General features: G+C 33.1%; 9 protein-coding genes across 14 annotated transcripts in view; 3 read left to right on the forward strand and 6 right to left on the reverse strand.

Annotated features, from left to right (window-relative positions):
- Nucleotides 1-5,223: 5,223 nt before the first annotated feature.
- Nucleotides 5,224-37,986, reverse strand: LOC106753467 (mRNA-capping enzyme). 2 transcript variants are annotated; one of them, XM_014635279.2, is made up of 19 exons: nucleotides 37,667-37,986; nucleotides 37,530-37,560; nucleotides 37,085-37,300; nucleotides 31,924-32,062; nucleotides 30,489-30,640; nucleotides 30,179-30,262; nucleotides 30,018-30,080; nucleotides 29,145-29,273; nucleotides 28,826-29,032; nucleotides 27,360-27,479; nucleotides 23,148-23,197; nucleotides 17,867-18,029; nucleotides 13,311-13,448; nucleotides 7,599-7,721; nucleotides 7,401-7,499; nucleotides 6,993-7,082; nucleotides 6,790-6,871; nucleotides 6,277-6,407; nucleotides 5,224-6,193 (listed from the first exon to the last, which is right to left on the reverse strand). In XM_014635279.2, exons 3-19 carry the CDS (start codon nucleotides 37,217-37,219, stop codon nucleotides 6,050-6,052), a joined length of 2,049 nt encoding a protein of 682 aa, XP_014490765.1. In that variant the 5' UTR covers nucleotides 37,220-37,300; nucleotides 37,530-37,560; nucleotides 37,667-37,986; the 3' UTR covers nucleotides 5,224-6,049. The 2 variants fall into 2 exon arrangements, with proteins under 2 accessions (XP_014490765.1, XP_014490766.1); XM_014635280.2 differs by lacking the exon at nucleotides 37,530-37,560.
- A 12,169-nt stretch (nucleotides 37,987-50,155) lies between these two features.
- On the forward strand, nucleotides 50,156-57,034 carry LOC106753419 (OTU domain-containing protein At3g57810). 2 transcript variants are annotated; one of them, XM_022777532.1, is made up of 8 exons: nucleotides 50,156-50,294; nucleotides 50,431-50,593; nucleotides 51,452-51,539; nucleotides 52,121-52,184; nucleotides 52,428-52,533; nucleotides 52,628-52,682; nucleotides 54,894-54,947; nucleotides 56,681-56,731. In XM_022777532.1, the coding sequence occupies exons 1-8, from the start codon at nucleotides 50,267-50,269 to the stop codon at nucleotides 56,687-56,689; spliced, it is 567 nt and encodes a 188-aa protein (XP_022633253.1). In that variant the 5' UTR covers nucleotides 50,156-50,266; the 3' UTR covers nucleotides 56,690-56,731. The 2 variants fall into 2 exon arrangements, with proteins under 2 accessions (XP_022633253.1, XP_014490714.1); XM_014635228.2 differs by having other exon boundaries at nucleotides 50,160-50,294; nucleotides 56,685-57,034.
- A 2,585-nt stretch (nucleotides 57,035-59,619) lies between these two features.
- Nucleotides 59,620-60,455, reverse strand: LOC106753435. The gene is made up of 3 exons (XM_014635244.1): nucleotides 60,188-60,455; nucleotides 59,907-60,079; nucleotides 59,620-59,763 (listed from the first exon to the last, which is right to left on the reverse strand). Exons 1-3 carry the CDS (start codon nucleotides 60,453-60,455, stop codon nucleotides 59,620-59,622), a joined length of 585 nt encoding a protein of 194 aa, XP_014490730.1.
- Nucleotides 60,456-68,385: 7,930 nt separating this feature from the next.
- Nucleotides 68,386-81,238, forward strand: LOC106753469 (ataxin-3 homolog). Its single transcript, XM_014635282.2, has 2 exons — nucleotides 68,386-68,791; nucleotides 80,238-81,238. Exons 1-2 carry the CDS (start codon nucleotides 68,555-68,557, stop codon nucleotides 81,027-81,029), a joined length of 1,029 nt encoding a protein of 342 aa, XP_014490768.1. The 5' UTR covers nucleotides 68,386-68,554; the 3' UTR covers nucleotides 81,030-81,238.
- Nucleotides 81,239-84,310: 3,072 nt separating this feature from the next.
- LOC106753458 (reticulon-like protein B12) lies at nucleotides 84,311-86,681 on the forward strand. 3 transcript variants are annotated; one of them, XM_014635268.2, is made up of 5 exons: nucleotides 84,311-84,656; nucleotides 84,763-84,873; nucleotides 85,149-85,329; nucleotides 85,960-86,171; nucleotides 86,322-86,681. In XM_014635268.2, the coding sequence occupies exons 2-5, from the start codon at nucleotides 84,807-84,809 to the stop codon at nucleotides 86,468-86,470; spliced, it is 609 nt and encodes a 202-aa protein (XP_014490754.1). In that variant the 5' UTR covers nucleotides 84,311-84,656; nucleotides 84,763-84,806; the 3' UTR covers nucleotides 86,471-86,681. The 3 variants fall into 3 exon arrangements, with proteins under 3 accessions (XP_014490754.1, XP_022633255.1, XP_014490752.1); XM_022777534.1 differs by having other exon boundaries at nucleotides 84,319-84,661; nucleotides 86,301-86,681; XM_014635266.2 differs by having other exon boundaries at nucleotides 84,319-84,656; nucleotides 86,301-86,681.
- Nucleotides 86,682-98,479: 11,798 nt separating this feature from the next.
- LOC106753449 (mitochondrial uncoupling protein 1) lies at nucleotides 98,480-102,597 on the reverse strand. The gene is made up of 9 exons (XM_014635256.2): nucleotides 102,247-102,597; nucleotides 100,788-101,006; nucleotides 100,607-100,685; nucleotides 100,328-100,461; nucleotides 100,135-100,233; nucleotides 99,937-100,041; nucleotides 99,490-99,564; nucleotides 98,917-99,003; nucleotides 98,480-98,764 (listed from the first exon to the last, which is right to left on the reverse strand). The coding sequence occupies exons 1-9, from the start codon at nucleotides 102,328-102,330 to the stop codon at nucleotides 98,729-98,731; spliced, it is 918 nt and encodes a 305-aa protein (XP_014490742.1). The 5' UTR covers nucleotides 102,331-102,597; the 3' UTR covers nucleotides 98,480-98,728.
- A 17,659-nt stretch (nucleotides 102,598-120,256) lies between these two features.
- LOC106753459 (probable sugar phosphate/phosphate translocator At3g11320) lies at nucleotides 120,257-123,394 on the reverse strand. Its single transcript, XM_014635270.2, has 4 exons — nucleotides 122,653-123,394; nucleotides 121,426-121,529; nucleotides 121,059-121,287; nucleotides 120,257-120,791 (listed from the first exon to the last, which is right to left on the reverse strand). Exons 1-4 carry the CDS (start codon nucleotides 123,085-123,087, stop codon nucleotides 120,639-120,641), a joined length of 921 nt encoding a protein of 306 aa, XP_014490756.1. The 5' UTR covers nucleotides 123,088-123,394; the 3' UTR covers nucleotides 120,257-120,638.
- Nucleotides 123,395-127,208: 3,814 nt separating this feature from the next.
- LOC106753436 lies at nucleotides 127,209-127,529 on the reverse strand. Its single transcript, XM_014635245.1, has one exon. The coding sequence runs from the start codon at nucleotides 127,527-127,529 to the stop codon at nucleotides 127,209-127,211; it is 321 nt and encodes a 106-aa protein (XP_014490731.1).
- A 16,533-nt stretch (nucleotides 127,530-144,062) lies between these two features.
- LOC106753452 (GDP-mannose transporter GONST3) overlaps nucleotides 144,063-144,179 on the reverse strand; it is a 1,709-nt gene continuing 1,592 nt past the window's right edge. For both annotated transcript variants that reach the window (XM_014635260.2, XM_014635261.2), the window contains exon 2: nucleotides 144,063-144,179. This exon is cut by the window's right edge. The gene's annotated coding sequence lies outside the window, so the exon portion shown is untranslated.

Below are 144,179 nucleotides of genomic sequence, written 5' to 3' on the forward strand. Positions count from 1 at the left end.
CTAGAGAAACTTCCATTGATTCTATATTATCCTAACTTCAGGTGTACTCCCCCTGAGTACATGCTCCTAGATGCTGACGCGTCTACTCTTTCTATATTTCCCCCCTTATTTGATAAAAATCAAAAGGGAATGAGAAAAAGGACATATCAGCAAGACAAATGGAATTGGTCAACATCAAATCATATTAAACCAATGGAAAAATATGAGGATGTGACACGAAAGAGAATAGGCGGATCATAGGGCAAGGGAGGAACAAAAGAATGGTGGATGGGTAAGGTCAGCTTGGATAATAAGGTGTGTAAGTAATGTGGAAGAACTACTTACGTAAGGCAAGTAAGTTTTGAGAATAGGAATAGGAAGGGATGTTGGATTATCATGTGCATTTTGTTCCGATCATCATATGAGATGACAATGATGGTCATGAGGTTTGGAAGAGGGTTTCATTGGTTTAGAATGTTGAAGGTCTGGAGACTCAGAGTATGAAGAGGTCATGACAGAGAGAAAGAAGAGAGTTAGGGTTTTGAGAGAATGAGTTGAGAAGATGAGAAGAGAGGTGCGTTAAATTGAGGAAAAAGCTAGTCATGGGCGATTGATCAGTCTCGTCTATTTAATGTGATAGTACGGAAAGATACGGAAAAGAGATTTTAAGAGTTAGTGTTACTGATGGGTGTCGCCGCACATACAAATTTGATTGCATAATAAGAAATGCAGTATAGCTAGGGAGTGACCCCTAGGTCGTCTCTCAAGGACCAACTGCGGTTCAGAATCAAGTCAAACACGAAGGGGGGGGGGGCGGTTTGTGAAAGGTTTGCGTGGTGAATGCGGAAAAATTAAAATGAAATTAAAACAGTAAAAACGAAAATTCATGCTGGAACTAAGCAGCTCTGACCTTTGCTCAATGTTTTAACCATAACTTTCTCTACAAAACGTAGCATTTGGACCTCTGGTGTGGTTTCAGTAATGTTTTTAAAAACGAGTCCAGAAAGTGAAAATGTTAAACCCAATACTACACAAACAATTATCTAAACATGATTGAATCTGTTAAAATGCAACAATAAATAAATAAAAAAACTAATTAAAAAGCATAAATCAATTACAATCCAACAAAGTAATATAAAATATATTAACGTGAATTTAAAATGCAACGTTTCAGCGAAAGTTTGAAAATGGAATTACTAAAAATTTCCAAACTTGAAATTGCATACTTAAACTTCTAAATAATATGGAAATTGCAGCTAGAATAATTAAGTAATGTATAAAACGTTGTGCAACCCCAAACATAAATCACCGTAAGCTGCCACATATCCTGTAACTCCACCTAATATAGTTCAATCTCAAGGACATTTTCAATGTAGCTCCAGCAAAGAAATCAACCAAAATCCAGCACCGTTAATAACATTGCTAGCCTCCAGGAAACGTTCCAAAGCCAGCAAAAAGAATACTCCAAGCCAAACCAAAGAGTGACGGCTGCCTCCTCAATCTCTTCTCCCTCGTGACAACTGGCCAGCTAAAATGCCAAAACCTACTGTATGCGTGGGCTTCCTCAGTTGTTGTCCAAACCGTCTGAAAATCTGCTTCCGAAGATGGACTTGCTGGACGCACCTCCAAAATTTGGGTCGTGGTGCTTTTCTACACCAACTCTTTCCAATTGAAGCCAATTTAATGCAAAGTGGGTGGCGGGCCCTTAAATGACAAATGATTTACTTCCAAAATGAAACCCTCATAACGCGTTGGTGCCCAAGCTTTGACGTGGCCGTGTCACATATGAAATCAGCTCCATATTAATCAGCATTCATTAATCCCATGCTGGACTTTTATTTTGCTAGATTCTACATGATGTAGGCGTGGATCCGTGTGCGCCATTGCTGAATTGTGTGGAGTTGCTTGCTGCCACACCTTTTCCTACAAGCACACACCTCAAGCTCTTCAAATGTGCAGGCCTTGAATGATGTGTGNCGTGCTGTATGCACCTCCCAATTAAATAGATCAGCATTCATAAGCAGCATGCTTTTTCTAGATGTCACTCCCCTTTCCAATTTAAGCACTCCTATTTTTTATAAAATCACCATAGTGCCCTCCTTGTGTACACTTCTTTTGTGGAAAGTCTTGAATGATGTGACAACCCTTCAAATGTCCAAAATTATATTTCCAAAATTTTTCCTGAAAATAATAATGCAAATAATTAGCTCAGAAGATTCAAATTAATTAAAATTCGAATTTCCGGTCAAATTAAGCACAATTAGCAGAAACGGGAAAATACCGGACATTTAAACACAATTCCCTGATTAATTTCGGTACAATAAACTAAGTAAAGTCGAAAAAATATTGACTCATGAGTTACTCAACAACGGATAAGAGTGGAAAGAGGTGAAACGCATGTGAGCAAAAGTGGGGATGGGAAAAAAAATCTGTGAATACGGGTATCCGCGATTAAAATCCACAACGGGTAATTACTATCCACGGATATTTATTACCTGCAAGTAACAAATAGCTGGTTTTTTAATACCTGCTTCTAAACGGGTCGGGTGCGGTTATTAAACTATCTACCCCATGGGTACCCGTTACCCGTTACCTGAAAAAAATAATAAAAGAATATTAATTTTTATTTTTTTTAAATTAAATTTAATTAAAAATAAATTTATTTTATATTTTATTAGGTTAAATTTAATTAAAATTAAATTTTAATTTATATTTAATTTACTTTATATTATATTATATATTTTTTTTGTAATTTTATTTAAAATATGTATAAAATATATTTCTTTTTAATTTTTTCAGGTATCCGCAGGTTTAAAAATACCTACGTATATTTTCTAAACGGGTACCCATGCGAGTAACGAACGGGTTGTGGGTCGGATTTTTTTTTTGGGTCGAATTGCGGGTAAGTACTATCTGTACCCGACCCGATCCCTTGCTATCCTAAGCAAGAGTGGTGCGTGACAATGTGTGGCAGCTCCGATGGTGCAGATCTCAACGACGCAGTGGTTGCTTGATCGAACTATCTGATTAGGGGGTTGCCAACCATAACAATGGCTTCAGTGACAACGGTGACAATGAAACGCAATGAAGATGTCAAAAGCAACAACAAAGACGACACAAATAATGGTGACTATGACGACAATGGAAAAAAATGTATATGAAATTATAGAAAACCTGGATCTAAATACGATATTAAATATAATGAAAACTAAGTTTAAGATTAATTTTTGTTATGTCTAAAATATACATAGAATAATATATTTATAGTATAAGATAACATATTTATAATATAAGATAATATATTTATAATAAAGAATAATAATAATATTTAACGTTTGTCCTAACTCTTAAAATAAATTTCCTATTGAATTACGTTTTTAGTTTCTGAATTTTGTCACCATAATTGTGTGTTTTGTCTTCTAATATGAGTTTATTTAAGGAATCTTTCATTGGAAACTTTAACATGAATCTTTTGGATGGAGTTACTTGCTAAATCCTATTTTGAGTTCTTTCTCTTGGCTTTTTCTTTGCACATTGCTATATCACTTGCCATACCTTTTGGTGTTTGTTGGTTTAGTTTTTTTTTTTTTAAAAAAAAATTCTATAACTAATGTCTTGTATTTTCCTTCTTTAAAATTTTTGTAAGTTATCCCAAATACCAAAACAGAGTTTTTCACTATATTTAACATCGTAGGTTCTTTTGAGAAAGAAGTTTTTGGTGCCTTTGTTATTACATCCGTAGTTGCTGACGGTGGTGTCATCTACTGCTGTTGGTGTCGGCTTCGTCTACCGCTATTGTCTACCGCTGCCACTATTAGAGTTCAAGTTTCGAACGACAATCACATGGTTTTGATCGTCTCGGTTAGACGACCACCATGTAATTAACTTCAGAGCGTCGATGTCGCTCTTTTTCCTTTTTCAGATGCCTTGATTGGAGAATCTTTGATTTTTATAGTTTCTCTGTCCTGTTCACCCATGAATTCTTCCGCTGTTGTCTCTTCTTATCTGTCTTTTGTCACCATTGCATTTGACCTGCCACATATGATTTTCTTCCCATGGAAAAGATGTTTTTTTGTAAGTTTGTTTATAGTCGCGGTACCTCTCCAACAATTACCTCTTTATTCACTAGTGGCATTCCTCAACAGCGATTTGCAAAAAAAGATTTACACGAAGCAACCTCCCAAATTGTTGTTCAGGAGGAGTCTTCAGGGTTAATATTTCGTCTTCTATGTCGCCTTACAAATCATTAACAATATTACTCGAGTGCAAAAACAAATGTTTTGACAGAGCCTTTATGGATTATATTAATAACACGCTTGATACATACGATTTGCATGCACTAACTTGAGAGGAGTATTAGATATATTATTTTTATTTTATATTTATTTTTTATCTTTAGTTAGTTTTTTATTATATCTTTGAACTTAACCCATATTTCTTCTATTATAAATTGAGGACCGTATATATTCAACAAGAAAGATTAATTTCATATATAATTTTCACTTCTAAACAAAATGCATATTAACTTTAATTTTTCATTTAACAAAAATATAAGGTGATTACTAACAACCAAACACGTATTATATTATATTGAAAATTAATGAAAGGTAACCAAAACTAACCGAACTAAAGTTATTGTATTGAAACTGTATCTTTATTATAGTAAAAACAAGATGTCTTCTTGAACTGAAAAAATTATTTACCCATAAAAATAAGAGATGTTTACCCTGGTACACCCAACATGAAACTCTATTTACCACACACGCAAGACCTTTTGTCTAGTTTTAACAAAAATGGAGAAATAAATGGAAAAATTATAAAGTTGGAAGACAAAATAAATTATGCCAAAATCAACTTTGAAAACCAAAATAAGTTATTTCCTTATTAAGGGAAGTGGAAAATAACTTGAGTCACTTCTAAATTTGAAAGAATAAAAAATCTAGGAATAAAAATATACTTTCTATTTGAGAAAAAAGTTGACGAAAATTAGAAAGACAAAATGATAATAAATAATTAATATCATGTCAAAATTTTGGTTATAATTGCTTACGTACCTTCTTAAACTGTGTCCAAATTTCATGATCAGGTGGTAGAGTAAATCTAAATTTTAAACATTACGAATACTAAAATTATATTTTTCTTAATTTAGAGAACCCAAAACACAACCCTAAATTTCATGTTCTAATATAATAACTAAACATAATTGATATTAATGTATGTTCAGGCATTCCATGCATAAATAACTTAAGCAACAGTAAACTTCCTTTGATATAATCAAACATTGATGATGGAAAGTTTACATGCATATTGTAATTTGGTCTAACTTGCATAAACAACATTTTCCTAAAGAACAGAACATACGCAAATACAGGAGCTATAGGAAGTAAAGTTCAAGATCTAAAAATTAATCGCTAAAAAATAGATAAGAGTATCATTAAAATGAGGCTAGTAAATTAACACTAGTTTGTTCCCACACCAATTTATCTGAACCAAAAGCATTTTCACCACTGCCAAATAGATGACACAATTTCCTCTCTCCATATCCTTCCAGAACAGTAACATATTTGGTAGAATGAGTAGCAGTGACTGGGGTATCGTCAAACATGCCAAGTAACAATCTGATTCAGGCACTGATGACGCAGCCCAAATGCATGAGAATGGAAGACTTGTTACTACTACTCAAATTAATATTCACATACAGGGGGAATTCTACCCATGTAATGGCAATTGACTCTAAGTAACGGCTACCCTTTTAAACAACTTAGAACCACTAAAAGAAAATTGATAATATACATTGATATTCTAAACCTAACTCTCTTGATCTGGACACCCATAGGAAATGAATTTAGGCCGGAATTTGAGCCGTACCAACTCACAGCACAGCAGCACTAACTAATTACATAATGAGCAACTTTTGGCCAAAATACCTATAGCCAAATCCAATACAATTCATACAAATCCCAGAAATAATTACCAGGGATACACTTGATCTTGTTTTGACTAGACGTCATGCACTACCACCAATGAAAAGATTGAAGGCATAAAAGTCCCTGATCTTAACCGCCACCAGTCACCTTCGCCTTGCCACATTAGCGTGTTGATTTGCTTTACTGTCATTTCTTATCCTGTCAGCATACATTGGAAGGCGGATAATCTCACTTATTTCATTCAACAAATCTTCCTCAGTAATGTTGTCTCTTATGCTTCGCATCACCTATAAATAAATAGATAAATAATAGCTGAAGCCCGGTACACAGTAACAAAGGAGAAATCAGAAAATAAGAGCTGGTATTAGACCTTCCTGTAAGTATTGAACTCATTTGGAGTTGATTTATCTGTTCTGATACGCATAAACTTCCATTCCAGTTTATCAAAATCCCAAGAACATTCTATGATCTTTCCAGAATAAAGTGAGGGATCTGTGCCATCTGCAGAATTCAAGTTTTCAGTGAGCCAAGTGAAATAAATTAGATAGAGTAGAAAATGAACTCTCAACAAAAACAAGACAATTATACCAGAAAAGAAGATAAAATCATTCACTGACTGGTATTGTTTAAGCATTATCCCAGAAACAATTTGATAAGAAATGCTGCCTCTGGCAAGGAGGCTAGATATAGGTTACTTACTGTTTACCAAAATTGCCAATCTTAACTACAAATTATAGTATGAACATTCAGTAACAATCAATACAATGACTCAGACTTTATTTTTCATATTTTACAAAAGACAGCACTTCAAAAAAACAAAAACAAAATTATATCTACAAATATAGAAAGAGTGGACACAAAAAACAAGCCAAAATCTTTTAACCTGTGAACTCAACCCTGTTCCCTTCCAAGAGTTTCTTCTTTCCCCGTTCGTAGAGAAAAAGCATCTCACGATCACCATCAACCTGTCAGCTTAAGCAACTACAAATTAGTTGGCTGCGTCAAATAACGAACTATAACTGACCAAGGACATCAGAAGTGATATCCCAACACCATATGAAATAAGGTGATGAATGATGAAACTACCTCAAAAAGAAAGTCAACTGAATTCAGATAAGCATATTTCCACTTCAATAGTCCTTCATGAGTACGTGGTATATAAGGATCATCCCAACCCTGGTAATCAATATTTGCCAGTAACGACCTCCATTAAGTCCATTAACAAAACAAAGCAGAAAAAATATACTATGTTCGTTAACAAGGATTTGGAAGAAGGAATGGACCATGTGCCTACCATGAGGCAGTCTAGCATTCCCACGCAGAAGTATGTATCAACAAATTCAAAAGGGCAAGAGATCCACACAATTTAAACAGCATAAAAAATGGAAAACAAAAACACAACAAATAAAGGAAAGTGCCTTTCCCACTTAATGCAGAACTGAAAATCTGCTTTCCATGTTTAATACATCAAAAGGGTCATTGGTCATAACCCACCTGAAATATGAGACCATCTGCCTCATGTGAGAGTCTTTTGATGAATTCCTTTAAAAGCTTTGTGACAGTAGAGAGCAACCAGAAATCTTTCCTCCTCACCTAAACAACATTGCAAGCATGTTAATAGCGAAACCCATAGGGAAAAATTAAGTGAATCCTAAAATCATTGTATGACCAACTAAGGTTAGAGATGCATGCCCTGAATGGTTCCAGATCATATCTATAGTAAGGATTTCTGCTCTGATATATATGGTGCCGTTCATGATTCCTAGGTTCAATCACTTCTTTCTCAAGCATCTTCCACCTTTCATAGAATGGTCGCTACACAAGGGAATTTGAGCTATAAATTAATAATCACGTCTCCGAAAACTTTGAATTGAAGACTCAAGGAAGACAAGAAATAAGAGAAAATAGCACACACAAATATGAAAGAAGGAAAGCTATTAAAACATTTCAGATTATAATCCATCGTACCAAGGTTTTTCACCAAAATATTTTAAGAAAGCCTCACTCAAATTTTCACCAGAGCATCATTTAAGTAAATTCATTACCAAATGAAAATGTGAATTAAATACTGCCAGTTTGCAACCAATATTAAGCACTAAACCTTTATTGACCTAGTTTGAAGGTTTTAAATGATAATACTTAAGATTGAAATGTAAAATAATTCTCGAGGGTTTGAAAGATTCCTCTCACTCTCATTCTATATATAAGAAAGATTTGATACAAAAGTACATGATAAATAGAGTAACCCTAAACACAATATAATAATGATAAATAGAGTAATCCTAAACACAATATAATGATGATAAATAGGATAAATATTCTAATACTCTCCTTCATGCTAGAGCATACAAATTGTATGTACCAAGCTTGGAACTGGAACAAATAAACTCAATCCAAGAACCCCTTAATGACTTGGTCAACACATCTGCGAGTTGATCATTTGACCCAACAAACTCAATACATATTTCTTTAGTCAACAACTTTTCACGAACAAAATGACAATCAATTTCTATATGTTTAGTACTCTCGTGAAACACTGGATTTGATGCAACGTGGAGAACTGCTTGATTATTGCAATACATCTTCATAGTATGAATGTCACAGAAGTTAAGCTCTTGAAGAAATTGTTTCACCCATATAAGTTCACATGTTAATGAGTCATCGCCCTATACTCAGCTTTAGTTGTTGATCAAGCTACTACATTTTGTTTCTTACTTTTCCATGAAATAATGTTTTCTCCTAGAAAAACACAATATCTTGTAGTAAACCATCTATCAAAAGGCGAACCTGTCCAATCTGCATTACAATAACCAGAGACCTGAAAGTTTTCTTTATCTTCATATAACAATCCTTGCCCGGAAGCCTTTCTGACATACCTTAGAATGTGAATGAGAGCATTAGAATGGTCAACACATGGAGCTTGCATGAGCTGACTAACTACTTCAACTGCAAAGGATAGATTTGGTCTTGTAATAGTGAGATAAATCAGTTTTCCAACTAGCCTTCTATACCTCAATGGATCAGAGAATAATATGCCTTCTTCTGTCCTTAATTTTTAGTTTGGGTCCATGGGACTGTCTACCGATCTGCAATCAATCATGTCTGTTTCTTGTAACATATCAGGAGCATACTTCCTTTGTGAGATTACAACTCCATCTTTTGATTACGCTACTTCAATGCCTAAGAAGTATTCGAGACTTACAAGACCCTTGGTTTGAAAATGTCTGCACAAGTACTCCTTCAGTTGAGATATTCGAACAACATCATTTCCTATAATGACAATATCATCAACATATACTATTAAGTAAACACATTTCCAAAGAGAAGAATGATAGTAAAAACCCAAATAGTCTGCTTCACTGTGTTTTAGCCCAAATTTTTGAACAATGGAGTTAAACTTTCTAAACCAAGCACGCGGTGATTGTTTCAGGCCATATAGAGATCGATGCAATACCACACCAGTCTCCCCTTGAGCAACAAACCCAGGAGGTTGCTTCATATAAACTTCTTCCTCAAGACAACCATATAAGAAGGCATTTTTGATATCTAATTGATGAAGTGGCCAATGACGAATGGCGACCATGGCAAAGAAGAAGCAAATAGTAATCATCTTGGCTACAAGTGAGAATGTGACACAATAATCAAGACCATAAATCTGAGTGTAACCTTTTGCAACAAGTCGGGCTTGATTAACTTCACCATCAGGGCAGACTTTAACTGCATACACCCATCGACAACCAACTACCTTTTTGCCCAAAGGTAGGGGCACCAACTCCCAAGTATTACTGTGGTCAAGAGCATGCATTTCTGCAATCATATCTTGTCACCATATAGGATGATCAAGTGCTTCTTTCACATTCTTGGGTATAACAACAAAAGACATTGAGGATAAAAGAGAAAAATAGGAGGGAGACAATTCATGATAGCTAAGAAAATTATAAATGAGATGAGGGTTTCGAGTGGAATGAATACCTTTTCTAAAGGCAATAGACTATACTGAATCATTTGCACTAGGAGGCAAGGGAGGAGGTGACGAGGGAGAAGAATTTGAAGTAGGAGATTCACCATTGTTCTTGGGGAGATGGACTATCCATTGGGGCCCTGTGTGGGATGATCTCAATATGTGGAGATACGGGTGCAAGAGGATTGTGATCAAGACATGGAATGACAAAGACAAAGGAGCTATTTCACTCGACCACTGGAATAGGAAGGACCCGCTAGGGGATAGAAATATCCTGAACAAATGGAGAGAAGTAAAGAGTTTGTTCAAAGAATGTGATATTGGCAGACATGTAATACTTAGTTTCAAGAGAGTAACACCAATATCTTTTTTGGAGTTGAGAATAGCCTAAGAAGACACATTTGCGAGCGCAAGCAGAGAGTTTGTCTAGTCCTAGAAACATGTAATAAACAAAACATACACAGCCAAATACTTGGGGAGATGTGTGAAAGAGAGGATCATTAGGAAACAGAATGGAGAAATGGACTTTATGATCAAGAGAGGAGGAGGGCATCCTATTAATAAGATAACATGCATTTAAGATGACATCCTCCAGTGATGGACAGGAATATGGACACCAAGCAAAAGAGTATGTACAATTTCAACCAAGTGTCTATTTTTCTGTTTTGCTGTACCATTTTGCTATGGTGTATGAAGACAAGTAGACTGATGCAAGATACCATGGGAACTCAAGATGGCAAAAAATAAGGATGAGAAATACTCTTTGGCATTATCACTTCTTAAGATTTTGATTACTTGACCAAATTGATTCATGATTTCATTCAAAAAGGATGTAAAGATGGCTAACAATTCTAATAGGATATAATGTGATAGGATATAATGGGTGCAGGAGAGAAGGAAAGAGATTAGGAATTAGTTGTTAGTTGGTTAGTTGATTGAGGGGCCTTTATGACAATGAAGCTCAGCCGCTAGTGGGGTTGGATGTCGCACGGAGAGGCGAACCAGTTCTAGTGGTCACCGAACAAAACTGTGATGATGGTCGGCAGTGAACGATGTCGGAATGGCAGGGAAAAAAGGTTGATGGCGACAAACTTCAGTGGACAGCTTCTCACAATGGCAAAACAGTGCCAGACGATGGTGGACAGCGCAAACAGCGCCGAATAACAACAAACAGTGTTGGATAGTTGCAGATAGCAAATAGGGTGTTAGAGATATTATATTTAGTTTATATTTATCTTTTATCTTTAGTTAGTTTGTTTATATTTCTTATTTGTATTTTGGGCTCAGTCCATATTTCTTTTATTATAAATAGAACACCCTGTGTATATTCAACACACAAGGGAGTTTTTACTATATTCAACTTGGTATCAGAGTAGTTTTTCTAATCCTTTTCTACTCTGTCTTTGTTGCCGCCGGTGGCCGGTAGCCATCGCCACCGATAGCCCCCTAAAAGTCTCTTTTTCAACCTGTGTCTTTATACATCAATGGGCAATCCTTGATTTCTGTCTTGCCACTGCCGCTGTCCGCCATCTTCCGTAACCCGTCCACCGTCGCCGACACCGTCGCCGACCACCGTCTTCGTCCACTGTCACCAGCCAATGTCACCGGCTGTCGTCTCCACCACTTGTGCCACCGATGCACCAACACCTAGTCCTACCTCTATCGCTTCCGTTATCTTCTTCTCTATTCTGAAAGGTTTCCAAGGACAGTCGGTGGTTAACACCAAGGAATTTCAACACCAAAATATTATGGGTTGAAACAATTTCACCAACCCTTTGTCAAATCTGTCAGATTTGTTTTTGGGTGCTTTGATGAATAAGAGCTCATTATGATCTTCCACTATCACGGTTTGTCATCGACGCGCTATCATCTTCGTCGTTTGCCGTGAGGGAGAGTATGTTTCCAGCCATTGCAAGCTCCACCAGTCAGAGATGGCAATCCTTGCAGTTTTGTCGCTTTCAGCCACTACAGGTCCCATTACCCCATTAGTCAGTGATGGCAGTCCCTTTGTCGCTTTCAGCCACTGCAGGCACCATCCAGTTGTCATTGTCCTCATTTGTCAAAGTCATCCTACTTCAAGTTTCATGGTGCTAGTTGAAGTTTCGCAGTTGTTCACCACTGTGCATAAGCCATTGTTTGTTGTTCGTCGACCTGTGATTGCACATCTGTTTGCCGCACACTCTTGAAGACAAATTACATATTTCAAATGGAGTTTATTTATTCCAAGCTTGGTTCATACAATTAGTATGCTCCAGCTTGAGGGGGAGTGTTAGAGATATTATATTTAGTTTATATTTATCTTTTATCTTTAGTTAGTTTATTTATATTTCTTATTTGTATTTTGGGCTGAGTCCATATTTCTTCTATTATAAATAGAGTACCCTATGTGTATATTCAACACATAAGGGATTTTTCACTATATTCAACTTAGGTTTTGGAGAATTGACTCCATAGCGAGATCAACCTGCTCTAATACCAACTTGATATTGAAACGTAAAATAATTCTCGAGGGCTTGAAAGATTCCTCTCACTCTCATTCTTAATATAAGAAAGTTTTGATACAAAAGTACATGATAAATAGAATAACTCTAGACACAATATAATAATGATAAAGAGGATAACCCTAGACACAATATAATGATAATAAATAGGATAAATATTCTAACAATAATCACTCATAAGTGATGTCTTGATGAGCCTTATTCAGAGAAAACCCTTACCTCACAAACCAATTTTTAGGGCCAACGTAGATTTAGACCTTCTTTCTAAGATGGCCTTAGAGCCCATCCTAAATCCATTAAAAGGGTCACACCAAGCCCAATAGTGTTGGATGTGGGGATGTGTATTTGCGAAAACCCAAACAATTGTTAATACCTTTTTCCATTTTAACCAATCAGCATGTATCATCTTAATATCTTCATTAATTTCACCACCAATTTGTAATATTGATCTCATACGCTTCAAAACTTGAGGTATGAAATCCGCTCAGCAGCCAAAAGTAAACCTTTTTACTAGTAACTATCAAAATTATGAGCATTTCTTTTATTGCAATCAACCTCGATTTTGCTATTATAGCAAAATTTCTGCAATTTCTATTATGAAGGAAACATATAAAGAAAACAAGCAATGGTTGTATCAAAATCAAAAGAAAGTGCTACTTTAAGCACAAAATGATACAATAAAGTCAAACATTGGTCTAAATTCACCTGCCAGTTCTCAAATTACAATGAAAAGTTCTGTTGCACGGTACAAGATTGAAATTAAGAATGGGGTTGAACTAGAGAAGAATTTTAGTATTTTCTAATATTACAATACAAATTAAAGATAATGGCAACCACAAGCAAGTGATTTTCCTACCACCAATGCATGGACAAATATTAGTCTTAAAAAAAGAGATCCCCAAATATTATTTTGTACAATTACATATAAAGTATAAACCAAACCTCTATTATCGACACTTGGTTGATTGCCATCATATCATAGATAAGATATCTTCTCTCCTGCTTCTGTGAATCTGGCAATGTATCAATAACCATCTCACCATCAAGTAAAGTGAAGTGGTGGGTTTTCTCGCCCAAACCCTTAGAACCCAAAGATAACAAAATATTAGTTTATGCATCATTAAATGTCAAGATATTTTAAGTGAAATAGTATATCTCTGGTTGCACAGCACACTCTTAGATAAAGTATAACTACAATTAATAAAGGGGTTGATTATGAGCCATTAGGTAGCTAACTTACACCCCAACTCCAAGCCAATTTGTACATCAATCATCATAACTAATATTGGTGAAGGTATTCAACTATATGCTACATATAAAACTCACTCAAGTAGAAGTATATAGATCATATCATATCCATGATTACAAATGAAGACTAACTTCAAAGACGAATGAAAAGTTCAAATCAGGTAGATGTAGAGTTTTCAGATGGTCCGTTAATACCTTTTTTCTTGTAAGGGTTACTGGTCCTGGAGATAGCACTAGTGGTGACATGTGACAACAGAAAACCAATTACAAAAAGGAGGGGGTGGCATGGAAAAGGAGAACAAAAGAGAAATGCATATATCAAATGAATAGATTGCCAACTGGTCTCGTCTTTAGAGTATAATTATTGCTGTAGAAGTAAATTATATGGTCATATGATGGTATCCTTGTGTCTCAAGCACAGCAAAGGAACATTATTATACATAGAGATGAGGCCTAGGTCCATATGGTAAAATACATCTAACACTCCTGAGCTTATAAATAATATGCACCAAACTTGTTACAAATATAGTAATTCTTGGAGACCACAACTATTAGGTGAAGATATTTGTCAAGTGATCATTGAAGTTAACAAACTAAGTAGTAATGTCTCCTGATACAATATTTTGACAAATGAAATAACAATTTATCCCAATAGGTTTGGGATCCTCTCTAGAATACTAGATTTCAGGCAATATGAAGGACAGCTTGGTAATCACAAATGAGAATCATTTGTGTAACATCTCCAAATCTCAGTTCTTAAAGTAATGTTTTGGGCCAAATAAGTTCACAAGTTGGTAAAAGTCATAGCTCTATGTCATGTTTCTTCTAAATCTTGCCACAATGTTATGCTTCTTTTCCAAGAAATCAAGTTGTCAACAATAAAAAAACGGTATTTAGACCTGGATCTTGTGTCACTGGAAGAGCCTACCCAAATTGTATCTACGTATCCAACAACCCGAGCATGATTATGGTGTCCATATAACAAACATTTGCTTAGGACTCCTTTAATATACTTTAGAATGTGAATAACTACATTCCAATATCTTGCAAATAGAGAATTAAGAAACTAACTTTCCACAATGACCACAAAGGAGATGTCAAGGTGAGTGATCCTAAAGTAGTTCAATCTCCTAACTAGTCTTTTGTACCTCCTAGTATCTAAAAGATGCTCCCTTGGACTTTGTAGAAGTTTAATTGTTGAAGATATCACAATTAGAGGTAAAACAAAATTATAGTACATAAATGAATGCAAATCTTACTTACGAGTCGCGTTTGGAAGGTTGAATAAAGCTTAAATTCTACTTTCTTAAAATGGCATAAGAACCATTTAAGTCCATCATAGTCAAGTTTGTTAGTCTCATGTCACCCACTATCAAATTCCCCTAATCCCATCCTCGAGATGTCCAATCCTCAATGTGAGGGGATGTGTTAAAGAGCCTGTTAAGATATAATGTGCATGATAGAAGCAAACAGATTAAGAAATTAGGTTGTTAGGTGAGTGGGGTTTCCTATATATAGTTGGAGGTCCAAGTATGCAGGGGACTTTTGGATAATTTTATAGATAGAGCTTTAGCTCTTTGTGGGGAAACCCTTGGAGAAGAAAGTGTTCTCTATTTTTGTGTTCTTTTTAGTCTATACAATAAAAAATATTATTCTTCTTCCTCTATTGAATATTGGGTTCCTAATAAATTGGTCTGACCTGCCGGATCAAGGTGTGGCAGCATGGAAGAGAGGTCAGTGCCTTGGAAAGATTCACCAGCAAACAGGGTGGAGCCATAGTCAAATTAAGAGAAAGATTCCAAGATTTGAAAGAAATGATATTGGAATACCAGAATCAAGAAAGGTACTCAAAAGGAAGTGAGAAATCTATCATGAAAGGAAAGAAAGAAGGAAAAACTGGTATAGATGTTGAGAAAGATAGTCTGCAAAACATCAAGAAAGGCAAGAAATTCTCTGAAGGAGAGTAATTGGCTAATGACGAAGAGCAGAAGGAAAAAAGGATATCTAGAATAGTAAACCAGAAAAGGAGGGAGAAGAATTGTTGGGGCCTGGGTTAAAACAGTGGGGTCAGGCAGCGACCCAGTTTAGGTCTCGATGTCCCTGGGTGCATCCACTTTTGTACCCAGAAATTCCTGATGTTATAACACCCCACAGATCTTGCTTCAAGCAATGGCCACAAAGGAATTTCCAGTTTTGTTGCAGAATCTTTATTAACTAGCCATCCTGAATTACTCACAATGAAGGAATGTAAAGATGGTAGGAAAGAAACTTCGGGATCAGAAGCAGCACAAATAGTTTCAAAGCGAACTGCAACACTTCTGCTTTACATGGATACACCAGATGTTATCTGCCATAAATATTCTCTCAATGTTGTCCAGAATGCTACACAAGCTGCTGATCGAGTACATCAAGTATACATAATGCAATCATTACAAAGGAAAGAATTAGCTCAGCATGATGATGATGATGATGAATTTGGACGGTCAGATCAACAAACTCTTTCCTTTTTAGCTTCTAGGATGAACAAATTTGAACAAGGAGAAGGTTTAGCAAATGCTGCTGGTATACAAATGCAGAAAAAGTTTCAAGGTTGGAAGAAAAGAAAAGAATTCTTGATCATTTGTCAGAGAATTGTTAAAATCCAGGCCATGTAAGTGGTCACCAGGTCAGAAAGCAGTATAAAACAATCATATGGTCCATAGGAATCCTGGAAAAGAAGCAGTTCTTATCATTAATGGAACAAAAGGAGTCAACAATTCTCTCATATCGACCATCACCCAAGCCTCCAGACCTGAATTGGAGGGCATTAGCCAATGGATTCCCTTCCTATGATAACACGTTGATGTAGATATCATGGGAACAAGCTTCAATGTTCTAACCCTGAGGACAAGGTTGTTCTGCAGCAACATATAATGTTAGGATATAATGTGTGTATGATAGAAGGAATCAGATTAAGAAATAGTGTTAGTTAGGTTGTTAGGGTGAGTGAGGTTTCCTTTATATAGTTGGAGGGTCCTGGTATGCAGGGACTTTTGGATAATATTGTAGATTGAGCTTTAGCTCTTTGTGAAGGGGAAACTCTTGGAGGAGAGACTGCTCTCCTATTTTTGTGTTCTTTCCAGTCTATACAATAAAGAATATAATTCTTCCTCTTTTCAATTTTGGGTTCCTAACAGAACCCATGTCACCTAAAGATGAGACTAAATTATAGTATATAAATGGATACAAACCTCACTTTACAAACTGGTTTTGAGATTGAGTAATGCTTAAATTCTACTTTTTTAAGATTGGCATTGGGATTCATAGGTTTGTCAAAGGTATCACCATAGTCTAACCCAAAGATATGAATATGAACTTTGGCAACTAAACAAGCTTTGAGCCAATGAAGTATCATCAAAGCCAACTTAGGGTAAGGATCCACCCAAAACCAACAAAAAGTTCCTAGGTGGCAAAGGAACAAGATCTCAGGTACAACTGTTTTGAGGAGCACTCAATTCATTAAGAATGATTTGTCTCTAGCTAGAGTGGGCTAAGGTATCACTATCAATTTTAGGAACTGACACAAAGGAAAAGGAAAAATGACAAGTATAATGGGATGGAGACAACCTGTGATGGGCAATGGGACCTGAGATTTTTGAAAAATATCATAGAAAGGTTCCCCAGGAAGAGCACAAGTTTGACTAGTTTCTAGATGCCATGTAGAAGTAAATGATAATCATATGATGAAATATTGGACTGTTAAGCTCAAGAAAGGAACATATTGTATATAGGATTTACATATAGTAAAATACATCTAACAATTACAACCAATCAAGGAGACAATTAGGGGCTAGCTTACAGCCTAATCATTGGATAGCTTTCAGCTATTACCAAAATTATAGTTGAAAATGGTATTAAGAGAATATCCATAGGTAATGTTTACAGGATTCTAAATCACAACACTGAGTTGTTATTTAGGTTAACTGTCGGAGAAAACTGAGTTAGAAGCCATGATGTAAGACTGACTCTTATATAAATCAGTTTTTGATAATAAAATATATTTTAGCACCAAGTATAAAGATGTAACATGTTGGACCCATTTTAAGTTCTTACATGATTTCAACCCGGGTGAAAAGTTGCAGAAGTTCTTAAATCTAGTGTGACATAGTAGGACTCATTTGTAGATGCTCTAACAGATATAAAATCTATGAATTAAGCTAAATCCACTACTAGACACCTCATAAATTTCAAATATAAAGCAGCACACGCACATCATTTGTACTTCTGCAAGGAAACCTCATTTGAACCCTTCGAAAATTAAAACTTCTATCAATTAAGTAGCATCCATCCATTGTTATTAGCATCATGTATCTTGTACCATCTGCTTTCCATGTTGCATAATAGTATCGTTGTCGTAACAATTGTAAATTATCCCTGCAACATAACCAAATTCAAAATAAATTCATAGAAACAGTAGTCAGATTAATAAGGAACAGGGTCATGAAATCAGTACAACTAGTAATTTACAAATCTTCAACAGTGCATAAATAAATTACAGCTTCAGCAAGAGTTTCAGCTGTTGAAACAACACTTAACATTAATAATAGAGAAAATATATTTTAGAGGGCTTGAATACACCTCTCTGATCATCTCATGTTTATAATAATAGAATTCTGAAACAATGAGAAGAGGAAAGATCAAAAGTCTGAATTAGAAACCTATGTACAACAGGTAGTAGTTTCCAATACAACTACTTTCTACCCAGATTTAATACTTATTCCAGCTACAACAAAATTATTTACTTTTTTGGGTTTACCTCTTTGGCATTATTAAAGAATAAAAGAAATAATTATTATAATGCACTTGTTAGCAAGACCCTATTTTTATACTCTAGCAAACAAAACACTTATCTTTTAGTAACGGCATAAAAGCTTCTCACCCATTACAATTACAAAATACAAGATACCAAAAGTCAGAGATAAGTTCATATTTCTGTCAACTATACAAACCTCCTATGAAGAATCTGATTTATTTGTCAAGCATACAAATAATATATTCCTTCTTATTTAAGGAAAAAGTTATATAAAGATGACAACTTTAATTTTCTGGTGGAATATCAAATCATTTAAAGTCTTCCATTACCTACTTTTATGCAATTGAAAGATGGAGTATAAACTTGTTCGCTAAAACCTATAAACAAGAGGATAAATAAAGGTCCTACTAAAATTAGCCACTGGACAGAATCTAAGGAAATCAATTTTCATATTATCCTTATGAAATATAGTGGAAGAGATTAGGAGAAATCTCCCTTATGTGTTTAGCATACACATAGGGTAGTTTATTTATAATGTAAGATAAGGGTTAAACCCTAAATACAGAATGGGCTGAGCCCAATTAACATAAACATATAACTTAACATCTAACACTCCTCCTCAAGTTGGAGCATATAAATCATATGTTCCAAGCTTGTTACAAAGATAGTCAATTCTAGGTCCTCGTAAGGAATTGGTGAATATCTCTGCCAACTGGTTGCTTGAGTTAACGAACTCAGTCTTGATATCTCCGAATATGATTTTCTCCTAATAAAAAGACAATCAACTTCAATGTGCTTGGTTCTCTCATGGAAGAAAGGATTAGAGCTAATATGAAGAGCAGCTTAATTATCACATATAAGTGTCATGTGAAAGACATCTTCAAATTTCAATTCACTAAGTAGTTGTTTAAGCCACACAAGCTCGCAAGTAACAGATACCATAGCTCTATATTCTGCTTTTGCGCTGGACCTTGCCACAACACTTTGCTTCTTACTTTTCCAAGATATCAGGTTGCCACTAATAGAGACACATATCCAGAAGTAGACCTCCTATCAGAAGGGGAACCAACCCAATCAATATCTGAATAGCAAGCGATTTTTGTATCGCTGTTAGGACCATATCGCAAACCTTTTCCAAGTGATCCTTTGATATACTTCAATATGCGAACAACTACATCCCAATGGTCTTCACATGGAGAGTTTAGAAATTGACTCACCACACTAACTGCGAAGGAAATGTCAGGACGTGTAACAGTAAGTTAGTTTAATTAACCAACTAATCTTTTGTACTGTTTAGGATCTGAGAAAGCCCTGATTTGGTAGGAGTTTGATGTTAGGATCCATAGGTGTCTCAACAGATTTACAATTCATTAACCTTGTTTCCTCCAAGATGTCTAATGCATACTTCCTCTAAGATATGACAATACTAGCATTGGATTGTGCTACTTCAATACCCAAAAAGTACCGGAGTTTGCCAAGATCTTTGGTTTGAAAATGGTGACAAAGGTGTTGTTTCATCTGAGAGATGCCAAGATAGTCTCTTACTATGAGAACAATGTCGTCGACATACACTATTAAGTAGATACATCCAACACTTGAGTGGCGATAGAACACTGAATGATCTATTTCACTGCGAGACATACCAAAATGTTGAACAACACAGCTGAATTTACCAAACCAGGCCCGAGGAGACTNTTTTAGGCCATATAGGGATTTGTGAAGACGACATACCAATCCATATGACTCCCCCTGAGCAAAAAAGTCGGACGGTTGCTCCATATAAATTTCTTCAAGCAAATCACCATTAAGGAAAGCATTTTTAACATCAAGTTGGTAAAGAGGCCATTGTCGAAGAGTGGCCATGGCAATGAATAGACGAACAGAGGTCATTTTCGCCACTGGAGAAAAAATATCACCATAATCCAAACCAAAAATTTGTGTGTATCCTTTGGCAACCAGTCGAGCCTTCAAACGATCAATTGTACCATCAGGGCCAACTTTGATAACATACACCCACTTGCAACCAACAACAGACTTTCTAGATTGTAATTGGACAAGCTCCCATGTTCCACTTTTCTGTAAAGCACTTAATTCATCCAGCATGGCTTGACGCCAGCTAGGATGAGTTAAGGCATCACCCACAGACTTGGGAATTGACTTAGAAGAAATGGATGAGAGACATGTGTAAAAAGATGGAGATAATTTGTGGTAACTAAGAACAGCATAATGGGGGAAGGGTTATGAGTGGAGCGTATACCTTTATGGAGGGCAATGGGCAGGTCAGACTCATTTGTTGGAGACAGAGGAGACACAGGAGGCGGCACTGGAAGTGAGTCATGAGGGAGATGATTGCGGCGACTATAAACCTGAAGGGGTGGAGTTGAGGGACGACCCTGTGGGGAATGAGAGTCTAAAGAAGGAGAAGGATCACAAAAAAAAGGAATATCAACAGTAACAGCTGAAGCTACAGATCTAGAAGATAAATGTGAAAAGTAAAACGAAAATTCATCAAAAGTGACATCAGCAGAGATGAAATGACGATTGAGGGAAGGGGAAAAACACTTATAGACCTTTTATGACTGTCGAAATCCTAAGAAGACACATTTGTGAGATCTACGAGATAACTTATCAAAACCAGAACTAAAATCATGTACAAAACATGTAGACCCAAAAACTCAAAGAGGTAATGGATGTAAAAGGTCTCGAGGAAATAAGATAAAATGAAGAATTTTGTTATCTAGGACAGAAGACGGCATGCGGTCTATGAGATAACATGCAGTGAGAACTCAATCACCCAAAAAACGCAAGGGTACTTGACCATGGATTAGAAGTGTACGAGTTGTTTCAATAAGGTGTCTATTCTTGCGCTCAGCCACCCCATTTTGTTGAGGGGTATAGGCACATTAGGTTTGGTGAAGAATGCCATGAGAAGCCATAAAATGTTTAAACGGTTGAGAAAGGCATTCACGGCCATTATCACTGCGTAAAGTGCGAATAGAAACCCCAAACTCAGTTTTTATTTCATTGAAAAATGATTAGAAAATAGAAAACAACTCAGAACGATTCTTGATTAGAAACAACCAAGTACATTTGGAATAGTCATTAATAAAGGTAACAAAATACTAAAATCCTAAGGTTGACTTAACACGACTAGGTCCCCAATTATTAGAATGAACCAATGAAAAGGGGGATGACACTCGTTGTGAAACACTACGAGGAAAGGAACTACGAGTATGTTTATCTAACTGACAAGACTCACACGACAAACTTGATAATTTCGACAAACTCGGAACAAGTTACTGCAGTTTGGCAAGACTGGGATGACCTAACTGAGCATGAAGAAGGGGTGGTGACTTCATGATTACGCCAACATATGGAGAAGGGAGGAAATGATATAGGCCATGAGACTCACATCCTGTGCCAATCATTGTTTCGAACTCCGGTCATGCAACCAAACAAAATCTTTGGTAAATGAAATAACACAATTAAGGGAACGAGTTAGACAACTTACGGACAATAAGTTAAAAGGAGACTCAGAGACATAAAGTACGTGATCAATAGATATGGACAAAAAAATATGAACAATACTAATACCATCAGATGAGACTCTAGACCCAAGATCCAAAAGAGTGATATGATCGGTGGCGCTTGAGTCAAGGACCCAAGATCCAAAAGAGTGAGTCGGACCAACAAAAGGAGTACCTGTGCGTGTAACAGAAGCAGATGTAGTGGAACTAGAGTGCTGACGCTCCTCATACCATATGAGAAATTCCTGAAAGAGTGCAGGGTTGTCTATGGTATTTGACGAAGTAGGATAGTTTGTAGACGGTGATCGGGGAGTGGATCAGAATTAGCCATTGCTATAGGTCGAGAAGGACGTCCATGAAGCGCATAACATCTATCAATTTTGTGGCCTAGCTTGCCACAATGGTCACATTTTGGACGTCCTTTACCTGGCTTGCGAGACTGACTCTGATCATCACGTTGGTCAGCCATGGAGAGGGAGAAACCCTAAAAATCCAAAGTGCTCCGATTGACGCAACAACAGATCCAGAAAGAGGGCGAGGAGCCGATCACGGCGGTCCTGGTCGGCGGCGAATCCCGCCGGCAAAGCGTCGGCACGCGCGGCGGGAAGTGGCGGATCTGGTAACTGTTGCGACGGCGCGTGGAGGCGCGTGGATGGTCTATTTGCCGCGATCTTTGCACCACAGCGGTCGCCCGGCCGAGACAATCCGGATGGTATGGTCGTCGGTCAATTCTGGAACTTCGGCGACGGCAACGGCGGCGGCTGCGATGGCGACAACTGCTGCGGTGACGATGGGTATCGGAGACTGTGGAACAGGCTGGAACAAAACCTAAGCTCTAGATACCATATGAAATATAGTGGAAAAGATTAGGAGAAATCTCCCTTATGTGTTTAGCATACACATAGGGTACTTTATTTATAATGTAAGATATGGGCTAATGCTCTTGATACAAAATGGGCTAAGCCCAATTAACATAAACATATACTTAACATCTAACAATCCTCAATTTCATGCATTAATTATCTTTCTAGACATTTAAGCAAAAAAGGACAAAAAATGCGTATTAGCAATACAATGCAAAGCACTATGCACAAACATATAATGTTTAATGCAAGAAATACAAGTATAGTAGCAAAAGAAATAGCAGCCCCAAAGTTTAATGTATAATTAAAGTAACATATAAAATCAGGATGTGTCTCAAAGAAAAGGAACCTGTTGAGAGAAACTGGGTGTGATCCTGGAAACTGTGTGTGTCCCCTAGCCTGCATATCAGTAACCAGTCAAATAGATATCCCAAGCATAGGAGGTACATGAAGTAATAATGAGTAAAAAAATAAATGGAGAAAAATCAAGTAACATAAACTGCATTAATCAACAACTTACTAATAAAGCGTGTGATAGACAAAAAAAACAAACAGGATCAAATTGTAACATTAACTAGAGACTATATTTAAGAGTAATTGATAGAGCTTGTATTCTCCTCTTTTAGGTTTTCGTATTTATAGTTGTTTGAGACATAACAGATATAACGAATGCAAGGGAAAAGGAAAGAATTCTAGGAGATGCTCCTAGGAACTAGGTCTAGTACAAAGCATGCTCTTAGCAACTAGGTCAGACACAAAGCATACGTAACTAACAATAAATCCTATAGAAGATTATTTATTTTAACTCTCCCCCTCAAGCTGGAGCATACTGATAGATGACCAAACATTACGAGAGAACTCCAAGACAGATTCTTGGATGTTTATTAAGAAACCAAACAGCATTGTTCTACCAATATGGTAAGAACAGGAACAACCATGTACAGTTTTCAAGGTCTTTCGAGAGATGTCTCTCCTAACTTTTCCTTTTACAAAATACTCCCAAAATTGCCTGCTCGCCTCCTAATAAGACTATTTATAATAGTCTGTTACAGTTATGTAATTACAACTGTACTAACTACCTTCTTTTTTCCTTCTTTTGTAAAGTGTATCAAACCTATCACATACAAATTGTATGTACCATGCTTGGAACAAATGAATTCAATATGAGGACCTCTTAAGAATTTTGTTACTACATCTGTAAGTTGATCATTTGATCTAACAAACTCTGCAAATTTCTTTAGATAACAACTTTTCTCGAAAAAGTTGACAATCTATTTCAATGTGTTTAGTTCTCTCATGAAACACTAGATTGGAAGCAATGTAGAGAGCATCTTAATTATCACAATACATCCTCATAAGTTGAATGTCACAAAAGACAGAGTGATATGCCACATTACTTTCAACCCAAAGGATTGAACAATGTGGCTAAACTTTCCAAACCAAGCACAAGAGATTGCTTGAGATCATAGAAAGAGCAATGCAGCTTACAAACCAAAATAGACTCCTCCTAAGCAACAAACCCAAATGGTTGTTCCATGTAGACCTATTCTAGATCACCATGCCAAAATGCATTTTTAATATCTATATTATGAAAGGGTCAGTGCAACGAAAAGTCTAACAATAGTCATTTTGGTCACGGGAGAAAAAGTATCATTGTGGTCAAGACCATAGATTTATGTATATCCTTTTGCTAACAATCGAGCTTTGAGGTGATCAACTTCATTAGAACCAACTTTTATGAAATGGTTCCAAGGACAACCAACCGTCTTCTTTCCATATGGAAGAGGAACTAATTTTCACATACAATTTTGTTCAAGGGCTTGCATTTGAACAACCATGACTTGTTGTCATCCAAGATGATCAAGTGTCTCCTTTACATTTTAGGAATGGTATAGAAGATATAGAGAATAAAAGAATAATAAAAAGGAGACAAACGATGATAACATGGAAAATTATAAATAGGATAAGGGTTGCAAGTAGAGAGAATACCTTTGAGAATGACAATAGGCCAACTAGAATCCTCATTATCAAGAGTTAGTGTGAGAAGATGATGGCGAGGGACTTGATGAAGATGATTCGTCATGTGGTATTTGACTAAACATTTGAATTAGAGGTGATGGTTTAGGAGAACTAGGTTGATGGGAGGAATTTTGAGTATTGGAAGAAAATGGAATAATGTTTGGACGTGTATAGATGGAGGGTTCAACAAAAGGCATAAGTAAGACCTATTGGATAGAGTTTACATCTTGTGTACATGAAGGGAAGAATAGAGTTTCTTCAAAAAAGGTGACACTTGTAGACATGTAATTTTTTTAGTGCTAGTGAGATAACTTCGATATCCTTTCAGATGAGAATATTAGAAGAAGCCACATTTGATAGCCCGGGTTGAGAGTTTTTCCAAACCTAGAGACATATCATGAACAAAGAGAAGAAAAATATTCTTTGGCATTATCACTCCTTAAGATCTAGATTACTTGGCCAAATTGGCTTTTGATTTCACTAAGGAAAGACTCAAAAATATTCAGCAATTCAGACCTATCTTTCATTTAGTAAACCGAAGTATAACGAGAATACTCACTAATGAAAGTGACAAAGTAATGAAACCAAAAGGATGTGACATGACTAAGACCCCAAATGTCATAATGAATTATAGAAAAGATAGTGTTGCACCTTGTTTCACTTCATTTTGGAAAAGAAGACCGAACATGTTTTCCTAATTGACATGATTCACATTTAAAGGATTGAAGTTTGCTAAGTTCAGGAATCATCATTTAATTTTGATAAATTTGGATGACCTAAGCTATCATGCAAAAGCTTAGGAGATTCTTATTGACATAATTCACATTCTAAGGCTTGAAATTTGCTAACTTCATAAATCATCATTTTTAATTTTGATAAATTTGGATTATCTAAGCAATCATGCAAAAGCATAGGAGATTGGGAAGCTAAACAAGACATCAATGATTTAGTACCAAGATAATAGAGTCCTCCAGATTCATGTCCTTCACTAATCAATTGTCCTGTACCATGCTCACTTTTAACAAAGGAATTGGCATAAAGGTTATGCAACAATTCAAAGATTTGACCAACTTGAAGAGTTAGAGAAGCTGAAAATTATTTTTCACTTAATAAATCTTATACAACTTACTACTGTATTTATAGGAGACAGTAGTTCTAAAAAGTAAAAGAGCGGAAAATTCCTAACAAAACCCTAACATAAATATTAATAATAATAAAGACATTATATTTCAACAGTTGACTTAAGAAAATTAGATTAAAAGGACAATTAAGGAACATGTTTTAGGTTTAAGGAGGGAGAAAGGACGATTTGACCAATTCCCTGAGCACTAACATTGTATCCATTGGCTAAAGTAATGACATGAGGATTTTTAGGATGAAAAATAGAGAAAAATAATGAAGCATTACTAGAAATATGATCAGAGACGCCTGAATCAATTATCCATGAACTTTAACATTCCAAGTTTGAGAAATGCAAGCTTTAACCTAAGATGGTGCTTGGCAGGGAGACTTTAACCTCAGATAATCCTAATATTCTTCACTAGAGAACTTTGGCTTAGAAACTCCAGTCATGGAAATATTGGCTGCCTTATCAAGAAAACCATGCAAGAGTAACAATTTCTTTGTGTATGACCAGTTCTTTTACAATATGTGCATTGCAAACGTCCTCCTCCATTGCCATGACCTCCTTTTTTATAAGTAGTATTAAGTAGAGACAGAGATACGGTCCAAAAATGCAACAGGAAAACCTAGGGTTTCAAGAGAGAGAAACCTAGGGTTTTAAGTGAGAGAAACTGTGATTAACACTAGAAGATACCAAATGCTTTCAAAACGAAGAATAGAAGGTAGAAACCGGCTAAGGAATCTCTAGCGGGTGAGACCGTGGCAGTCCAGGAAGACTCTGACCACCCCAGAAGGCAGAATGTCTGACACACACACTCAATGATGACAAGAAGAAGTTGTGCTCGTGGTGGAGCACAGACTAGCTCTGAGACCGGCAGGGTTGGTTGTCACTCAAGGAAACAATCCAACTTCGATGGACCCTGGGGAAAACTATGATGGTGGCCAGCAGCAGATGGTGGCAAATGGCAGCCCACAATGATGGACAGTGGACAGCAGCAAAATAACGTTGGAGAAGACTAAGACCAACAGGGTGGTATCAACCCGCTCTGTTAACAAGTTAAGCTAAATAAAAGAGATTTTATTTCAGAGTAATTGAGAGAACTTGTATTCTCTCTTAGGTTTCCATATTTATAGTAGTTTGAGGTATAACAGATATAATGAATGAGAGTGAAAGGAAGAGAATTCTAGAAGATGTTCTTAGGAACTAGATCTAGCATAAAACATGCTCCTAGGAACTAGGTCCAGCACAAAACACACCACCTAACAATAAATCCTATTAAAGATGATTTATTCTATAACATGATTGAAGAATAAACAGAAAGACACAATGAAGTTAATACTAAAGTGTTTTTTTTATTTTAAAAGTCCTCAAATGTATGCAATACAAAGTGCATGAAAGACAACCACGTAAAAGGCTTACCCCAACAACCAATTTAAGCGTTTGATAACAGAATTGACGCAGTGCATCTTGCTGATCAGAAGGAATCTCGTCTCCTAAAATATCATCATTTGTCATTCGTGTGTCTGTCTCATGGTTCTCCTGAGAGAACAAAGAAATATCAAAGTTTAAAGCAAACTAAATAACCAAATCCAATAGTTCTACGTGAATATTGTTGACGGTGTGTAAAGAAACAAATGACATAACCTGAAATCCAGCCCATAATTATTCTGCATTCATTAATTCTACAATATAATTGGAATTAGATATTTTATTATAGACAGCTAGGGATAAATCTCAATTACAATCACCCAGGGAAGAACTTCAGGGATCTATCCCATCCAGTCCATAGACCAAATAGCTAACTCAATAACTTGCACTCACCCCAATCTTGGCTTCTACCCCAAGAATTCTAATATTCAGAGAATTAGAGAAGATGATAAAATGTGATTTTGTTATTATTAATTTGAGTTTCTCTGAACTCAGATCAATATTTATATTGTACTGCTACATGCAAAAGAATCTTACAACAGAAGAAACAGCTGGAATGTACTAGTACTGGTGACCTGTTAACAATTAATACAACACAACAGACAAAAGGATCTAAACCATAAAACTACATGTCATCAATATACTCAGTCCCGCACACGCTCAGGGTCAAAAGGTGTGAGGAGCTGAGAACCCTGAGTTTGTCCCTGAGTAGACAGAACTGAGCCTTAGCCAGAGGTTGGTGAGACAGCTTCTTTTACAGCACTAAACTATAGAGACAGGAAAAAGTAACCATAAAACTATGTCATCTACATACTCAATCACTAACTGTTTCCTATATTCATACCCTCCTTGCCACATAGAGAAGGCTGTTATAACCCAGACTCCTCTTATGTCCCATATTCATATTTCCCAGAAGATCTATCAATAACAAAAGAAACAGAGTATTGAATATTAAGAATTAATTATGGACTTCCATTTTGATATGATAAAAAATCAGTGAGTTGCATGCTCAGCTATTGTATATTTTATATGTATGAAAGAGAGAAGTGTACATTACAAGGAAAAGGTATACCCTATAACACTTAGGCTAGGTACATACATCCACAAAACAGCTTTATGAAAGCTGTACAATACAGTAGCGATCATAATTTTAACACAAACCAAGGTTATCAAATCATGAATCGCCAAGCTAATTTTATGATCATGAATCATAATTTATATCAAATTATAGTATTCAGACACAACGAAAAATCACATTAAATGTATCAGTTTAGATATTGTTCATCAATTTAAACAATTTCAATTTAAATTTGAAATAGATCTATACATACCAAAAGTCTGACAAAATTAAATTATTAGTTATATTGCACTTTGTGAAGCCTTTAATTTAGAAAAATGGAAGCAAAGCAATTAAACAGCTCGATAGCATCAAAACTCTTTCTGTGAATTATCCATACCTGCAAATCAGGACCTGGTACTCCGTCATCATCATCATCTGGAACAGCTTCACCATTGAGATCAAATTCTGAAGACCTCTTCCACTCAGGAGTGGGAGGACAAACTACCATTTCAGGCTTTTTCTCATGATAAAATGTGTACAATGCATCAATATAATCAGGCTTGTAGATTCCAGGAGGACGAGCTTCAGAAAATGTTTTTATTGCCTACAAAATGGACAAATCAAGAATATTTATTAACTTAAGCAGCATTTTGAACAGAGAGAGTATGGGGAGGGAGGAGGAAAACCACATTTAAGGTAACACCTCGATAACTGACCTGAGTAACAGACATAGACATGGCACGCATTAGATAGTGAATGATCATGTACCCTGTACGATTATGCCCATGTGTACAATGAACAAGTATATAGGTCTTTTGTTTTTGACGGAACATAAATTGTGTAACCTGGAAATGTAAATAATCGCATTGTTAAAATCACTAGAGATGAAGAGATGGATAACTTCCACTGGTTACATGCAATATTTAAAAGAATTTCTCTTATAGAAAAGAGACTGGGTAGTTTTCTTTCATTGATGTTTTCCTTGATATCTGTTCTTTGTTACCTTTTTTTTCTCTTAGGAGGACCTCTTATCCTCTGAACTCATTTAATGTGTTTTCTAGTTTCATAGTGAATGTCTTCTATAAAAAAGGAAGAAAGCAAAATATTGCTCCCCAATGACATAGGAGAAAGTATAAAACTTTTCCTCAAAAAGGACAATGCATTCTCAGATTTGTATGTAAGTTTCAGAAGAGCTCTAGTACCAGGTAGAGAAAAGAGAAGCACAAGGCAAAACATAGTTTATCAAATAAATAAACAATTGCAAAGGTGAGATGATATTTGAATTCAGTGATACATCAAACAAAAATAGAAGTTCAAGTTATACAAAGATTCTACAGAAGAACTTCTTACAAAACTTTATTTAAAGGAAAGATGATATTCATATACATGCTAATATTCATATACATGCTAAATAGTTTTGGAAGTATATTTTCGGAGCATATTGCAGAGATAATAAAGATGTTCCTATTTCCTAGAGCTACAACAACTAAACTACATTCCAAATCAATCCAAAGAAAAAAAAAAAGGCTAAAAGTACTCTATTAAATAATTATGGAATAGAACAAAATATGATATGGAAAGAACAAGACCTCATAGACGAACTGGTTCACAGCTAAATTATCAGGTACAGAATCACGCCCCTTGCATTGAATCTAAACCACAATAATGACCTTCAAATGTAAGCACAAGAATGATGCACCACAGTTTCAAAGACAAAATTATCAAATCTTGAGATGGTGACACGGCATACCTTAACATGCTTGATGCCCTCTTTTTTTAAATCAGACACAGGATAGTATCGAGAGGTATTTGTCAAATCAATCACCAGGCCAAGCTGCAAAAAACCATGAGAACAAAATGGGAAAATAAACAGTAAACTTTATGCATGAAATAGAACATTAATTCTCTAAATTGTTTTGATAAAGACAATAAGCAGAGATTGCAGTTGGTAAACAAAAAGATATCAAAATTGAAGAGAATTCAGTGACATAAAAGAACAAAAAACAGAGAAACAAAAATCTAAATGAAGTGTTATATTTTTTTGAAAAAATTCTACTTACTTTTCTCCCTAAAACTCTCTGTTGATGTATCACTTGCTTAAATGAATATCTTTTACCAGGAAGAATGGAATCACGGAAAGATTCACCAAGTGGAACCTTGGAAGGTATCATGCCATAAATTTCCTGGCCAAATGAAGGACAATCCAACCACCCTGCATGTAAAGAATAAGTCTTTCATGTACATGTAAAACAATTGTAATTTGGGACTGAAGCAAATAAAATTGTGTCCATTGCGTTTTATAAATAAAAAAATGTTCTGAATTGGACCATTCAATCCAAAGCCCACCATATAAACAAAAACTTATAATTAACTATTTGGCCAAATTTATTCCCCATTAATGTTTATAAAACTGAATACAGAGTGCTACTAAGGGCAGATTATGTCTTCCAACCAAAAATCGCCACACAGATACATCATTGGAGCATATGACCAAAGAATAATATATCATGGCAGATTAAAAATATAATGTATATATATAAAAGAATAATCAAGTTTTACTATCTACAAATCATCCTATTTCCTTTATATGGTAAGTATTGAATGCATTTTATATTTTCAACAAATCAATCACATCACTGTCTCATTTAAGACATTCTTTATTAGGAGGATTATTAGCATTGCACATATATTAATAATATAAAAAAAATTACAAAGCAAAAGAAAAATACATAAAACTAGCAACAACAAGAAGTTTTAGATTTCAAATAACAATAAAATGATATCAAAACACCAAGTTGAAGACTTCAAATAATGACAAAACGATCGGCAGCCATGGTGGTTGGGTGGAACAGTCAGAGAGTGGTGCTGGCTTTGGTCACAAACTCATTGTTGCTGATTGCGGTGCAGGTCATATCAGTATCGGTGCTTGTGCAGTGCTGGTGCATTTTGTAGGAGCAGGTGCAATATGTTGTCTCATAAATCAAACACTTTGTTTTATTTTATTAGGGTGTGATGATCAAATGTACTCTTTATTAAAGGGTAACGAGTTGGGTTTTGGTTGGTGACCCAACCTCTTTTCTCTTTCATGGTTTTCGAAATGTTTAGGGCCAATATTCAGATTGGGTCACCCAACCCAAACATTTTCTTTGCCCTTTTACGCAGGTCAGGTCACATGACCAAGCTCCTTTCCTCTTGCATTTTCAGAAGGCACTCCACCACAGCCATTGCAGACACCATCAACACCCCCTGACCACCATAGCCCACAACAAAGAACCTGCCACACCACCATCATAATAAAATGGCAGTCTGTGGCATTTCTCCACCACCACTTTCTGCCATAGCAGCATTATAGCCTCTTTAGTCAACACTTACCATCAATGATAACCCACAGAAAAAAAATGTCATAAGGATAAAACATATTAAGAAATGTCAAAATTTAGCATCAGTAGTTACCAAATGCAAGGCACCAAGTGCTGCATGAAAAGAAACTCTTACCTGGAGGAAGCTTGCTTTTATCATACGATTTAAGGTTCTTAGAGGGAAATAGCTGATCATATCCTGGTGACTGTGACACCTGTACAGGTCTGTCATCTGGTCGTTCTCTCTTCAACCGTCTCTTTCTTTCTTCACGCTCCTAAAAGCAAGCAGTAATAAAGGAATTGAGTGAATGAAAAGACAGGCAAAAAAAACCAGCTAAAAAATCTTACTATTCAAAAACCCTAATGAAGCAGCAGAAAATACGCAAGATTTATGATTGGTTTCTCAAAGAATTACTGTTCAGGAATTCATCCTGTTCTAATTAAAAATTAACATAGCACACAACATCTATTTTTGGGGTTGCGGTCTTCTATTTAAGATTTTTAAAAGTATTTATCAAATTCTTTTTTCCCAAGTTATATTACTTTTCTCTGAGCAACTATATAAAAGTTGTTTTCTATACAACTTTTGCATGATTGCTTGGTCATCCACATTTGCCAAAATTAAAACAAAATAGTTCCTTCACTTAGCAAACTTCAAGTCCTAGAGTGAATTGTGTCAATTAGAGAAACGTGTTAGATCTTTTTTCTAAGCGAAATGAACCAAGATGTAACTCTATTTTGTCATTCATTTTCACATTTGGGGGCCAAGCAACGTCACATCTCTTGGGTTTAAATATTGTGTTGTTAGTAGGATATTAAGTATACTAATAGAAGTTGTTAGAAGGTTATAGAGATCTCTTTGTAATCATTACGTCAGGATTAGAATTCTCTATGTATAGAGGATGATGTATTTTATCAAATCGATCAATTGAATAAGAATCTTCTTTCTTTCACATTAATCATTTCACGTTGATATCAGCGGTCTTGATTTTGGGACTCCTGCTTCCGCATTTCTTCATTACGATTTGGATTGCATAAGTGCACCCATTCAAGTCTTAGTACACTGCTGTGGCTAATCTCATAAGCCATCATCATCTGCCATTTGCCAGAGTCGCACTACTGCCAAACTACCTCTAGAGCTTTTGCTGGAGCTGTCACCAGCAGAGTTGTCACTGGAATTGTCATTGTAGAGTCACTGCTGCTGCCTTCGCAGCTGTTGTTGCCACTACCGTCGCCAGAGCTTTCAGTATTACTTTTCTATTTCGTTTAGGAAGGAGATAAGCAATCTTTATTATTTATTTTAGCATGGTAACTCCATTAAGAAAACTTAATCTTCCACACTTGCCTTATGACAACCGTCTTAATGGTCATAATTATCTCCAATGGGTGCAATTTACCAAATGCACCTTAAAGGGCATGACTACTGTTAGAATGAAATCAGCTGTTACAGATTTCTAGAGAATCATAATAGTATTAGAAGACAAATGACTACCTCTTGTCTACAATCTTGCACTACCTTTGACTCCTTTCAAATTTGGCTTCTCCACCGTCATCTAGGACTTCATACTTTTTTGTTTCTAAAATCTATGCTCCCTTCCTTATTTTCTAAAGAGTTTTCTTAATCATTTAAATGTGATGTATGTCAAATTGCAAAGCACCATTGTGCCACGTATCCTCTAAGTAATATAAAGAGTGTTCATCCTTTTGATTTGGTTCATTTTGACATTAGGGGCCTGCATCAAACACTAGTATATCTAGTGTTAAATGGTTTGTCACATTTATAAATGATTGTAGCCATGTTACATGGATTTTTCTCATGAAAGAAAAATTTGAAGCTTTTACCTTATTTGTCAAATTCTTCATATATAATCAATTAAACACTTACGTTATGATAATGGGAGGGAATATGCAAATCATGACAGTCTAAATAACTTTCCAAGAATGGGGTTGTTCATGAATTCACATGTGTGGACACACCAAAAAAAAATGGCATTCATGAAAGAAAAACAAGCATCTTCTTGAGATAACATAGACACTTCTTTTCCAAATGTATGTCCCTAAATCTTATTGGGGCAAATTTGTCCTCGTTGCTACTTGTTTTATTAAACGTTTACCCTCACATGTTCTAGATAGTCTGAGTCCCATTGAGTCATGTCTTCTTTCTTTCCATCTGTTCATTTTCTATCAAACCTTCATAGTTCGCTGCTTGGATGTATTGTGTTGTCTATATCCATAGTCAGTACCATGGAAAGTTAGATTCTAGAGTTGTTAAATGCATATTCACAAGTTATGCATCTAATAAAAATTTTGGATATTGTTGTTATCATCCTCTGAGTCGAAAGTTTTTTACTTCCACGGATGTTACTTCTGATGAAACTAAATATGTTTACATGCATCCTCAACTTCAAGGGAGAGTTGATTTAGAGCTGAGTCTTTTGAATCTCCTAAGTCATATTTTGTCCCTTTCATTCAGGAACCGTCTCTTGACACATCTCATATGGACTTTTGAACAACTTTATAAAGGTTTGGTGTGTACCTATATGTATTCAAGGTCCAAGGGGTGAACTCTATTCTATTTCCTCTCCTCTCTCTTTGTACTTTAGTTGCAAGATACTGTTGAGATTAAAAACAGACAAATATATTTCTAAAGGGCTTAATGGACCCTCTTAATGTTCTATTATTTATATAGATAAAGAGTTGATACAATAGGAAGATGGAAGGTCAAGGAACTGTCCTAGACTGCTAGGTACAATGATTATAAATAACCCTACACACTACTCTCTACTTTAGTCTTACTGACTACCCTAACATAGGTAGACTTAGTAATTATTCTACCATTAAGATACACATAGCACACACACTAACCAATAATTCTAACACTCCCCCTCAAGCTGGAGCATACAAATTGTATGAACCAAGCTTGAAATAGATAAACTCGATTTTGAACTAGATGATTTTTCTTCAAGAGTGTGAGGCAGCGTGTTATCACATGTCAACGAACAACTAATAGCAGCATGTGAAACTTCAACTTCAAAAGTGGATGACAGAGAGCAGTGGTGGACAATGACAATCTTCAAGGACAAAATCCCTCATCAAGTAAGGATGGGGCCTACGGTGGTTAAATGCGACAAAACTACAGGGACTGCCATCTTTGAGACTGATGGGTGATGGGGCTTGAAGTAGCTGAAAGCTACAAATCTACAGGGACTACCATACTTATGTGGCTTGAACTGCCATACTTGGCTTGCAGTGTATTGGAAAACATAAATGACAAACTGCAAGGACTGAATCCCCATCTCTGAGATGGATGGGTTATGGGGCCTGTAGTGGCTGAAAGTTACAAACTACAGAGACTACCATACTCGGCTTGCAGTGTCTTGGAAACATACTCCCCCTCACTGTGAACAGTGGAAACAGTGAAATTGTTGATTGGGATTGGAAGCAACACAGTTGCTAAAGATCAACACGCATAAATGACTTTGACCAAAGAGATTTCCACTAAAAGTGGATGACATCCTGCAGCAACAAACAACATCAAACTGCAGGGACGAGAACCGATCCGTACGAGGGTTTGGACAAATCTGAAACTCAACTTCGAAAGATTCAATTCAGCGGGCGGTCTCAAATAACAACTCCACATGAGCTCAAATAACAACTCCACATGAGCTGCTACAACACGGCATCTGCGGTGCAAAGAGCCTTTCACGTGACAAAAACCAAAACACCGAAGATTGGATATATTTCTAAAGGGCTTAATGGACCCTCTTCATGTTCTATTATTTATATAGATAAAGAATTGATACAATAGGGAGATGGAAGGTCAAGGAATTGTCCTAGACTGCTAGGTACAATGATTATAGATAACCCTACACACTACTCTCTACTTTAGTCTTAGTGACTACCCTAACATAGGTAGACTTAGTAATTATTCTACCATTAAGGTACACACAGCTCACACACAACTCACACACACTAACCAATAATTCTAACACGAATATCTATAAATATGAATATGAATCCAAAGAGTGATCTAAGTTAAGATATCTCAAATTCCCTTTCTCCTGTTATTTTTCGAGAGCCTATTAAGCACATTATTGGTTTGGCTTAGTTATACCCCCAAAAGAATCAGCTTAATACTTATTTTTAAACAAAAACTTCAATTCACACACAAATGCTGTCAATATGAGAAGAAATATGAACATAGATGACACAAAATTCTTACTATTCAAAGCCTAAATTTGCTTGACTCGTTTACTCTGCATTAGAGCACATTTGGCAGTAAAATTAAAATTAATCCAAATTCGTTTAGTCATTAATCATAGGTCTTCTTTATTGCAAGTAGGTAGATATCAAAATGAAGTATTTAATCCAAATACCACCATCACCTCACTAAAATAACCAGCCAGAAATAGGCTCAACAACTAACAAACTAATACTATCAAGTCAATATCAAATATTAAAAAATGAATTCGTTCTCCTACATATGCACAACTGCATGGATTCACATGAACATATGATTTTTTTTTTTCTAAATGGTGGAATGCTTGGTTGCAATTGCTGATGCTGCTGCAATACTGGCATAGTGCCTTAGATACTGTTTGGCCTGAATTTTCAGAACTCAAAAGTTACTTTTAAGTTGAACTTACAAAAGAGAGTAATGTTGTTTAGTAACTATAACTATTTAAACTTGAAAATTAGCTTTTAAGAAAAAAGAAGTAGAAGCTGAAGTCAATCTATATGACAATTTCATATAGTATGCAATGAAGGTGAAAACAGAAAGAGATTTATAAATTAACCAGGCCAGACTGCAACCCCATAAGATGTTACGGTAGCTGTTCAGCATTAATATTAAAATCATACCAGAAAAACGAAAGGGATCAAAACATGATGCAAATAATATTGCATGGAGTATATAAAACATCCACCTATCCGCCAATCAACAAGAATTAAATATTCATATCAGGAAACATCAATTTATACACCAAAGTAAAGAAAATATAGGATGCTCTACACAGGCTGCTCATAAAAGATTAGTTCAAGCATCACGATATCAACAGTAAAATTAAAATTGAAATTAAAAATAGTGAGGGGCATCATCATGCATGTTGCAAGCTCATAAATAACAATCAAACCTGATGAAACAACGTAATGAAAAATCATAAACAGTTTATCCCATAATACGAGGAAGTACCATCACAGTAGTCCTTGTCCATGGCACCACATAGCCAACAAACTAGGTCACTGTCATGGTACAGAAAAGGTATCAAAAAGGACAAAAATTTATATACGAAGGATACCCGGCGTGCTATATCGGCTCCAGTTTCTGGACGCTCTTCGGGTGCATGAATCTCTTCAACATGTATCTTCTCTTCAAAAATATCTTCATCTTCCTCTGGAAGCGGCGAGGCATTCAAGTCCATTGCAACAATCATCAAGCATCAAGTAACAACATTCGTCCGCCACGGTATAATTCAATGCCCCCACAACCTTGTGTGTCAGTAATTGCAGCAATCCTGCACCATTCAAAAACAGCAAACCCATCAACCAGCTAGCCACAATTACTACAACTCAACACTTTACGACCTTACTGCTCTTAACAAAAATGCAAAATGCCTTCAATTACGAAATGCTAAAGCAATCACGAAAAACAACAAAACTAATAAAATAACGCAAAATCAAGGTTCTCGCAATAGACCCCAATTACAAAACAAATTTTCACAAATTAAAAAGCGAATTTCCCACCTTGTTTCGCGTTACCTCACGTCTCCCAACTCTGAGGAGCACACGTCAGCAGAATCAAAACTCTCATACACATCAAAATCCACCCAGGCGTAGAATTTAACAGAAGTGAAGACGCAGAAGAGTCGAAATTCACAAACCTGAGCAAGCAATCCACGAGAAACGCGGAGAATCAAAACTCGGTCGATCACCACCGTTAAGCAATTCGCGCAAAAACGGAACCCTACAATCCTGGTGAGCTAAGAGAGCGAGAGTGAGAGTTCGCCTCGAAACCCTAGAGAGAGAAAGTAGAGGTGGAGAGAGAAGAGGTTTGTTTGTTAGAGTTAGATAGAGAGAGAAAGTGAAGTTTGTTTGTTGCTTTGTGTTTTAATTATCGAATAAGAAGAACGGAGGCAGGGAGAGAGAAAGAGCGCTTAGCACTTAGCAGGAAGAGGTCGCAGAGGAAGAAATTCGCGATTTTCAACTATGTCTCCAAATAATAAATAGGATAATACAACATTTTAATATCTAGTTTAAAGGATGAATCCAAAATTACTTCAAAAATAATAATAATAATTATAAATATTAATATATATCAACATATATATAGTATTCAAATATTATCAAACTATTATTATCCTAATAAATAATTAAGTTATTTTTTTTCGACTTTTAAATTCTTAAAAGAAAATTTTCGTTTTATTTTTTATATCTCTTTTTTTTTATTTTTCCACGGCATTACCATCTATCACTATCAAATATAAAGATGTGACGGTCATATTATATTATTAATTATTACATTTAGATGTTATTTTAATTTTAGTTTGTTCCATATTATATAATGATAATGATTAGAAATTTAGAGTAATAATTAATGTAATTTAAGTTTCAAAAAACCTTTTGTACACGGTATTAAGTTTATAATTAAGAAGGTTTATGTTATTTTAACTTTTGTGCACATGTACATAGTTAAAAATTTAATTAAGAAAAATGAATATTTATATTAAAACTGTAATAAACTTTATACATATGAAATAATTATAAATTTTTTTATTAATTTTTATCCTTTTATAATTATATAATAGAAATAGCTGTAACTTTTTATCAAAAGTACAATGAAATATGTATACTAAAAAACATTTTAATTTTTACTTTAAAAATGGTTCTTATAACTACACATTAAAAAATACTTTCAATTTTGATGTCCAGTATTTTTCATAATAAAAATTAAAAAAATGGTTAATGAGTATAAATAAATATATAAAGAATGAATGAGGTACAAAAGATTAATTATAGTGACATTTGCAATGTGAAACCAAGTAAAAGATATAAAGTGGTACATTGATTTTAATTAATTATACCTAAAAGATTTTTTATATTTAAGCATAATTTAATGGATAAGACTTTTTTATTTTGGGTATGAGATTACATTTGTATATGGACATCGAGAATAGTTTCCTTTAGTTCATATGAATTGAAATTTGAATTCAAAACCCACCATGGCTACACCCATCGCCACTGGTTCATCTTGGTTCAACATCATTGGCTCAACTTTGTGCTTCATAGTTCAGCGTAGGTCAGTCTTTGATTCCAGTTGAGCATGACATACATTGGCTGGGTCAAAAGCCCTGAATTGCAAAGTCAGCCGGTTCTTCTACAAAAATCACAAACTAAAATAAGAGTTAAAATCACAAGGAAAAAGCCTATCTAAAAAAATAATAATTAGCGCTTTATTTCTATTTAAATTTTCCTAAAGAAAAAACATGGATTTTATTCTAAACATATTTAAGAACACAATTTTAACAACAATTTTTATAAAACTCCAATTTTACACCTAAAACTGAAGTCTATTTTAATTCTATGAAATTGCAAATTAAACGAAACTAAAAACAATTTTATTAAAAAAAATAAACAAAAATAAAGTGCTAACAAGGGATAAGTCAATAATTACAATGGTAGAGTGTATTAGGTGTTATTGTAGGAGTAGATTTTCACATTAAAGAAAAAAGTTAAATGCATATTCTTGAACAGTAATACGTAAATCAAGCAAAAGATTAGATAAAGAAGTACAACAGATTAGAAATTAGATAGTTGTTTGGATGGTAGATGTTATGTCTGAAGTGATTCAAGGTTTTCTCATGGAAAAATTTGTTGTTGACCTTACCGACATCACGTGCACGTATTATTTTTAAGACCTAATTGGGATACCTTGGATTAGCATTAGACACTGAAAACCCCCTTAGACCGAGACTGTCAATAAGTAGGTTTTGATGATGACAAAATCTATAATGAAATAAGATAGTTAAATTGGTAATATAAATGTTTTACTATAGCTAAGCATTCTTAGACAACATACTTAGACAAGCATTGGATATAGGAAAGGTTAGCTAGGTCAAAGGCTTCATTATTTGTAAATATCTAAATATTAGACTTCCATGTTCATTACTGTGGATATATGTTTTTGTTCAACTAATATGTATTCAATGAGTTTAAGCTAAGTATAACAAAAGCACAAGTCATACAAAAAATATGATACTTGAAGTCTGAAGCCAACATGAAAGAAATTGAAGCTTTGAATAACTTAATAATAAGTGTTAATCAAATGAGTCACAAGCTAGACTATAAGACTAAAGTTCTTAGACAACCATGACATTAGACAAATCAAACAATGCAAATGCAGTTGAACTTAGTAAAGATATATGATGATCAAACGAGTCAACATGATATAGTAAGGCTAAACTCCTACAAGCAGTAAATGAGTCAATGCAAACACAATAAGGTACTAGAAGAGTATTAGTATCATGCGAGTCAAAGCCAACTCATGAAGTCAAATGTTAAATATTTGTATTAGACGAGTCAACTCATGAAGCTGAATGTTGAAAATGATAAATATTATTATATGTTTATAAACCAATCACGATTATGAAAAATACTTTGTAGATCTGTAAGAGAATCTTCAAATGATTGAAGCCACATTAGTATAAAGTTTAAAGTTCAAGTTGATGAATGGTAGAAAAGGAATGCATTGATAACTGTGAATGTAATGTCAAGAACTTCTAAATGAAGCAAGGACAAAATATTGAAGATATGAAGAATATACTGAATTAAATATGCATCAATGGTCAAACAACACAACGTGATTATAAATACTAAGATCTAGATGAAGAACACAAGAAGAATACGAGAGAAATAAAAAAACTGCTGAAAATTTGTCAAATATTCTAGAGAAATTACCTGAGAATACTTTGAGAGCATAAAATCAAATTCATATTTTGTAGAGTGATATTGGGTTGAGTGTTAAGTATTGTAATATCCCTCACATTGTAAAGTATACCATATGAGCTTGATTGTACTCTCTTGTGTGAGAGATTGTTATTGGTCTTTGAAATTGAGAGTTATTGGTCTTGGGGAGAGATCGAGAAGGATACTTAGAGGTTAAACTTGTTGCAACCTAGAGAGGTTGATACTTATGCTAGTTAGAGGATTTGGTTAGTGAAACTCTTAAGCAAGTTGCTTAAGATACTAGACGTCGCCTCAAGGTGTGAGGTGAACCAATATAAATTCTTTTATGCATCATGGAATACCTGGAAAACACTAGAAGAAGGGTTGAATAGTGTTGTAGGAAAACTTTTTAACAAAAAGGTAGTTTGACAACTTTGCAAAAGATTAATGATTGGTGTATTAAAATGATGACCTACATTAAAAGAATGGACATTGCCTTATAAAAAATCAATATGAATGGTATTTCTTATATCTGTGGTGAAAGTGAGAAATTGATTAAACGAAGAATGTGGAATGAAAGTTAAGACAAACATTCCATTAAAATGCTAGAGTCAAACATTTGTTGTAAAATGCATTATCTGAAGAGTACATCATCATAATGGGTCATAAAGTCTCATCCAAAGAAATATAGGAAGAACTGATCAAGGAACAAAAATGATATAGTAGTAGGAATATAAATTTATAAGTGAGAGTCTAAACAAACAATGGCTTACACTCTCATTGTAGACACCATAAGTTCAAGTTCAAATGATGACATACATTATGTTTGTGAAGCTTAATATGAGTTATCAAATTGCTCTATTTAAAGCTAACATTTATTTTGGATCCTTCTAAGTGGAATGTCTTCAAACTCATAAGTTTACTTTCCTTTCTCTCTTTCATTTTAGTCTTTTTAATTCCATTTCTAATTGTTCTTATTTAGTTATTGGTTTTATTTCTATCTAGACATATTGTTCATTATTATGTGGTATCTAGAGCCTTAGGTTTGGTCATCTTTAGGAAAGCATGCTAGGTAGAAGCTTTTTACACTTTTCCGTCAATGCTCAACACTAGTTTTCCTCGCTCAACATGGATGTGAATTTTCATTCAACATTGTTTTTGTGATATCTTGCGTTTTATGCATGCATTTTTAGTAAATAAAAAATTACGTGGCTTCGTTGGCTTGTCAGGATCAACTTCCAGTGCTTTATTTAACCTTAATTCAATTATTTGATGTTTTCATTTGGTGTTAATTCATTCAATACACTAAAGTTTAATTGTTGTTTTTGTTATTCCTATTTTGATCAATATTAATTTATTGTTGTTTTTGGTATTATGTTTGTTGGATTGAGTTTGATGGTTGTGCACATCATCAAGAACACCTCAAGGTTGATCAAAAGACTTCAAATTAGTGCTTAGGAGTGTTTTTCCAACCACACTCTAGAGTTCAAACATGAACCTTCATGTTCAAGCACATCTCTTCTTAGAATTCTTCAACAAGTAGACTTCTAAGTTCTCTTTTGTTTGTTTTTCCAACTATTATTTCTTATCTTGCTTGGCCTATATTGAGTCTTTGTTCTATGTTTAGCCTTTGATGTGAGTCATATGTGGTTCCTCTTTAAGAGTTTTCCAGATTTTTTCTTGAATTGCACTTACTAGATTCTTTTGCATTATTCCTTTTGTATGATGAATTAAGATGGATCAAATTAGGATTTAAGTGTGTATGCTTTGCTTATATGTTTTGCACTAGTATATGTACTCCTGAAACACAAAATTCATTTTGATCAAACACATATACACAATCTTGTCTTGTCTTGGCCAAAAATGAAAAATATGAAGTGTTGCATCAATTAACATTGGAAATAAAATTTCATTAGCTTCTTGTTTGCTTCTGGACGAGACTTATTGCTTTTCTTGTGTGAGTTTGACATCAATTTTTGAGCTTCTACTTACTTCATTTTAAAAGAAATATAGGTTCGAAGCATGCAAAATTATTTCCACTCATTTTTAGATCTTTCTCTTCATGTATGCATAAAGTTTTTAGTGTGATTGCCTCTTGTTTGTGTGTATTCTTTTTGTTGTAGTATTTTCATATGTTCCTTTGTATTGAGTCCTTAATTTTCCTTGCTGTTTTATGTCTTTTAGTACTTTAGTGTGCTGCCAATTTCCTGTGCAAATTTCCTGTCTCAATTATCCATCAACGCAACGCTAAATAAATTAAATGTAAAAGTGTCTAAGAGAGTTATACTAAACGCGTAAGCTATACTATACCCAATGGTAATCAGTTGAACTCTCAAAAAGCAAAACGGTACGCTCATCATTCTTCGCTATAAAATAACCTTCTGTATAACATCAACTCCTTTTTGGTTGGTATATACACACACACACATGCATGCAATCTAACTACCTATGCTTAACACATCATAAATGGTGAAAATTAATTAGTACTAATCAAGCGTCTAGATAGTATTTGCCGTTTAGGGAACACTAAACTCAACTAAATTCTTTAGCCATAACTCATAGAACTCTCAAAGATAATCAAAATATATCATTAAATGAATCTCATCTTTTTTTATATGAGAATCGTTGAATGAACTTGATTCAACATGCTTTAGTGTGTTTATTTTACGTCTAGAAAATCAAATGTTTATGGCATGTAGCCTGAGTGATGTTTTACATAACATCGTCTAAGACAATCCATCTACACACTATCACAAGTACAGACGCAAAATGCTTCTAACAAAATTCGTAGTATGGTTCATGACACATCATTCAAAGTATAATTCCACTTAAAACTTAACCTTCCACGTCATAATTTGCCACGTTGGACTCACTAAAATAAGAAATAATGACTATTCTCAAATTTTCTAACAAATACAACCTCGTGATCTTACCCCTGTCTCTCACATCACAACCGCCAAACCAAAACCCTTTGTATTCTTTGAGTTACCAAAACCCTAATTGTCGTGTTTCTTGAGTCACCACAATCCTATTCTAAAAAACCTCTATTTCCCAAAACTTTCAAGAACCTTTGAAAAATCATGGTTTCTCAACCGAAAGAAGTCATCACCCTTGGTGAAGTATTTTCTAATGTAAGAAGGGCATCCATTCTACCTCTACCCATGGATAAAGTGATCAAAATTTACTTGGAACACTGGGTTGATCTCTAGGACCTAAGAATCCATGACTATGACATACTGTGTGACAAACATCGTTGTGGGATTCATCGATTCTTTAAATGGGATTCTCCCATTTTGCCTGAACTGATTCATCAATTATGGACCAATATAGAACTAAGAGTAAAATAAATTATTTCAAAAGCGTTAGGTCAAGAAGTATCTATCAAAATCGAAGCCATAGTTTAGGCCACTGAGTGTCCCAAAGTGGACAACTGCTACTACAATGATTGGGATTTGGTGTATAAAGGAGAAAGAGAAGTGGAAAAGCTACTCTACAGGCCAAACTGCAAACCTGAATATATTGGTATAGAGTTAATCTACAAGGATCTTACCCAACATGCAAAGGCAGTTCAACATGTTTGCTCTAAAACCTTTTTTCACAAGAATAACTCTCGTGATCACATTGGGTAGGTCTGCCATCTACCACATGATGATTGGAATTTTGTTCAATCTACCTCACTTTATTTACATAAACTTCATGAGTTACATCAGAGGAATGGATGGTTACATTTTTTGGTGTTATTACCCTTTTTTTATCTCTAGAATAATGCAACATCAAGGAGTTCTAAACCACTTAATGTTACCATCCACTTCAGTCCTAGTCAGAAACGTCATTCTGGTAAATAGTGCAGTTATAAGCCATAAATTCAACATTGGGAACAACAAGCAAATGAATTTGGAAGTAAATAAACTCAACAAAGTCCCCCTTTGTAAGCAGAAAGGATAGCCACTGAAAGGCAAAATAGACCAACACTTCTTCATCTAAACGTTGAACAAAAGGAAGGGCTCTCAATGAAATGGTCCCAAAGAGGACTTCATGAAGTTGAAAGAGGCTTGATGGGCTGTGAGGCTTTGAGGGTATATCAAGGGGAAAGACTAACCAAAGAACACATAGAACAAATAATTGTTGCTCAATGTTCTCCACCCCATCCATCGATACAATGTCCAACCCTCTCTCACTTCCACTAATAGAGCAAATTCAACACTTGAAAAGTGGCAAAATTATTAAGCTCATGGCAAGAAAACCAAAGAGGTTGAAATCATCTGTCAACACCCAATTTCGTCCGGGAGATTAAATAATAGAATTTGATTTTACTTTTATCTTATTTTATTTTCTTTCATTTTTATTTTATTTTATGTTATTTTATTATTTTTAATTCTATTTTTATATTTTTTTAGTCTAAAAAAAATAATAAATAAAAAAAAGAAGAAAACTAAGAAAATGAAAAAAAAAAGAATTTTGGTAAAGCCACATATGCAACACAACAAAGGAGACACAACAGCGTTTCGCATTGCAATTTGGCGTTGCAATTTGGCAGGTACAGAGCAATTCGGTTCTTGGCAGCAGAGGAAGTTTTGAGGATCAAAGTATCAAGACAAAAAAAGCACATGGGCAACATTTTTTTTCTCGGCACACAGGTCTTCATGATCATCCTTCAGATATCATCACACGCAACTCACATTCACCCATTACCACAGTCGTTTTTACCATCACAGACTGTGCCTCATGGTTTCAACCTATCATCCATTACACCTATTATCCCCAACAACAAATCACTCATGACCTCTCCGTCACAGAAACATAAAATCACTCACAGAACCCGTTTTTCCTCCAAGAGAACCATCTCTCTTTTTCTTCTTCTTCTTCTCTTCCATCTTCCTACCCAAGGGAGAAGAGACTTCTCTTTGGCTTTCACCCGTGACACACTTAACAACATCCGTCACTCACAGCTCAGATTCCTCCATCGCACACGACTCATATTCACGAATCATATTCAAGCCATAGTCATCTTGCCATACACAACTTCTACCAATACTTTTCCATCACTTTCATCTCCATCAAATCCTCATTCCCATCCCCTGTATCATGCTTCTCAACTATTTTCCCTGCATTCCAATCAAAACAGAGAAGACCAAAACAATGTCATAACCTCCACCAGGCTTCCATCATCACATACCAATCCATCCTAACATCCCAAAATAACCATTCACGAACAAGACTCGGTTCAACATTTTGTTCATTTTCATCCACCAACCATCAAAAACCCAAAAACCTAATCAAAACGTAGAAGCAAAAGCAGAAGGTTAATATCTGATCAGAACGGAGATAGGAGAAAAAAGGAGATAGCGTCACCTACATCTACTTCATTTGCAAGCTCGGTAATGGCCATGGGCGGCGACTAGGGTTGTCAACGGAGGTGCTAGCAGAACCTCTGGTGGTGCCTGTCTCAAGGTGGAAGGTACGACGGTAGGCTTCAAATTGGAAAGAAGACGCGTCGCGTTCAGAGGAAGAAGGGAGAGTTTGGTGGCAGCGGCACCATTACAGCAACAAACGGCCGGCGTCGTCAACGAACAGGGGTGTTTCTCTGGCGCGACGGGCAACGAAAGGGGGAAAGCGTTCTTCCCGGCTAGCGATGGCTCTAATGGCGAGAGGCATTGTCGGTGGCGCCGTAGACTGCAGTTCCCAACGGTTAGTCGCGGTGGCGGAGACGGTGGTGCAACCACGGCAGAGACGAGCTTCCATGGAGTTTTATTTCTCCTTGAAGGAGACCCTAGGTCCCGGAAGAGCTCAGCTTCTTTGGAGAGGAAAGGAAACCTGGATCTTGGAGTTTAATGCAAATGAGGTGAAATTGTTGAGACATCTTAAGTTTTTGATGGTGCTAAGGGGCCTTGGGGCTTGGCTAATGGACTGGTTCTTCTTCCCTGCCACCACGCAACGCAATTCACACCTCCATTGTGCTTCTACAAAAAAAAGGGTCATGGGCCTGACCAGAAACTACTACATGCCACCTCCAACTTTGCTGCTGTACTTCTTTGGCCTGGACGAAGAAATTTCGAGCTGCACTCCCACTTTCAGTCTTGCACCTCTGACAGATTATAAGGTGGGCTTGGGCTCAAACCAAAAGGACCTCAATTTTGTTCATCACTCCCGATTTTTAATCTCTGCACTCCTATTCTTATTAGGCTTGGACTGTGGTGTTTTTTTTTTATTTATTTGTCTTTTCTTTTTATTTTCTTTATCTCTAGTATTTTTCTTATTATTGTGTGTTGTTATATTCATTTGTTAATAAAAATAAAAATATAAAAATAAAATTTCTTTTATAATATAACGAAAATATTTTAAAAGGTTTAAGCACACGTGCGACCATTCGCGTCAGCCTTGTGTTGAAAACCTTTTCCTCATTCTTTTAAAAATAAAAAAAAAAATTATTATTTTAAAAAGGTTTAAGCACACGTGCGACCATTCGCGTCAGCCTTGTGTTAAAAACCTTTTTCTTCTTCTTTTAAAAATAAAAAATTTATTTTAAGAGGTTTAAGCACACGTGCAACCATTCGCGTCAACCTTGTGTTGAAAACATTTTTTCTCCTTCTTTTAAAATTAAAAAAAAATATTATTTTAAAAAGGTTTAAGCACACGTGCGACCATTCGCGTCAGCCTTGTGTTAAAAACCTTTTTCTTCTTCTTTTAAAAATAAAAAAGTTATTTTAAGAGGTTTAAGCACACGTGCGACCATTCGCGTCAGCCTTGTGTTGAAAACCTTATTCTCCTTCTTTTAAAAATAAAAAAATTTTATTTTAAAAGGTTTAAGCACACGTGCGACTATTCGCATCAGCCTTGTATTAAAAACCTTTTTCTTCTTCTCTCAAAAAATTAACAAAAAACATAAAACGTCATGTTTTCAAACAATCATCCGAACATAATTAAAGAACTACGTAACCCTGATTTCTCAGTCCAACTGAGAATACGTAGGAGCAAGGTCAATCCTTGTCGGGCACAAAAAACACAATTTTTTTTTCTTTAGAGTTTTATTTTTTAGGGGAAATTAAACATTTTGCAAACAACATCAAATTCGCGTATTTGATTAAAGGTACTGCCTTCGGGCAGGCGTTGTAGGGTGCTAATACCTTCCCTACACGTAACTGACTCCCGAACCCAATCTTTGGTTTTCGTGGACTGTGCCTTATCATTTTATGGTTTTTCCGTAGTTTTCCAGAATAAACTATGGTGGCGACTCCAAACTCTTTTTTTCAAATCGTTTTCTTTTTTTGGATCGTCGTCCCGTTGCGACTCCAGTTGCGACATCATCATCAGTTGAAAAACAAAATCCTGATGAATAATCAAATTCCAAGGACCAATTTGTTATCAAGCAGTGAAAGAAACGAGCAACCTCTTCAAACAAGGGAAATGACCTGGAAAGCAAGATTGCCACCAAAGAACCAGCGTCCAAGAAACAAAAATTAGTAATCAAACGGTCTGCAAAACCAATGCTTAAAGTATCTAGTAAGGTAGAATCTGGTGTTTAGATCATCCCAGAAGAAGGATCACCTTAGCGATCCAAGAAATTGATGTTAATCAACCAACCACTCCTGCACGAGAACAAAGATGGTAAAATTGGAAATATGTCTGTCATGGAATCATTCACAACTCAACCCCTCCCATAACCAACAATCCTCAAATACTCCTACCTCTACCTTAGCCTACTGAAATAAAACCTTGTCAATTTAACTATTTCAAGAACAATCTAGATCTGAATCATCTGCAATCCACGACTCAACCTCAAAACCAACCTTAAATTTAACATCCCTTTTCCCTTCAAACTATCATCCCACACCATACCAACACTTTGATTATCCTCTTCTTCACATCCACAAAACTAAAACTATGAACCTTAACCCTCACTTGATGGTCCCAAGAATTTGCCCATCTTTTAACCCGTCCATAGAGATTTTGTAGAAATACCTTGTAATGGGACCCCCTACCAACCATCATACCATTATATTACTTCACCCGAATACCAAAAACTACCGCAGACTCCTATAACTTAAGGACCAAAGATTTACATTTTTAAAAACGGGAACTAAACTGAACATCCGCTTATAACTTAGGGACCAAAAAGAGGTTTAAACCTATAAAAAAATGAACTTGCTTATTCATTTTTTTTATCTTTAGTCATAAAAGATTTAATGCATCTAGAATTATATAAGTGTCTAACATGCTTTGGTATATATAATTTCATGCATATTTGTGAGCATCTAGTTTATGATTAAAGCAAATCCAGGAGATTATATCCTTTTGATCCAAAAAAATGATCATACATACCTTAGGCTAGTAAATAATTTATGATTTCAATTTTGTATCATAGAAATTTTATGAAGATAAGCCATGGTTAAATAGTTAAGAAGGGAATGGTTACTAACAATTGTTTATGATTGTTAGGTTGCTGAGATAGAATTTTTATTCATTGTTGGATTATTAAAAAGTGTTATTAAGACAATTGTATAACGTAGGTAACTATGTTAGGGTTATTTTTTAAATGACCTATTGACTTTCGAATTCCTTAAGCTTTGAGTGTCTTTCATCTTTGCTTTATAAGACTTGGGAAATTAATTTGTGGAGTTTAAGGTGTATATTATTTTGGTGATGGATTTAGAGTACATATGATAAACGGTAATCGTTTCCTTTGCCTTATGATAAACTAAAGTTGTAGTTTTCAATGACAACTTCTCTATAATTTTAAAAGCTCGAGTTAAAATAGTATTTTGAAATTTCTTTACCCAAAACTCATGTTCATAAATCAATGACTATCCTTTAATGTAAAATTTTTCAATACTACTGAAATTTTTTGAAAAAAAAAAAACTAATAATATATTTTTTTTTTGCGTATCTCAAATAAATTTTGTTAATAAATATGTTTTTAGTCCTTAAACTTAGATATAAAGTTAGAATTCATTCATGTCTCAAATCTTAATACAATTTGATTCTCATATTTAAAAACAAATAAATATAATCATTTTAACATAATTGTGTTAAATATTTTTTATATTTAAGCTATTTACATCATTTGACATATTCCATTTCTTAAATAAAAATTTAAAACACGATTTAATTCAAAAAAAAATTAAAATCGTTAAAATAAAAAGATTATATTTATTTATTTTTCAAGTTTAAGGCCAAAATATATTAAAGTTTAAAATAAAATTTTAATTTAAGATTTAAAACATATTTAACCTTATATATATTGTATAAAATGATTATTTGATATTGATTTTTTCTCTATTTTCGTTTTACGATTTATTTTATAAAATATTATATTTGTAATAAAAATAAATATAAACAAAATTTAAAAATAAAAAGAACGATGGTGAAAGTATGAGGGTGATTCTTTTTCGAATGGAGAATGATATCTGTCATAATTTTATTGTGAAAAAAGTTGTCAAAGAGAGGTTTAGTTATTCATCTCCTTGCGATTGGAAGACCAAAACAGCCTTATATAACCTTCTGACTCTTATCTCCTCCTACGTTACAGTCCCTCTCATTTCATGGCGCACAAGCCTTTCAAATTCAATGGTAATCTCACAACTCCCACCTGAAGCCACATTTTCTTCTTAATTTTCTTTTAACTTCCTTTCCCTCTATCTCACCAAACAATGAACACGCAAAAATTAAAACACTATTTTCCCTATTTGATTTTTGTGTCCATCAGAGGATATTCTCGAGCAACTGAGAAATGGGACTGCGAAATTCGAGCTTCTTTCTTCTCCTGTTCCGTCAGTTGCTGCTCCTCCAAACAACAACACAAGCTTGTTTGGAATTGGGAATTGTAGCGCTCTCTTTTTCGCTAGAATTGGCTCTTCGGGCTCTTCCTCGTGAGTTTTCCATTTCTTCTCTCATTTTTATCTGCCATTTTATTAAATTTTTTTTACGTTGAAATATGTTTTTAATATATTTACTTGATATTCATTTTCGATTTAGTCCTTGTATGAAAATAAAGATGTTAATTTGTTCCTAAACGTTTATGGTTTTTAATTTCATTACATATGTTTATCGTCGTTAAAATATAGTAGTCAGTGAAGAGTGGAGGAGGATGTGTGTTTGGATAAACAGAGTAATGAAGCATTTGTTAGTAAGTTATCCAATGCTGAAATATGATTTGAAAAGCTTATTCTGACATGCTACATCATGAAATGTGTTGAATTAGGTTGAAAAGAAGCTTGCAGAGAGGTTATAAGACACTTTCTTAATCCATATAGGCTTTTCATGGATCATTTCAACTGAGTGTCAAAAATAAGCAGCAGAAATACTGTAACTTTTAGTCCTGACAGTTCCTATACTGCATTTTAAACTCTATGTTAGTTTGGGGGTGTTACAAGGGCAACATATGGTGAAAATAACATTGAAAATGATTATATACGCATGGAGAACTTTTCTGTATTGGATCCAAATAGACAATAATTTCATGCGATGCATAGCGGTAGAAAATTCATTTTGACATATAATTTATTGTTATAGCTGCGGGGAACAAAGTGGGTCTATGTATTTGCGTCCAAATTTAGTCCATAGTCACTAAAACTTTGTATCTTGAGTTCATGAATTCATCCTTAATAAGGGGCTTTCAGAATAACAGGTTTGCTTGATAGGGTTGAATGCTTTAGAAAAAGTGGATTATATTTGAACTCTTCTCAATGCTTCGGATTTTGACGAGTTTCATCACTATGTCTTCACAGTATTGGGCACTCTCCCGCAATGAGGAAACTTGAGCATTTTTCAGTTCAGAAGGTTACAGGGGATGGGCGATGTCTGTTTCGTGCATTGGTATTGTCTTTTTTGCTTTTGTTATTGGCATTCAGTATGATATCTGCGCTGGCTATTGGGATGAAAAGATTAAAAGAATTATGAGAAGGGAATGCAAATAAAAGTAATGTAGAATTTAGATAGTATTGACTGAACTAGTCATATTAAGTTTGAGGTTGCTGGTGAAGGGCTCCTTTTTTTGGGAGTTACAACTTAAAACTGGAATCAAATCCTTGTGTGCATATTTACTCTGGTGCATTAATATTTTCTCCTTTTTTCGTGTAGTGCAGATAATCTAATTAACCTTGAGATCTAGAAGGTTCTTTGAATGGCACCACTCTTCAGTAATAGGTCTAGAAAAGTTGGATGGTGAATAATCACTAAGCTTGGACAGTGTCCTTACGGAACATACCTTATTTTTACGTAATTTTGTGATTTTTTTAGAAGCTGTATTTGTATGAGTTGTAATGCCACATTCTTTTGCGCATATAAATTTGTTAAATGTCAACTGCCAAATCTTTTCATGAGTTTGAGCTTCCACCGTGCAAGTTTTTCATATTGATTTAGTTGGTAAATGTTAACACTTGGTTCAATGACATAAGGTCAAAGGAATGGCTTACAATAAGGGAACAGTTCTCAATCAACGTGAGGAGAGAGAAAATGCAGGTATGCTTATATGCTACTGGAATATGCATGATGATACCCTTTTGTTTGTTTTGCTTTCTACTACAGAATTACATTATGTGAAACAGGTAGGCGATGATAGTTTTGGCTGTTTCCGCTGTCAAACTGAGCTACTTATCTTCTTGCCATGTTTATTTTTCGTGCCTTATAAGTTATTACCTTTTTCCTCCTTTCTCTTGGATTTTCTTTTCTTGTCAATGTTTTGCCTTGCCCGTGATGGCACAGATGAATTAAGAATGGCTGTGAAAGAAGCTATATGTGAAAATGAGGGTGAACGTAATTTATATGAAGAAGCCCTCATTGCCATCAGAGTTGATGAACCTCTAAATCGGTATGTTTTGGAAGCATTAACAGAAAATGAAGATCTCGAAGTGTGTTGTTAGTTTGAGTTAAATGTCATAATTAAATGTGTACTTTTTTTGTAGTTACTGCCAACGGATCGCACGACCTGATTTCTGGGGAGGAGAATCAGAGCTGTTGGTTAGTGCTTCCTTTATGCTTACCTGCTAAATTTTGCGAACTCTCCTTTTATCTTTTAAGGATAATACATTTCCCAGTTGACCTTTCGAGTTTATATGAGTTTAATTTAAATGTTTCACAGTGGATCTCCTAACTTTTTATTTTAATTTCAATGTCATTCACGTCTTTCTCTTTGCCCCCATTGATTTATAGGTTTAATACATCTTTTGGTCCCTACTTTTATGCGTTTGGTTCAAAATGATCCCACTTTTTAAAAAAGTTCAAAAAGATCCCATATTTCGTTAAAAAATGTTCATTTTGGTCCTTTTCGCTGACGCCGTTAAAAATCTAACGGTTCAAATGCCACCGTGGCCAAACTTTAATGAGATGTGAATTTTATAAATACGTGGCATGTTAATCTGGGTAAACATTTTAAAAAAATTAAGATGACATCTTTCACCCTTGGAGAATGCAGGTCAGCCACCCATGTCTCTCATTCCACCACCACCAAGGAGACTCGTGAATCCGGTAAACTCAGAAAATATATCATCGGCATTTCTGGAACCGGAATGTTGTCAGCCCACCATCGCTGCCACCAAGAAAACGACTGCCACCCGGTACCACCCCATTCAAACCCTCCTCACCATACTGATCATAACGACACGTTTCTGGGATTCACAATTCAAATTAGGAAAAGAAAAACCACCTAACCCCACCTTAGAAAAACCAAAAAATTGGAAAACTTTTAAATATCAAACTACCAACTGATGCTGTAAACCAAAAACCTACCCCAGCCTTTTAGATTCAGCCCAAGAAACTCAAAATTGAAAACCCTTGAAAAAAAAATTGCAACTTTACACGAAACACTACACCATCAAATTTGAATAGTGTTCTCAAACACTAATTAAACAATTCAACATTCAAATTAGGGCAAAACAAGAAAACCCCACAATTTAATAACAGTTTCCCATCCAAATGCACCATCAAAATTACAACTTCTAAGGGGAAAACAAACAAAAAAAACTCAAATTACTTTAGAAAAAGTAAAATTTTTGAAATGGGCATACTGGACTGACATACATCATATGCTTTGGAAATTTGCTTGAATTTAGCTTCAGCTCTTGTTGTCAGGATTCTTATCAGGGTGCCACTTCATGGCCAAACTTCCATATGCTTTCTTAATATCATCATCTTTGGCGCTCCTATCTACTTTAAGAATCTTGTAGTAGTCCACGCCCACGTTTTCTGTGATTTTTGTTCACTGCTATGAAATACAAGAAAGAGGGGTTACCATTTCTCACTCATTTATATAAGTTTAATTTAACTGTGAGAGAGAAAGAGGGAAACGACGCAGTTTTGCAGTGCCACGTATTTATAAAATTCACAGCTCATTAAAGTTTGGCCACGGTGGCATTTGAACTGTTAGATTTTTAACAGTGTCAACGAAAAGGACCGAAATGAACATTTTTTAACGAAATATGGGATCATTTTGAAATTTTTTAAAAAGTGGGATCATTTTGAACCAAACGCATAAAAGTAGGGACCAAAAGATGTATTAAACCTAATTTATATGTCAAGATGGTAGACTTTGTTGAGTTCTGGTCTATGATATGAGATCTTGCATTAAGGGTAACTTTATGCTTTTCACAGAAAATGTATTCTAAAGATTACAGTTGAATGGCTTCAAATTGACGTGGAAGTCAATAGACCCACTGAAGAAATATTTCTGGTATTGATAGTATTTATCTGACATCGATGAGACTGACATTTTCCCCCAAGGTTTAAGAAAATATTTTACCTTGAGTGTGTTTAGTAGCTGGAGCTTGCTGGTTAATCAGAGATTGTAACCCATACAACTTTTATCTCATCAAGGAATTGGAAAATTTGACTTTCTTGAAATTAAATCATTCAAATTTTAGAGTTAATGGGTATTTTAGCTTATGCATTTCATATAAATATTTATTTTATATAACTAATAGCATTAATAAATAAATGTTTAATATCATGTTTAAATTAATATTCATAATAAATAGAGTTTGGTATCATGTTTAATATTTAACCATTGAGAAAACTTATATCACGAGTTTCTAAGTAGAACTCCCATTGAAACCTTTCTTCATCGCTTCTTTGGAGGAATTGGTTATACTTATTCATTGACTTTGTGTTTACAGCTGGGTGCACAAACTCTTTGAATGAATTATGAGATATTGACCTATGACAATATTCTGGCAGGTGCTGTCAAAGTTATGTAAACAGCCAATCGTTGTGTACATCCCAGAGCATGAGGTATACGTTAAACAATTTTTCTTGGTTAGCATTTATCTATTTTGCTTGGGAAGGAAGAGCTTGCAATTAGTGTGCTCCCATCCTTTTGTTGAGTATAGTCACACTGTACACGCTACAAGACAGATTAATATTTTATCGGATATTATGCGCATGAGTCTTATCTAAATATGGATGGAGGTGGTCATAGATTTTTTGCTGCTAAAATTTGTTGTTTGGATTTAACTGGTAATTGATCTTGCATTTTGGAACTAAAATGTGAAGAGGTTATCTATAATATTAGTGCATTTGTAATGATAAGGTGTCTTGTGTGTCTTTTTTATTAAATGGTTATCATGTGTTCGTATACTATTAGGAAGTAAGTTTAAACTTAACTCATCCACACAATTAGCTTATAAGAGAAGGTTTGCTATTGTAATTTGACTTTATTTCTAGTTGATGTGAGATCTCAACACATCCGCTCATGCAAAGGATTTGATTTCTCAAGCTTGGAACTAAATGTTTATAGATAGTCTGATAATGGCCCACTGTAGGTGGTACGATATACTTAACAAATCTCGTTAGGTTAAACTATGATACTATATTAGGAGATGGTTTATGTTTATTTTAATCTTACAAAATTAGCTTACTTATATATTATAATCATGATATTACTAGCTGATGTGATATCTCCAACACATCTCCGAGCATAGGATTAAATATTTGTGAGTAGTCTAATTGGAGTCAATCTCAATTGGTGTAGATGATAGCACAATGGTCGGATAAGATGCTACTTGTTAAATATATGTTGGATGGATATAATCATTGTTTAATCTATGGACTTAAATTAGGACCAGATCGAGGTTTCCAAAGGGCGGGATTTGCTTTGATTAGAACGATTTCTAGGTTTAGTATTTTAAGGTCTAAATTTCTGAAGTTAATGTTTGAAAGGATGGCTGGGTTTAAAACAGATATGACAGCAACAAGGTTAAGAGTTTATGTATCTCTGTAGGTTTTGTGAAGCTAAAGCTAGAGTTATGAGAGAAATTTGAGGGCAGATGCATGCCTTTCGCAGACGTGATGAGGGAACTAGAAGGGAAAGGTAAGAAATAAGGAAACTTAAGCCTATGACTTCTAGGTGCACGACTGGAGTAAATTGGAAATTAATGTTAAAATGTTTGCAAAAGAGAAGTGATACTGTCAGACTTAGATCCCTGCCTTCACAAACATGCTACGATAGCGGTGGAGCAAAGTGAGGAGAATTTTGAAAATCATATCAGCTTCCTGTTTGTTTATTATGACTTTATTAGGCATTCATAACCTATGAAGCTCAAACACATCTCTTCAATACTATGTCCAAATGTCCAAAAGACGCTAAATATTCATATAGCTAGTCCATGGTTTTCTTCAATACTACGTCCAGGTGTCCAAAAGAGGCTAAAAATATATATAGCAGGTCCATGGTTTTTAATCTGTGGCAGTAAAGATGCGTTTATATTCTAACCTTAATGATAAAGGGTTCCATTTTGATCCTCTTCCCATTTTTATTTTTGAATGGGAGATGGTAACCATTCAATTGTTTTTCTTGTATTTGACATTTCAGTGAACTAAGAATTTACTCAAAATTAAGTGACATTATGTTTCTTCCTGTTCCGCACGCACCTAGGATATGAATGTATCCTTCTATCAATGTGTTATAAGGTTGCATCATATCATTTATCTACTAAAGTTTCCTGTTATCTCTTTGTAAACTACATGCAGCATAGAGGCGGTGGTTTTGGATCTGGCTTCATTCCCATTGCTGAGTATGGAAGTGAATTTAGAAAGGGTTCTAGGAGAAAAGCTGTGAGGCTACTGTACAGCGGCAAGAACCATTATGATCTTCTGGTATGAGAAACTGCTAACGAAGGAGAAGGAAGAAAAAGTAGGAGATTAAAACGCCATTTTTGTAATGATTTTGTTCTATTCATCCACGTATTTTGTTTCTTTTGTTTGTTTTACGATTTTTGCTAGTCCACCAAGAACACCTAGTTTTCATTTTTAATATGAAACGAAGTATTCTAAAACGATTTTGAGGTTGAGCACAAATGGAAAAGAAGTTTGATTATCCACATGGAAGAGCATTTCCTCTATTTTGTTAATTATGAAATTTTGATATACATGGATTGTTTTTTGTATGACTAATCAATTTAAAATAACTTGATATAACTTTTAAAGTAACTATATAAGATATATTTATATATATACTGTAAAATTATTTTACATTAAGTATATAACCAACTCTCCTATAAATTATAAGGAGAATTTGACGATTCTCCAATCAGGTAAGGTTAAATAATATTTTTATTTTTATTTTAAAATAGACGCGTATATGATATAATTTTAACAGAACGGCAATTCCACGTTTTTTTTCCTAATTCTTATATATATATATATATATATATATATATATATATATATATATATTTATTTTAATTTTTAATAAATAGTATCCATCTCATATAAATATAAATTCTCCAATGCTCATAATCATTTTGTGAACGAAATAATTATAACATAATGCTTCTTGTTTCTATCCATACCCTTAAAAGAATATATCCAAAGAATATCAATGTTGATTAAATATCTTATTAAAGAGAAATATATAAAGAAACTCGTACCTGATGGAAGATTATAAATATTGTTATATTATAATTAATCAATCACGAGTAAGAAAAATATTCTTTTTTAATTGCATTCCAATAAAATTTTAAAGATCTTGAAAAGCTTTTTAAGCAACAATTTTTTAAGAGAAAACCAATTCACTTCCTCTTAATTAAGTTTATTGGTTTAACTTTTTCTAAAGCTTTTTTCATCAAACGTCTTTTATTAAGAGTTAGTTTTTTTATTTAAACAATTGAAAAATATTTACTTAAAGAGCCTATAGTTTAAACTGAATTTTCAAGTCGATTGTTTAATAATTTACGTAAAGTTTTCAATTCTCAACAAAGCTGTTAAACTTATCTTCTTCGCAAAAAAGTTTTCTTATAAAACTAAATGCTTATTTTACGAAACATGCTTCAATACTCTATTAATGTATAAATCATTAAATGCATGCATATATTATACCTTGTCTGCTTTGGTTTTTTCCATCTTTATCTGTATAGATATTGACAATACCAAGATATATTCAAAAGCACTGCACAAGGATTAGAAAGAAGTTGTGATATATGAAGACATTCTTAGAATGTTTTCTAAAGCTTTATGTCTTACCATAGCTATGCAAATTCTAACTATGAAAACAATACTGCTCTTCCCAAGGTGAAAAAAAAGTACATACCTTTGTACGAGAAGCCACTTAATATCAAGAAAGTCAATTATATCTGAGTAACAATCATCTCTCGAAGAAGGTTATAAAATGAGGACTCGCACAAGAGAATACAAAAACTTTTGCTATATTGTATCTATTTCGGTTGAATTAGGGTCCGAGGTTGATCGTCTTCAATCCTAGTCTCTTTTGCCTGCAGATATGACCTTCACTATGCCAATCCGTTCGTCCAATGTTTTAGTTGTCCTCCCGGCCGGTGGTGGTCTTACAGAAAATACTTCGACGCTCAAGTAAGAAATAATGCCTTTTTCATAGTTTGGTAGTAATTGGGAATAAGATGCTTTTACCTGAACATTAATATTATATTTATTGGCCTCATAATTGTCCAGCCCATTAATTACATTAATTATTCATTAGTATAGTATATTTATGCAATATAATCTACCAATCACCCATAAATATCATATATTTGCCTTTGATACGGTTATTAAATATATTAACTGGCCATTAATGACATCCATCTTACCTAACTCGTGATCACTGGATTACCGGTCAGTGTGGATGACACTCCCCTCGAACGGTCAACTAACCGGGTATAGTACATTAAGCCCCCCAAGCCTCAAGCAGCTCTTTGCAGGTGCGGAGGGGTTTTATATAGTGAGTTGAAATTTGCTAGTTTTTAGGCCCTTGGGCTTACAAATGATTCGTTTTAGAATCCCCAAATGGCGTTTGCTACTAGAGTCGAGGTAACTTCGCTTGGACCCATCGAGCGGTGTGAGCCACTAAAGTTTAAGGTGAATTCGTTTTAGAACCATAGAGCGACGTGGGCCACTAAAGTTTAAGGTCAATTCATTTTAGAACCACCGAGTGACGTGGGCCACTAGAGTTTAAGGTGAATTCGTTTTAGAACCACCGAGCGGCGTAGGCCTCTAGAGTTTAAGGTGAATTCGTTTTAGAACCACCGAGCGGCGTGGGTCACTAGAGTTTAAGGTGAATTCGTTTTAGAACCATTGAGCATCGTAGGCCACTAGAGTTTAAGGTGAATTCGTTTTAGAACCACCAAGCGGCGTGGGCCACTAGAGTTTTGAGGCTGTGGATAACGTATTATGAGTGTCCTGAATCAACATATAAAACACTAAAAATATCTTGCGTTATTCCTTCAACAATCAACATATAAAACACTAAAAATATCTTGCATTATTCCTTCAACGTCAAACTACAAATTTTACTTAGCTGAAATAAAATTTAAAGTGAGACGCATTCCAAGTGTTGAGTACTGCCTTGCCTCCTAACATTGTGTTAATTAATATGACCTCTCAAGGGTCACTCCCTGCTCTTGCTCCTGCTCCTACTACGCCGATCGTCTCGTCTTCAGTCATCATTTGGATTCTAACGAACATATTTCTTAAGATACCCTGTCCTTATCAGTTCCTCAATCTTGTCATTAAAAGCAACACAATCTTCTGTGCTATGGCCGAGATTCTGATGATAACAATAATACTTTCCCCCATCAGCATTTGGAGGTGTTGGTAGCTGCCGTACGGGTAATAAGTCAGCCCGTAATGCCTCTTCCAATACCCTAGTCCTAGTCATGCTCAAAGTGTATAATTTGTAAATTTAGGCCCCCTCGGAAAATCTTGCTGCCCCGAGCTATCTTTCCTTTCATTATAACTAACCAATCTCTTCCCTTCTTTCCGTTCATGATTAGGGTTTCCCACCTGCGCTGCTTCTTCCCTTTGGCTTTTCTGAAAGGCCCACATTTCTTCAATGCATATGAATTTGGTCGCTCTATTTTGTAATTCCCCCATTGTCAGCGACGATTCAGCATACAGACTATCAGCAAAGGATCCTGGTCGCAACGCAGCGGTTAAGTTGTTCAATATGAACTTTTTCTCCACGTCCTTCACTTGTCAAACAATTTTGTTAAACCGGTCCATGAAGTCTCTTAACATCTCGCCCGCTTCTTGCCTTATCTTTAGTAACGCCAAATACGTCAGCTCTTGGGCCATGATGGACGCGTATTGTTGCCTAAACAAATTACGCAGCGTTCCAAACCCATCTATTGTCTTGTGTTCCAAAGAATGGAACCAAGCCAAGGCCTCTCCCTTTAATGACAAAGAGAAAACTCTACACCACACCAGATTGTCAGTAGAATAGACAGTCATTGCACCTACAAACGATCGTAGATGCTCATCTGGGTCGGTTGATCCATCGTATTTCTCCATTGCGGGTAACGCCTTATTTTCAGGCATAGGCACACTCATTACAACAATTGTGAAGGGATGAAGCCCCTCAACTTCATCTAGTTGTCCCCTTTGATTAATGCTTGTCAGAGCAGCTGCAGCGAAATGGTTAGTGTGGAATAACAAACCAAGAGGGNTTTTAATANAAACGNGTGCCTTTTAATTTCTNCTCAATTTANCTTACTANGCAAATAATAAATATAAATAAAAGAGTAAGGTTGAGAGAAATTTGCACAGATGANTTTTATACTGGTTCGGATCTTACCAATCCCACGTCCAATCGCTTATCTCAAACCAAGATAAACAATTCACTAATCACAAAACAATTACAAACTACATTCACAAAGAAACAATTTGTAAAAGTTTAGAAACCACCTCTCTTGATACCACAAGAGATGAAACTCCACCTCCTTTGAATCTTCACAAAGGATGAACCACCTCCTTCGAATACTTCACGAAGGATGAAACACCTCCTCCGAATACTTCACGAAGGATGATCCTCTTCCAAACACCTCCTCAAACGCACCAAGGATGAAACAACTATTCCTTTGTCACCGTAGTAACAATGTACCAACACCACAGACAAGAGTTTCCTTAGCTGAGACAGAGCACACACTTCTCAAAGAGTTCTGAGTGTTTTAGCACAAGGGAAGAGTTGTTGTTGATGGATAAAGAGAGCCTATTTATAGACTCAAGCAAAAACTCTTCCATTCTTCGTAACTGGCCATTTAACGCTTTTAATCGATTAATATTAATGTTAATCGATTAATATTAATGTTAATCGATTAAAATGAGTACAATGGCTAGTTTTCAAAAACCAAAAAACTTCAACGGCTAGTTTTAATCGATTATTCTAAGGATTAATCGATTAACTAATCGATTAAAAAGGTATTAATCGATTAACTAATCGATTAAAAAGGTATTAATCGATTATTCCCTTACCAGTTGAGTTTTCAGCACCTGTAACATTTTAATCGATTGATACTTGATTTAATCGATTAAAACCATGCGTTTATGATTCTGAACAACAAATATAAAGTATGAAGGTATAAGAATCAAAGCCTATTACAAATCTAAGTTTAAACATTTAAACTTTTTAATAACAAAAAATAATTCTTCAAAGGATCTTCATGAATCTTGATAAATCTTGACTTGATTTGGGCATCATCAAAACTTTATCTTCACCATTTTGCTAACATTTTCCCCTTTTTTGATGATGAAAAAACACTTCTTTGAATTAAAGCTTTTAGTACTATTCCGAGTAAAAACACAACTTATGGAAGAAAAGAGCATTAGAGAATAATAATAAGCTTTAAACATTTTCTCCTCCTTTTTTATCATAATTAAAAAGCTGTGTTTCATGTTATCCCCCTAAGATAATACTCACCCTTAATAAAAGGATGTATGCATATGAGCTAAATATATTTCAAAATTAAGGATTTATTCAAACATACACAATAGGAGATTTAAAAAAAATAATTTTAGGATAAAGAACTTTAAAAATCATACTTTGAACCATACAAGATAGAAATTTTAAAGCATAAAAAAATATGGCTAAATTTTTTAAAAAATGCATAAAATGGATGAAATGAATAAAAATGCAATCCTAAGAGATTTCTAAAATCCCTAGATCTCTTCTAATGTTACCCCTTTAGATATGTCTCCAAATTCGCAAAGATAAATTGTTGAGATCTTTGTCTTAAGGATTGTCATCATTCTTCTCTTCTTTTGTTGTCTTCTGCAAGTGTTCATTATTACCTGCATCTGATTCAACTGACTCAAGAGGTTTTACCTCAAGATCTACAATTTTATCAAAGACAACATGTTTGGAATAAAATTTTCTCAAATTTAATTTTTTTTTTTTAAAAAATTAAATGTTAAGAAAAATTAATTTTTTTAAAAAAATTTAAAAGTTGAACATGGTCTTTTGGGTTATATAAAAAATAATGAAATCGTTTTACAACCCAAACATATCCACCACTTGCAACACCATAATGCTTAATTTTACATTTATTTGAAGTATGACCCTTTTTCATACAATAAAAGCATGATATAAAGTTTGTGTTTCTATAAGTTGTTCATTCTTCTACCTATGTTCTGCGGGTTTTATTATTATGCTTATTTTTAATTTTAGGAACATACTTATTTTTAACAACCTTACTTTCATTATTTTTACTGCATTCACCTAAGGTTGTGTGTTCTAGCAGTTTCTTAAAATTTTCGCAAGATGCACATTCATCACTACTAGTAAATTTACCTTTTTCAAAAAATAAAACTTTATTTTTCAAATCTTTATTTTCTTCAAAAATATTTTCAAAATTTAATTTTAAATTTTTATTTTCTTCAAGAATATTTTCAAATTTTGGTTTTAAATTTTTATTTTCTTCAAAAATATTTTCAAAATTTAATTTTANATTTTTGAAATCCTTTTTCAATTTCTTATGAGTTTTATCTAATTTTTCAGATTCTACAAGTAAAGCAGCATAAGTTTCATGCAGTTCACTTTCACTATATTGACTATAATTATTGCTAGATGTACTTACTTGGTTTCTAGGGTCACCATCTGCCACTAAACAGATGTTTGCCTCTTCATCAGATTCGCTCAAATAAGAATTTGTTTCATTGTCATCGTCCCATGCGATGTAGGCCTTCTTTTTCTTGAAGGATTTCTTTTCTTTTACTTCTTCACTCTTCTTTTGATTTGGGCAGTCCGCTTTTAAGTACCCCCTTTCTTTGCAACCATAGCATTTATAGTGTGAGGAAGATCCTTGATTTTCTTTCTCTTCGAATTTTAATCTTCCTTTGTCTTTTGATTTCATGAACCTGTTGAGCCTTTTTATCATGAGTCTCAAATTTTCTTCATCTTCCATTTTGTTCTTGCTCCTTTCTATCTCAGATTTTAAGGCTAGACTCTTTTTCTTGGTTTTGGCTTTTGCTTCTTCTTCATCAAGTCTTCCAAGATCAAGCTCATGCTGTAAGATCCGAGAAAATGTAGAGTTTATAAATAAGTCTTAAATATGTTTTACTAAAATCTACATGAGTTTATAAGGTGTTGTGCAATTCAGTTGGTGTGCAAGTCTTAAGAAGAACATAAAGTTCTATATTATTTATTTAGTTTGTTGATATAAGTGTAACACTTGTTATCGTTTGATTATTAAATTTGTGATGTGTTATATTCTAGTGTGATGTGTTGGCTTGTTGCTAAAAATATTTATTTATGATTGAATGTAAGAGAGTTCAGATCTTAGAGAGGATCATGTGAAACATTTGTTTGATTTTATTTATATTTTCTTAAGGGCAAGAATTCCCTTTCCATTTTGTAATTGAGGTGTGAAAGTTATAAATAAGGGTGTGGAAAATAAAGAAAAGTACTTTAAATAATATAAGTTGAAAAATAAAAATAAAAATTAAAAAAAAAGGAAGTTATTGTTTTCAAAACCACTTGAGATATTATAGGGAGCACTACCTAGGTGGTTTCTTTTAATTATAATATGATTTATTTAAAAAAAAATAAATAAAAAAAAAGAGGTTTATAAAAGAAAGGAAAAGATGTTATGAATAGGGGAAATGAGAACACAGAGCATCGTAAGTCAGAAACTTTCTTTTAAGAAGAGAAATGCTTTCCTTTAAAAGATATAGGAGAAGTGTGAAGACCTATTATTGATTGATACTCTATAATTGGCTAAGGTATGGGAAGCTTACCTTTATTTTATTGTGTGATGAATTTAGAGATAGCTTTGATTTCTTGGAAAGCATGAAAAAACGTATATTTGTTATTTTATTTGATGATGTGATGAATGTTGATATATTCTTAAATTATTTGATTATGCAATCAATTATTTGGATGACTGTTAAATAAAAGTTTGAATGTTTAGAATCCATGATTGGATATTTGTACGTATGAAATTGATAAATATCAGTTTATCCTTTTTTTTGGTTTATGATTCTGTCACACACATAACATTGATTTCCTTTTAATACATGTATAATTTTTGAATATTAAAAGGGGAATTGTGGTTTAATGGCCGTTGGAAGCATTTGGGGTGGAACCTTAAATTACTGTGGAGAGAGAAACCCTAAGTTTCTTTCCTTTTATTTGCTTTTCCCTTAAAAAGGAAAATGATTGTATTACAGTAGGTTTTTATTCATGTTGCTTACCTTTTTGATAAAATAAAGAAAAATAAAATAAGAATAGTTTAACAAATGGCAGTAACGTAATGATGCTATCTTACATTTCTTTAGTAAATAATGGTATACGTTAGGATGAAATCCTAGATCAAGTTCTGCATTTTAACGTTTCTAAGCAGAACCTTCTCCCAGCTTTGAGTTCCTTTCTCGCGAGCAGTAGGTATGCTCCTTTTGTTTTTATCATGCGTAACCCAGAAGCCTGAAGTTGCTGCTTTTTTTCTTCACTGCGACTGACTCAACGTCGGCGAGAGCACGACGACGGCGCGGTAGAGGCACGTTGAGGGCACGACATTCCCTCATAGCAGTGTGTGTTGGTGGCGACTTTTATGGTTCACGGGCAGAGGCTTTGGGTTTTGGGTGTTCACCAAATTTTTGGATTGCTTTTTCGGGTTTGGGTTGGTTTTAATCTTCTACAGGTCTGGTTTTCTTGATTGGGATTGGGGTTCTGATGGAGATGGTTAGGGTTTTGAATTGGAAAAATTATTTTAGGGTAATCGTTGTTCGTGTTATGTTTCTTCGTTTACTTCGGTGTATCTGTACCTACTGTGAAGAGGAATTGAGGTTGAGCGAGGATGAACAAGAACGTATTTTTGGCCTACGACCAAGTTGCTCTCGGTCTGGGCCGCCTAAGTGAGTTTGTAGACTCAAAGTTGAAATTGGGATTAGTCTTTGATTTCGTAATTGAGTCTGTAGACTCCCAGAATGCACTCTATTTAGTTTTGAATTTTTAATGGTAGAAAAGAAAAATTAAAAATTCAATAATATCAATAATAATCAGAATTTTTAACTGGACTGGTTATACTTACAGGTTCAGTGGTTGGATTTAATCTGGGATGTGTAGAAGTTGTAATTATTGATATTAATTAATAATTATTCATATTAATTAATGATGTTAAATTGAAAAGGGAGAGATGAAAATATTAAATTACAATGACAATTATTATTGTTCGTTTAGTAATTAATTAGAAATCTCGTTAATTAATATTATATATTTTGGAATTAGGAAATTAAATTATTCCAAGAAGAGAAGAGAAGTAACAAGACTTGATTAATTAAGGTAATAAATAATTTATTAATTTGGATTGGCATGGAATGATATTTATGTATTTATTTATTTGGAAGTTATTTATTTATTTGGAATGATACTTATTTATTTGCTGGAGTGATGTTTATTTATTTATTATTTATTTAATTGTAATTTACGGTTGGAGTGAAACCATGAAGGATTTAGTTTGAGTACATTATATTTTTGAACGAGACGGTAGACAATGATGAATGACCAGTATTAGGTGGAGAGTGAGAACGTTTGTTGTACTTAGATATATGCATTGGACATTTCAATATAGGTAACATTGTAGATGATTGATATTATTATTCAGTTGTGCTTACTTATCTTGTACATTTTTTATTGTTATTGGTTGTGTTATGATAGCTTACCCATATTTGTTTGCGTTGGTTTTATGTGTTTTGCGATGATCGTATAACTTTTGGTTATACGGAAGCAGATGTTGCAGATGTTTCAGATGTGTGATAGAGATGCAAAAGGGGGGAAAAAGACTTATGTTAGTTAAAGTTTTTGTGCTATAAATGTTAGAGACAATGTAATCGAGTTTATTTTATTGTTACTATTTTTACTAATTTCGAAATTTTATAAGTGGATTTCCGCGATGATATTATGATTTTAAAAATTTTAAATTTTCCCTAATAATCGAGACATCCCAAAAATCAGGATGTTACACATGCTCCCTCAACTTTCCGAATAGTGTCGCATAGTCATTGTGTTGAGGTTTTGTGACTTAGAAATTGTAGTCACTTTTGGTTGCCACGACCTGTCTAAAGATTTAAAATTTTTGATGTTTAGCTCATCATTTTCAAATGACTTACCTAGCCCAATGAGGTGATTGACAATGTTGGTGAAGCGTTTCTGAACATTTGAGATTATTTCTCCTTACTTCATCCTGAACATTTCATATTCTTGAATTAATGTATTTTTTCTCGCCCTCTTCACATCATTTGTTCCTTCGTGAGTTACTCTCAGCACTTCCCATATTTCCTGTGCGGTTTTGCAAACAGAGACCCTGTAGAACTCATCAACAGTTAAAGCAGATGCAATTATGTTTCGGGCTTTCACGTTATTTTGAAATCTTTTCTTTTCTTTAGCAGTCCACTGAACACAAGGCTTTGGTTCCTGCAAATTGTTAGTAGGAATAGACGAACCAGAAGCAATAACGTCCCAAATTTCACAATCAATAGACTCAATAAAAAATTGCATTTTAACCTTCCAGAATGCATAACTTTCACTTGTGAATAAAGGTGGTCTATTGATAGAAGCACCTTCAGCAAAAGTTTGATATGATCCTGCCATTTGAATAACTATCTAATCGAGCTCTGATACCAATTGTCAGAGCGGTTGCAGCGGAATGATTAGCGTGGAATAACAAACCAAGAGAGTTTTTAATACAAACGCGTGCCTTTTAATTTCTTCTCAATTTATCTTACTATGCAAATAATAAATATAAATAAAAGAGTAAGGTTGAGAGAAATTTGCACAGATGAATTTTATACTGGTTGGATCTTACCAATCCGACGTCCAATCGCTTATCTCAAACCAAGATAATCAGTTCACTAATCAAAAAACAATTACAAACTACATTCACAAAGAAACAATATGTAAAAGTTTAGAAACCACCTCTCTTGATACCACAAGAAATGAAACTCTTGTCTAGGGTTGATACCATGAGTAATTAGAATACTTAGACACAATGAGTGGTTAAACTCGAACTAGTCAGGATTGATTGGGGGACCATGAGTGGTTAAAATACTTGGTGTATACTAGGAATAGTTTGTTCTCGATTGTAATCTTGGATAAGATTAGTGAAACCTCTCAAAAATTCTTGAGGAAGACTGAAGGTAGTTCAAGATTTAATAAATCAATGTAAAATACTTGTGTTTCTTAAACTCTTTACTTAAAAATAAACATAAACAACTATTGCATACCATCTAACCCCTACAATAATTATTAAACTTTGATTTACGAAAAGTTTTCAAATATTATTCAAATTTCTCTTTCAGTAATTTCTAGTGATTTCATAATACTGTTTAGAAAGAATACCTAACTAATATAAACTACAAGTATTTAAACTTCAAATTGACACAATATATTAAACCTTGTTAAAACACTTAATATTTAATAAACAAAAGTAACTTTTTAAAGAATAGAACACTAAGAAAATAGCATAAAAATAAATGAATCAGACAAAAATAAAATAAAGCAAGCCAATAACACAAAATAAGTCCTCTTCACACTTATATACATACATATATATATATATATATATATATATAAAAGTTAAATTATAATATTTTAAATAGATAACATTTTATATATACACTATATAAATTTAAGTCAGAAAATAATATCGAGAAAACAATAAAATATAATTTGCTTGAAACAAAGAAAACGTAGTTATACTATAGAACAATAATACATATAATTATTATTAATGGATGACTAATTTAATTGTACTGTTTGATTTTGTTATTACAGAATAAATCCAATCTTAATTTTAAAGTTTTAAATATTCATTTTAATTTGATATACAACAAATTTAATTGAACTAGAAAAATAAAAAAGAAACATACCGACAGTAATGGACACGTGTCTAATTATTTTTAATGAATAAGCAGTTTATCTTATATTTTTATATTGCATAGGAAAGAAGATGAGGTACGTTTTTTTATCCGTTACAGTTCCTTTCCTTCCCCCATCTCTCTCACTTTCACCGTTACCTCTCATCGCACACAACCAAAGAGAACGAACCAAAAGCACCGCGAATTGCAATTAGGGTTTAAACTCCGTTACCCTTCGCGGTTTTTGCCAGATCGCGGATTCGATGATGATGGAAGGAGCTAGCAATGGAGGGATGCTGTACCACGAGGTGCAGGAGTCGAAGCTGTGTGCGGTGCATTGTGTGAACACCGTTTTGCAGGGTCCGTTCTTCTCGGAGTTCGATTTGGCCGCGCTCGCCTCTGATCTCGATCGCAAGGAGCGCCAGGTCATGCTGCCCGCACTCTCCTCTTCCGATTTCGAATCGCACAATGTGTCGCTCGACGGTGATTTCAGCATCCAGGTTCGGTTAGGGTTTCTCTTTCCCTAATTTTTGTTTTCGCCTTTTTCGCCGTGGATTGTTGACGTGTTCGTGAGAATGTGATGTGCTTATCGTCGTTTTTATTTTGGAAGTTTCTAGTTGCTTGGATTTTAGTTTAATATAAGCGGTTTGTAATTTCCTTTTATTATTTGAGGATTTTTGGGGCTTTTGTGGCCCTAGATTCTCCTTCAGTTGTTCAATACAAGCTTATAGTCTGTGGGGCATGTGTGATATATTTCTATTTCGCTGGAGTTGACTTCTTCAATTTATAAATGGTTATGATACTTTTAGTTTATAAGGATGTCTTGAGCTTGATTTGTGCATACCTTGTTTTGCATAGGACGGCCTTGTGCTGTGTGGTGGATTTTGCAAGTGTAGTTTGACTGATTGAATATTTCTCATGTACTTATTTTACTAGATGTTTGTCTATCGAAGGAAGTTCTTTGCATTGACATGTGTGAATGGCAGGGAGGTGGGGGCGGCGAGTTAGATGTAATATATGTTTAAAACTTTGGATTATTTGACTAAGCATGTTTCCTTAAATAATTACTCCTTTTACATTGTTTCAAGCTTTGTTGACTAGTCACAATAGCATTGTTGCATACTGAAATGTCTTGGATCCATGATTGCAACTCTTTATTCTATTGCAGCCACTATCATTGTTGTGGTTGCAGAATGGATCCTGCATCCTTGTCATCTCCGACAACTCTTTAGCCAATTGAACTTCTAAATTAGTATAATGACATTTTTTATGCATTTGTTTGTTTGCGGACTGCTTTTTTTTTTTTTTTTTTTTTTTTTTTTTTTTTTTTTATATACATATAGGAGGCTCTAGCACACCATGTCGNTTAGCCAATTGAACTTCTAAATTAGTATAATGACTATATATATATATATATATATATATGTACTTCTTTTTTTTTTTTTTTTTTTTTTTTTTTTTTTTTTTGTATATACATATAGGAGGCTCTAGCACACCATGTCGTGTGGTCAACACCTCACTAACACAAGCAGTCTTGACATGCCTCTAACACATGTTAGACATACCGATACAGTAGTTGAATAAAGCTGTTTTGTTTAAGCGATAATACAGAATGAGCATGTGTTAGGGTATAAGGGAGGAAATATTTAGTATATCTAGAGCAATATTCTAGAAAAATATTTATATTAAATAAAGATATATTATAGGGAAATATACAGGGAATATTTATATTAAATAAAGATATATTCTAGGAAAATATACGGAAAATATTTATATTAAATAAAGATATATTCTAGAAAAATATACGGGAAATATTTATATTAAATAAAAATATATTCTAAAGAAAGATTTAACACAAGATCGGCGGGAAATAATTAGTATAAATAAAGCTAGAATCTATTGTTAGGAGTATGCTTTTGACTATTGAGTGTTTTTAAGGAGGTTAGGCTCCAGGATAATTGATTGAGGTTATGCTCCCAATTATTATTTGTTTTCTTTGATTCAGTTATTTCTATCAATAAAAGAGGTTTATTCAGCAATTATCTATTGTTCTTTGTTTGTGAGAGTGAGTGAGGAAGTGTTCTAGCTACGATCCCTACTCGGATACGTAACACGACTTTCTGCTTGAGGACAAGGTTGTTTTGCAGTGGGGTGTAATGTTACGGTATAAGGTAAGGGGTAATGATAAGGTTTGGAAAGTATATGAGAGAAGAAAGTTAGAAGAAGGGGACCAAACAGTGGACGCCAGGAGGAGCTGAATTGGAAGAAAAGGGTTGAGTTGCCCAATTTTGAAGGGGTTGATCCATTGAATTGGATCAATAGAGCTGACAAATTTTTTGAATTGCAAGGGGTATTCGAGAAAGAAAAGTTGCGCCTAGCCTACATCAGCATGGAGGGTAGTGCCAAATATTTGTTTAGATTTTGGAGGGAGAAGACCACTGTTCGTGGATGGGCTTAAAGGAGGTAATAGTGATCCGTTTCGAAGGAGGAAACCGGGGGTTAATCTATAAAGATTGGCGTCCAGTAAGCAGTCCAGATTAGTGGAGGATTACATACAAGATTTGGAAATCTTGGTGGGTTAGATGACTGAAGTGCCTGAGGAACAGTTGATGGGGTACTTCATGGCAGGGTTACAGGAGGAAATTCAAAATCAAGTACGATTGCTTAATCCGCAGGAGTTGATGATAGCTATGAGAAGACCCAAGGGAGCGCGAAGGTTGGGAGCGGAAGTATGATCAAGAATCAATCTGGGGAGACACCGAATGGTTCGGATACGCGGTTGTAGCCCAGTCGCCCTAACTAGAGTCGAACGGAGACTGCTGTGGAGAGCCGAGCAAAATCACAGAGTGTGTGGGGTCCGAACGAAAGGAAAGAAACACGAGGGATCTGTCCCATGAGGAATATGTGAAATGGAGGGAAGATGGAAGGTGCTTTAGATGCAGCAAACTGTTTGGTCGTGGTCACCACTGTTTGGGTAGGAGCTTGAGAGTCATGATAGACGAGGAGGAATGGCCACCACCCGAGCCTCCAAACCTGAATTGATGAGGAGTCATGAGATCAAGCTCCCCGATTCCAACCCTGAGGACAAGGTTGTTTTGCAGCTGGGTGTAATGTTAAGGTACAAGGGGGAAATATTTAGTATATCTAGAGCAATATTCTAGGGAAATATTTATATTAAATAAAGATATATTCTAGAGAAATATACAGGAATATTTATATTAAATGAAGATATATTCTAGGGAAATATAGAGGAAATATTTATATTAAATAAAGATATATTCTAGAAAAATGTACGGGGAAGATTTGTATTAAATAAAGATATATTCTAAGAAAATATACGGAAAATATTTATATTAAATAAAAATATATTATAGGAAAAGATTTAGCACAAGATCGGCGGGGAAATAATTAGTATAAATAAAACTAAAGTCTATTGTTAGGGGTATGCTTTTATTATTGAGTGTTCTTAAGCAGGTTAGGCTCCAGGATAATTGACAGAGGTTATGCTCCCAATTATTGTTTGTTTTTTTTATTCTTTTATTTCTATCAATAAAAGAGCTTTATTCAGCGATTATCTATTGTTCTTTGCCTGTGAGAGTGAGTGAGGAAGTGTTCTAGTTACGCTCCCTACCCGGATACGTAACAACATGCCTCCAACTTGGGCCAAGATATTTAGTTGATATGCCAATTGATGAACATCAGTATATGTCGGAAGTTTTACATTGACTAGAGATAAAGCCTATTTAGAGTATATATGTGACCTATTCTAGTTAGATTTGTGTTTGTTGAGCATATCATTCTATTCGCTATTGGGCTGTTCTAGACCATTCATTAGTGTCTAGTCCCACATACGAGATGTATATACCTTGGTGTGAGGGAGTGTGTTGGAAATCTCACATCGACTAGAGATAAGATCAATTTAGAATATATACGTAGGTACAATTGTCATCTTACAAGCCAATTTTGTAAGGTAGAGTTAGGCTTAAAATCTGATTCAATAGCGTATATCCAATCAAATCATGGTTGCTAATTTGTCACTTGATGAACTGGACTAGAGACTGTTTTTTCTATATTGATGTCAATATTGTGTTGGATTTGGAGCCTCATTGTATTTAATTGATATATGTCAAATTCTTCGCATTTTGCTTTCTTTGCAACCTGAATTGGTTGCATTGGTTTTGACATGACACTTAGGATATTCATCTAAATTATAATTTAGGATCATGATATAAACCTCAATAAGCATTTCACTGCAATTGTATTATATGATGAAAAAGGGATGCTGTTGGAACTGTTGCAACAAATGGAAAAGATAAGCAAGAGCCTTTGGCTCCTACATGGAGAGATACTCTCCTAACCATCTCTATACAATATTCCTCTTCCCTCTTTATTCCCCTATTGACTGATTAAATCAAGCTGTAAAATAGTGTATGCTCTAATCTTCCACTCGACAAACCTTTTTTGTTTGTCCCACCTTAGAAATCACTTTACTGGTGCAACACACATTTTTAATATTGGAGTTTTCACATTGACTATATATAAGATCAATTTATAGTATATAAATGAATACAAACCTTACTTTACACGTCGGTTTTGTAGTATATAAGATCAATTTATAGTATATAATGAGGCTAGCCCAATTTTTAAGGCTTATGCATTGAACATTCAGAAAACAACATTGAAAGATGCAATTAAGTTTCTGCAGTTTCCATCTCTTCTCCCAGCCGTTGCTGCATAATCTCTTCCACTTGCTACTGATTATCTCTTTATCCACTATGCTTTTTCGCCACCATGTTCTGCCGCCGCCAACCACCATGCACAAAGTGGCTGCCATGGGTGCCATGAAAAACCCGCTTCACCATTGCTTTGTTGTGGCGGCAGGTTGGGAAACCACAACAGGTTTCTGCCATGGCCGAAATCGATAACACTGGTGAGAAGTGTTGTGTCTTGTTTGGCAAGAGAAAAAAAGTGATAGCAAGGAAAAGCTAAGTTTTTTCTTTCCTCTTGTTTGATTGCATGGAAAATGGAAGGAAAGAAATAACTGTACAATTGAATAAATGTCCCAAATAATAATTGAAATATTGTAATTCATCTTTTAAAAAAGGTATATTTATGAATAGTTTATTATTATTATTATTATCATCATTTTGAGATGTGAATGTGAATATGTTTGGTTGAGATGGATATTTTGAAGATGCACGGTTTGAGTGACATGGGTAATTTGGTCTTTGATCACATTCTCTCACTTTATTATCTTTATCCCTCACCTTCCATCAATTGTCTGACGAGGTGCTTTTGACATGGGATCTAAATGAACCATTCTTTCCTCTCTCTTTAATGATGCAACCAAACCGTGGAAGGATACCAAATTTAATTCTTTTGTTTCCATCTTTGATCATTCCACATGCTATCCTTTAAAACAAAGATATCTTTAATCAAATAGGAATGGTATTCTAATATTTATAGAACTTATGACAATGGTTGAAAGTTAAAGTAGACAAAGATTGGTGTGAGTTTTTATTGGCAAAGAGATCAAGAGATGACTTAAAACATATACAGTGTCAAATCCTATTGAATGTCGATAGAAACCTGGTTTTTGTCAATGGCTTTGAAGAAGTGGGAATTGAGTGAGGCATGTCTTTTTGTCGTTTTGGGTTGAGCACAACTTTACTTCCTAGATCCATGGTGATTTTCAATGTTGGCAAAGAATTGGAGTTGATATAATGATAGGTACCTAGATTTTATTAACACTATAAAGAACTCCAAGATAGGTTCTTGGATGATCTCTTAGGAAAACCAGAGACAACTTGATCTGTGTCTAACGACTGAGAAGGCACAACAAAAGTCCAAGTCTTTCGAGAGGACTTGTCTCTCCCTTCCTTACACTTACAATCTTCTCAAAAACTGCTGAAAACAACCCATATACAGACTATATATAGTAGTCTATTTACAACAACCCACCCTACAGTTATAATTTCTTGTTATCCTTATAACTGCTTGTTATCCTTGTTCCTCCTAACATACACTTTCCCCCTAAACCTATCAATACCCCTCCATGAAGTTTTACCTTGTCCTTAAGGTGAAAAGCAGGAAACTCAGTGTTGATGGTTGTAGCAGCTTCCCAACTGTTTTCAGTGGATGGGAGGTGTTGGCATTTAATTAAGACTTCGAATTCACTAGTTGTAGAAGTGCGGACGTCCAACAATGCCTCTAGATACACTTCTAAAATTAGATCTTCAGTAAGCATGGAAGGAAGAGGTTAAACTAAAGTGGTTGGTTGCACAACACCTTGAGGAGGGACACACGAAAGACTAGATGGATTCTCTTATGAGTATGGAGATCTAGTTTAGCTACAACCCCTATGTGTTCCTTGACTTCGTAAGGACCATAAAATACTTTTTGGGGATTGAAGTAGCCCATTCTAGGAAAACAAAAGTATATTATTGATTTGCTACAGGAAACAGGTAAAACAGCCTGCAAACTAGTAAGTACACTTGTTGATCCAAATATGAAGTTGGGAAGTGTAGAGGAGGATGTTTCTATGGATAAAGAAATGTACCAAAGACTTGTGGGAAGGCTCATTTACTTATCTCACACTAGGTCAAATATTACCTTTGCTATGAGTTTAGTTAGCTAATTTATGCACCAACCAAAGGAAGCACATTTACAAGTTGCACTTAGAATTTTCCAATATTTAAAAGGGACTCCAGGAAGAGGAATTTTGTTCAAAAAATATAAGAATGCCAGTATTGAGACATATACAAATGTTGATTATGTGGGTTCAGCTGTGGATAGGAGGTCAACTACTGATATTGTACCTTTCTTGGTGGAAACCTAGTAATTTGGAAGAGCAAAAAGCAAAGTATGGTAGCTAGATCTAGTGTTGAAGTAGCATTTTGAGCAATAGCCCAAGGAATATGTGAACTTTATATGGTTGAAGATTATACTGGAGGATAAAGTGGGATGAATCAATGAGGTTATATTGTGATAATAAATTTGCAATAAGTATAGCACACAACCTAGTACAACATGATAGAACCAAACATATTGAGGTGGACAAACATTTTATCAAAGAAAAGCTTGACAAAGGTTTGATTTGCACTGCATATGTGTCTACTCAAGGTCAACTTGCGGACATACTCATCAAAGGACTGAGTAGTAGTAATTTTGAAAGAATTATATCCAAGATGGGAATGAAAAACACTTATTCACCATAGTAGTAATTTTGAAAGAATTATATCCAAGATGGGGATTTTGGTTTATTATTGGAAATTTTAGGTCTTTATTGGATAACGGGTAGTTTGGAATTTCGGCATTTGTTTCAAATTATAAATAATTTGATTTCGAAAAATGAAATGAATCTTTTCTTTTGTTACTCTGTTTGCTCTCTTGCTATTTTCTGACTCAGTTGTAAAATCTGTCCAATTTCCTCTTCATGTATGGCTACCCGATTGTATGGAGGGGCCTACTCCAATTTCTGCCCTTATACATGCTGCATGAAAAATACTTATTCACGAGCTTGAAGAGGAGTGTCAAAATATATTTTAGGAAACTTTAGATATTATTTCTATGTATTTAATTTGTTATATTCTCTCTATCTTGCTATTATTACTAGAATAACAATCCCACAATTTTAGGGATTTGTTCCATAGAACAGGATGCTCATTCGGTAAGCTCTTGCATATATATCCAATGCATGTAAGGAGACAAATAATAAAAAATATATTCTCTCTCCTAAATTTAAGAGTTAGTCCAGCCAGTCTCCCGCAAAAACAGGAATGTCCAACTTTCTCCATTTTGAAGAAACCACTACGGAACCTCCCCCGTCATTCTCCCTACTGCCGTCACTGCTTCCCTTGGCAACAAAAGCCGTTATCTTCTGTATGTTTATCGGATGATGCTAACCTTACTACCACCACCGTAAGCTCCTTAATCATATCCTCCAAATGTTGGAACCTTCTATGATCCTCATTGTCCTGTTCTTGCACTAGTTTTTTCCAGGCCATGCAATCTTGATTCCATTCTTGTATTCACCATGCCCCAACAACCACCATAGCACCAAGAAAGAGGCCCTGAATACCAATTGATAGGTACCCAGATTTTATTAACACTGTAAAGAACTCCAAGACAGGTTCTTGGATGATCTCTTAGGAAAACCAGACAGTTTGGTCTGTGTCTAATGACTGAGAACACACAATAAAAGCCTAGGTCTTTTAAGAGGACTTGTCTCTCCCTTCCCTACACTTACAATCTTCTCAAAAACTGCTAAAAACAACCCATATACAGACTATATATATAGGAGTCTGTTTACAACAACCCACCCCACATACAATTATAACTGCCTGTTATCCTTATTCATTCTAACATACACTTTCCCCGTGAACCTATCATATAAGAACAATGATTTTTAGTCCAAGTCTCAAGAAATTATAAGTTCGGAGTCCAATTTCAAATTTCAATTCCATGCTCAATCAATTTCACACAAGGTCTTTTGCAGTAATGGCTATCAAAAGAGTGTATTACATCTAATTAAAACTGTAACATGGTTTATATTTTTCAATATTGTTACCCTTTCTACTATTCATGGGTTGCACCATTCAGTGGCTTAATGAAAAGGTTTGATTATACTAGCAGAAATTAGTCAAACTAGGACTTAGTAGGCCCTGGCATGTCTTCCGTCAACTCTGACCTATCAAAAGCCATTTTTAATGGTTTGACCTGAGTAGCATAAAAAGCCTAACCCATCTTCCTCATTGATTTTTGGGGGATGTTATCCTAAGAACATGTTATCCCTTTAATTTGATTCCATCATTCGTTCTTAATCATTAGGTACTTCACTTTGTCCTTCGTCATTCCCCTCTATATGATCTTTGTCCACATGTTTCATCAAACCCAGTCTAGATAAACTTCTTCCTTGGTCGCTCAAACGTGTGACTCTTCCATGACTTAGGATGCTTTTGCCAACATCATTTCAAGTAATGAATGTTGCCCAAGACCTATTGACATTCTATTGGTTGTCCCATCTTCAACAAATAATGTTGTGGAGGCCATGCTTAATCCTTTCTTGACGTTATCTCCCCTATCAAATAACGTGTTCTCTAGAAATGATTGGCCTATTGTTATGTTAAATAACTATGTTCTATACCCACAACCTTTCTCTCCATTATACTAACCTCATTTATAATTGACTTTCCACTATACATACATTATACTTGTTTGTCCATGTTATCGTTTGTTTCTATTCCTAATTCTCCAAGTGAAACTTTATCTTACCATGTGTTCACAAGTGATGATGGATGAGATGTGTACATCGGAGTGATTGTCTTTTAGTTGGCAAGTTAATTGTTAGGTGTTAGTGGTTATACACTCTTAATATAGGTTTTGATGGTAACATTGATTGCTATAAAGTTTGTCTAGTTGGTAAAGAATACAATCAAATCTAAGGACAACATTATACTGACACTTTTTTCTTATTACTAAAATGACATCTAGCCATCTTTTCCTTTACAATAGTTTGTCACTGGACTTTGTTTTAACTTGACTTCAAGAATGCATTTCTACATATTGATGAGTAAATCTTTACGGAGCAACCTCCTACATTTGCTACTTAGGTGGAGTATTCTAGTATGGTATGCTGTCTTTGTAGGTCCTTGTATGGCCTTAAGCTATGATGCATGGATACGATTTGTGTATCGGATACACTAATATGCTAATTGTGAAAATAATAGGATACAATACGTTATATATGCATATCGAGAAAAGTACAAAATTTCTTATAAACATGATAAATATATGATTGTCACATTCAAATCATATGTATTAAAGGTTCTTAAAATAAAAAATTATAAATTATTGTCATCATAAAAGTATTACTTCATATATTAGATATTTCATGGATAAGTATCGATTAAATATTTAAATATTTTAACGTATCGGATATGAATACATGTTAGACACGGATATGTGACACAAATTGAAGTATTTGTACATCATAGGCCTTAAGTAATTACTCCTTAGTTTGAGTGTTTTCAGGCTATCATCAAACAATTTGGAATGACACAAAGTGATGGTGAACATTCTTTGCTTTACCATCATTCTCCCTAAGGATGTATCTATCTCATTGTATATGTGAATGAAATGGTTATCGCTAATGGTAATAAGAAGGGTATTGTCCCACTAAAACAATATCTTTCCCAAAAGTTTCAATCAAAAGACCTTGAACAGTTGAGATATTTCCTTGGTATTGAATTTGCGCACTCCAAGAATGGTTGTTTGGTCATATCTCAGAAAATATGCTTTAGACATTCTAGAAGAATCATGGATGTTACACGTTGCCCTTAATCATTTTTCTCATGAGAGGACCAAACATATTGAGGTAGATTCTTATTTCATAAGAGAAAAGTTGGACTATGGAGGCATCACCTTTAAGGTAGATTGTCAACTCTAGTGAAGAGTTGATCGACATATTCACCAACTTAAGGGAGTCTAATTATATTGATTCTGGTTTCTCAATATAAATAAAACATCCTTGCTAATTCAAAAATATATGGTTTCTCAGCTCAATGTCTCCCTATTTCCTATAGTTTAGCAAGGTCATTTCAATATAGCCTTTACCCTTGCATGCCAAGAGGCTGTTTCCACTTTCAAACCCATGACCATTAGATCACCAAGGCACAATTTTTTGGATGCACTAGGGCTCACCAGTTCATTTCCATAGAGAAGTCAAAATATCTTTTTACTGGCCTGATGAATAAATTTTATGATTAGAGTTTGTTCAAAACAAATGATTCAGTTAATGATGATTGATTTGTTCATCCCCAATTAAAGTACAGCTTTCTTGGTGTTTGCAGTATTATTTTCCATTTACAGTATAACATATGGTTAAACCTCCGCTATGGAAATACAAAAAGGAAGAATGTGACAACTGAAAAATTAATACATGTTATGCAATTGGAAAAAAACACCCCAAGCGCATAGAAAACTTAATATATATATTTTGGTCCAGGGCTGTGGGGCGTACTATGGGTTTGAACCCTCTCCTTGTGTGTTTTACCACTCTGGGAAAAGGTTAATCTCGAGGGGCTAACTTTCATTTTTAGTTTGCCACATAAATAATGTAAGTAGTTTTTCAGAAAGATCTTTCAAGCATTGGATCCTTGAATTTTTAGGATTCTATTGTTCTAGTTGACCTGTTATATATGCATTGTTCAGTCTTTGGATTTTATTTTATCTTGGCATTTCATAATCAATATACTGTTTTGTTTTGTATATTTTCATATCATTTGTTGTTATATATATCATTCAGGTACTACTATCCTATGCCTTGAATGATTGGGATGCTGGGAAAAGTATTATTGTCAGATCCAATGTTTTAAAAACTGAAATGGACATTGAAGCAGTGAAAGTATTCACGGTTCATTAGTTTAATGGTGATTGAACAAGGGTAGAATTCGTAATAATAAAACCTATCATATATCAAGGAAGAAAACTCAAGTGAAATTTTTAAGTTAGCATAAAGAAATCATATCACGTCTTATAAGGATTCAAAAGTCGTAATAAATCTTCATTAATAGCAATCCATGTGTAGATATCATATATGAACATTTATTTTAAAATATCTAAGAATAAAATGTTTATTAATTAATAAGAAATTTTTCAAACTGTTTTCCGAAAATCTTCCTATCCTTCTTCTACTGGCTTCGCTGGTTCTTCATGAGTTTGATTGGCTTTCTGCTGCATCTGTTTTCTGGGTGTCTTGACTTGTTATTGAACTGGCTGTTGTGGTCCATTTTTAGTAACTGAAGGTACAAGTAGTTTATATTTTATTTAGTGAAATCACTGAAATGTTTGTTCCTTGCATCGAATATTAATTTTGGGAAGGCAATTTAGTACTCGGACCCTTTGCATTTTTTTTATTTAATTCAATTTACAAAGCCATTTCTGTAGGTTTTACAAAAGGCTTTGGAAGTGTGGGACCTACAAGTTATCCCTCTTGACTCTCCAGTTGCTGAGCCTGCCCAGATTGACCCTGAGCTGGAAAATGCCTTCATTTGTCATCTACAAGACCATTGGTTTTGTATCCGCAAAGTGAATGGGGAGTGGTATAATTTTGACAGTCTCTATGCAGCCCCGCAACACCTTTCCAAGTTTTACCTTTCTGCCTATCTTGACTCTCTGAAAGGCTTTGGGTGGAGCATATTCCTAGTCAGGGGAAATTTTCCAAAAGAATTCCCCATCTCCTCATCTGAAGCGTCTAATGGTTTTGGTCAGTGGCTTTCACCTGAAGATGCTGAGAGGATAACTAAATCTTGCAACTCAGTACAGGCTCCGCAACAGAGAGTTAATGAGAGCCAACAGCACTATGATCAGTTTCTTTCTCGCGGGGAAACTGAAATGTTATTAGACATGGAAGATGAGGAACTAAGGGCTGCAATTGCAGCAAGTCTGATGGATTCGTCCCCAATTGTGACCACTGCTGAAGCCAGTACTCCCCAAAATGATTATCAAAGTAGTAAACAGGTGGCCACTACTGAAACTACCCCTCTAAATGATCAAAATTCCGAACAAGCAGTAACTACTGAAGCTATCGCTCTAAATGGGCAACAATCCAAACTAGTGGAGCCCATTGAACCTATTCTACCTCTCAATTCTCAGAATGATCAAAACAGCAAAGAAGTGGCATCCACTATAGGCGATAACGTTCAAGATGAAAACGAGAATAAAGAGAAAGCTGTCTAAGAGTGTGCTTAATTTGGCCCGAATTTGTTTTCGCAATTGAGGACAATATTCTATTATACCAGTTTTAGGTGGTCGAAACATACGTCAGTGGCTTAAAGTCATGGTGCTGTGCAGTATACACATTCTCATTTCAATTGCATGATGTATAAACTGTAAGGAAACCCTTCAGCATTTCCATCGATTATATGATAGTTACCAAGTTTTGATAATGTTTTGGAAATCCCTTCACTTTTTTTTCATGTGATTGTGTGATTATGATTGATACTAGTTTTGACTATGCATGGTGGTACCAGTATAATAAAGTTGCTTGAACGATAATAGTGCATAATAGTGTCTGGTTTATGACAATGCCTACGAGAACATTTATCTTGTTTGTGTATGCGCATTGCCACTTTTGATATTGTTTTTCTAGGTTTCATAGTTTATGGCAGAATTTGAACTTCTTGATCCACACACATCTACGGAGCTTAAGAGGGCAACTTATTGTAGAAGATCTTAATGCAAAAGTGTTCAAAAACATAATCTCACTGCAATTTTGTTTAATTTGATTATGGAGGAGAAGGAAAAAGAGACAAGTGTGAGGAAAAGAAAGACGTTGTGGGATCATGTTAAAAGAACTTTGTAGAAGTAATGAGATTTATAATGAAGTCCAAAGATTTTGTGGCACTCATTTTAAAAGTTGGAACGTGTGTACTTTTCCTTATCAATTTTTATGGATTAAATATATTTTTAATTTTTAAATTTTGATGTAACATTCGAATTGGTTCTTAGTATGAAATATTGTTTACTTTGTAAGAAAATTATGCTTATTTATTTTTTAAATTTGAGATAAAAATAAATTCTAATTTTGTGTCCGGTTTAAAGATTATAAATATATTTATTTTTTTTATTCAATATAAATAAATATATAAGTATTGATATATTTTTAGTATAATAAAAAATTACATTATTTATACAACTTTAATATTTATATATATTTTTTTTAACTTTGTTAATGATTAATGTTATTAAGCTGATGTTTGGTCTTTAGTATTATCACATATTTTTATCAAAGAAAAGAACTACTGAGTATTTAAATTTATAAAGCCAAAAATAAAGGGTAAGAAAGGTTTCATTCAAGTTTAACTGTATGCTAATAACATTGATTCTTGTTTTAATAAACACACGTAACAATTATTAAAGAATAAATGCATGTTTAATTGTCTTAACATTAGCAAAGTTCAAATAAAATATAATAAAAGAATAAAAAGAAATTGTGTTCTAAAAACAAAATATGTCTATGCAAACCAATCATTTACCCAATAAAATATTATATTTCTCCAATTCTATAAAAAAAATTAAATAACATTTAAAAAGAAGAAATGGAAAAGTATTTCCTTACAAATATGTTGCTTCTAGCATTATCTAGTCCAAAGAAAACATAGGTGCAAGAAAAACATGAAGTCATATACTATATTGGTATCAATTGTTTTTCACGGCATCAACTTTCGGTTGGATTTGGTGAAAAGTCCAAAAAGACTGGTTTTTGTTTTCATTTTCGATTCTAATTTCCCTTTTTGACTAAATAACGCGAGGAAGAAAAAAATAAACAAAAATAGGTTTATTTTAATAATAATTAGTATCAAGAAATTCTACATCCACCTATGGCTTACATGTGATTAACAAATTTGTAAATATAATTAACATAAAAATAAATGTGAATGTGTTGTTACAAAATTATTTAAATATTTACCTTTTCTTTCTAAAAAAAAGCTTTTAAAATTAGAAAACATTATTTTTAATTTCTAATATTATATAAAACTAATTGATTACTTATGTCTATATTTTATGTTTAATATTAGACAATGATACTAAGTAATTATGTAAATGTTGTAATGATACTTTCAAAATTAAATGTATTATTATAATATAATGTAAACCATGTATCATTTAAAAAAACGCTTCAAATATATTAAATAAGTGTTATTAATCTATTTTATAATGAATATTATAATTAAAGATAGTGATTTAAATTTTTGAAATACATAGTTAATAACTTAAACACTTGGTAAGCATTTTGGGTGGGGTGATAATTATTTAATATCAATACTGAAAACTACTTTTAACTCTACACCTACATTGCTTGTCTTTAATTACTAATAATATTTAAAAATAAAAAAATATATTAAAATTATCTACACACAAGATATAAAAAAATGAGAATTTAAATGTGAGTCAACTCATGAATTGGAAAGGATTTAGATTTTTATATATGAATTAAATTAAACATAAATAATTTAACTTACGAAAGTTGATAATGTAAATTTTAAAATATTAAAATATTATTCAATAATATTTATATTTGAAAATTTAATTTATTTATTAACAAAATAATATGAATTAATATTTTATTTTCATTTATTATCTTTATAATTATTTTATAACAATGTTTAATAAAATGAGTGAGTACATTAGTTATATTTTTATATTCAATCAAATTACATAAAATAAATTGAAATAACAAAACATCTCTAAATTAATCCACTCATTTAACTTGTTAGGTGTACGATAGATCAAATAGAATTGTAAACTTTTACTTATAACTGAAAATAAGTTAAATTAAATTAACTTAATTTTAGTTCATTCCTATTAATCGAATTGAAGGACTGTGACATTCACACTTACATCATCGTAATATCCAATAAATCATTTATTTCTTTTATGTAATCAATATTATTAAAATTATAATGACACAAAGTATATTTTATTGATAACAAATTAGAAAATAATCTTAAACAAAATTAGAACTCAGTATTCTCATCACTCATAATATCTCTAGACATTATTGGTATTCTCTTCGTATACTTTTCTACTTAAGTTTCACGTACTTATAGTTATAAAGTATTTTTTATCACTTCAGGTATCTAAACATTCTTAGTATCCTCAAAATATACTTGTTTAGTTGAGTTTCACTCATTCTTAATTTCTACTAGACACATCCGTTTAAATATGGTTTAACTTCACCAAATTAAACATCAAAACTTCACCTACTCTTTATTTCTATTAGAGACACTTATCTAAGTAAGACTTAACTCCTCAAAGTTATTTTTATGAGCAGCAAGTTTGAATCCAAATTATTTTAAATTAAATTGATTCAATTACATAATTATTTGTTTTATTTAAAGTCTTAGCCAATGCGAGAAGAGCCTAATTGTTTATAAAGGAAGGAGGAATAAAGGATTAAAAATATGGTTAATCTTTCAAACTAAGTGCTTGATTAAGTTTGTGTTAGATGAAATTGATGGATTCATAATTCACCTACTCCAAGTGGGTAATCTAAGAATCAGTTTCTATGTATCACATGAGAGAGAGAGAAGGAAAAACTACACAGAACAGGACAAGAGAATGGTTTGTATGAAATGGATGGATGAAGAAGGAAGATGGTAAATTTGATTGATAGCTTAGAGTGAAAAGTGAATGAGATGAACACAACAGCCATCATCCTTTGTGTTCTGTGAGAGTGAAAAGCAAAGAATGGCACTTCACTTTTAGGCTGTAATCTGAGACATCCAGCCCCGGCTTCTAATTTCCATCATCCTTACAAAACAGATAATTTTGGGTCCACTCTAACAATAGAATTCAAAAAAGGTAAGGTGAAAAATTGAATAAAATTATAAAAGTTAGACATAGTTGATGTTCACTGCTTTTTCTTTTCACTGGATCATCTCAAAGCTCTTTTCTTTTTTCGTCACAGATCCCTTGCTGGGTTCAAGTTTCTCACTTTGGCTTCTCCCCAAAATGGGTTCCTCAGATCGATTGTTCAACCGGCAAAGAACTCTCCATGAGATCCTTGGTGGGGGTCAAGGTATCAAATTTTTTTTTCTGATTACTTTTTATTCAATGTCTTTAATGGTGATTTGCCGTTGATCAGTGTTTTTTTTTTTTTTTTTTTTTTTTTTATGTTCATTTTGGTACTATTTGATTCAACAGTGGCATGGATTTATGGGCTGCGCTTTGTTTTCATTTTTTGTTTGCTTTTGGTACCAATGTGAAAAGGGTCAGGACCAGAAGAACAGAATGAGTTGATAATTGATCATGATCTTTGAATCTTTGCTGAATCAATGCCATTGTTCAATGCAGTTGCAGATTTAATACTGTGGAGACGGAAGAACCAAACGATGGGGATATTGTTGGTGACACTTGCTGTTTGGGTTGTGTTTGAAAGATCTGGTTATACTCTTCTGTCTCTTGTTTCCAATGTTTTCCTCCTCCTCATTGTCATTCTTTTCCTTTGGGCCAAGTCAGCTGCGATTCTCAACAGGTAACAGTTCTGCAAATTATCTTTCTGAATGTTCTTCACTTGGATCTTCTTGTGTGTGCTTTTCTAAACTCTGGAATGTGATAGAATGTAAAAGCATGTTGTAGATCATCGATTGCTCAAATTATGATTATTTGTTCTAATCTGGAATTGTTTCTTCAAAGTATTGTTTTTAATGTATATGATTCAAGGCATTTGAAAGAAAAATGCTGGTATGGTTTAGTTTTTGAAATGGTATAACATGTATGCTGTAACTGAGCTGCTGTAGTTTTAAGAAATATGAAAAATTGTTTGAAAACTAAATGCTGTGTGTAATATGGTGATTTGTGTATTTGGCGTCAGATCAAGTCAAAAGGAAATTCATGACTCATTCAAATTGAAACATTTTTCATATTCAAAACGTGGATCTGATAATTCAAAAACTAAATCAAAAATGTCATTTTTCACGAGTCTAGTCCAGATTCTCTGCTAGTTTTTGTATGTTGTTCTTATTCTGAGTTCCCAAAATACACTGATGCTAGTATTTCAAAACATTAAAATAAGTGTCCAGCGTTTTTCAGAAGTGATTAATTGCACATGGTGTTTATTGAGAAGGTATAAAAGCAGGTTAAACTGTAATTTTTCTTTTGACAGACCTGCACCACCTCTACCACAGTTGCATCTGTCAGAGGAAATAGCAAACGAAGTGACAGCTTTTATCCGCACAAGAGTTAATGATTTGTTATCAGTTTCTCAAGATATTGCCCTTGGTAAAGACTCAAAGCTGTTCTTGAAAGTAGCTGCATACCTCTGGCTAATTTCCATTATTGGTGGCTTGACTGATTTCCTTACCCTGGCATATACCAGTAAGTTTCTGAGCATCATGTGATCAAAAGATAGATTCAAATCACTATTGATTGATCTCCAGTTTTTGAAAATTAAGTAGTAAGTGAATGGAAAATGACTTTGTTGTTGTTGTGGTTTGGTTGTGACAGGTCTTTTTATTGTTCTTACAGTACCAGCAATCTATGAAAGATATGAAGAATACATAGACATGTATATTTTGAAGGGTTACAGAAAACTGTGCTTTTTACATGTGAAAATAAATGAGAAATATGTCAGAAGAGTCCACAACTGGATTCTGGAGAAGAAAAAGCTGAGCTGAGTTTGTTTTCTCACAGGTTTTTTGTTCATTTCTTTTGTCACTCTTCTACAACATTTCTTACAGGGTCACTGGTGAGATTGTAATTGTGAGTTTGAGGGACAATAGTGATCATCTCTCTCCAAAATGAGAGTCTTCTTCCTTTTGCATTTTCCATCTTCAATGATGGATCTTTTTTGGTACATAATGAAGAACCTCTTAAGTTGGACTTGTTCATGTAGTCCACTGAGTATTTAAGATTTCTTCTTAGGATAATAGAGATAACATATAGGTGCTGCTATCAATTATTCCTAAGATAAAATGTGTTTTTAGCAAGTATTTACATATGTAATATAGCTACAACTATCATTGCACATATTTGCAGACTTTTGCAACATTCGCTCAACAATTTAGCACACCAAGTAATATTTTTCCAATTCTTTAAAAGTTTTCCATGGAACTATAGTATGGAATACATAGCTAATGATATTCATAAAAAAAAATTATACTCATTTGATATGCTTAACTTTTTTTAAATTTTTATTTTTTTACAAATACAAAAGTTTATTTTTTTTTTTTATGATATTTTATCCTTATAATGTTTTCAAATAAATATAATGTCTTGGCAAAATATCATTACTCTTTTCTCAAACACTAAGGGAGTCGGTATAACATTTCAATTTTCATAGTATTTCACTACCATTAGAATTCATCACATCTTCAATAATATAAAGCAATTATTATGATAGAATATATATATATATATATATATATATATATATATATATATATCCCGACAATTAAGAAAGATTACACTAAATTAAGAGTGTAATAGATATTTACAAAAACCAAAGAAAACATAATAAAACTTTCTATTTTATGCTTCAACTTTATCTCCTCCAAACATTTGTTCACTAAAGACATTTTCCTCTGCTCTCACCATTAAGGTGATCAATATAGAAAAGAAGAAACAAAACAAACAAACACAAACAAGAAAAGGGTAAAATAAAGTACCAAAAACAACCATATATCAAGTTTATAGAAGTAGGTATATAACACAAATAAATCAATACATTTTAAGACATATATTGATATTGAACTTTAGGGGCTCTACACTCAAAGGTGGTGTAATAGCAACAACAACTCATCCACACCAACCACCACACTCTGAGATTAATCTATCAAAAATATATGGTCACTGAATGACCATCAAACTAAAGACCTCCTGCTACTCTCCATGATAACTATCTCTCTCTTCTTGAGATTTGGAAGTTATTGAGAGCGTCAAAATAATCCCTAATCGCAAGCATCATATATATCAATACATACATTGTACACAATCATCTTAAAGATTTATCCCTGAAATCCTTAAAGCATCATATACAAATTCACACTCACAAACCCATCATCTCATATAAAAATTTAAATCAAATATATATATATATATATATATATATATATATATATATATATCATTCATTGAACATACACTAAATTTCTAATATATACATAAAATTCATACAACACATCTTAAACAAACATAAGTCAAAGAATATAGATCACCATCAAAATGCTTGAGAACAAGGGTCGCTCAACGAGCAAGATCCCTTGCCCTTACGAATGAATGGGAAAAACCATATGCAGACCTGTAGGAAAAAGTGGCATTCAACTCCCTAAACCACCGCTCAAAGCCCAAAAGTTAGAGAGTCCATTATCTTCACAACGCTCAACGACCCAAAGTGCCCCTCAACGCTAAGAACACAAAGATCTTACTCTCTCCACAACATTAAGCTCCTAAAATGGCCACTCAATGCCCTGTAGTCTAGTGGCTCTCTGACTTGGCAAAGCTTAACACCACTCTAATACCCTTCAACGCCACCCCAAAACCAATAGCTCTAAATTTGATCTAAGTGTACTCTAGTCTTAACTAAATGACCCAATTGTATATCCTTATCTTTGTGATTGTTTGTAAAACATGTTTAAACATTTAGATTGAATATCAATTGACTCATTTGATCAATAACTCTGTCCATTAGACCAAACCAACACTTCATCACAACCCACACAATGATAAACATCCTAAAGACCCCATTTCAGTAAACTAAGTGGCTAACTAAGTTCTAAATGATACAAATACATACTCTTATCCTCAACTTCATTCAGTAAACTACTCCCATAGGATTTCACTTGTTAAACCACAAATTTTGACCAAAACCAAACTTAATACTAACCTTTTACCATACCAAATTCAACATCAATCCCAACTAATTTTAGAATCAATTTCCCCAGTACAAGCATCCCATTACAGGTAACGATCACAAGTAATCACAACAAGGTTTTTCATATACAAGACTACACATATTCTAAACCAAGTTCGAACAATCATACTGTTGAGATTGGTATTGCGCAGCGGAATGTTTAAGAGAGCGTGAAAACGATCAATAACCAAGAGGAGAGGGGTGAATTAGTTCTTTTTAAAACTTGTGATTTTCTTCTAGGAATTTCGTCAAACAATTTAAACACAAGAGTTATAGAGTCAAAGAAAATCACACAAAAGATTTTATCCTGGTTTGAATCAAAAAATTCTACGTTCAGTCGTTAATCACTATAAATAATGATTAACCTTTTCCACTAAAATATTGTTTCAGATTACAAACAAATTGATACAAAGATTTAGAAACAGAAAACACCTTCCTTCGACACACGATTGAAAGAACCTAGCTCAATCAACTTGAAGATAACCTCTTCGACTTTAGACGCACTAAACACAAGCTTCTCCTTTTCGCAAGACTTGATTGAACTCATTCTAAGACTTGAGAATTTCCTCAGAACCATTCTGTATTCTCAAATGGATTAGTTAACATCTTAAAGGTTTAGGAAAGGTGTATATATAGGCCAGGGGTTAGAAACTGAAAAACTTGCTCCCAATTGCCAGTGATAATCGATTATTTGAGACCGTTATGGGTTTTTAGAAAACTTGATAATCAATTATCCTTAGTGATAATCGATTATTGCCGAACCCTAAACGATATCAGAATAGTAGTGATAATCGATTATTTCCGTAATGAAGCACTAGTTTGAGATACTTATGAGCTCTTTACAATTACAAAATGAATCTTATACAATTGTTTCTACAAAGAATGCTTTTACATTTATACAAAGGAGTCTTCATTAATATCATTATCAAAATCACTTCAAGACACTAATGCTCCTCATTGGTAAAAATCTCCCCCTTTTTTATGATGATAAAAAATCTCTTGTTAGAAACATTTATGTTTATCTACAAAGTTTTAAACTTACAAACAACATAAAAATGTTAGTAGTAACAGTTCTTATAAGAAGGTTTCTCCCCCTTTTTTATCATAAACAAAAAGGCTCCAAGAAAGAGAGACTCCCCCTCAAGTTTTGTTCCCCTCAACAAAATAAAGATGCAATTAATATATAGGATAATTTGAAATTTTATGCATAAGCTCAAGGGTAATTACATCATTCAAAATAAAAGAAAACAATCATTCAAACATAAAGAATTTGAAATTTTAGAAATTAGGACTAGGTGGTTGGTCAGGGGGTTGAAGATTGAGGTGATCCTCAATGCTTCCTAGCCTAATATCGAAATCCTCAAGACGTTCAGTAACATAAGTGTAATGAGTTTGGTGCATCTCAAGGAATTCTTCATATCATGCATGCTGAATCATGTTCATTTCTTCCATTTGCCTTGAAAGATTGGCAAAATGTTCGTCCATGGATAAGGATGAGGAAGAGGGAATAACTGAAGGACCAATTGTATATGGATCAACTTCATTAACTAGATACGCCATATGTACATCAATATCCTCATCTGCATCATCTTGATCAGCTTCATCTTTATGGAAAAAAGTATTACCACGGGCTACAAATCCCATTTGGCGCAAAGTGGTTTCTCCAATTTTTGAGCCCACAACTTGAATAGAACTAGAATATTCACCTTCAACATTTACTCCCTTGTATTCAAGAATGCAATATACAAGGAGGGCATAGGGAAGATGGTACGTTGGGTACTTTTGTGCCTTCAACATGGTGTCAATGATAAGAGAAGGCTAATAAATGTGGATATGGTTTAAAAGACCATAGGTAATCATAAGATCTTGCTCAGAACACTGAGCGTGATTTGTTGCATGAGGACATATGATTCAAACTATTAAGTAATGAATCATTATTTCTTCCACCTTGAAGCCTCCCACTAATAGTTGTGGCGGCTAGATTGTTGTTGAGGATTCCTGAGAAATGATTGAAAAGCAAGAAGACGATTAAACCGTTCAACACTTAGATGAACCTTGACTACATCATCCCAGATAGTCATCATATCTACATTTGTCCATATTTTATCATCAAGAAGACACCTTTAACTTTTGTAGTAGCAACCCCATCATGAAGACAGAGATTGTAGTAGAAAACTCGAATGAGGTCGAGATAAATGCATCCTTTTTGCTCTACTAGATTTGTCAAGCCTTGAGCTTCAAACAAATTTGGAATTTCGATGCCATAAAATTTGTAGTATCCTAATCTGACATATTTGCATGCCATAATTCTTCTTTCTTTCCAAAACTGAGAGAACTTAGCTTATTTTTCGGAATTAGAGATCCAACCTTCAAGAGTTGCAGGACGAGAAGCACGAGGGCGTGAGAAAGAAGAAATGTATGAAAATGAGAGAAAAGCTTGATAGAGTTTGATTTTGGCAGAGTTTGGGCGCAAGTGGAGGTTTTTAATCGATTATGGGTTAGTACTTAAAGAGAAGATTGAAAAACTAGCCGTTTATGACTGTTTATAGTCGTTTCAGACTGTTATAACGACTAATTTTTTTGAACCAGTGTTGACTGATAATCTATTATCACTAATGAGAATTAATTATTGGTTCAAAAAAATTTCCCAAATAGTCGCTGATAATCGATTATCAATTAAGTTAATCAATTATTTCTTCATATACAAACCTAAATTCCTAAAAACATTTAAAGGTAATCGATTATGCCCTACCATAATCGTTTATTTGCGAACCAAAAGATGTTTCTTTTATACCAAAGATAATCGATTATGACCTTTCCATAATCGATCATTGTACGACGATTTACGGAAAAACACAATTTTGATATAAATTTCAATCCATATATATATATATATATATATATATATTTGAAAAAATAACTTAAATGTGACATGAAAAATATATGCAAACAGTTTAAATGCAAGGTGAGCTTTTATTTTACTTTTCAAATTTTATGAAACTAACAAGTTAGTAGTTTTTCATTTAAATTTTAAAAGTTTTTTTATCACACATGATTTTATTTCAAAATCTAAAATCGCAAATTTAATTGCCTAAGCATAATCTATTGAATGCATTTCATAAAACATATTTTATCTATATTTATATACAAGATGGACAGAACTACTTTTTTTTTTCTATTTTATCGTTAATAATATAATTATTAAAGGTAAGACTTATTGTTAAATTATCATAATCTTTCGTTATACTTTCTTTTTTATTGTCAAATTATATATTATTTTAGTTGTTATCAGTTCGGTATCGAGTTATTGAAATAATATTTATTTTTAAGTTTGAAATATATATATATATATATATATATATATATATATATATATATATATATATATATATATATATATATATATATATATAATAAATTAAAGTATATTTTAACACCATTAATGTATAACTACAAAACCATTCATTCAAATTTCTATCTATTTATCCATGCACCTCTTTTAGTAATGCACCAAACATTAGTCCAACCATAAAATAAGAACCATTATACAACATTCAATTCATTAAAAGAGAGGAGAAATGGAAAACATAGAAGCGAAGTGAGTTTCAAAGAAAGAATGACTAAGCTAAACACACATTGTAAAGCGGTAATTGCTAGGTCGTTCTTCCATTATCGTCCTCCTAGGCCGCCCACTAGGTCGTGCCAAGCGATAATTTCTCATTAAGTCCCTAATGCAGATTAAGGTATGATTGGGTCGTCATTAGACCAGCGAAAGTATAAATAAATGTTTCAAGTATGACTTTATAATCACAATGCACATTATGTGCATCACCGTTCGTTTGTATTACTAACTTGAGCGTCAGAGTATCTTTGACAAGTACGCACTCGCACGATTTCGACAAGAAGAAGGGAGAGCGAACACCATCCGTCCAATCGGACACATTTGAATGCTTTGAATAAGAGACCTCAACCCCTTACCCGAAACACTATGGATAAGTTAGATATATTTTTATTATATTTTTATTATACACAAAGAAAGTTTATATTTATGAATTATATTACAAAATAATAATAATAAATTAAACTAAATTATAGTGAGAAAATATTTTGAAGATAATATTATAAGTCATATATGGATCTTTATATCCTGAATTTTTATGTGAAATTGAGTAGTTTTATTATTCTCCACGAATAATGTTTTTTTAAACCTTAATTTGAAATTATAGAATTTAGAGATTTTATTTATGGAATTTAATAAAAAAGCATTGAATTGAAAGCCTATTCACTGTAACATTAATGGCCGTGAATCAAAAATCGAATTCCACGTGAATAGGAAAGCCGCTCTTATGTGTACATTAGATTGAAAAGTTTTCAAAGTTTGGAATGCTTTGAATTTCAAAAAGAATCACGTTCCCCGACTAATATGGTGTTTACTTTATGAATGATGTAATTGCTATTCAATTAAGTTGAATTTCGCGTGCGTTGCAATTCTAATTGAAATTGTTTTGAAAGGTGAATCAATATATAAAAGCTTTGAATTCAACTGAATTTTCTAGAAATACCAAAGTGATGAAGAATACTGCACAATGAGAAGCGGGTGAAACTTAATTTTAGTTACAGTAATAGGGGTTACTAGATATGACTAAGATGACAACGGGTCGGGTCGGGTACGAATAGTGTCTACCCGTAATTCAACCTGTCAGATAAAACTATACCCGTTACCCGATCCGCTATGCGTACGGATACTCGTTTAGAAAATACTCGGGAATATTTTAAAACTCGCAGATACCCACAAAAAATAAAAAAATATTTTATACGTTTTTAAAATAAAATTATATATATAATATAAATTAAATTAAATATAAATTAAAATTTAATTTTAATTAAATTTAACCTAATAAAATATAACTTATTTTATTTTTAATTAAATTTAATTAAAAAATATATAAATTATTATTTTTATTATTTTTTGCGGGTAACGACTATCTGCGGGTCGAGTAGTATACTATTTGTACCCGCCTCGTTTAGAAGCGGGTATTAAAATACCTACTACCCCCGTGTAGTAAATGTCCGCGGATATTAGTAACTACTTGCCGCAGATTTTACCTGCGAATACCCGTGCCTGCGGATTTTTTACCATCCCTAGGTATGGCTAGTGTAACCATAAGTGATAAAAATACTCATGTACTTCATTGAAAATCTAATAGTAACTCAATTAAGTGAATAAGTATAAAATGTGTGTGCTTAGTATTTTAGTTCTACAAGCTTTCTATCTTCAATTGTAGCTTATACTTGCAAAGCAAACAATTAACACACACGCATTCATCATCAGATGCAACTTCCTTTAAGAACTACTTCTCGTAGACTCTACAGAAGAATAACTAAATAATCAAGCTAAAAACACTTTTATCAAGACAAAGTCTTACAAGTCAAGAGATTAGCAACCCGTGATGATCATCCAATCTCTATCAAAAGTTGTCAAATATCAACGTCGAAAAAGATTTTAAGAAACATTATTCAACCCCCTTCTAGTGTTTCTCGTTACTTCATAATCCAGTCTCAAATAGAGTGGTTGCTAAATTACACTTAAGCATATCGAACTTTTTTAACACCTCCTTTGTATACTTCCTTTGATGTATCATTATTCCTTCCTTTACTCATGAATTCAAAACCAAAAAAATATATATGTCAACTTTTTTATGTCAACTTTTTTAGGTTTATCATTTCAAATTCATTCATCAACTTCCTCTTAATAACACCAATCTCACCTTCATGATACCTAGGTTTTTCATTTGAAGTTGCATGTGTGCCTAACATTGCAATTGTGCTTAGACATTGTGTTTGTAAATGTTGCATATGCATTGTGTCTGACGAACATATACTCCAAGTGCAGTTTAGAAATCTAAGCCACAACATAAATGCATGAATTATAAGATTTCAGGCTCTTGGTGCTCAAAACTAAAAGGTTATGACAAATATAGTTCTTATTTTAGAGTACCATTTGGAAGGAAAATTTACATCAAGTTGATGCATAATTCATTGTTTTGAATTTCTGATATCAACCACAATTCTTATTGTATCAATTCGAGCTACTAGCACAAACACTTCTTTATAATCCATTTATGATCTTTGAAGAAATTTATGTCTGACAAGACTTGTCTTATATTTAAATACCAATCATTATCATTTTCAATCAAATTAAAATAGTATAAGTTTTATGCAAAATTGAATCTAACAAAAGAGAGATGTTTACGGCAAAAAAGTTACAAATAATCTACTGCATAAAAATGATCAAATATTAAATATAGATAAGGTTACTCAACTCAAAGTCATCTCTCAATAAATTCAAATAAAATCCCAATATATCAACTTTCAAGGGTGATCTATAAAACTAAATATTAGAAATAATAATAAAGTAAAAAAAAAGGGTTTCTTGATGTGGACTATGCTAAAAGAATGAAAATAAACTAAAAGGGTAGATTGATTATCTAGTTCATTTACACTTGAATTTTTATCAGTTATCATATGATATCACTTATTCAATTTCTAAACATATTAGAATTAATAAAACAAATATCAATCAATTCATTCAGTATTTCTTACATATCCCTTCATTTACATTTGAGATTTATATTATTTTACCTCTTGATTTAAGTAAACAGGATATTCTTATAATTAATCCAACTAATAATAATCCCAATAAAAGATCATAACTAAATTATTAACAAGTGTTCAAAAATAGTTTTAATAGCAAATATCAAAATTAAGAACTAATTTATTCAAATATTTTTAATCTCATTTCGTTCCTATATTTTTATTGTTTCAATTCAATCCTAATTTTTTCTAAAATTAAATAATTTACTCTCTCTAAATTGAAACTAAATTTAATTTCTATATAAAATTTATATAAATATTTTTATTAAAATTTACACTTTTATTAAATATTTTGAATAGGATTAAGTTTATTTAAATTTATATTTTACATTGAATTTTATCTAAAATTGTTTTAAAGTTGTTAATAGAAATTAATGTCAACAGAAACAAAATTCAAAATTAATTTTAACTAACAAATATGCTAAACTTATTTATTAATTTCATTTCTTTAAATAAAATAAATTTATCAACTTTTTCAATCCTCTTAAATAATTGTGTATTTTTAAAATATATTTAATAAATTCTATATAAATTTTTAGTTGGTTTAAAAGTAACAATTTTATAAACTCAAATATAAAATTTTAGAATAATTTTAAACAAATTTATAGTAATCTAAAAAAAATTGAAATTTGGAAACAATTTTAAATAAAGTTCAAAAGCAAAATATAAATATAAATAAATTTAATGTTGTTAAAAATATTTAACAAAAACATTCATTCTAATAAAAAGATTTGTATAATATATCTATAAAAAGTTAAATTTTGTTTCAATTTAGAGAAGATCAAAATTTTCTAATTTAAAAAAACAAATCATGACTAAATTGAAAAAAAATAAAAAAAATTAAATTGAAAGTAAGACAATATCACATAACACAATATTAATATGTGACATTGAAATATCATATTTTACTGTTATTGTCACGTGTGACATTGAAATATCATATTTTACTGTTATTGTCACGACGTTAACTTTATAAATGACAAATTTTTATTTTAAAAAAAATTAAAAATTAAAAAAAAAATCACAAACTGAGAAGTGATACATCTTTAACGTTATTAGTACAGTACTACTAACATAAAAAATTTCAAAATAAAATTCAAATTATTACACGTAAAAAGGCGATTGATTTGAGATTTTCTAAAAATTAAAGAAAAAAACATGATTTAACTTAAAATAACCAAAATTCAAACTCAATATTTTTAATTAATTATTTTATATTACTGTTGCATAATTTTAATTTAAAATTTTAATTTCTCATTTTAAAAAACAAACAAAATTATTCTAATCACTCAATTTGAAAAAAAAAAGTTCTAATGAATATATTATTAAAAAATTATAATAGTTGAATTTTTGTGGACCCGCAAATGTTATTCATAATATCAGACCCTACTCATTTTTCATAAGTAAATGCGTTCCGGCCTTTATCAATCGCGTATTGGAGTTTTTAGTAATTTAAGTGATTTATTTAGTATTGGGGCTTTTAGTAATTTAAGTTATTTAAACTCAGAGCCGCATATCACGGAATACAATTATTATGAATTATACTTCATCAGATTTTGTGATCCATACAATATTTTTCAAAGGTTAATCAACCAAATATGTGTTAAAACATTTACTAAGGACTTAAATAATGTGACATAACAACTATAGTTATGTATAGGAGATATTATTTCAAAGTTATTCTGTAAAATAAAATCGATTACTTTTTTATATAAATTAAAAGGAATAAGAATAGTTTACGGAAGTGAAGATTGGACAATTCAATATTAGAACGCGCTTTTGATACAGAAAGAGAAAAAGATTCCTCTTTTCTGATATGTATCAATATCAATGCTCCGTAGGCATTGATTTACAGAAACGTTTTCCATTTTATTCATTGCTATTATTTTCAGAAAATAGTTTTTATTTTCGATCTGTTAAAATTGTCCAAAAGTTGTTTTAGATTTTATTTTCATTTTCAATTTGAATTAAAGATGTCAAAATAGGTCACAAACTGCTGGTCAACTTGATCCATCACGGATTCAAATCAGGATAAGTTTGAAAAAATTGTATTTTTTTATACAGATCAGATTTCAATTCGGTTAATTTAAACTCGTTTATCCAGATTGAACCCGTGATAAGCAGGTTAATCCATCAACTCACCTACCAAATTTTATTTTATTAAAATTTAATTTTACTTTTATAAAAAATATTTAATTATTTTTTTTGCTTGAGAAAATTATTTAAGTTTCCTATTTTCAAATTAATTAAATACACGTTAGGTGGGATGAGATTTGAAAGTGAAATTTGTTTATATTTGAATTATAGAAAGTTTATAATTTTTTTATTTAAAAAATATTGTAATTAAGTAAACCAAGTCAACCCATTTATCCACCAATCTTTGATGATTCGGGTCAAGTTTAAATTTTTCTGACTCATTAATAAATGAGCCGACTTGAATTAACTGACCTAATAAGATGACGTATTTTAACAGCACGAATTTGAAGGACTTGTTTGGCATATCATATGTATATATTCAAAGTCAATGACTAAAATCACTCCGGGCTAAATTTATATGTTAACCCAAATTATTTTTAAAAAATTTTAAAAATCGTCTCTACATTACATATACTTATTTGATCCATGTACTTTATGAAAAATAGGTAAAACATTTCCTCATTTAAACACTATTTCCACAACATTATGTTACAAAAGGAAACAAATAGAATTTCATATTGTAAGAAGATATTTTACATTATTTTCATAAAATACAAGAAAAAAAATAGGCATTTTTTAATTTAGACACAACATAATTTCTGAAAATAATTTGAAGACAAAAACCAACCATATTTAATCTTAATAGTAAATAATAAAAACTTCACTATTCAGCAGTAATTAGAGTTTTTATGCTGCTATTAGTGGTGCTGTAATATTTTTCCTTTGCAAACAAAAAAGCAATTATCCTGCATCAGTTGGTTAAACTTTGATACTAACTATAAATTAAAAGCCGCCATTTAAGACAAATGACAGTGATCAATCAAGGGCTATATTGTGTTTAAGTTTATCAATGGATGAAATATTGGAACTGAGGCTTGAACTCCACTGAATTTGAAACAAAAAGCTATGTCATGTTCATAATAGATTAAAAAAGAATTGAAAAGAAACTGCATGAAATCCTTAAGAATATATCAGAAAGGGCTAAAAGTTATTAGTATATATGAATAACATATCCTCACTTATTATCAAAAATAAAAAGAAAAATTCATCCCTGAAAAAATGCTTTACCACATCCCTTCAGTTTGCAGAATGAAAAGAAAGCTTTGTTTCTAAAATTTTCACTGCATTTGCTGTTGTGATAAGCCCTCTCAGAAAATTTTCAAGGGAACTCAGCTCAAGATGACTCTAAGCTTTTGACGAAATTTTTAGTCTGTCACAGATAAAACATATGTGAGCAAAAAGTATACACAAATTCAGCAGTTGGAACTTAGAAGATAAACTGAATCTTGGGAGTGCAAGTAAGAACATGCTCATCTCAGTTAATAACAAAACTAGAAAAGAAAATTAGGAAGAAAGTTATACCTGTTCTAAAGTTAGAAACATGATCACATTCCAAGATCCTAGCCGTCCAAAATTTGGAAGGAAACCTTTGTAAAAGGCCATTGGTCCCTGGAAAAAAACATCAGATTACATAGGCATATCAGATTTTATGAAGAATACACATGTATAATACATCTCCTTGTTTGACCATATTTAAGGCTAAAATATCAGATACTCCCCAACTATGATTATGATGTAACGAGATTTCAATTTGTGTCATGTACATCTACTTTATTTTGAGAATGTTTAATACATGTGATTTTAGTTTGAATTCAAACAATTGCAATCGTATATTTATCATGTTTTTAAGAATTTATATACATTTTTCAATATGTACATAGTAGGTATCGTATTCTATTATTTTCAAAATCACTGCATTATATCTGATATCTGATACATGTTTTGTATGCACGCATCATAGCCTCCAAGTACTAGAGAGAGAGGGAGAGAGATATAAAGGTGAAAAGATTATGTTACATTATAATAAAGCAAATCAATGAGGTTCGAGAGCATATAAGCTAGGGTAAGAAAAGTAAACCGTGGAAAGCAACTTACATCATTCTTTAATGTTTTGATAAAACAATCAAGGGTGTTCTTGTAACTAGAATCTCCCATCATTCTGGACTTAACCTGCACAAACACCAGAAAAGAATGAAGACAGGACAACAAAATTAAAACAAATAATAAACATACACATGCATGAAAGAAGCTCACTTGGTCACCTCAACAAAATTGAAAAATAAATTTTATTCACATACACCACAAATGGACCTTAAAATGATCAGCTGTCAACATATTCCAAATAAGCCTTGCAAGTTTACTACTTCTACCATGTTCTAATCATCCAGGGATTCAGAGTTCATCACAGTAGAACATGGAATATCAAATACAAAATTCATACAAAATTGAAATAACTACTACACAGTATAAAATGTTGATGCAATAACAATTAAAAAAAACCAAATCAATTACAGATTTCATTGCTAGATTCTAAAACATTACCACATCTACTGGGGAGCCAATACAGACAGCAAAAAACCCTGCCCCAAGACCAGCAAGGAGATGAGTTACAACATTATCAGTGAATCCTGGAATTTTCAAAATAGTCTGCATAAGAGAGAAAAACATAGTTATTTCCAAAACTAAATGAAGGAGAAAATTTTGCTCCATAGTGCTAGTTGCCAGTCACATAGAAATTACCTGTTTCACTTGATCATAGCTGGCTAATTCCGCAGCATTGATGATACCATTTCTTGCTATATTGGGGCCAAGACCGGTCCAAAGAGCCCCAACTCCTTCCTGTATGTTATATTGATTTAGATCAGAAGTAATCACAAAGTATAATGAACCAAATATATTTTCTCTTTGATAACTTATATTGGGAAGCACAAACCTGTCTCACAATTGTTGAATAAGCATTTAAAGATCCAGAGTAACGCCTGGGAACACCAGGAGGTAGTTTTCCTTCTGCTTGAAGTCTGACTTTCACAAGATCAGTTGGATTTGCCACTGCAATTGCCACTGCACCTGTTTCCAGGAAAATTTGTGGGAGTTCATAATTGGGTTATAGTGATGAACATAGGAATAACACAGGTTCATGCTAAAAAGGTAAATCATATATAAGATAGCACTTTTACAAATAATTCCCACAATTTGCAGCATTGAGCTTTACCAGTTGTGAATCCAGCAAGAATTTTCTTTGACAATGGAACATCTCCAACATGGTCCTTCCCCACATACAAAGACTTAACCTGTAAACAACCCATGCTATTTACAACACATCATAACACAAGAAAGCATAGATATAAACTAAAACAAGAAAACAAATTTGAGTATTGAGATTCAAAACTCACAGGCTCATATAACCCAATTCTTAAACCTCCGTACACACACTGACGATGTAACCCTGGCACAATCCCCTTCCAGAGTGCCGAAAGACCTTCTTCCCTTGCAATGGTACCAACTGTTCCCAGCATACCCTTATATTTAGGCAAAGAGATTATATCACCCGCTGCAGCTTGTTTTTGAAGCTGAAGCCTAACTTTGGCAGTGTCCAAGGGAATAGTACACACCTATTTCAATTACCAGAGTTTATTGACAAATCTAAGCAAATAACTGCAATTAATTGAGTACTTTTCAAAGCAGTAAGAGAGGAGCAAATGAACAGAATGCAAAAATCATACTAAAACATGTGTCACGAGTATATACAACAAGCCAAATCAATCTCTACTGGTAGCAACTCAGGACCACAATCAACATATGTCAACAAGAGATTTTTCACACATGAGATAATTCAGAAATTATTCAATTTTAAAAATATGTTTTATATTACCAAAATAACAGCTAGATCTAAATACTGTCTTTGGATGCCACAATTGGAACAAAAGCAAGTTCCTTTAAAAATGAATTCACAAAGAAACAATTCAAGAGGTGGAATACTGAAATGGAGTAAACTCAAGGGTAATGGAACACCATTCGATTATTAGTCTTCGAAACCATGAGAAAAAAAAAGTACAATTATACTCCTTCCCTTTTCTGCCCATTCCAACTTGTTCCATTAGATTACATTAATAACAAAAAAATCAAAACTTTTACTACGGTTTCCAATTCAAACATTTTGTCAGACATTCAAGACATCAAGGAGGGAACAGTACGTTGTTTCTTGGAAAAGAAAACACCTTGGAAGACATGCATTTCATCATTTTGGAAGACATGCATTTTATCATTTCACGGCCCTCAAAATCCACAGGGATCACCATTGACTAACAATTCAAGCTTAATTATTTTAGATGAAAAATTCAAAAACATAATCCCTTCAAATTCACATTTAACCAAAAGCCAATTTCATAAAATCACTATTATCAAAAAAGTATTTGTCAAATCATCACCAAAATATACACTAACACTGGTAGACACAAAATTGAAAACTGGAAATTGGAAATTATATATCGCTACCATCATCAACAAATTCAATTGAGCATTTACTTTATAAATTAGATGCTTCCTTAATTGATAAATATCTGTAAGTATCATAAATATTCAACACAGACACTTGAGACAAATTGAAGTATCCATGCATTATAGTGTATCGCCAACAATAGTTGTTACACAACAAAAGAAAAAAAAAACAGTAATAAGAAATCTACCAAAGTGAGGTTGCAAATCAGATCCATGGCTACTACTACTGCATGCCATTAACATAAAGGTAGTGTCTTTCATAAGATCATGAAACAAAAAATCCGCAGAAACAAAAAATCCTCAGAAAAAAAAATGAAAAAAAGAGAAAAACCCAGATAGAGTGTTGTTTATGACCTCTGCGAAACATGCAGAGAAAGCACTGCTGGCAAAGGTTTTGCCGAAAGAGAGGTCGGATTTGGACTTAGAATCTGCTACCATGATGTTGTATTTGCCTTGGGAGAGGAACCAAAGGTTGCGTATGCAAATTTGGGACCTTCCCTTTGATCCCTTTTGAAAAGACTGAGATCAAACTCGATTCCTCTGTATGAAAAAAATGTTGTCGGATTTATTGTGTTGCAAAAGGTTTTTAAGCTGCAAAATTTCTAAGATGGAGAATGCAATGCATGTAGTTTCTTTCTCTCTTCTTTAATGCCCGCAATTTGCATCCCCAATGACTGTAGGCTGAGTCAGAACAGGGTGTGGTCGAATTTTGATAAGAATGCAGTATTCATTTTGAGTTCATTTGTGTTAATTAAAGTTTTTAAATACAATTAAAATGTATACTTGGAGTAAATTTTTAGAGTAATTGAGGTCCACCTTAATTTAAATATAAGTCTAAAATATAAAATTTTTAAAATGCACATCAGTTTAGGCATATTCTAATTTCAGTTTATAGAAAAAAAAAATAGTTATTCCTGTGTAAATGAATTAACTTCTTCAATTAAATATTTATTCATTCATGTAAATGTAAATTACTTTATATATTTTTATTTATAGCACATTTTTCAACAAATTACCTCTTTTCTTTTATAATTCTTTATTAAATCCTTCTTTAATTATGTAGAATATTAATTATTTTTCTTAAAATAATTGTAAAGTTACGAAGTATTATTGATTATTTTTACTGTTAGTCATAATTATTAATCTTTTTAATAACATCAGTTATTTATAATTTAATTGTAACTTTTGGGTTGTATTATAATCTACATATAGATTGAGATTTGATCTTAAGTAACATTTTTTAAATTACAATAAATTAATAATTAATATAGAGAGAGTGCATATGCGTACATAATTTTAACGTGAAAACATATATTTTCTCAAAAAATATATATTCTTGAATGAAATTTAATTTTATAAACATCTTAAAAAACTATGTAAGAAAATAATTTAATTTTTTAATTTTATTTTACATTGTTTCCAATTTTTGTTATTTTACTAACTTTTTATAAAATTTTATTATTATTATTAGTATAATAGTATAATTTCTTGGGACGATGAAGTTGTGAAATCTTACAAAATTCTTTATAAAGATGGAGATGAAGGGACGTGATGCTTTGAATCTTACTTTGTAGTTGTTTTTTTAGACTCTTATTAGCTTTATTAATAAGGAGATCAATGCTTAAACATATTCCACAATGAAATACAGAATTATTATTTTTGTAAGTAAAATATGTGTTTATATTTTTTTCTTTTTTCTTTTTAAGTATTTCTTGTTAAAGTAGAATTCAATAAGAATGTCTTAGATTATATATTATTTATCTTTGAAACATTTAAAAAGTAAGAAAAAGAAAATTGTACATAAGTTGCTTACAACAAATGCATCTGACACTGAGATTGTAGATGAAAACTCTCCCATAATGTTGGAACTTTGTTAAGAATGAGAAACAAATCCTCATATTTTTTTTTTCACATATATAAATAAAAATAATTCCTTTTTATTTTAAAAGAGAAGAGAATGGTTGCGTATTTTATCATCACTCGTGGATGTTAATATTAATGTATTTTCATCAAATATTTTTGAAATATTAAAATAGATGTATAAAAAATTTGATGATGTTACATATATATAAAAATTTTTTATAGGATCTTGACCACTCCTTCTAAAGAAAACTCCAACACTATGAAACAATTTTCATCCTTAATCTCAGATATATTTTTTATTTGACAACATTGTTCATGATCAAGGAATGTAGAATTTCATTATTATTACACATTATTAAATGTTGATAATTTTACAGTATTTGTCATATACATTCTTACATTTTAATATATAACCATGTAATTTGATGAAAATTTATTAGCATATATGAATTTGTTTTATTAAACTTTTGAAAATCATAATCATCACATCAAATTTGCTCTCAAGTTGTGACAATAAGCCTTATTTATTCTTAGGCAGTGACTCAAAACCTTTACCAACAATAATGTTGATAATTAATTATAATGAAGATTTTAATTTAGTCTTATTAATTATTATTGATTGTCCATTCACTATATTTAAAAATTAATGTTTTTAAAAACATAACTTACTCCAATATTTTTAAAAATTTACTATAACATTTTTTACAGTTACTATTAGTATGATACAAAATTTACTATAAAATTACAGTATTATGATACAAAATTTCAGATCTTGAGTATCTTAAACCAAACTTTCAACTATAGGCAAAGGAAACAGAAGAAATGCCTTGGAATGCTAAATTTTTTTTCAGGGAATCAAATTGTAATGAGTTAATGAATACACATATGAGTTAATGTGACAGTGTCACTTATGCTGTCACCTACCATTATTCTTTTTTACCTAACATTCTTTAAGAATTTAAATTGAGTTTATGTATGAGAAAAATTCAAAATCAAAAGAAGAATACTCCAAAATCACACGCTATCCCAATTTTTCACTAGACCATGATAACCAATATATAATTAACTCACATGTTGTAAATGTTTCACTTTACAATTAAGAAGTGCACTTTAAATCTAATTCAATTTCATAAAACTGATTTTTAAATGAAATTTACATTTCACTTATATATTATAAATTGATCTTATGGGACTTCCAACACTTACTACCAATCTAAAATAAAATAAATTTTAGACATAAAATTAGTATAACTAAAATCATGCACTATATGCTTTCTTTTAAAAGTTAGGCTTAATAGCTTCTTTTGTCCCTAGTTTTGTTCGGTTGTGTCAATTCGGTCCCTTGTTTAAAATCAGTGTCTAGTTGGTTCTTAATTAGAAAATTTTTTGTCACTGTCATCCCTTCCGTTAAAAAACACTAACAATGTTAATAGTCTGATGATGTGGCAGTGCATAGTGGTTTCGTGTCATTATTTTAATGTTATATGTGGTGATGTGGTAAGCAATTAGAGTTTGAGGTAATAGCCCCTTCTCCCAAAATTAGGGTTATGATGGAGAGGGGAAACTACTTACTCCTATGCCGTGAAGGAAGGTTACTCGCAATTCTCGGCCATGGATGGAGGCGCAAGTTGCTCATTGCTACTGGATTGCGATTAGGGTCTTGAACTACTTTAAGGTTTCTGATTTCTTCTACAGGTTGCAATCTGGCGCGATAAAGGATTCATGGTGTTGGTTCAAAAGAACTATCATGGCTACGCGAGGAAAGCTTATGGGTACGAAGGGGATGAACATGGTTTCGTGATTCTGTTTTGGATATATATTAGGTTTGCATTCTCTGTATTTCCCTTTGCAGGTTGAAGGCGTGACGAAGGTGGTTGCAGCGGCGGCGTGCTCGTGGTGGATGACTGTTTGAATGGAGATCGCGGTTAGGGTTCACTTGTGTCGTGCCACAGTGGTGGTTCAGACGAGTATGGACGCGTTGTTGATGAAGGCGTGTTATGTGGTCATGGTGGCGCTAGTAAAAGTTTCTAGGTCTTGCAATGGTGGCGGTGCAAATTGGGATGGTGCGAGGGTTGTCTGATCTGCGCGAATTGGGAGTTCAAAAATTGGGAATTTTTCTAGGTTTTTCTGGGTCTTAATTGTGAGGAAGAAGATGATTTTGTTGGTGGTGATTTGGGTTGCAAGAGATTGATGATGGAGGATAGGTTCGAATCTGATTATGCGATTTGGTGGTGATAAAGGATATTTAAAAGGAAATTTTTTTTCTTTTATATCAAGATGTTGATATCTCGACCAAATCAAATCAAGACTATATGTAAACATTTTAAAAAATTACATTATCAACTTCATAAATATCATTTCTCTTAAAGATTACATAGCGAATAATCATCTTCATCAAGATCAATATAAACAAAGCAACTAGAAGATGCAATATCAAGAATCTTTGATGTATATGATAACACTTTGATTTATACTCTTTATGTGTAATCATTTTGTTTTGGAGTATGAGAAACATTTGTTTCATTTACCTTGTAAAGTTATCCACTTGTGAAGAAGACACATACTTATCCTTTCACTTAAAAATTATCTTTCTTTGATAAAATGTTCTTTACGGTGTATCCAAAAGTGACAATTATAAATTAAGGTATTGACCTTAGAGGAAAATTAAAAAGGAATAATGATGAGTGATATATGTACTCATGGTAGCCTAAGAGTGACTTGCTTACTCATTTGTAATTCACTTTTGATTAATGAAACCTTTAGTGTTTTGACTTACGGGAGAATTGGTATAACCAAAAGTTGTGGATAAATTAGTATAAGTATGATGTGTTGTTTTGTTATATTAGATAATATATGTTGATTATCTAACTAGATATGAAAAAATGTCTTGAGGCTCTATTCAATTTTCCTTCTAGAATCATCCTAATACTTTAAAAAAGTTTCCTAATGAATTAAAAGGTGAGAGTGTTTATAAATCCTTAGCCTCAACTCCTAAATAATGTAGAACTTTTAGGTATATCAAAACAAACCCCCTAGATAAGGATAAAGGAAAGGAAAAAAAAAGAGTTTAAAGAAGAATATTGACTGGTAGTCAATCAAGAAGTTTATGAACTCCTAAAGGTTAATCTCATTATATAGATCACCTAAGCCATGTGGCTTACTAATTACTCTTGATACAAAAATCAAATGATAAATGAATAATGTGTACTAGGGATGACAATAGGTTGAGTCATGTAAAGATTGTGCCTATCAGTTATCTGATCCACAACAACAAAAAATCTAACCTATTATCTGTCTCGTTACATGTTAGATATCCTTTAAAAAATACTCATGGATATTTAAAAAAATTATTTATAAATTTTTAAATAAAATCTAAATAAAGTTACAAAAAAATTAAAATATAATGTAAATTAAATTAAATATAAATTAAATTTTGATTTTAATTAAATTTAAACTATAAAATATAAATTAAGTTTTAATTTTAATTAAATTTAACCTAATAAAAACCTTTTTCATAAAATAAACTAGATGACCTACTTTTATAGGATTCCTCTCAAAGAGGGTAAAATTCACATTCAAATGACCCTTTATAATGGTCAATTGATGCACATTTGAGACATTTCGGACAATGAAGGTGGCGTTGAAGACGCTGGAGAGGATGTCGCTGAAGATGACTTGCTATACCAACTCTAATGCATTACATCTTATAAAACCCAAGATTTTTCTTCTTTTCTTTCTTTTGTAATATGTGGGAGATTGTTATAAAATTTGAATATTATATTGAAAAATATAATGTTTCTGAACTCTAGTGATTTAAATTTGAATATTATAATTTTTCTGAACATTGTCATTCAAAATTGTTTCTTCCACAAGCCAAGGCACTTTTGATTGTTACGTTCTGATTTTATTAACAAGCTAAGGCACTTTTGCTTGCAACGTTCTGATTTTATTAAAAAAATCATTTCTCTAGCAGATATTTTGACATATATTTTAGATCTTTTGGATCATGGACCTAGTTCACCAAACTCTATAAATAGAGGGTGTTTCTCCCTCCATCACCACATCATGCTTCCTCCACCTCCTCAAATTCTTTTAATTATTTTTTATTTATTTAAAAACTCTATTTCTACTATTTTTGTTGTGTAGCTCCACCTCACCCATCTCTCACAGATTCTCTTTTCCCCTTCCATTTCACTTCCTCTCATTTCTTCTTCTTGTTTGTTGCAAATGTTGTAGACATATATTGAAACATTTGTCACGTGTGGCCTTCTTTATCAATGCTCAAGGAATTTTTCTTCCCCATTCTCCTTCTCCATGCGCAAGTCACCACCATCGGAATCCAGTGCCTCAACGCCGCCCGCCATCTTGTCGGTCTGAGCTTTCAACGACGACACCAATCAGAGTCGGAGTTGTTGGAACAATTTTTCAAGAACTTAGGGAAACTAGATGAACAACAATGTAGACTTGATATATTCTTCTAGGCGTGAATACACACTTTCCTAAAAGCAATATTTCGTTCCTTATAAGAGTGAAGGGGATCACAAAATCCGCTTTTGAGATACAAAGAAGAATACAACGATGATAATCACTCTTAGTATTACCGTTAAACAAGAATGTGTTTCTCAGAAATTGATTTGTGTGTTAAGAGAATGACCGAATTTAGAGAAAAAGTCTCTCAAGTCTCATCCTTTCAATAGAGAACATGATCCCTTTATATAGATGTTGATCAGACATCTTTCAAATCCAAGAGATACCAGATTCTGATTAGTTACATTTCTTCATGAATGATTGTAACTTTTCATGAATGATAACTCTTCATGAATAATTTTAACTCTTCATGAATGGTTGTAACACTTCATGAATAATTGTAACTCTTCATGAATAATTGTAACTCTTCATGAATTTGAAAATTGTCTCTAATACTCTTCAATTCCAACAATCCTCCACCATTTGAGAGTATTGTATAATTACTTAACACAAAAATCAATTTAATAGTTGCAATCTTACACATAAATGAAAGTGTACATAGACTTGAACTTTCACTTAGTAGAATACACATTTCAGGAATTCATATTTTATTGGTGTCGAAACGATTGAACCAACATAATACATAATGAAGTCTTGAAGATATTCTACGTATAAGATAAATTACATATTCTTGTTATACTTGACACAATAGGGTCATGCGTCCATATCTATTCATGAGTGCAACAAAGTCATGCCCCCTTGACTTCTTGAAGCGGCCAAACTTCGCACTTACAGAGGTTGATTTCTTAGGTAAACATGTTTCTGTGACAAAACATACGTTCAAGAAATCAATTAATAATTATTCAACCTCCTAAGCATAACAGATCTAAAGCACTCTTGAAATAATTATTTGTGGTTTCAATCATCAAATAAGATATTTAATCTTATTGAAATTAAGACTCAATGTCATATTAAGCATTAAGTTAAGATTCCCTTATTTGTGATTAATCGTGGGCTCCATTCCTATTCCAATTGTCATTCTGGAAATGGAATCTTTAGCCAATGCCTTAGTAAATCCATCATCCAAATTAAATTTGTTCGTACGAAATCTACTGTAGTAACTCCATCTTTGATGAGTCCTTAGACATAACTATGTCTCACACCAATATGTCTTGATTTGTCATTGTATACTTGGCTATAAGCCTTTGCCAATGTTGCAGCATTGTCACAATGTATTGCTATTGGCGATACTGGTTTTGGTAACAATGGTATTTCAAACATGAGATTCCTCAACCATTCAACTTCCTTTCCCGCCGAGGCTAGAGCTATAAACTCTGAAGCCAGACTGGAATCTGTAATACAAGTTTGTTTCTTGGATGACCAAGAAATTGCATCTACCCTAAGGAGGAAAATCCAGCCACTAGTTAAAGAGTGATCTTCTGCATTTGTAATCCAACTTACATAAGAATATCCTTCAAAAACTAAAGGATAACAACTATATGTTAATCGGTAATTAATTGTTTTCTTTACACACTTAAGTACTCGACGTACTTCTTGCCAATGTGATAGACTAGGGTTAGTAGTATATCTACTAAATTTGCTTACCGCAAAAGCAATATCTGGCCTTGTACTTGTCATTGCATACATTAAACATCATATTACCCTTGCATATTCCAGATATAAAACAGGAATTTCTTGCTTGATGCATCTTCATAAATGTATTTGCTTTCAAGTTTATCCCAAAGTTCTTTTGCTTAATAAAAATATTAATATATGTCAAATAAAGGATCAAACATACCATTCAGAACGTGACCGTGACAAATATAATCATCATTCTCCTATTGTTCCTTTTTCGTTGTTCCTCCAATGTCTCGGTTTCACTTAGAGTCGAGAGAAGGAAATGCATCTTCTTTTTCCATCATCGGAAACTAACGCCTTCAAACTTGTCTAATTTGTGAAAGTTTGCAGACATCTCACGCATTGTTGTCCTCTTAGAGAAAATATTGCTTTTAGACTGTTGGAACAATTTTCCAAGAACTTAGGGAAACAAGATGAACAACAATGTAGGCTTGATATATTCTTCTAGGCGTGAATATACACTTTCGTAAAAGCAATATTTCGTTCCTTATAAGAGTGAAGGGGATCACGAAATCCGCTTTTGAAATACAAAGAAGAAATACAATGATGATACTCACTGTTAGTATTACCGTTAAACAAGAATATGTTTCTCATAAATTGATTTGTGTGTTAAGAGAATGACCGAATTTAGAGAAAAAGTCTCTCAAGTCTCACCCTTTCAATAGAGAACAGGATCCCTTTATATAGGTGTTGATTTGGCATCTTTCAAATTCAAGAGATACCAGATTCTGATTAGTTACATTTCTTCATGAATGACTGTAACTTTTCATGAATGATTATTCTTCATGAATAATTTTAACTCTTCATGGATGGTTGTAACACTTCATGAATAATTGTAACTCTTCATGAATCTGAATATTGTCTCTAATACTCTTAAATTCCAACAGGAGTGCTTGTCGGTGACAACAACGTCAGTCACCTCCTATTTTCTTGCACGAAAACATCAAATCCAACCATCGTGTCTTAATCTTTTTCAAGCCCCACCCACTATCGTTGCTCATCATGACCGGGGACAACGTCAGTGCCACCATCGTCATTCCTTTCCACCATTACGCCACTTCACCTTCTATCCTTACCAGTTATTTATTTTAATCTTTTTTCAAATGATTAGATTATGTTGTTAGAATATTTCAATTGATTAGTCTGTGTTGTTGGAATGTTGGAAGGGGAGGTAGAAAAGTAGAGGGCATGTGATGTAGAGAGGTCCCTGTTGCAGTGGTGTGTGTGAATGGGGAAGAAGACATATTTTTGTGATGTCTGTTTTATGTGTAAAATTGGTGTAGAGGAAAGTGATGATGGTGATTTTGATCAAACATGGGATTGCAGAAGAAGAGGATTGAAGTGGTAGTGAAATTAATAGCGATTGAGTCTGAAGCTAGGGAAAATGTCATTAAAGTTGCAAAGAACCCTAAGCAATCCCTGGACAGAGAAAATAATTTAATTTTAATTCAATAAAACATTGACAAAATTTACGGACAACATTTTAATGCAGTTGAATCAAGAACTAAATTATTACTTTTGAAAGTATGAGGATTGAAAACCATTATAAATTTTGACATATGACAAAAGAATATATTTAATCCTGAAAATAATAATTTAATGATAATGATAAGAGAGCAATGTAAAAGAAAGCTTAAGTTTAAGTAGACAATGTCATGGTTATGAACAATATATGTAAGATAAATAGGAAAGTGCAACAACATTTGCAACATTTGAGGAACTTCATTTGATAATATAAATTAAGACAAGTGCTTGTAGAACTTATGATTTTATTGATTTGGTCATCCCGTTAAAACCTCCCGGGCCAAAACCCTCCTTAAGGAAAAATGTTGGTGGTAGGTAAAAGTGTGTCACTCAATTATTACATTTTTATAAACTAGAAATAAGTTTAAGGTGTGTGGCATTCAACGTGTTCGATATAGGCTTCTTGTCCATGCACTCTAGATGATATGCATCAGTTCCCAACCTTTCTACCACTTTAAATGGTCATTCCTAGTTTTGAGCGAGCTTATGATATGTTGACTTCTTGCAAGCATTGTTCGTTTTTCACCACACCAGGTCCTATTTAGCGAAGCTTCTTTGCTTGACTTTGGAATTTTAACATCACACTACCATTCGTTTGCATGCTTCGATCCTTCATTGTTGCCATCTCCCTCTGTTCTACTGTCGTATCGAGCTTTGCCCTTAATTGATTAACATTGATGTCCATGTCTTGCAGTTGTCTTTTTATCGATGGTGTCAACACCCAATTTCGTCCGGGTAATTAAATAATAAGGCTAGTTTTTATTTTTGTTTTATTTTATTTTATTTTTATTTTTATTTTATTTTATTTTATTTTATTTTATTAATTTTTTTTATTTTGCTTTTATTATTTATTATTTGATTTAGTTTTTTTTATTATTAAATTTAATAATAAAAAAAAAGAAAAGAAATAGAAAGCAGAAAACGTAAAAAGTAAAAAATGATGAAAAAGAAAAGAAAGAAAAAAGAAAAAAAGATTTTGTTTGGTGGCAAAGAGAAAAGTGAAAGTTTTGGCAGAGGTGCATGGCAAAATTGACAGGCACGTTTTGGACTGGCTGGGAAACATTATTTGGTTGATGGCAGACGCGGATTGGGAATGGGGGTGGCAATTTGGCACAAAACAATTCAGTTGTGGGCAGAGAGGAAGTTTGGTATCAGGATATCAAGACAAAAAATGAGATTCACTCACCCACTTCATAACCTCCACCTCTATACGTTTCCATGATCATCATACCAATACATTTTTCGAATGACAAAAGAGATTCTAGACCAGCAACAGAATTACCATCACAGCTAACAACCCCAACAGAATCATACACACACTGCCTTTCTGCAAAAACCAGTAACAATCCTAATAAACCACATTCCCGTCCACTCCCAGGACACCTCCAACAGATCCATCAATTCACACACGTCTTCTCGATCACCCATCAGGATCCTTCACCCACTGAATTCATCCACACACACCCGAACACCACCACCAGAACCACCCCAACAGATTCACACGACACCTATCATCTCCAATACCATTGATTCCCATTAACAAAACCAGAGTTACCCCTCCTCCAAAATTCCAAAAAAAAAAACAGAGAACTAAAACAGAAACAGAACCATCATCAACCGCGCTGCATTCGTTCCAACCAGTCACTTACTAGCCTCAGCCCAATCATTCTCCTTCAACGCTCACCACCATCATCCCTCACCTTCATCTTTCCCCATCATCAATTCATCTTCATCACTCATTCTTGCCTTGGTATCTGATTTTCTCCAACATCATTCATTCCCCATTGACGATTCAACGCTACCACCTCTTCCATAATACAGAAACACAACAAAACCAAACAGATTTCCCCCAATCAAATCCCCGGCAACCTTCAGCCAAACACTCTTCACAGTTTACATCATCCCTTTTTTCTTTTTCAGAAAACATACACAATCTTAAGCAAAACCAAGAGAAAAAAAAGCAGAGAACAACTCACCCAGGTCCAAACTCACACACGCACAATACCATAGCAAAAACCCAAACCCAATCAAAGCACAAAAGCAGGGTGAGAGTCGGCGTCATTGTCTGGTTTTGCTGGTGGCATTGATTTGGAATTCGAATAAGAGAGGGAGAGGAAAGGGGCACTCTCGCTTTCGAACCACGCCGTATCGGAGTTTGACGAGGGAAACTGTTCCTCTGGGTTTGAATCCGGTGAGACGTCGTTAGCTCAGTGAGTGGCTGTTCTCGCAGAAAGGGGGAGAAAGCGAGATTGGTGCGGCGTCTGGCGGAATCCGTGGCGGCGGCCGTCGGCACTGACAGGTTTTAGGCTGCATCTAGTGGCGGCCAGCTTGACGGAGGACGACGACCTCGAATTGGTGGCTCAGGCGACGAGGGTCGTGGTCGGCGACGCGGTGGACCACGGTTCGCGGTGGCCGGAAGCTAAGTCTTGGCCGTGAGCAGTGGGGTGAGGTCTCTGGCTTCTTTCGTTCAGAGGGACGGAAGCCCTAAGTGATGAATTGGAATGAAGATTGGGAACCCCTATTTTCTGAACTTAGGGTTAGGAGGCCTTGGGCCTGGGCCGGCTCCTCTTTCTGGCGACACACAAATCATATTCACACCCCCACTCCATTTCTGCAAACAAGAAAAAAGGGCTTTGGGCCTGGCTGTTGGGCCCATTTTCTCTTCCAGCTGCCACGCGCAACTGCTATTCGCACTCCCAATCTATTCCTGCAAACAAGAAAGGGCCTTGGGCATGGTCAGCAAAATATCCAGTGGCACCTCCAATTTTGCTGTCACACTCCCTATCTTTGGGCTTGGGCCGAAACTACTACAGGACACCTCAACTTCATTCTCGCACCCCTATCTTTGGGCCTGGACCAAGAAATTTCATGCTGCACCCCTGCCTTACATCCCTAGCAGTCTCAACCTTGCTGTGCACCCCTGGTTTTTAATTTCTGCACCTCACTCTTATTGGGCTTGTTGGATTGTTTTATTTTTATTGTCTTTGTTCTTATTATTATTTTGGTTTTGACATTTGTTTTATTATTTTTTGTTTGTTATACTCATTTGTTAATAAAAATAAAAAAAAAATAAAAATATAAAAATCATAAAAAATTAAAAATCAAATAAAAATATTTTGAAAAGATTTAAGCACACGTGCGACCGCTCGCGTAGGCCTTGTGCTGAAAATCTTTTCCTTTTCTTTTAAAAAAATTAAAAATCAAATAAAAATATTTTGAAAAGATTTAAGCACACGTGCGACCGCTCGCGTAGGCCTTGTGCTGAAAATCTTTTCCTTTTCTTTTACAAAAATTAAAAATCAAATAAAAATATTTTGAAAAGNTTTAAGCACACGTGCGACCGCTCGCGTANGCCTTGNGCTGAAAATCTTTTCCTTTTCTTTTACAAAAATTAAAAATCAATTAAAAATATTTTGAAAAGGTTTAAGCACACGTGCGACCGCTCGCGTAGGCCTTGTGCTGAAAATCTTTTCCTTCTCTTTAACAAAAATCAATATAAAATATTTTGAAAAGGTTTAAGCACACGTGCGACCGCTTGCGTAGGCCTTGTGTTAAAAACCTTTTCTTTCTTTATATAAAAATACCAAAAAATATAAAATCTTCAAAAACTAAAAACATCTTCAAACAACAATATTTCTCTGAAAGAACTACGTAACCCTGATTTCTCATTTTGAATGAGAATACGTAGGAGCAAGGTCAATCCTTGTCGGGCCCAAAAAACCTAAAAAATATTTTTGTTTCTTTATTTTGTTGTTCTTGGGATAGTCAAATATTTTGCAAACCATATCTTTATTCGCGCATTTAATTAAAGGTACTGCCTTAGGGCAGGCGTTGTAGGGTGCTAATACCTTCCCTACACGTAACCGACTCCCGAACCCGAAATTCAGTTTTCGCAGACCTTGCCTTATCATTTTATGGTTTTTCCGTAGTTTTCCAGAATAAACTATGGTGGCGACTCCAAAACATTTTTTCAAATTGTTTTCTTTGGATCGTCGTCCCGTCGCGATTTTTCGGTTGCGACAGAGGGTTTGCCTACTTCTTTTATAACCCATTTAGAGTGTGTCTATATGCCCACAAAACCTGCAGTAGCTCGTCCACCCACACTCATTTGGCCTGCCCCAATCCACCTTTTAGCTTGGCCACTATGATTTTATTCATAGTGTTTGCCCGACCGTTCATCTGTGGGTTCTCCATGGAGCTTTTGACATATTTTATGCCTAACTCCTTGTCAAACTCGCAAGCTTATTGTCGATGAACTAGTGGTCGTTGTTGGTGATAATCGTTCGGGATAATCTATATCAGTAGACAATGTTCTTCTAAATGAAAATATCACACCTGCCAAGCTGTTATGGTCACTAAGGCTACGAATTTTTCCCCTCTGTGTTAAGTAATCTATAGCCACCAGAATGAATTTCCTTTGTGTCCTACTGACCAAAAACAGGCCAACTATGTTCATTCCTTAATAAGCAAATCGCCAGAGGGAGAAAATGTTATGCAACTTTAAAGAAGGGACCTTGACGTTGTTTCCATTTTCTTGAACCTATCTAGGTCTTTATGTCCAAGTAACCTCAAGTCTTAACTCCTTCTCCAAAGAATCCAACAATCTGCTCGTTGTATGGGACAATTAGATCTTCAGAGATATCCATCCTCCGAAAGGTCTTCCAATAGAGGAGGTTGACCGAACTGCCATGGTTGACTAATACCTTACTGACTTCATGCTTGGCGTCATCTTGATTGGGATCAAGAGGTTGGAAGTCCTCATCTATGGACGTGATTACAGGCATGCTTTGGACTTTCTATTCAACCAAATGGATCGTCTTGAGAATGTGTACATGCCTTTTTTCTCATTGAATGAGACAAATCACCTCCTAAAAAAATACTTCTTCTCCTTAACATGGGACTTCCTTCCATGACAAAGCTCTCTTATGTGCTTTTCTTTTATTGTAGCTGCCACATGCAAGGTTTAACTAAGGCCTAAAACTAGCTTACTTATGACTATAAAATTCTAAAAAAAACAAGAAAATTTTTTATCAATACAATTAATACAAGACTAATAAGCACAAAAAAAAAATAAAATCAAATTCTAGTGTTGTACAATTCAAGTTGGGAGAGACTCCTTTTTTAAGGCGTCATCTATTTCTAACTCTTAGCCATGGGTTTTGTGGTTGGATAGATTTCATCAAAACAAGTTTTTCACGAATGATTTGTTAAGTCTTCATATGCATGAGAGACTTCTATTGATAGATTTCACAAAAGGATATTTTTGGATCCAATGTTTGTGCATTCTCCTTGGTGTCAATGTTTTTCATGATATATAACACTTTTTGTTGATCCTTCATTGTTGTGCTTTTTTATTTATTTATTGAAATGGTATATTATATTTGAGTAGTTATGCTAATCGTATTAATTGTAATAAAATGAATTATAAAAACAAGTAAAAACATAAGAAAAAAAGGGTTGAATTGTCTTTTTAAAACTTTTTAATACTTTTTTGTAAATATTGTTTAACATGAAATATTTAAACAATGATTTTAAATATATAAACCAATTAATGATAACTACATATGATAAAATGTATAGGATGAAGATTTAAGCTTTAACTTATTTTCTTGTTTTATAAAATGTTTTCATTAAAAATTTTCTCCCAAAGTCTCTACTTCATTAGTGCTATAATAACAAGCAAATTAAACAAATATTGTTTAGTTTAATCAAACAAACTACATTTTGATTAAGTTTTAGTAAGTAGACTACTATTGTGAAGTGTAATATGAGTATTCTTTGGGTTCGTAACCGTTCTTGGCTAACCCCTTTGAGTATTGATTGGACTCATAACCACTTATGGCTAACCCTGTGTACTCTTTGTACAAGTCACTCTTAAGTTAATGAAGTACTCTTTACCAAACCATTATTGGTTCAACTAGTATTCTTTCTTAAGCAACTCTTGGCTTAACCAAATGTTCTTTCCTAAGTCATTCCTAGCTTCATATGACTATTATAAGACTCTTAACCACTCTTGGTTGAACTTCTTCAAGTATTCTTTCCACAAACAATTCCTGATTTGGTATGAGTATTCTTTCAATTGCTAACCACTTCTTATTGACCCGCTCAAGTATTATTTTCACAAGCCACTTCTAGCTTAAACAAGTATTGTTTCACAAGTCACTTTTGACTTAAACAAATGTTCTTTCAAGAGCAAACACTCTTGAATAATAACTGAGTATTCTTTACGGCATAACCATTGTTGGCTAAGATGAAGAGAATTTGTGTAAAGTGATCAAGGATCACTAAGTGTCTCATTGGGGAGGTTGATTATTTTAAGATCTATGTAAAGTTGATGCTTCTCTCTAGCTTATTGTTTGAACACGATCAATGTTCTCCTTTGAATCTTTTAATTGACTAGAGATTTAGGCAACTATTTTGCATTATATAATGTAGTCATTCTCTTTCTTCTTCATGTTAAATGAAATTATATTGATCATTGAAGAAAGTAGTTCTTTTGAAATTGTTTCTGGCTATTGAGAAACTTCAGCTCTTTTCAATGTGTTTTCCTTCACCGTAAGAGCTTGATGGTGATAGATGCATTTAATGCACTCTATGAAGTAGTAAATTTTCTTTTTTCTTTACGCAACATCTTAAGTACTTATCTTCTTCTTGGACTGTGTTCATTTCCTTTATTCATCTTAAACTATAGTGTCATATGTAGTAGATAGTTCTCGTAGAGTCAATAATGTTTTGTTTAAGGATTTGGTGAATAAAAATAGCTTTAGCTATTTGTCCAAGAGACCTTCTAATGTGACTTGTCCTTTGTCTAACATATCTCTTTTCTCATAAGAAAGTAGTAAACATTTCCTATAACATAGAATAACCTTTTATGTATTCTCTTTTTGGTACGATGTTAGCTCACTTATACGTTCATATCATTTAAAGCATTCATGTGTTGTTAGATATAGAATAAGATATCATAGCGTTGTGCCGTCTTTTAAACAAAATATTTGTATCTTCACGATTTGTTGTGCATTTAGTCATCGTCCTTCAAACGAAACATAATCATGTTTTCATACTTAACTATTTTAGCATTTAATCAAAATCACAAAGTTTTTGATTTTTCTCTATCATGAACATACATCACAAGAGTAGGATGTGTGTTAAGTGTTAAGATCTTCTTTGAAATTGGTAAGTCTGTTCTTCTAAACTGGTAAATATTGTACTTAAGCATCCAATATTTTATTGAAGTCGTTAACTAAAATCTTGATAATCCAACTGTTGCTTTTATTATTTATTGATAAGTCACCTAATTCTTTTTTGTATGACATCCAAACTTGAGTAGTTTGATGATTATTAATTAATTTCTTTTTATGTTTGTATTTACATATCATTTAATCTTAGATGTTTTAATGAATCTTCTAATAGAGAATAACAAAGTGTGTCTATTTAGACTTGAAACACTTGTTTAATATATTTTAAAAGAAAAAACTCGTGATCACATTTTAACACATGAATACTTGTGTCTAATCCTTTATATTTTAACAATGTTAACGACTTAATATTTTTTATCTTTGGGACTTAATGGCCTAAAACATACGAAACAATATCACTATTAAAAAAACACAAATTTTCTGTCAATTTTTTTTGCAAACCATTTTTCACGAAATACTTACTAACTTTATAATGTTATAGGAAATAATTATCTATGAAAGAATTATTTGTTAATTAAAACAGTTAGGAAAAAAATATCTTTTCTTATAAAATTTTATAACAAATTCGGAAGAAAAATTCCATTATAAAAAATTATAGTAGTGTATCAACTCATACTCATTATACTCCTTATTGTTCTTTACATAATTGAAGAGATTTTTTAGTGAACTTTCATTAGATTAGATGCTCATATATCATCTTTCAAAAACCCATTTCTTAGAAATCCAATAAGGAGATACTCCACTTTACAAAACACGCATCCTCTCATTTTAATCACAATAACGTGTTCTTTATAATTTTGATCTATAAATAATTTTAATGAGACATTAATATTATAAATATTTTTAAATTAAATTGTAATTGTTAGTTTCCCTTCAAAAATAAGTTTAATAAACATTTTTGTGATCAGAATCAATTTTGTTTATAAACAATTATATATATGTTAATTTGAATTCTAACTAGATTATTTTTTTTTCTAAAAAATTATTGTTTTTTACATTGGAAATGTTCTTTTTAAACTAAAAAATATTAATATTTAATTCTGAGGATATATTATGCATCATAACACTGATTTTTAGAATATTTTAAAGCATTTATTCATATCTTTGTCATTAGTTAGTTGGCCAATACTCTTAATACACTTCTCTTATTCCAAAAACAATTACAGTAGTTTTCTTTAAATTAACTAATAATTCTCACTTTTTAACGAAACACTATATTGTATTTCTAATTATTTTCAAGTAAATTACATCACTGTTTATATACGTTGCAGATGAAAATAAATTATTTATTGAAACTGAAGTTATTTTAATAAAATTATTTAAGCATATGACATTAATACAAATAGATAGAGATACGCTTAAATTATGATAGCAGTTTCCACTTATTGAAATAAATAATAAATAATAATTTAATTCTTTAATAAGTAATTATTTTTATACAGAAATTTATTATAAATTTACATTTCTACATTTTAGTAATTATTTTTTTATTATAGTAATAGTCATATAAAACAATATGACTACATTCATTGTATTTTATTATCATAAAAAGATGTGACCACACGAATGGGACAAGGCCTATCTTTTTACTGATATTCATTATTATTTTTCTTTGTGAGAAGCATTTTAAACTACCGTTTTTTTGTTACAAAACTGCAGAAGAAAGTATTGTTAACATTTGCCCAAAATTTAGTAAGTAGAATATAAGTATAAAACTTGCATATCATGTATGTGATTGGATACTCCCTGGCTACATTATTGGAGTTCCTTTCTAAAATGTTGTGAAAGGGAAATTGCAGTGTTTGAAGGAATAAAAGCAAAACAAAGTAAAAATGTCTAACTAGGCATGAATCTCAATTCCACATAAAAATGTTTATGGGGAGTGTGACTACTCACTCCCTCAGCTTGCAATGAATGAAATATGGAGTGAAAAAAAGATAAAAATTGTGTTCATGTGTAATAAAATGGTTGCTGCAAGTTCATCATTATATACATAACTTGTTGGTGCTCTAGCTTGTGGTAAATCACACTCTGCTTTTAGTGATGTAGTTAAATTTTCTAACTTTTGCCATACCTCTTCTTGGTTTCACTGTACAATATAACTCCAATGACAGTGAGTGCATACCCAAACATCCCCATCATTGAAATGGGGTTTTTGAATATCAAAATTGAGACCACCACAGCAACTGCTCCCTTTGCATTTCCTAATACCTGGACAGATGCAATAGTGTCATTTAGATTCACTATATGACACTGATATAGTGGTTCATTTCCAAATACCAAGAAAACTAGAAGTTAAATTCTTTTGGTCCATTCAAATACAGAGCAATGAAACGTTTTCAGAAGGATGCTCAACAAATGTCGTTGGCTTCATTTTAGAATTTAGTATGCGAAATGCAGGTAAGATGTTGAAAGGAGTTCTTAATTTGTCAAGTTATTTCATTTAGAAAAATTTAGGATTGTGGCATTAGGACATACCTGAAGTGTTAGTGCACTTGTATGTTTCGTCACCAAAAAATTAGTCAGGTTCACAAAATATGCCAGAGAAGAACTGAGAAGCAGATACCAAAAAATTCTGATATCCTTTCTGGCAAGATCTATTGTGATCCCAACCACGTTTCCCTCCATAAACAATGTTGCAGGAAGTAAGACCATCACTGCTATAGGAGCCATGTAAAGCAGCAGGTTCATAGAATTCAACTTTTCTCTGCAAATCATCAGAGTTATCTTTATGTTGGTTTACAACAGAAGTATAGAACAGTAGCAGTCGGAGCAATTCAGAACCTAGAAGTTCCTTGTATCAATCATCTTGCGAAAATAAGAAAAAAGCAGATAAAATCATTACCCCTCTGAGGATAACAAAATATCCTGAAGCACTGATTTGAATGCTCTGGCAGCAGTCGATGAAACACAGATTACAAATCCAAACAGATGAAAACTTGGTTCACCCTGCAAGATAAGTGTTAAATGTGAGATTGGGGGAAAACAAATTGATTCCTGGAGAACTTAGAAAACAAGTCATGTTAGCAAATGTTTTTGATGCGATGGTTTGGAAGAACATTAGAATAGTTAAGATTAAGAAATAAAAAGAAAATATGGACTGTCACTCATGAAACATTCGTTCTTATTGTAATACTGAGCTCAAGGTGTTTGATAAGCGTGCATTCACTCGAATCCCCCGGAAACGGCAACTAAGAATTTCACCCTCATTGAACTGACTTCTGGGTTAGGTACCCTTTATTTTTGCAGTTTCATAAAAGTGATTTTAAACCATTGAATGTGAAGGAAATGTGTCCTTAAAATAATCTCAACAACAACACCAACTGATCACCCTGGTTAATTATGCAAGCAAATTCATAGACAAATAATTTGAAATGAGCTCAATTCTGACAAGGCAGCCGTTCTAAAAATAATTCTCAAATATCTAAAGTTATCAAAACAAAAAATGTCAAGAATGAATTTCACATCGTAACGTGAAGCAGATGTTACACTTTAACAAGCTTTCTCCTTATTTCTTTATATTTCTCTTTGATAATATATTTAACTTTCTTTTATTTCTCAAATATCTAGAGTTTTAGAGAATTTTTCTATTATATTTTCACTTTAAAAAACGCTCAAATTCTTCTAATTTATTCGGCACACAGCAAGACAAATCTAAGAGTCTTTTAGTCAATAACTTTTCAACCCAATAAATTGAAAAAGTTGTTATCCTGGTATACAAACTAATGAAGAACGCGAAAATTTCTCCATTACAGTATCTAAGCTCTTCAATTTCTCAAATCAAACTTAGACATATATGCACACTAACACAAAACAAATAGAAATTCACTCTATTGTACTTTCAAATGTAAACCGTCTCCAAATTTCTCTTACACCAAAATGTATACTTTTATCCCCCTTCTGAAACTCAATTTTTCTTTTTATCATCATTTGTTATTATGACACAAAATCCCTGAATTTAACAGAGTAAATTAACAAAAACATTGAATTAACTGTTTCTGTGTATTGTAAAAGTCAGGAATCCGATTCGAAATCCAAAACAAAAGAATAATCGAAGAGGAAAATTGTTTACCCCGCTGGCAATGATGACTCCTGTGACAACAGGCAAGAGTGTGGCATACGTCACCCAGGCCTCTCTCTTGCTGGTGACAGCGTAGGCGAAAACGGCGGTGAAGAAGGGGGTGGTGGAGCCGATGGCCTGGTTAAACGACACCGGAATGAACCTGAGCGAAACGTTGCCGCAGACGACGGAAAAGGAGAAAACGACGCTGAGCGCGACGATCTTCCAGAACTGCTTCTGCGAGCGCAGGCTCTGCAACGGAACCATGTCCGTTACGGAAATTACGTAGCTGAGAAGCGAACACAGGAGCATGTGACACGTGGTGAGGAAAACCGGGAACAGGAAGCCGTAGTTGGTGAGCAAGTACTTGTTGAGAAGGAGCACACCGATGTTGGAACTGTACCAGCCGGTCACCACTCCAATGGTTGCCCACGGAATTTGGTTCATCCTTTAGTCAATTCCCGGCGGGTTATAAACGGCAAAACGGTTTTTGATTTTTTTTTTTTTTTTTACGAGAAACGGGGTTTTGCGATTGGGGAACAGTGGTGGTAGTTTAACGTGTTGGTAATTAAGAAGAAGGAGAAAGGTGATTGTAGGAAGGTGCAGCGTTCATGCCAAGTGCATGCAGAAAATGGGATTATTCATAATGCTGAGGGTGGTTTCGTCATTTTGGTGGGTTCACGTTCGTTTTCAGAGCTCCCGAATTGACACTGAACTTGCCATTTGGTATGAAGTTCTCAGAGGTCTTATTATGAAGATTTGTGCCATCAAACTTATTATAGTAAAAATATGAATATTATAGTAAATGGATGCAAACTTTCTTTTAGAATTATTAATATTATAGTAAAAATATTCACTACAACTTAATTGTCCATTTGGTAATAGGAAAAGAATGGCACCAAAATGTGCTTTGCCAGCGTCTTATACACACTGTATAATGAACTAATTTTTGGAATTAAATTACTTTTATAAAAAACAATAAAGTAGATGAGAAAAACTTGTGTTTCAGGTAGGTGTTAAGATGTTTTACTCAAAACGTTTAAAGTTGTCCTCGCATATTAGATGAGTTTTCGGATGATTTTTCATTATTTAAATTACGTGTTCTGTCTCCTTTTCTTCAAGTCGTGTAGAAGGTACTTCACATTAAGATCCTTAAGTTAATGACTTTACATAATAATATTTAGGTTAAAACCATTTAAGTGTCTTTATTTTCGTAAGTATTCTCAATTTGGTCCCTTTCTTTTAAACTTTTCCAATTGAGTCCTTATAACTGCTAATTTCAAACAAATTAACCCTTGCTGTTAAAAATCGTTAACGTTGTTAAAATTGTGCAGAGATAGGTAGATGACGTGGTTAAAATTCTCCTTTTGAGGTGTTAAAATTTTGCAGAGGTGTTAAAATTGTGCAGAGGTGTTCAAATTTTTCCCATTCTCCTCTACACAATTTTTAACAGCAGGGGCTAATTTGTTTCAAATTAACACTTATAAAGACTCAATTGGGAAGGTTTAAAAGAAGGAAACCAAATTGGAAATACATTACAAAAATAGAAACGCCTAAATGGTTTTAACCTAATATTTAATAAAAATTAGTTGTCTAACCTTCTCGTCAAACACATTTATAAATATTAAAATAAGACTATAATAATTATTAATCTTTGCCAATCAAATTACTGTTATTATTATTGATTATTTTATAAATATCTTAAGAATTCTATTTATCAATCAGCTGGAATTGTTAATTGTTTATCTGTTGAGTTTACTGGCCTAACAGATATCCAATATGTTATTTAACTGTTTGAGTCCTGGTTATTTGGTAACTGAACTTGAAATTTTAGCATGTTTTGATTAATGTTGAAGAAAATAGACATAGGGATTTAATTGTTTATATAGTATATCTGAATTGTGAAGGAGTCACATCACTAGAAATGTATCCGTGGAGAACAAAGAAACATTTTAGCTAATACCACAAATCCAATTAGATTCTGACAAGAAAGTGGAGCTACTTAAATTGCCGGCCTTGAAGTTAATCACAAGAACATTTGGCTCAATCTATGTATGCACCTTTAAGGTACTTCTTCATTAATATTTTTCTTAAGCCAATTTAGTTTTCCCTCCTAAATTTAAATATTTTAAGTAAATAGAAAATATTTATATTTTTTTAATTAAATACATGTCCATTAATATTTTTTTAATTGAATAATCAAATTATTATGTCATTTTACTTTGTTTTCACATGTTAAAAAGTTGATGTTTTATAATCAATATAAAATGATATTCTAGATAAATAATATAAATGGATGAATGAGTTTTGTTGTTTTAATTGAAAACGTTTTGAGTAATAAAATCATCATTATTTTTTAATGATTTTTATATTATCACTTATACTAATTAAAAAATCACTCTTGTCATCAATATTATTATTATTTATTAATTTCACATTAAATTAATTTTTTTTTTAAATATCAAAAATCAAAAGAGCACTCAAGCGTTCTGCGATCTTCCTTTCTTATGCTTTTTTAGTTCTTTCTGAGTTCTAACTTTTTGGTATTTCAACTCTTCTTCCAAATCATCCAAATTTCTTACAAAATCAAGAGAATTAGTGATAAAATCATAAGTTCTAACCTCAACTCTTTTTATTCACAAACTGAAGCAAAAACATGAGGTTAAGCAAGTTTCTAAGTCAAAAAGGGTTCATTTAGTATCAAAATTAAGTCACAGATAATATATTCAATCGTTATCACAACCCTAAACTTAGAACTTTGCTTATCCTCAAGCAAAACAAAATGTAACTTAGTTTTAAAACACTTTAATGGTTCAACATATCACAAAACACTTTTTCTAGGACAAGTAATCACTCATATCAGCTTATCATAAAAATGTCAGTCAAGACGTACAGATGCCTTAGCCTATCAAGCTCACTGTGGTGCTCACATAATCACAGAATATACAATAGATGCTAACCTCATGAATGATCAACAACCAATCAAAGATGTAATCATAAAGTGCATGAATTATTCCTCACCAAGAAAAGTGTTTCACTCAAGCTCAAATGTGTATAATGAAGTGTTGGTGTCTCATACACTCTACTATCACAATGTCACATAAATCAACTTTGCCTTTCATTTAAACACCATCAAACACACTCACAAGCAAGTTATCATCAAAAGGTCTTTTATAGGCTTGTAATGTGGCTGGGCTAAGAAGAAAATTTGGTTTTTCTAGACAACAAAATCCTTGAGTTAAGAAAGTGCACAATTAATAATTTAACATTTAAATACCATCTCTCTTTTCCCTTTACAATTGAGAAACCATTTTCACTTAATCCCAACTTCCCATTCATTGAGCTTTTCTTTCTTTTTCTTCTTCTCTTGTCTTTTTCTTTTCTTTTCTTTTGCTCAATAGTTAGCTCAATGCTTCTCTTTTATTTTCATTATTTTTTCAATTTCCCAACAACCCCAAACTTAAACCTTACCATACAAATAATCTCAACTCAACTCAAGGTAAAGATTTCAAAAAGGATTTTTCTCATTTTTTAGGCTTAAGGTTCAAAGGGTAGAACAAACATTGTTCTTTTATTGGGCTAAAATGATGTATTGGCTTATATGGGAAAAAGAACAAATGGCCTTGATCATTTGTAACAAGCAAACAAGTGGTTCAATCATAGAAACTTAGGCAAAGTCAATCATGATTTCAAAGCAAGAACATTCAATCAATCAAAAGCTCTGGAGTTCAATCCTCTCACAGGCTAATCAAGTCCCAAAATCAGATAAACATCCTGCCCAACATATTAATCACAGTTAATCCTCATGCATCTGTTTCAATCAATTATGAGCAACCACCTGTTTCTAAGGCTAATCATGCATCATCCCAACATCAATTAATACAACAAAGCATCATAAAACAATATTACTCATCCAACAAAAGTTATAGATAAACCATTTCAGCACAGTTAATTCAAGCCAAGTACATCACAAACCACCATTTAAAACAAAATAAATTTTGAACATAAACTAAAGAAATAAGTTTAGAAAGCTGGGTTACCTCCTAGTAAGCGTTTATTTAACGTCATTAGCTTGACACCATTAAGCTCAGTCCGAATTTTTTTATGTTGGTGTTCTTCTTCCTTTCATGACACCAACAAAATCTAAAAAAATTCCTAGTCACCATCTTCACTCTCCTAGAATAAGGTTCTTTAATCTCAAAACTTCCATTCGCCTTAATATCCTTAATAACCCATAACCTGTTCTTGAATTTCACTGGTTTGCCGAGGTAGGGTTCATTATTTTCTAGCTCATGGTCTTGGTGAACTAGTTATTCCTTATCTCTATCCTCTTCCTTCACTTTTGAAGAGAAACAACTATGATTCCTCTTGACCGTCTTGGCAGCTTTACCATTACCAGGTAAACTAGTCACTGATAGAACTTCATTTGTTGTTTTAAGACCAGTCTGTTTTTCTTGAATTGGTTGCTCCGCTTCAAAGACATTGAAAGTTACTTTTCTCTCTTAATCCTTCAATGTTAGCAATCCATCATCTACATGAATGAGAACCTTGGTCGTATTCATTAATGGTCATCTAAGGATGAGCAGTATCTTTGCATTTTCCTCCATCTCCATCACTAGAAAGTCCACAAGGAATTGAAATTTGTCAATTTTCACCACCACGTCTTCTACCACACCATAAGGATATTTGACAAACCTATCTGCCAACTGAAGCATCATTCTTGTTGGCTTAACTTCAAGACCACCAATCCTTTTAAGCATAGATAGAGGCATCAGGTTGATGTTAGCCCCTAAATCAATAAAAGCCTTCCCTATATTATTGCTTCCAATGGTGCAAGAAATGGTGAAACTCCCCGGATCTTTAAATTTTGGAGGGAAAGTCTTCTGCATGATGGCATTGCAATTACCCCACACTTCAATTGTTTCCTGATCCAGATATTTCTTCTTTTTGCTGAGGAATTACTTCATGTTCTTCGCATAAGGAGGAATTTGTTGGAGTGTTTCTGTCAAAGACATAGTAATCTCCAATTGCTTGAAGATCTCCATGAAATGCCTAAATTGCTTCTCTTTGTCAATCTTTGAAAAACTTTTCGGATAAGGAAGGGGCTTCTCAATGATTTTTTCTTTTTCTCTCTCTTCTCACTCCTTTTCTTTTTCCTTTTTCTCTCCCTCATCACTCATTTTTTCTTTCTTTCTCCCAACCTTACTTTTTCTCTCTTCATTACTCATATATTTTCTTTCACTCAACTTAGGTTTTTCTTTTCTCTCATCTAATATATTTCCACTTCTAGTGATAATGACATTGCTTTCCTACTTGGGGTTAACTTCAGTATTAGTCCCAAAACTCCTGTCAGGCATCTCCTCCAACTTTTTAGCCAGTTGGCCAACTTGTATCTCCAAGTTTCTAATGGTAGCTTCAATGCTCTTTTGATTGGAGATGGACACTTGCATGAATTATTGAAGGGTGTCTTCCATCTTTGCCATGCTTTCAGATAAGGAGGTTTGTGGTTGTCATTATTACTGTGGTGGTCTATTACATTGCTCAGCTTGCCCTTGACCCAGGCATGGGTGAGGTTTCCACCCTTGGTTGAAATTACCTGGGTGGCACTGATTACCCATATAGTTTACTTTTTCCTGGGTATTAGCTTGCATGTCAAACTGTCCGTTCACATGATCTCCACCACATAGCTCACAAAGTTGATTTTGAGCTTGAGAGACATTCTGCAACTCTTTTGGTAGTTAAGAGATTTTCTTTATTAAGGTCTCTAATTGTTGAGTCATTATCTTATTTTGAGCCAACAGAGCATCTTGAGATTGTAATTGAAGATATCTGTTGAAACTGAGCTTTGCTTTCACTATGCATCTCATTATCATTAGTAGTCATGTTCTCAATCAATTCATAGGCTTCCTCTAGAGTCTTGTATTTGATATTACCTTCAACTGAGGCATCCAACATCAATTTTGGCTGCGAGCTAAGTACTCCAAGGAATAGAATGACTATTATAGGATCATCAAAGCCATGTGTGGGCGTCTTCCTCAACAAGCCTTTAAATATGTCCCACATTTGACCTAATGTCTACTCCATGCCCTATCTAACAGAAGAAATTTCTTGTTTACCTTTATTAACTTTTGATTATGGGAAGTATTTATTCATAACACGGCTTCCCACTCAGTAAAGTTGTTCTCAGGAAAAGAGTTCAACCACATTTTAGCGTTGCCTCCCAAAGAGAATGGGAACAAGCTAAGTCTAATAGCTTCATCTGACACGCTATTGATCTTCACAGTATTGCATATCTCATTGAACATGGTTAGATGCGCATATGGATTTTCATGTGACAATCCATTGAATTGGTTGCTCTTTACTAGTTGAGTGAGAGCAGACTTCATCTCCATATTCGTAGAATTAATCCTCGGCCTTGCAATGCTATTAAAGTGACAAGGGCCATTAACTGTTGTATAAGCTGCCAAGGTACGTCTACCATTATTGCCATCAGTTCACCATGATTGTCCATGTTTTTAGTCTCCTAGTCAGATCTTTGAGGTGAAGGTTGTAAAAGCGTCTCAGGAGGAGGGAAAAGTTCTCTGACGTTCCTATTCTCCTTCTCCTTCTACTTCCATCCAATCCTGTAAGAAGAGGTTCAGAACTTTTCTTGCTTCTAGTCTGAATTGTATCCTGCATACACTAGAGAACAAAACACTAGAGAGGACACAATTAGCCCTAAAAAATAATAATAAACAAATAAATAAATAAATTGTTACTATTTTTTTTTTATTCTTTTGGGCTAATTGGGTGCTCTAGTGCAATGTTCTTTAGTATATGCAGGATAAAATTCGTACTAGGAGCACAAGATCATCAGGACCTCTCTTTTTAGATCTGGAAGTAGAGAAGACTGCCAATGGATGAAGAAGGCAGATAATGAAGAGAAGCTAGTTCACCAAGACTCTGTGCATGAAGATGAGGAACTCAAACCTAGCAATCCATTGAGATACAAGAATAGGTTATAGGTGATTAAAGATATTAAAGAAAACAGAGTTATTGAGATTGAGGCTCCTTATTCAAGGAGAGTAAAGATGGTGACTAGGAAGCTGTTGAAGTTATGTTGGTGTTATGAAAGAGAGAAGAGCACCAACGTCAGAAATTCGGATTGAGCTTAATGGGGTCAAGCTAATGCCATTAAACGAGCGCTTATTCGGAGGAAACCTAGTTTCTGACCTTTTCTTTTTAATTGATTATTTATGTGGTTTGGATTTAATTTTGCTTTGCAGTAATGACAGCATCTATTGATGGATGCTGGACAACATCTACTGAGGGATGCTAGGAGGATTCAGATGACAACATCTACTAATGGATGTTGCTATGATGAAGATTTAAATGATAACATTTATTGATGGATGTTGCTATGATAAGGATGAGGAATAATAGCATCTACTGATGGATGCTATGTGATTAAGCATTTACCAATGGATGTTTTGTGATTAGACATCTACTGATGGGTGTTACTAACAACATCTAGTGATGGGTGTTACTAACAACATCTACTGAAGGATGTTGATGAAGATGAGAAAGATTGGCATTTACTGATGAATGTTGATGAGAAAGATTCACATCTATTGATGGATGCTGGAAGATTCAGAGGATAACATCTACTGATGGATGTTATGATATCACTAGAACAAGATATTTCTTTATTTTTATGCATTGTTGGACTCTTTGATGTATTGAATTTAGTTTTTAGGATGTGATGTACTCGGCTTAAATGAATTGTGCTGAATGGTTTGACTATGAACTATTGTTTATGATAAGTAATACTGCTTTGTGATGCTTTATTGTATTAATTGATGTTGAGATGATGCATGATTTACCTTATAAATAGGTGGTTGCTCATAATTATATGAAACATATGCATGAGGTTAAATCATGATTGATATGCTGAGCAAGATATTTATCTGATTTTGGAGCTTGAATTAACCTGTGAGATACTGAACTCCAGAGTCTTTGATTTATTATATGCTATTTATTTAGAATCATGATTGATTTTGCCTAAGTTTTTATGATTGAACCACTTGCTTGCTTGTTACAAATGATGAAGGCCATTTGTTCTTTTCCCATATAAACCAATACATCATTTTAGCCCAATAAAAGAACAATGTTTGTTCTACCCTTTGAACCTTAAAGCCTAAAAATGTGAAAACCCCTTTTTGAAATCTTTACCTTGAGTTGATTTGAGATTATTTGTATGGTATGGAGAAAGGTTCAAGTTTGGGGTTGTTGAGAAATTTGAAAGAATTGCGAACATAAAAAGAAAAAGCATTGAGAAAAGTTTCAAGTTTGGGGTTGTGATAACGGTTGATTTCACCATTACCTATGACTTAATTTTGATACTAAATGAACCCTTTTTGACTTAGAAACTTGCTTAATCTCATGTTTTTGCTTCAGTTGTGAATAAAGAGAGTTGAGGTTAGAACTTATGATTTTTATCACTAATTCTCTTGATTTTGTAGGAAATTGGAATGATTTGGAAGAGGAGTTGAAGTACCAGGGAGTTGAAACCTAGAAAGGACTGAGAAAGCACCAGAAAAGAAGGTCAAAGAAGATTGCAGGACGCCCGAGCGCCTTTTTCTAGGGCCCTCAGTGCTGAAGTCTTGCAGTCACGCCTGGGCGCCCTTCTCGGGGGCGCTGAGCGCTAGCTTTCTCTGCCACACCATGCCTAGGCACCCTCCTGAGGGCGCTGAGCACCACTCCTCTTGCAAGCTCTCCCGACTGCCCTAAGTTGGGGCACTGAGCACCAGCCTTAATGGGCTTGGACTATAATTTTGCTATATTTAAGAACTTGTACGCCCTATGGTTGGTATCTCTTGATGGCATAAGCACAGAAACATTTGTTTTGCCCTTGGAAGGCAGGTTTGGGGATGTGAGAGCTCTCCTCTTCTCTTTCTAGGGTTTTTCTATCTCTTCCATCCTATTGTACACCTAGTTTCTTCATGACGATGGAGAATTAATCTCATTTGTTATTAGGGAAGATGTAACCTCTAACCCCTCCTGTACTTAAATTGATTTTGATTTATATATGCTTCTTTCATTAATTGTTAGGGTTATTCTTCTTTGCTCAATGCTTGCTTTGTTTAACTCATTCATGGCCTGATGTATGATTTGCATGAGTATCGACAGATATCTTACAATTCATGATCTGGAGAATCTCTCCCAAGGGAACTATTTCCTAGACATAGGGATAACGCTTGGTTATCTTAAGCTTCTAATCGTAATGCAGAATTAATTATTAGGGATGCAAGACATTGTGACCTAGTAATTAAGGATAGACTTTCTTCGTCGAGACATTGAGTTTTAAGTAATTTAGAAAGTGGTATTAACATTTAATGAAGAAGACGAATTCTTTTATGCATGAAAGTGATTAGGTGAAGTCTAAACCCCAACAACATATTCATCCCACAGTAAAATCAATAATTCATTTTTGCGTTTATCTTCAATTGATCACAATTGCATTCATATTTACTTTTTCTGCATTATGCATTCTAAACAACTAAAATTGTTCTTCTCAGTCTTGATTAGTTAAGAAAAAACACAATTGTTTAGTGTCATGAGTCTCTTGGAAAACGGTACTTGGTCTTACCAAACTATTATTACTTGATACGATTCAGTACACATGTTGAAGTCTTAACATATACTCATCTTCACAACTTGAGAGTACCACCATTGATTGTTTTTTTAGAGCATCAAGAAATAAGAGCATCATTCAACATGAAGATATAGCCTGAGGTGTTCTTTCTCTCAATTGGATCACCACCATAATCTGAATCCGAGTAACCTGTTATTTCTTTTTCAACTTTCTTCCTTCCAATAGGAAATAATACACCACAGTCCATTGTGCCTTTGATATACTATAACACCCTCTTTGCAGCCATCATGTGTGTTTTCTTTAGTTTTCTCTATAACCCGCTAATCACCCCCACACTAAACGTAAGATCAAGTCTGCTATTGCACAAAAACCGTAGAGATCCAATTATCTGTCTGAATTCTCTTTCATCTGCATCTTCTTCAACCTCATCCTTCATTAGCTTCAAATTTGCTTACATAGGGTTTTCTTGCAGCATTGCATTCCAGCATATTGAACCGTTTCAGTAATTCACCTGCATATTTCTTTTGATGTAGCACCAAACCATTAGTTGTACATGTGAACTCAATACCCATAAAGTAGCTTAAAATTCTACTTTCATAACCTTCTTGAACTCATCTATGAATCCTGGATTAGAACCAGTGACAAGAAAGTCATCCATATATAGGCAAACGATGATTAACTCCTTCACAAAATCTCCCTTCACATATAAACCATGCTCAGCCGCACATCTAATGAACTTTTGCTTGATTAATTAAGATTCAATCTTCTTATTCCAAGCTCTTGGAGCTTGCTTAAGCCCGGATAAGGCTTTCTGCAGCCTATACACCAGATGTTCCTTTCCTTTCTCAATGAAGCCAGAAGGTTGCTGCACATAAACCTCTTCCTGCAATGGTCCATGAAGAAAAGCCAATTTAACATCCAGATGATATAATGGTCATTCCCTTGCACTAGCCATAGAAATTACCAATCTGGTAGTTTCCATGCGAGCCACTGGTGCAAACACCTCAGAGTAGTCTAGGTCGTGCTTTTTCTCAACCTAAATGAACACTCACATTTTCTTGTCCCGGATATACTACGTTGAACATCAACTTTATACTTTCTATACTTTTCACTCCTTTCACAACCTAACAAAACATCTTTCTTTTAGCTTCACCAATTGCGATTTTAGATCTTATAATAACCACAAAAAATCTTATATCGAATACAATCCTTTGAACTCATTCAATTAAATTATTACATGAAAGGAATATTTGATTTGTAATAAACTTATTTGTATAATCTCCTTCAGCCACTTTACTTGTGAAAGAAAAAAATTTCAGATACAAAACTCGAATTCGTTTGAGAATGGACTAATTGAAATGGATAGTTATCCATATTATAATATTAATCACAACCTACGATAAATTTATCACTAAATATTCTTCAATCTAATAACAATAACAACACAAATACAAAATTAAATATAAAAAAAGCAACATATATTAAAAATTAAATAATACATAAAAAAAACATTACATATTACAAATTATAAATTATAAAATAAATAAAAAAAGAACAAAACATATTAAAAATTAAATAATAAATAAAAAACATAAACATATTATAAATAAAGTTCAAAATTAAATACATTAAAACATATTAAAAATTAAGTAAAAAATTAAATACATTAAAAAATATTAAAAATTAAATAATAAATAAAAAAGTAACAAAACATAATAAAAATTAAATAATAAATGAAAAAAACAAAAATATTATAAATTAAATACATTAACACATATTATAAATTAACTAATAAATAAAAAATAACAAAACATATTAAAATTTAAATAATAAATAAAAAACATAAACATATTATGCAAAGAATTAAATATATTAAAACATATTCAAAATGAATTAATAAATAAAAAATAACAAAGCATTTTATATATTAAATAAAAAATGAAAAACATAAACATATTTTCAATTAAATAAAAAATAAATACATGAACACATATTACAAATTACCTAATAAATAATAAATAACAAAAGATATTACAAATTATATAACTAATAATAATTACATATATTTAATGTAAATAATTTTAAAATAAAAATGACAAACGAATTATGACCTTTAACATGCTTTCCAAAATCAACAAATCCTTAATTGTTTTCGAAAAACCTATTAAAAGTAAAACATAATTCAAAATATATTGAAAGTCAATATAATTTTAATGACTTTCAAAAACTAATTAAAACTAATTAAAAGTTTGTCGACGAAAATCGGTTAAAAATCTTTCTAATCTTAAAACTTTACATAACAAAGGGAATAAACACAAATTAATTATCTTTTCATTATCTGGATTTGACCCTCTAAAATTGTTACTAATTAATAACAAAGCGTGCCGTTACATCCACGGCGTTATTAAATTTTCACGACTTCTACTTTCTATTATTATTTTAACATTATTCGTCGTAAATTATTAAAATGGTATTGTTATTATTATATTATATTAGAAGAAGATAATAGATTTTTTTACCCTATTATATTAAAATCACATGTAACTAACATATTTTAAGGCTTACGTTACTCTTTCTCCCTTTTAGTCACATCTCTTTTGATAATATTTTTAATATTGAATTTTTTTTTTCTTTCAGACGTTACTTTAGCGATATATGATAACTAGGTAGGAAATTTTTTTTAATAATATATTTTATGTTTCAATATTGAACGAAGGTTATATTTTAAATTTAATTTCAAACATTTATTAATATTAGTTTGATGGCATGTCACTGATCATATAGGACGGATATATATATATATATATATATATATATATATATATATATATATATATTTATATTTATTTATATATATATATATATATATATATATATNTATATATATATATATATATATATATATATATATATTTATATATTTGTTTGTTTGTTTGCTTTGATCTAATTTTGATTTTTAATAATTTTTGTTTCATTTCGATGCACCTAAACTACATATTTTTCATAATTTTTCTCTTCAAATTTCATACTCACTCTCACTAAAGAAAAATAATACTATTTTCATTATATTGGTTGACTAATATATTTTATGGCTTAAGTTACTATTAACATATTTTATGGCTTAAGTTACTCTTTTTCCCTCTTAGTCAAATCACTTTTACTAATATTTTTAATATTGAATAAAATTTTTATTTTTATCTTTTTTCTTTATATCGGTAATGTTTCTTTAGCTATATGTGATAGTTAGGTGCATATTGCTTTTAATAATATTTTTCAGTGTTAAATATATTTTTGATTCATTAATTTTCATTGAAAATTAAAATTAGTTTCTCTTCGAAATTTTGATCCAATTTACAACTTTAGAAATATGTGGATCTAGTCCTTTTAATCAAATTTTGCTAACTTTATTTGACATTTCAGACTATTTCATGATAGTATTTGAGTTGTTTACACTCCTTAATACATTTTTTCTTCAATGTTAATTGAGAAATGCATTTGAAACCTCAAATAAATTTAATAAAATTTGGTTAAAAGGACTAAATTCATGCAGTTTAATGATAAGGGACTAAATTTGTCTAAAAGTTCAAAAGAAAGACTAATTCCAATTTTCACTAAAAATTGAAAGAAAAAAAAAAGATATTTAACCCTATTTTTTATGTTTCAATATTGAATATATATATATATATATATATATATATATATATATATATATATATATATATATATATATATATATATATATATAATTTTTGTTTCATTTCATGCTCTTAAACTACATATATTTTTCTTAATTATTTTTGAATTTCATAGTCAAACTCTAACTAAGAAAAATAATACTATTTGCAGTGTAATACTATTTTCATTGTATTGATTGACTAATATTAACATATTTTGAGGCTTAAGTTACTCTAACTAAGAAAAATAATACTATTTTCATATTTTGTGGCTTAAGAAAAATAACATATTTTCATAGTCAAACTCTAACTAAGAAAAATAATACTATTTTCATTGTATTGATTGATTAATAATATTTTTAATATTGAATAAAACAATTATTTTTATGTTTTGTTCTTTAGACATTTAATGTTACTTTAACGATACATAATAACTAGGTAGTATATTGTTTTTAATAATATTGTTTATGTTTCAATATTGAATGAGAAAGTTTTATTTCTGATTTAATTTCAAACATTGATTAATATTAGTTTATCAAATGTCAATAATCATAGAAGACTATATATATTTTGTTTCTCAACTATTCTCTTTGAATTTCACACTCAAAAATAATGTTATTGAGTAAATTGAGAAATTGATAAATATATTGAGATGTAGAAGATTAAGGAGGAAAATAGTAAAGAAAGATTGTTCAAGTAAACAAAGGGTAATAAATAGCTAATTGATTAGTGCATTATGAAAAGATAGTATAGAGAGAAACATGATTGGATACAATCAAGATAAGGATAAAGTCGGATCAAAATAGAAGTTAGCTTATGATAATTGTTGTACAACGAGGGAGTGAATGAACACAACACAATATGGATGGTTTTAAAACAGTTATCATAATTTATTTAATTCTTTCCTATTTTATTTTGGTTAGAAAATGTGAGAAAAATGTAAATAGGTCATTCAAATATAAAACAAGGGTTACAAATAGTGGATACAATTCAAACACTCTATGAACACCTTGAATATGAGAAATGACAAGTCCAAGGATGAATATAGCAATTTGGATCATCACTTTCATAAATTTCCTTTACTATTTTTTAGTTTATTCTTAATAATTTATTTAACTATAATTTACATTCTTGCAATTACTTTAATCCATCTTCACCTTCATCTTTATTTACATATTTTCCATAATCTCATTTTTCTTTTTATCACATACTATAGTTAGTGGAGTTTTGGCTTTTAAAATCACCTCATATGCTTCAGTTTTAGAGAAAACGAAGCACATCAAAACGTAGTGATAAATTGAAATTTTTTTGAACTTATAGGTCCTCATTCTTGAAAAACTGAAGTCTATCAACCTTTATGCTTCAGTTTCTTAAAAATTGAGACCTAAAGGTTTGTTAAAATTTCAAAATTTCCTCTCTTTTTTTAATTACTTTATATGAGAGAATTATATTCTAATTTTTTCATAAGGTCCTAACCTTTGCAATGATTGAACACTATCATAAATAATATGAAAAATAAGATAATGAATTGGTAAAAAGGGAATTAAAAGGAAGGATGTTACCAATTTGACGTTCAAACCCTTAAATCGAATTTCTAAATACTAAGCATTGTAAACATCTTTTGCATAAGGACTGCTTTACGATATTTAGGGTAAGATCCTTATAGAAAATTTGGGAAATTAGTGAGAAGGTTGATTCGAAAGTTGCTGAAATTTCAAGTCAGTTTCTTTTTAAGAAAAGTCATTATCTTGAGCTATAAAACTTTAATTAAGGTAATTCCCCAAAACAGTGAATGTTCACGCTGAACTTTAATTTAGGTTCAAGAGTCACTTAAGTTGGGTGCGTAGAACAAAAGATATGACCATGAGATAAATATGGATAGAATTGAATTTTTAAAAATCGAGTGACGGAAGAGGATGAGGTGACAATGAAAATTGGAAGGAAATAATCACTCTTTCCAAGGGAGGCAACACACAAAGGATGAAAAAGTCCTGAGTTCTTGAATCATTTAAGAACTTAGGAGAATAAATCTCACTAAGATAAAAGAGATAAATATTAATATTTCTGAATAAAACTCAACTTGTTCCTTCATGAAAATGGTTCAACTTATTTATAAGCTTTAGTCATAATAATTACAAAAGATCCATTAATTGTAGTTACATTCCACTTAAGCTAATAATGATCACACTTAAGCTAATAATGATCTACTAATTGTAACTGAAATTGTGGCAACTAGAAGTCACCAAAAAGCATTCAGTTATGCATCCTTTTGGTCTCCCAAAGGCTTATGACTAAGTGGCCAATTAGGCCCTTATTATAACTTAAAATAAAACCAAACTAAAACCCATTAATTGATTAACCCAAAACATAATTTCCGCAATCAATTTTACAAAGGATTGAGCCATTATTTAAACAAACTAATTACTTAAAAATTGTACCAAAATGGCGTGTTAGTCTTCCTCTATTTAAGCAATGATGCAATTCACCACTTTGGTCTTTTCTCGAAATTCAGACATGTAGTGAAATAATATGGACAACACTTGTTTAAGACCTTCCTTTGCTTTCTTTGCTCTGGCTCTTGTCATAGGTCCTCCAAGTGGATCTTTGCCCTAGCTCATGGTCACATCCCTATCATAATGGCATAAATTTGATAGCATTTCTTCACTAATCTCAAAGTGGATTTTACATGGTGAGAGGACTTTTATTTATAACCAAAGAAATCTTAGAGGTGTCTCACAAAATGGAGAGCAAAACCCTAAAAATTTTAACTCGAGGACCAAGGGAGACAAATGTGTTAGAGGTGTCTTACCAAGTGGCAAGAGCATGTGTCTCATGCACCAAAGGTGCAAAGACAAACACACCCTCACACTTAGAGAACAAGTTAGGCATATAAGAGGGGTTGACTTATGGTTAACCCCAAAAAGAAGGCTCATTTATTGTCAACCCTAGGCCAAAAAACCATATACTACTATCCTAAGTCCAAATACATGGCTCAAAGAAAACTCTAAACTACTTGACTCATTGTACAAGTCCCAAAAGAAACCTACTCTACTAATAACATTAATCACTAGCCCAAGAGATCAAGATTTTGAGTCCACTTATCTCAGATGAAGTCAAATCTTCTTGTAAGTGTTTGGCTATGGTTAGGAGTTTTCCATCATCCCCTTTCTCTTGAAAAAGATTTGTCCTCAATTATTCATGTTTCCTTATGACAACATCCCTATTTCTTTTGGCGATGTTTGGTCCTCTTCCTATTGGATCAAAGACCTTAATACAATAAAAACAAGACAAGGTAAGTATTATGTGAATAATTATAATTATCCAAAGCATGTAGCTCCCAATGATCATACACCTTTTATCAAATGAATGATAAGGGTATTTGTTTTTAGGAACATTTTCTTTTGATTCCTTGTCCGCCTTATGTTGAATCCATGTAATTTTGGAGTAACTTCCTTTTTTAACACAAGGTTTAATTTGGTCTTGTCTTTCTTCTCCTTTAGAGTATGAATGAAATAGGACCTCTTTTGGCTCTTTACAAAAGCCTTTTGACCTTAAAATGAGGACTCTCTTGTTAGAGAAATCATTTGACTTTTGTTTTGACACTTTGCACATTTGATTTCACTTATGTATGTGGTATTGTCTTTGGTTTTCTTTTTTATTTTTTTCTTCATCTCTTATATTTCTCATTTGCACTTTGATCATGTACCCACTGAGAAGGTGTTAGAGAGTGAAACACAAACTTTCTATCTTTGTGAGAGAAGGTTATCTCATTGGTAACACCATTTTACATGGTTTTCTTATCAAATTGTCAAGGTATTCCTCACCATATATGACAAGCTTCCATGGGTACTATGTCACAAAACACACTATCCTCATATTTTCCTATGAAGAACTTAACCTTCACTTATTGATATGTCCTCATTTTTATTAAGCCATTGAAATTTGTGTGTTTAGTCTATGGCAAGATATTATTGAAGTCCAATCAGTTTGTATCTTGACTCTTAATTCATGCAGCAAATAACAAAATTTTTCCTAACCAAAGTTTACTTCAAACACCAAACTTTTCAATAGGAACTTAAGGTTGTTTCACACGCCTATTATACGATTGAAGAAATTGAAATCTCTTCCAAATTATTGAAACTTGCCATTCCCTGTGCATTATTTTTCTAGTTTTTGCAAGCAAGAGTAAAATGAAGAATAAAAAAAAAATTCTTAAAGGAACTCTCAAATGATAATGTAATCTCTGTTATTTTTAATATGTAGACTGCATTTTGTATTTTGTTTACTCCTTTACGGACACTTATAAGGATCTGGCTTGTAAATTCCCCTTTTCTTCTCTTTCTTTTGTAAAAGACCTTTTTCAAGTGTTGTAAATTCAAAGTCTCGAACCAAAATAAAATGAAGAAAAAAGACTTGCATTCATAAAACCCAATAGAGCATGTTAATTCGAATGAAACTCTTACTTTAGAATCCATACAAAATTATAACATAGCTAAAATGAATTATAATAAAATAGAACTATGGACTGATTTCTAAAGCAAAAACTAGCAAAGGCTACTTTTTCAATCAAACACTATTAAATATTGGATTTTAAAATTCATAGAAATTTCAGCAAGAGAAAAATTTCAAACATCAGCCCAGTAAATAAGATCAAATTGGCTAAAGAGTTTCCTCCATCATAAAGCTTTAAATATTATATCCATTGCACATTAATACAGAAGAATGTCCCATAACTTAATAACGAACATTTGAAAAGTGCCGAATAATTTGATACAGAATATTTTTTAGGTTAAAAGCTCTTTTTGGTCCCAGTTTTGGTTGGGAAAATTCGAAATGGTCCCTGTGTTGATTTTGTGTTCAATTTCGTCCCAAAGAACGAATTTTTATGTTCAATTTGGTCCTTTTCAGTAACTCCGTTAAAATTGTTAACGGTAACGTGTCCACATGTGCAACTGGTAAGTGATGTGTCAGTTTTTTTGCTGACTGGGAGTCCTTTTTAGCCGTTAGAATTTTTAAAATTGAATTTCATAATTAGGGTTTATCTTTTGGGAATAAATTGAAGAGGGTGATTCTAAATTAGGGTTTTTATTTCCCAATCTTCTCTCCTTAGTTAACGACCATTCTGCTTCATCTTGTTGGAATATGGCAAAGAATGCAATGGGTTTTGGGGCAATACTCCATCCGTAGGCGGAGGTTATGCTAATGTTCCACGAAATAATGGACCCATTTCGAGGAACAATAGCTTCAAAACAGCTTCAAACAGTGATTCTTCTGCCGCTGCTGGCAACAGTGGATTCAACCCAAGAACATCTGATATGCCGCAAAGTCTACATTTGCAAGATGTGGTTCAGGACATTGGCCATGAGTTCGCGGATAACCCCTTCTTTAAGAGTGATCTTGATGATGAAATGGGTTTTGGCTGGAAGGCATGACTAACACAACTGGGTCGTGTAATTGGCATATCTTTTGTTGAAGTGGGATACTTTTAGTAGATGCTGTTTTTCTCTCTTGATTTTCCTGTCATTTTTTTTTCATTGATTTCGATTGGACTTGAAATTATGAAATAATTCCAGAAAGATCAAGCATAATGGGAAGCAGACATGGTTCATTAACTAGGAAAAAAAGATTGGGAAATAAAAACCCTAATTTAGAATCACCTTCTTCAATTTATTCCCAAAAGATAAACCCTAATTATGAAATTCAATTTTAAAAATTCTAACGGCTAAAAAGGACTCCCAGTCAGCAAAAAAACTGACACATCACTTACCAGTTGCACATGTGGACACGTTGTCGTTAACAATTTTAACGGAGTTACTAAAAAGGACCAAATTGAACATAAAATTCGTTCTTTGGGACGAAATTGAACACAAAATCAACACAGGGACCATTTCGAATTTTCCCAACCAAAACTGGGACCAAAAAGAGCTTTTAACCTATTTTTTATTATTAATATTTCAGTTCCATCTCACCACTAGAATATTCAAAACCTTTCTAGACAAGAAATAACTAGTTAACAAACACAATTCCTAGATCTTAGAGAGAGAGAGCATGATGACAGAGTAAGGATAAAGCACAATTCTGTAAAGGTTTACTGAAACCCAGCGCAGATTAAAGGTAAGAATTCTCCTTGCAATAGTTTTCCTTTAAACAAAGGTTTACCATATGACAAACGAATCGCTTGCATAGTTCCCAAACTCCACTCTAAATGTTTGAGTTGGAGATCAATCAACAAAAGATATGAATAAAATAGAATACATAAGTGAGTTTAAACCTCCCCCGATACTTGATTTTGTGAGGTTACTTCTAAAGTTCACTTTTTACTTTGGTATACTAATCTATTCTAGTGAGAGTTATTGGACTTATTATATCTTATTATATCATCCACTATCTGACTGACCATTCTCAATTGAAAAGTTGTGTCAAAGATTCCACGTCTCACAGATATAAGACCAAAATAGAGTCTATCTAGTTGCTTGGTAGCGGGCCTATTTTGGCACCCACAACTTTCTAATCCCAGGTTTTAAATGTTCAATCCTCAGCATCAAGAATGTATTCGAAATCTTACATCCTCTAGAGATAGGATTAAAATAGAATATATAAGTACAAACTTTGCATGTTTTTTAAGGTTGAGGTAATGACAAAATCTACTTTCTAATATTCTAGTTCTCTACTCACTCTAGTCTCTAATTATTTAGATACAATCCCCCATTGTTTACAACTTCATCTGCCGAACAACCAACCTAACAACTCCTTCCCGATCAACTATAACTATTCCAATTTCCAACTGTTTCACCTTACTTCCCTGTTCATCTGGGTGTACACTGTCCTCACTTTCTTTTCATTCTTCCAGGTTCTACAACTACTCAGATGTAAAGTACTAAAGTTATAACGGTTTAAGAACTGGATTGAAAAAAGAATTAACATTACTAAGATGAAAAAATAACATAATATCGGCTTATAGCTAAATTTTTGAAAGTAATTCCAAAAAAAAACAAAAGATCCATAATCCCATTTGAATAAAAATGGATTCTACCATAAATTTAAAATTCCATTGCTAAAAGTTGGGTTTTGCAGGAATTCGACTATGGTACAGCACCATGGCCTCCATTTAACAACAATTAATATGAAGTGCATATAGCCTAACTAATCTACTTGAGTAGTGTTAGAATAGGTATTAAATATAGGTAGGAAGTAGCTGTATTGGAAAACTTCTATATGAGTTCTACCTATCTATGTACCTAAGACTCTAGTTTGATCTTTGCTCTTCCCTATACTCATTGTATCAGAAATCTATCAATATAAATATGAGAACGTACGAAAGGAGTGATTAAACTCTCAAATTCATTATCTATTCCTTTATATTTTTCTCATTTAGTGGCATTTTAATCCATCATTGGGTTTTCTTAAGAAGTGCTTTAATCAAAGCAAACACATCTGTAGTTTAAAATTATTTCACAGGTAACTACATTAGAGAAGTTACCGCTATCTGTCAAGTGAACACCAAACTTTAATATGAGGATCCCAATGGTATTGGCATTTGGCACAAGATTGAGGAAACCCCTTTTTAAAGTATTCTCATAGTAAGCAATTAATTTCAACAAACATGAATCCATCTTCAGCAATAACCTTAGCAGAATTAAAGTGAGAAAACAATACAAACAAATCCACTGGGGGCAAAAATCTTACTGTCAAACTGGAGGTAAGGGTGGAGTTGAGAGCTCTAGGGCAAGAGAAACCAGGTTGAAAAGACAACATTTATCAGTGTTTTTTTTCTCTTAAAAAGACAGACCATTTGTTCTCATAGCTACAAGGATAATCTAGGAGTAGCTTCGCTTGTAATTATTGCATTGATACAACTACCTTATTAATGTGTATTAGAAACTAAGTCGGACTAGGACATAATGACAATGTGTTTAAGCTGGCCAGGCCAATCATCAGATATCTATCAAATAAACTTACAATTATGGGGATTACATAAATACAGTCAAGTGTAATCATCATATCCATGATAAGAACAGAAAAAGCATGATTGATAACAGTCTGAATTTGAAGCATCGAGAGCAGGAAAAAAACAAACTGAGATTTGAAACATAAAATGATTCGGTTTAAAAGACTAAAAGTGAAAGAACCAAATTGAATAACTTTTTTTATCTATCAAGTACATAAATAATAGATTTTACATGACAGCCACTAAAGCAAATAAAACCCTACATACGAGGATGCTAATGAGC

This window comes from Vigna radiata, unplaced genomic scaffold, assembly GCF_000741045.1.
Source record: "Vigna radiata var. radiata cultivar VC1973A unplaced genomic scaffold, Vradiata_ver6 scaffold_133, whole genome shotgun sequence".
Classification (NCBI taxonomy): Eukaryota; Viridiplantae; Streptophyta; class Magnoliopsida; order Fabales; family Fabaceae; genus Vigna; species Vigna radiata.

Coding starts and splice junctions, on each gene's coding strand:
- LOC106753467 (XM_014635280.2), bottom strand. CDS start 37,219: ATGATTGTTGCAATGGACTTGAATGCCTCGCCGCTTCCAGAGGAAGAT. Junction 7,500..7,598: donor ATGATCTGGAACCATTCAGG/GCATGCATCTCT, acceptor AATGTTGTTTAG/GTGAGGAGGAAAGATTTCTG. Junction 7,083..7,400: donor CAGATGGTCTCATATTTCAG/GTGGGTTATGAC, acceptor ATTGATTACCAG/GGTTGGGATGATCCTTATAT.
- LOC106753419 (XM_014635228.2), top strand. CDS start 50,267: ATGGCGCACAAGCCTTTCAAATTCAATG. Junction 50,295..50,430: donor CAAGCCTTTCAAATTCAATG/GTAATCTCACAA, acceptor TGTGTCCATCAG/AGGATATTCTCGAGCAACTG. Junction 52,185..52,427: donor TGAGGAGAGAGAAAATGCAG/GTATGCTTATAT, acceptor GTGATGGCACAG/ATGAATTAAGAATGGCTGTG.
- LOC106753435 (XM_014635244.1), bottom strand. CDS start 60,455: ATGGAGAAATACGATGGATCAACCGACCCAGATGAGCATCTACGATCG. Junction 60,080..60,187: donor AAAGATAAGGCAAGAAGCGG/GCGAGATGTTAA, acceptor CGTTGCGACCAG/GATCCTTTGCTGATAGTCTG. Junction 59,764..59,906: donor GGAAAGAAGGGAAGAGATTG/GTTAGTTATAAT, acceptor CCCGTACGGCAG/CTACCAACACCTCCAAATGC.
- LOC106753469 (XM_014635282.2), top strand. CDS start 68,555: ATGATGATGGAAGGAGCTAGCAATGGAGGGATGCTGTACCACGAGGTG. Junction 68,792..80,237: donor ACGGTGATTTCAGCATCCAG/GTTCGGTTAGGG, acceptor CCATTTCTGTAG/GTTTTACAAAAGGCTTTGGA.
- LOC106753458 (XM_022777534.1), top strand. CDS start 84,807: ATGGGTTCCTCAGATCGATTGTTCAACCGGCAAAGAACTCTCCATGAG. Junction 84,874..85,148: donor GATCCTTGGTGGGGGTCAAG/GTATCAAATTTT, acceptor TGTTCAATGCAG/TTGCAGATTTAATACTGTGG. Junction 86,172..86,300: donor CCTTACCCTGGCATATACCA/GTAAGTTTCTGA, acceptor TGGTTGTGACAG/GTCTTTTTATTGTTCTTACA.
- LOC106753449 (XM_014635256.2), bottom strand. CDS start 102,330: ATGGTAGCAGATTCTAAGTCCAAATCCGACCTCTCTTTCGGCAAAACC. Junction 100,686..100,787: donor GAATTGGGTTATATGAGCCT/GTGAGTTTTGAA, acceptor GGTTGTTTACAG/GTTAAGTCTTTGTATGTGGG. Junction 98,765..98,916: donor TGTTTCTAACTTTAGAACAG/GTATAACTTTCT, acceptor TATCTGTGACAG/ACTAAAAATTTCGTCAAAAG.
- LOC106753459 (XM_014635270.2), bottom strand. CDS start 123,087: ATGAACCAAATTCCGTGGGCAACCATTGGAGTGGTGACCGGCTGGTAC. Junction 121,530..122,652: donor GAGTCATCATTGCCAGCGGG/GTAAACAATTTT, acceptor CTTATCTTGCAG/GGTGAACCAAGTTTTCATCT. Junction 121,288..121,425: donor ATTTTGTTATCCTCAGAGGG/GTAATGATTTTA, acceptor GATGATTTGCAG/AGAAAAGTTGAATTCTATGA.
- LOC106753436 (XM_014635245.1), bottom strand. CDS start 127,529: ATGCAGAAGACTTTCCCTCCAAAATTTAAAGATCCGGGGAGTTTCACC.